The sequence below is a fragment of the Rhododendron vialii genome, chromosome 4a (assembly GCF_030253575.1).
Source record: "Rhododendron vialii isolate Sample 1 chromosome 4a, ASM3025357v1".
Classification (NCBI taxonomy): Eukaryota; Viridiplantae; Streptophyta; class Magnoliopsida; order Ericales; family Ericaceae; genus Rhododendron; species Rhododendron vialii.
The window spans coordinates 43,709,846-43,818,935 of record NC_080560.1 but is presented as its reverse complement, the minus strand read 5'-3'; the positions used below and the strand labels follow the sequence as shown (position 1 = coordinate 43,818,935).

General features: G+C 38.4%; 5 protein-coding genes and 2 long non-coding RNA genes across 13 annotated transcripts; 4 read left to right on the top strand and 3 right to left on the bottom strand.

Annotated features, from left to right (window-relative positions):
- Window positions 1-815: 815 nt before the first annotated feature.
- Window positions 816-4,375, bottom strand: LOC131323267 (uncharacterized). 2 transcript variants are annotated; one of them, XM_058354972.1, is made up of 5 exons: window positions 4,272-4,375; window positions 3,836-3,924; window positions 2,889-2,933; window positions 1,522-1,619; window positions 816-1,265 (listed from the first exon to the last, which is right to left on the bottom strand). In XM_058354972.1, the coding sequence occupies exons 2-5, from the start codon at window positions 3,887-3,889 to the stop codon at window positions 1,187-1,189; spliced, it is 276 nt and encodes a 91-aa protein (XP_058210955.1). In that variant the 5' UTR covers window positions 3,890-3,924; window positions 4,272-4,375; the 3' UTR covers window positions 816-1,186. The 2 variants fall into 2 exon arrangements, with proteins under 2 accessions (XP_058210955.1, XP_058210956.1); XM_058354973.1 differs by having other exon boundaries at window positions 4,310-4,336.
- Window positions 4,376-19,826: 15,451 nt separating this feature from the next.
- Window positions 19,827-69,547, top strand: LOC131323557 (uncharacterized). Its single transcript, XM_058355411.1, has 63 exons — window positions 19,827-20,034; window positions 21,665-21,746; window positions 22,200-22,303; window positions 22,945-23,040; window positions 23,177-23,224; window positions 24,018-24,068; window positions 24,726-24,829; window positions 25,029-25,146; window positions 25,716-25,817; window positions 25,932-26,132; window positions 26,357-26,514; window positions 26,764-26,922; window positions 27,603-27,695; window positions 27,876-28,224; window positions 29,682-29,795; window positions 32,157-32,252; window positions 32,439-32,506; window positions 34,765-34,885; window positions 34,962-35,177; window positions 35,316-35,543; window positions 35,636-35,745; window positions 35,932-36,028; window positions 37,467-37,565; window positions 37,686-37,826; window positions 37,991-38,059; window positions 38,586-39,008; window positions 39,103-39,429; window positions 40,867-40,998; window positions 41,137-41,250; window positions 42,113-42,297; window positions 44,603-44,711; window positions 44,794-44,937; window positions 46,354-46,629; window positions 46,760-47,434; window positions 48,816-49,031; window positions 51,265-51,368; window positions 51,640-51,935; window positions 52,143-52,227; window positions 53,214-53,915; window positions 54,104-54,422; window positions 54,594-54,752; window positions 54,863-55,026; window positions 55,145-55,325; window positions 55,425-55,691; window positions 55,776-55,982; window positions 56,851-56,905; window positions 57,469-57,599; window positions 57,793-58,764; window positions 58,883-58,959; window positions 59,771-60,224; window positions 60,332-60,418; window positions 61,552-61,707; window positions 61,807-61,991; window positions 62,431-62,955; window positions 63,129-63,306; window positions 63,391-63,533; window positions 63,630-63,756; window positions 65,004-65,225; window positions 65,417-65,773; window positions 67,305-67,463; window positions 67,571-67,858; window positions 68,058-68,343; window positions 69,218-69,547. Exons 1-62 carry the CDS (start codon window positions 20,020-20,022, stop codon window positions 68,211-68,213), a joined length of 12,396 nt encoding a protein of 4,131 aa, XP_058211394.1. The 5' UTR covers window positions 19,827-20,019; the 3' UTR covers window positions 68,214-68,343; window positions 69,218-69,547.
- Window positions 69,548-73,862: 4,315 nt separating this feature from the next.
- Window positions 73,863-74,515, bottom strand: LOC131323559 (uncharacterized). Its single transcript, XR_009199210.1, has 2 exons — window positions 74,408-74,515; window positions 73,863-74,103 (listed from the first exon to the last, which is right to left on the bottom strand). It is a non-coding gene; the product is annotated as an uncharacterized LOC131323559 (long non-coding RNA).
- A 2,599-nt stretch (window positions 74,516-77,114) lies between these two features.
- On the top strand, window positions 77,115-80,299 carry LOC131323558 (zinc finger BED domain-containing protein RICESLEEPER 1-like). Its single transcript, XM_058355412.1, has 3 exons — window positions 77,115-77,285; window positions 78,295-79,954; window positions 80,083-80,299. Exons 1-2 carry the CDS (start codon window positions 77,204-77,206, stop codon window positions 79,938-79,940), a joined length of 1,728 nt encoding a protein of 575 aa, XP_058211395.1. The 5' UTR covers window positions 77,115-77,203; the 3' UTR covers window positions 79,941-79,954; window positions 80,083-80,299.
- Window positions 80,300-84,299: 4,000 nt separating this feature from the next.
- Window positions 84,300-95,180, top strand: LOC131322799 (zinc finger BED domain-containing protein RICESLEEPER 1-like). 5 transcript variants are annotated; one of them, XM_058354275.1, is made up of 5 exons: window positions 84,300-84,317; window positions 84,653-84,718; window positions 90,799-90,894; window positions 92,946-94,614; window positions 94,741-95,180. In XM_058354275.1, the coding sequence occupies exons 3-4, from the start codon at window positions 90,807-90,809 to the stop codon at window positions 94,601-94,603; spliced, it is 1,746 nt and encodes a 581-aa protein (XP_058210258.1). In that variant the 5' UTR covers window positions 84,300-84,317; window positions 84,653-84,718; window positions 90,799-90,806; the 3' UTR covers window positions 94,604-94,614; window positions 94,741-95,180. The 5 variants fall into 5 exon arrangements, with proteins under 5 accessions (XP_058210258.1, XP_058210259.1, XP_058210257.1 ...); XM_058354276.1 differs by lacking the exon at window positions 84,300-84,317 and having other exon boundaries at window positions 84,441-84,718; window positions 90,802-90,894; XM_058354274.1 differs by lacking the exons at window positions 84,300-84,317; window positions 84,653-84,718 and adding an exon at window positions 90,538-90,597.
- Window positions 94,752-99,760, bottom strand: LOC131322800 (uncharacterized). The gene is made up of 2 exons (XR_009198968.1): window positions 99,695-99,760; window positions 94,752-94,997 (listed from the first exon to the last, which is right to left on the bottom strand). It is a non-coding gene; the product is annotated as an uncharacterized LOC131322800 (long non-coding RNA).
- LOC131322798 (zinc finger BED domain-containing protein RICESLEEPER 1-like) lies at window positions 95,814-104,694 on the top strand. Of its 2 annotated transcripts, none has more exons than XM_058354273.1 (4): window positions 95,814-96,506; window positions 96,765-96,857; window positions 102,771-104,427; window positions 104,553-104,694. In XM_058354273.1, exons 2-3 carry the CDS (start codon window positions 96,770-96,772, stop codon window positions 104,414-104,416), a joined length of 1,734 nt encoding a protein of 577 aa, XP_058210256.1. In that variant the 5' UTR covers window positions 95,814-96,506; window positions 96,765-96,769; the 3' UTR covers window positions 104,417-104,427; window positions 104,553-104,694. The 2 variants fall into 2 exon arrangements, with proteins under 2 accessions (XP_058210256.1, XP_058210255.1); XM_058354272.1 differs by lacking the exons at window positions 95,814-96,506; window positions 96,765-96,857 and adding exons at window positions 101,097-101,218; window positions 101,453-101,545.
- Window positions 104,695-109,090: the final 4,396 nt, after the last annotated feature.

Below are 109,090 nucleotides of genomic sequence, written 5' to 3'. Positions count from 1 at the left end.
AATACTTCTACTAAAAAGGAGATCAATTTGGGGAATTTATAGGTAGGGGGAGGAGCGACTGCGGGCATTGGGATCCTCTCTCTGTCATGAATCATGAATCATGATCCTCCTTAGACCATTTTCGCTCAGATGATGGAGGAGAACGCATCAGAAGCATGCCTTTTTCGCTCAGATGATGGAGGAGAACGCATCAAAAGAGTCGCCCAGATGATGGAGGCGAACACATCAGAAGACTTGCTCAGATGATGGAGGCAAACACATTAGACGAGTCGGTTCTCTTTTTTACGACAAGTGAAGAGCCGGTTCATTATAAGTTATTTGACTAAAGACGAAGGGTTTTTGCAAGACGACTTAAAGTGCTTTTAAAAGTTTGATGTATTAATGTACTATGTTTTTATACCTTCACATGTTCTTTTGTGAATTTTATCTAGAACTATTTTCTTGTTTTTTGTTAACTATCTTCGTATGGCGCAAATACTATCCTCTCTTTCTATGGTATTTTGAATTAATCTTAGTTTTTATGAACAAAAAATAAAAATTCTAAAGGCTAATGCCTCAACGCCTTGAAGCGAGTGAGGCTTACGCCTCACTTCACGAAAGGTCTAACAGCCTCTCCTTGCGCTTTCGTGCTCTGAACTCTTTGCTAGCGATAGGAGCGAAAGGTTACACTGAAAGGAGATGCGACAAATACCACAGCAATTCGGACCCAAACAGAAACAGCAGTGAAACACAGCAGTCTATCGGCAACAAGCACAATAAGACATTAAAAAACGGAACAAGCTGGAAACGCAAGAAACCCTCCAAGAAACCCACACTCTCGGTAATCATTAACTGGCATTGGAAGAACAAGGGAACACAAGAAGAACCAACTGTTTATTCTTTCCAAGCTCTTCGATTCTCTTTTGTACATCACCTTTCCAAATTTGAAATTTCCTACAATGCACATTCACTTGGAAAACCCAAAGCATAAAATAAAGAGCATTGTTCCAAACCAATAAGTTTCAATTTCCATTTGGAACACGGAAAAAGGATTAGCAATTTGGGACAGAAGGTGATACACTTCAAAGGAGAGCCCTTCCGTCCTCTAAACAACTAGGGTCGCCTCCTTTTTAAAGAAAGGATAGAGCCTTGTCCTTGCATCCTCACATCGTCTTCTGGAACGTACCAGCTCATCATTTGAGCAAGATCAAGAGTTCAGGCTGAATTTACGACCGGACATCTTCTCAGATTCATATAGTATATGGTTTATGAGCCCCCTTGCCGCACTGCAAATCCACAAGAACACCAAAAGTTTAGAATTCTTCAGCAGTAGCATAAGGCAATCAAATTCGAACCCACTTGTTCGAAAGAGAGGAAGAGAAAAGTTACCATTAAGTCCAGCCAACTGAATTTCATATAAGGAACAAAAAAAAGTTGGATGCATTCTACCTATATAATATGACATCTAACATCCTTACCACTCAGCTCCCCTAGAACGTGTATAAAATGGAGAGGTAAATTACAAGTTGAAATGAAACTCACTCATCCTTTAACTTCTGAATCTTATCCGGATTTGTCTCATGCATGTGCTTTCTAAATTGCTGTCTCACCATATCAACGACAAGCTCTGTATTGTGTTGCTGCAGATCGGGCAATGCACGCAAAAAGGTTAATTACTGTAATCCTTCTCAACAACCGTCAGAGAAAACCTTTAAATGGAATGGAAGTTCAATTTGATAACATGAATGTAAATATTAACATGCAAATTCTGGAGTTGTACGGATTAAACAAACGAGCCATGCATTCAACACCTACTCAAGGATCTGTTTCATTTCATCTGCATCAGATTTTAAAAGAAAGAATGCATTTTTTTCTTTCTTCATGATATCCAACTTTGAGACAAACCCTAATAGCCTTTCCGGAAGTTATGATATATGACTCAACCAACTCCAAGAACAAGACAGAACTCAAAACATAGAGCCGCAACGTTTCCTTACACTAATATTTTTTGTTGTTTCCTGAAAACATCTGGAGACAAGCTAAACAAGGAGACACAATTTGACTGCAATGTTTCCAATAGCATCTCGAGTCAACAATGTTTCCAATAGCACATGTTCTAGTTCCTTCCCCACCCCCATCCTAGATCCCAATGGCATATGTTAGTTCCTTTCCCCTCATCCTAGGTTAATTTCCATGCTCAGCCTTTGATTCAAGAGTGTAGAGAATGAGATTGATTTTGCCAACCAAATGAGGAATGAAGTTGACCAGGATCCTATCAGATACTGCTTTTGGTATTACTGCAGAAGACTAGGTAACAACAGTTTGCCAGTTAAGATAACTGCTTCTCCTTCTGCTGCACTTCACACACAAAGGGTCCAAAATAGGCTCTTGGCTTAAGTGCAGTTGTAGTAACTCCCAATCTAATAATTCCTCCAGTCTGTGGATGTGACATTATATGCAGAGTCAACCACAAAAACTAGTTGGAGGCATGATTTAGAAGAACCTTTTCCAAGAAAAGGTGTCCAAAACAGGAAAGTTTCTACTCACTAAAGAATCATAACATCATGGAAAGGCATATGGGCAAAATTTCAGGAAAGCAGTAGACTAACCAGTGCCAACACCAAAACAAACAAAGCAACAATTATTGCAGTTGTTGTTCAAAGAAAAGAAAAAAACGAAAACAATTCTTCCAGGGTTTGGTAAAATTCTTCAAGTCAACATTGTTTGGAGACATTTATCTTTAGGTATTGATAACGTGCTTTATTATCAAAATTGATACCTACTACTTTAGATTAATCTACATGTTTTGTATTGAGAATGAGCTAATTTCTAAGGAGAAAAAAAAAAAAAAAGAGGCTCCATTACATAATGTATTAGCCAAAAGTAAGACATGGAGAAGAAATATATACCCGACTGCCTACGTATTTAGCTCTTCGAAGGCATTCCAGGTAAAGCTGCAGACCAAAAGCAAAGGGAAGAAAAAGCCTTAGCAATAGACAGCCAGCAACACAACTCAGAACAATAGTGAAAATAAGTGAGTATGCACTTTACGAGTATTTATAGACAGAACGGCCATTTTTACATTTCCGGACTTGGAATGCAACAATGGGTGGGGAAATTGCATATCCTCTGGATCATAATGCCACAAAATGCGATATACACAGTACCTTGGAATGTAGCATAACTAATACAGGGGATTACTCATCTATAGAAGGCCTTGTGATTCGCCAGATAAGATGTGGAATTTGTACTAAAAATCAGAGGTATTGCATTGAAAAACTAATCGCAAAACAATCAACTATAATAACAAAGGTGGTGTAAGTTATCTCCTCAGTCCGAACTAAAAGTGGGATTAGCACGGATAAACGAACCAAGATATAATAATTTGAGTTCTTGTTTGCTCGTTTAAAGCTTGTGCGGGATCAATTCGCTGCATGAACAGGGAAATCTTTAACATTTTGTAAACCCCATCAATCTTTCAAACCTAAGATAAGATAGAGCAAGTTGTTAATAGCTCATTTTAACTCATGCTGTTTATAAATTCTAAGCTACTTGAGATGGCTTGTAATGGGTTTGATTAAGGCTTGGCTCGCCAGATTAACAGGCCAACAAGACTGGACATATTTGTAAAGCTTGTTAAGTTTTCAAACCAAATTGAACAATCTACTAATCTAGTGCTCGGCTTGTTGACTCGTTTATCACCTCCAAGTGGGTTTTTTTTTTCCTTCGTGTTTTTGCATATGCACTCGTCATCATTAGTCCAACCAATCAAACATGTCATGATGCCTACAAGAACTATATGGTAATCCAATGGACTTGATGAACTAAACTAAGATTAAAAATCTGAAGTCGTAACTCTAATGACATTGTTGGCAAGTTCAGGAGGCAATGCTGTTTGTAGAGACGGCATTTTGTCGAGAAACTTATCAGCATATGTAGTACTCCCTGATAAAAAGAAACACAAAAATGAACAGAACAACGTCAGTTAAATCGTTATTTGAATTGGGGCATAAAGCAGGGTCGAATTTGTTAACAGAAAATTGATTTTGAAGCTAGCTAGTAACAAAAGTGAACCACAAAAATGAACAGAACAACGTCAGTTAAATCGTTATTTGAATCGGGGCGTAAAGCAGGGTCGAATTTGTTAACAGAACTTTGATTTTGAAGCTAGCTACTAACAAAAGTAAGTGAAATACTATTCATTAACCCAACAAGGTTTTGAAGAAGATTAAACAAAAGATGAAACAGTGATTTGAATTGTGGTGTCAAAAGATGAAACAGTGATATCTTACTCCTATTTGACTTGAGGGTGTTGGAGCTTCGGCCTCACCGATTGATAAACTGGTTTCGCAACATCGGGTTGGAAGTATCAAGATTTTGCAGCTTTCTTTGTTTGGGGCGTCGCTATTCGCAGCCCTCTATTTACTCTCGTAGCCCACTAAATTTCGGTAAATGATTGTTGAAAATCATAAATAATATTTCGGTAAATTGCTGTTAAAAACAAGATTATATTTCGGTAACTACATGTCGAAAATATGTTCAACTTTCGGTAAACAACTGCCGAACATGCATTTTCGGTAAACATCTGTTGAAAAAAATATTATATTTCGGTAATTGGACGCTGAAAATATATTTCAATTTCGGTAACTAACTATCGAATATAATTGAAAATTTTTAACGGGCTATGAGAGTAAATAGAGGGCTTGCGAATAGCAGCGCCTTTTGTTTGTTTGTTCAGTGAGAGATTTCATTAGAAGGGTAAATTACACTGACCACCCCCGAGGTTTCTGAAAAATACGCTGACCCCCTATGATTCTAGTCGGTGATGTTTCTAAGATGAAGGTTCTTTCCCATGTTTTATAGTACGAGACATACTAAGCACACATCAATTTATCACACTTTAATCATCTTTCTCAGACATATATGTGAGGTTTATGTGGGCACACACCCCTGAAAATTTTATTTTACATATAAAATCGGGTGTGCCCTTTTTTGGAAAGCGCGGCTAAACACTTCGATTCAGAGTCGCCACTCGAATTTTAGCGGTGAAATACCCAAGGAACCGAACTTGAAACGTTTGCTACGTTGTTTGATTTTAAAAAAGACTTGTAGACTATAAAATCGGGAGCCAGATTACGAGAGGGAAATGTTTTATGGCACCCCTCTCGCCCAATCCGGAGATCGGTCTCTACTTGGACATTTTGTAAAACATTTGCATTTTTCTCTCATTAATCATTTTTTTTTGGCCAATTAGGACGGGGGAACAGTTAAAAGGGATTAGAACTGTAACAAGTTTGCAGCGTAGTAGAATAGAATGAATGATCTTATTGACAACTATAATAGAGTGAGAACAAGCACCGTAAGCATTTTAAACAGACTGTAAAACACTAGTCCAGAGTGTTTATGCGCAGGAAGAAGCCTGCATGTGTTGACCGAACCACTGCATGCAGACATAACTGCGCACGCCACTCATTGACTGGCGTACACCAGTAAGCCTAAACTCACGGTTCTTATTTTCAATCCTTTGGGCTCTGGAACAGACCAGTGTACACTCAGGACAAACCACGCAATCTATAAGCAGGATACATGCAGATACAGAAAGAAGAAATAGATATAGGGGAATAAAAAGATTAAAACATCTCATAAACAGTACAGGAGAGTAAATGGAGACCAAGGCTTAACTGTCATGCAAGGGTCAGTCACTGGACCTTAACATAACTGCCGTACGCTAGTCGTCAAAGACTGTACGCCAGTTACATCGTTTGTTCAATGCTTGACTTTGCATCATCTGGGCTTTGAAACATGACCAGAAGAATCCCATGAGCCTTCTGTAACAGAAACATCAAATAAATAACTACATAGTTCTATAACGTAGAAAGCAATAAACTAGTTTTTATCATGCAATAAGGTGATGAAACGGAGAGAAAGACAGAAAATAGCTGATCAATGATTCTCACGCCAGTAGTGCATATACAGTCATAACTGGTGCACGGCTTAACATCACTGGCGTGCGCCATTGATAGCTATACACGATCTTTGAAATATTGCCAGCTTTAGGGCCAGGACTGGTATTGATTACCAACCTTGACCCTGTTAGTCCCCCTCAGGGGTCAGAACAAAAAGTTACAAAAGTTGGTATTCCTTTGGCTTTAAGAAAGAAGATGTGTTTTAAGCTTGAGGTTTGAAGGATGAATGATGGGTGACAATGGTGCACAGAGAGTATGGGGGAGTTTCTTGCTTACTCTTTCAAGTGGTAAGAAACGAGAGCGAGAAAACAAGAAGAATAAAGAGAGAAAGGGACTTGGGGACCTTAATAGTGGTTAGCCTTGTGAACCCCTTGCATATAAATGCGGGATGTATTTATAGTTCAAGAGTGACTGAGAGAAGAAAGTAATTAGATGGGTTAAGGGCTGGTTTGGTTAGGAGAAGAAGTCTCCATGCATTAATGCATGGGACTTGGCTTGAAAGGGTTTGTGGGAGAGAGGGGGACATTTATGCACGTTGGCAATCATAAGAGGACTGTTCATTGTACAGAGGTGGGCGCAAAAGTCTGGTGCACGTGGTTGAATAGTGATATTGACGGGTTTTGACTGGCGTACGCCATCTAAGTACCTGCGTGCGCTTGTGGCAACTGGGTCAATGGTCGATGACTAACACGTGGCAGTTCATCAGCGCACGCCAGCATAGCACCAGCGTAAGCCAGTAGGGTTTTACTGGGGCCATTTGGTTATGGCTTGAAGGATTTGATTTGAATGAGGCTCGGAGCGCTCAAGCTTCAACCACACCAACAATTTCAGGATTTTCTTGACCTTAATCTGAAAATAAACACAATTGTGGAGTAATTTTATGATAATTCCATTCATCGTAGTTGTACAATATATATAGTACAAACATTAACAAGGAAAGAATACAAGATTACATGGAAATATTCTACACTTATGGCATAAAATAAGATTACACAATTAAGGATATTGACCAAATCAAATATTGACTAAATCATATCCTTAATTCTAGCACTCCCCCTCAAGTTGGAGCATGTATATCGCACATGCCTAACTTGTCTAAAGAGTGACTAAAAACACTGCTGGCAACAACTTTGGTAAGGACATCGGCTAGTTGGTCTGCAGACTTCACAAACGGGAAAGCAATGATTCCGGCTTCAAGTTTTTCTTTAATGAAGTGCCTATCAATTTCCACATGCTTCGTCCGATCGTGTTGGACTGGATTATGAGCAATCTCTATAGCAGAACTGTTGTCACAATACAGCTTCATTGTCTCCTGAGAGTGAATACCCAAATCCTTAAGCAAGTTCTTCAACCATAGTAACTCACATACTCAAAAGCCATGCCTCTATATTCAGCTTCTGCACTTGACCTTGCTACCACCTGTTGTTTTTTACTCCTCCAAGTCACAAGGTTGCCCCCTACAAAAGTAAAGTATCCTGATGTAGATTTTCTGTCGTCAGATGAACCAGCCCAATCTGCATCAGTGTAACCTTCTACCTTCAAGTGATTATTCTTGCTGAACAATAACCCTTTACCCGGAGCAGACTTTAAATATCGCAATATGCGTTCCACAGCATCCATGTGAGGTTTACGAGGATCATGCATAAACTGGCTTACTACACATACTGAATAAGCAATATCTGGCCTAGTATGGGACAAGTAAATTAATTTTCCCACAAGTCTCTGGTATCTTGCTTTATCAGTAGAAGTTGCATGTAAACAATTAAACAACTTGTGATTTTGTTCAATAGGGGTATTTGCATGCTTACATCCAAGCATACCTGTTTCAGTTAACAAGTCAAGAACGTATTTTCGTTGAGACAAGAAAATACCATTCTTTGAGCGGGCTACCTCAATTCCGAGAAAGTATTTTAAATCTCCAAGTTGTTTCATTTCAAACTCTAAGGCCAAGTGTCGTTGTAAGCTCTCAATTTCTTCTTGATCATCTCCTGTCACCACCATGTCATCAACATATATAATCAAAGCAGTAATTTTACCCATTCGATGCTTTAAAAACAACGTATGGTCTGAGTTGCTTTGTTTATATCCGAAGCTCTTCATAGACTTGGTAAATCTATCGAACCAAGCTCTTGGAGACTGTTTTAACCCATACAACGCCTTTTTAAGTTTGCATACCATTGTAATATCTGAGTATTTTTCCACACCTGGAGGGGGATCCATATACACTTCCTCTGTAAGATCTCCATGTAAAAAAGCATTTTTTACATCAAACTGAAGAAGTGGCCAATCTCGGTTCACCGCCAAAGACAGGAGCACTCTAACTGTATTAAGTTTGGCAACAGGTGCAAAAGTTTCCTGATAGTCAACCCCATAAGATTGCGTATATCCTTTCGCAACCAATCGAGCTTTATACCTCTCAATTGTCCCATCTGCTTTATGCTTGACCGCAAAGACCCATCTACATCCCACGGTCTTTTTTCCTTTCGGTAGAGTCACAAGCTCCCAAGTATCATTTTTCTCAAGCGCTGCCATTTCTTCTGCCATGGCTTGAGTCCATCTATCATCTGCTAGAGCCTCCTGCATTTTACTAGGAATAGGAACAGATGATAACTGTAGCACATAAGACGCATATGACTTGGACAGTTTTTGACAAGACACATAATTACTAATTGGGTATCTAACGTTGGATTTAGGATCAGGCTCATATTTAACAGGTGGTACACCACGATTAAAACGAGGCGGAAGACGATATTGAGACACTTGAGATTCAGAAAAAAGATCATCACTACTAGTGGAGTTAGGGTTAGTGGATACCTCTGGAGGAATCTCAGAAGAAGACTGGCTCAGTGGTTGTGTTGAATTGTTGGGAGGCATTGTACTATTATGAAGAGCATTATCTTCAGTATGAGACGTCTCTGGTTCAACAACCGATAACTCTTCCCTTTCATCTGAAAATTCACCCTGTCCTGAAGAATCTCAGGACGAAGAAATATTTTCTGAGGTAAAAAATGCTTCCAGTTCTGCATAATTTATCACTTCGTCTGAATTCTCCCCTGGAAATGGTAAATTAGGAATTGGCGCCCTGTAAAAAAGTTCGGTCTCGTGGAAGGTAATATCCATGGAAACATAAAGCCTTCGAGTTTTTGGATCAAAACACTTGTAGCCTTTTTTATTGTTCCCATATCCCACAAAAACACACTTCAAAGCACGAGATTCAAGCTTAGTCCGTTGGCGAGGATGCAAATGAACATAAACCACGCACCCAAAAATTCGTGGAGCCAGAAGTACTACCGGTGGGAGAGTGCAATGGTCAGAAAGGGCATCCAATGGTCTTCGAAAATTAAGAACACTGGATGGCGTACGGTTCATTAAATAGACCGCCGAATTCAAAGTTTCACCCCACAAGTAAATAGGAACATGACCCCCAATTAAAAGAGACCGAGTAATTTCCAATAAATGTCGATTTTTTCGCTCTGCGACACCATTTTGTTGAGGAGAATCTGTGCAAGATGTTTGGTGAATAATCCCTTCAGAGTGCATAAATTCCATCAATTCTTTCTTTTCGTACTCACCACCATTATCAGAACGAAAGACTTTTATTGGAACACCAAACTGAGTAGTTATCATTTGATGGAACATGCGAAAAATTGAACAAACATCACTCTTGTGTTTCATTTGATAAACCCAAGTCATGCCAGTGCAATCATCAACAAAAGTTATAAACCACCTCATCCCATTAAGAGTAGAAATTGGGGCCGGTCCCCAAACATCTGAATGAACTAATGAAAAAGGTAAATCTGTTTTATGATCACTCAAATGAAATTTAGTACGATGGCTTTTTGCTTTCACACAAGTTTCGCAAACAAAATCTGAAAGATTACATCCATGAAACAAGGATGGAAATAATTTCCTAAGATAGCCAAAGGAAGGATGTCCCAATCTCCTATGCCATAACCAAATTTCCTCCTTTTTTTTATTCATCGAATCTCCATTTACCACAAGAGCGTGCCCTTTTTTATCGGATTGTTGGAATCCATCTTCAAGATAGTACAATCCGCCCATTTGTCTACCACTGCCAATCTTCTCCCGAGTATGGATGTTCTGAAAGACACAGTGAGTAGGAAAAAATAGAGCAACACAATCATGAGATTTGGCTAATTGATTCACAGAGAGAATATTACAATTTAACGACGGCACAAATAAGACATCATGGATTTTTAACGTGGAAGATAATGGAACTGTACCAACTCCAATAACCGGAGATGATACATCATTAGCAGTGGTGATAGTGGCTTTGGAACATTTAGGAGATAAATGACTAAACTTATAACGATCACAAGTCATATGGTCTGTTGCGCCAGAGTCAATTATCCAATTACTATTTCCAGTAAAAGACATACCAGACTTAGCAGTGAATGCAAGGGTTGTGGCTAGATTTGCTTTTGGATCATAATTGGTACCGTCCAGCCGTTCCGGAGTGATGAGAGAGGATGTTTCCTACATATGGAGACCAGACACAATAGTCGAAGATTCGTTCTTCTTTGGTGATTTAGCACCACTTACTTCAGCCATGACGGCACTAGAAGAAAATTTTGCAGCGAAATGATATGAACAGAAACACCAACAATTGTGAATACAGGACCTATTTCAATTCCTAGAGTTTAAGAAAAGGAGATTGAAGGTGGCTCTGATACCATGAAAATAAACACAATTGTGGAGTAATTTTCTGATAATTCCATTCATCGTAGTTGTACAATATATATAGTACAAACATTAACAAGGAAAGAATACAAGATTACATGGAAATATTCTACACTTATGGCATAAAATAAGATTACACAATTAAGGATATTGACCAAATCAAATATTGACTAAATCATATCCTTAATTCTAGCATAATCATCATCGGGGAATCAAAGATCTTAAGTAAACTAATCTGAATAGTTCAGAATAGGGTGTCTACAGTTTAAATATTTATTATGGGATTTCTACACACATATTTGTGAGAGGGGTGTGAAAAATTAATGTATCTGTTGAAAAATGTATGCATTATAATTTGTGAAAATTTATATGCATCTCTATTAATTATTTTGATGATTAATTCAATGATATTTTTATTCGGCAAATACAAAATTATCGAAAAGTCGATTCCCGAATTAAATATTTTCGTGACCTTGAAATATAGCATAAAGTCTCTTGGATTCATGATTTATATTTACAAAGACTTTATTGAGCTCAATACATGCTTTAACGGTTTATTTAGATGAAATTGTGAGCCACAGGTTGACGAACCGGCTGACAAGCCGGCTGTCTGAACAGAAAGCTGTGACAACCGGACGACCACCCGGATGACCACTCTATTAAACGGCTAGTTTCCAACGGCTAGTTTCAAACGGCTAGTTTCCAACGGCTAGTTTCCAACGGCTAGTTTCAAACGGCTAGTTTCCAACGGCTAGTTTCCAACGGCTAGTTTCCAACGGCTAGGAAGCATATGGATGGCTATATAAGGCATCAAGAACTCATTAATGAGTACATACACAAGCTACAACATTCCATATTATTGCAAGAGCAAATTCTCAAAAGATCAAAACCAAAAATTCTCATTGTTCTTCCACTTTCATATTATTCTTGAGAGAAAATTTGTACAAGTCGTGAGCGATAATTTTCATACCTTCTTCACATACTTGTATTTCCTAAGTGAGTGTTTGAGTCAAACACTTGAAAACTTAGAAGACCAAATTCGGGTTGAAATTTGGGTGTTATTGTTTTTGAGAAGTTTTCGGAGAAAATTCTTGCGGTTGTGCTAGCTCCTCGGGAAAGCTAGAGGCATTCGGTTCTTGTAAGCACCCGCAAGACTTACAAGTTGTAATCTTTTAAAGATTAGTCTAACCTTCAAGTAATTGCTTGAGGAGAAGTGGAGTAGGGCCGGACCGTGGACAAATCCGGACCGAACCACTATAAACGGGTTCTATCTCTCTATCTCTCTATTTTGATTGCATACTTATTGTTTGCATATATTGTTAGAGATAAATTTTTATTGGTAATTATTACTAGCAATCCTATTCACCCCCCCTCTAGGTTGCATAATTTGGGTAACAATTGGTATCAGAGCCTCGGCTCTTGTTTGTAGATTTAACCATCTAAGAGTTAAGATCCATGGCAACCACTAGTAATGTTTCTTGTATCGAAGGTCAATCGTCCAATAGACCTCCCTTGTTCACCGGAGAAAATTACTCTCATTGGAAAAATAGAATGATGATCTTTATTCAATCCACGGATTATGATCTATGGAAAATTATCAAAAATGGTCCCATTATTCCTACTAAGAAAGTTGGAGAAGAGACTATGCCTAAACCAGATTATGAGTGGAGTCATTTGGAAAAGGCTTCAATAGAAAAGAACTATAGAGCTATGAACCTTCTTTTTTGTGCTATTACTCCCAATGAATATGATTGTGTTTCCGCATGTGAATCGGCTAAAGAAATATGGGATAAGTTAGAAATGTCACATGAAGGAGATAGTCAAGTTAAGGAGTCCAAAATTGATATTCTTGTGCATAGCTATGAGCTCTTCAAAATGAAACCGGATGAATCTATATCTCAAATGTTTGCTAGATTTGCTAGTATTACTAACGGTTTAAAAGCTCTTGGAAAGATTTACAGTCAATCCGAAATGACAAGGAAGGTGCTCCGTTCCATGCCAACCAATTGGGACACTACCACCTCCATCATCCTACAATCCAAAGATTTCTCAACATACACGATGGACAAGCTCATGGGATCTCTCATGACGGAGGAAATGCATCACAACCTCAAGGGTGAAAAAGAGAAGAAAGTTAAGGATCTTGCCTTCAAAAGTACAACAAGCAAATCAAAAAGCAAGGAGGATTCAAGCAACGAAAGTGAGGATGATGAAATGGCGCTCATCACAAAAACGTTCAAGAAACTCCTCAAAAATAGAGCATCTCACAAAGGCAGAGGATTTTCAAGAAAAGATGGAGGCAAAGAAGAAAATAGTAAAAAAGATCCAATCATTTGCTACGAGTGCAAGAAGCCCGGCCACATCAAAAGTGAATGTCCATATGCAAAAAAATATTCAAAGAAGGACAAAAAGAGAGCTATGATGGCCGCATGGGACAATAGTGACGATAGTAGCTCCGATGAGGACGATGAGCAACAAGAGGTCGCTAACTTGTGTTTCGTGGCCATCGAAGAAAACGAGGTAGATCTCGACTCATCCTATTCCTTTGATGAATTATTTATTGCCTATAGAGAGTTGAAAGTAGAATTTGAAAAGGTTGTTTCTAAAAACAAATTTCTTAAAAAGGTTGCTAAAGATCTTTCACTAGAAATAGATGATTTAATTGAAGAGAAAGATATTTTGGAGGAAGAAAATGAAAGTTTAAGAACCTCTTTGGAAAAAGAAAAAGAGTATTTGAAGGATACTTCCAAAAACGAATCTTTAGAAAAACAAATTGATGATTTAACTAATTCTCTTTCAAAACTCACTAATGGAAAAGAAAGTTTAGACATTCTTCTTGGAAAACAAATGGTTTCTTTTCACAAGGCCGGAATTGGTTATAATCCCACTCAACACAAAAATCTTTTTGAAAAAGATGTTCCTCCTTCTAGCCATTCTAAATTGACATGTCATTATTGTGGTAAAATTGGTCATATTTCTCCTACATGTCCTATGAAAGGATACTCATCTTCTAATGCAAAAAAGGTTTGGGTTCCTAAGAACCGTATCAATGCTAACCTTCAAGGACCCAAGATGATTTGGGTACCAAAAGTCAAGAATTGATGTGCTATTGTAGGTATGCTTCAAAAGTTCTCTCAAGGAAGGAAGTTGGTACCTTGATAGTGGATGTTCAAGACACATGACCGGTGACAAGAGGGCTTTCAATTCTCTTTCGTCTAAAGATGGTGGACATGTCACATTTGGAGACAACAACAAAGGTAAAATCATAGGAATCGGCAATATAGGTAATTCTCCTATTATTGAAGATGTTTTACTTGTTAATGGTTTAAAACACAATCTTCTTAGCATAAGTCAATTATGTGATAGAGGAAATCGTGTTATCTTTGAAAAATCCAAATGTATCATTGAAAATGACAAAAGCAACAAGACACTCTTCGTTGGACAAAGATTTGAAAATGTATATGTTTTTAATCTCAATGATTTAAGTAATTGTGATATAAAATGTTTTTCCGCTTTGAGTGAAAATAGTTGGCTTTGGCATAGGCGCCTAGGACATGCAAGTATGGATGCTATTTCAAAACTCTCTAGAAAAAATTTGGTAAAAGGTCTTCCTAAAATCAAATTTGAAAAAGATAGACTTTGTGGTCCTTGCCAACAAGGAAAACAAACCAAGGTTTCTTTTAAGTCCAAAAATGTTGTTTCAACTACTAGACCTTTGCAATTACTTCATATGGATTTGTTTGGACCAACTCGCTCTCCAAGTCTTTGTGGAAACTATTATTGTCTTGTTGTTGTTGATGATTTCTCTAGATATACATGGGTGATGTTCCTAGCTCATAAGAATGAGGCTTATCCTAATTTCACTAAACTTTGTAGAAGAGTTCAAAATGAAAAAGGCTTTGTTATTTCTAACATTCGTACGGATCATGGAAAAGAACTTGACAATTCTTTATATGAAAAGTTTTGTGATGAACATGGTATTGGTCATAACTTTTCCGTACCTCGTACTCCTCAACAAAATGGAGTAGTAGAGAGAAAAAATCGTACTCTGGAAGAAATGGCCCGCACTATGCTTTGTGAAAACTCTTTGCCAAAATATTTTTGGGCGGAAGCCGTTAATTCCTCATGCTATATTTTGAATCGAGTTTTAATTAGGCCTATCCTCAAGAAAACTCCTTATGAGCTTTGGAATGGTAGAATACCCAACATTAATTACTTTCATGCCTTCGGTTGTAAATGTTATGTATTAAACAATGGAAAAGATAACTTGGGTAAATTTGATTCAAAATCGGATGAAGGCATCTTTATTGGTTACTCTCTTACTAGCAAAGCATATAGAATTTATAATAAGCGCACTAATCTTGTTGAAGAATCTATTCACGTTTCCTTTGATGAATCTAATCCTTGTGCTACTAAGGATGTTGTTGATAATGATGACTTAGAGATTACACATAAGATTCATGACTTGACAATTCAAGAAAAAGTTGATGGTGATACTCAAGTAGAAAGCTCTCAAATCAAAGAAGATGAAGTTATTAATCAACCTCAAGATGCCATGGGAGACAACCAAGATCTTTCCAAGGATTGGAGATTCGTGCAAAACCATCCAAAGGACTTGATTCTTGGAGAAGTTTCGAAAGGGGTAACCACTCGCTCGTCTCATAGAAATTTTTGTGAAAATCAAGCTTTTGTTTCTCAAATTGAGCCTAAAAACTTTCCGGAAGCTCAAGATGATGAAAATTGGTTTTTGGCCATGCAAGATGAGTTAAATCAATTTGAAAGGAATAAAGTTTGGGCATTAGTACCTAAGCCTCTTGATCACACTATTATAGGTACTAAATGGGTTTTTCGTAACAAGCTAGATGAATCCGGAAATATTGTTAGGAATAAAGCTAGACTTGTTGCTCAAGGTTATAATCAAGAAGAAGGTATTGATTTTGAAGAAACTTTTGCACCGGTAGCTAGATTAGAGGCTATTCGCATATTACTTGCCTTTGCATCTTTCAAAAATTTCAAGCTTTATCAAATGGATGTGAAAAGTGCATTTTTGAATGGGTTCATAAATGAAGAAGTTTATGTCAAACAATCTCCCGGCTTTGAAGATCATGTATACCCCGATCATGTTTTTAAACTCTCAAAAGCTTTATATGGTTTGAAGCAAGCACCACGTGCATGGTATGATAGACTTAGTTCATTCTTGCTTGACAATGGCTTTACTCGTGGAAAAATTGATACTACTCTTTTCATTAAAGCCAAAGGTAAAGATATGCTCATTATTCAAATATATGTTGATGATATTGTCTTTGGTGCCACTAATGATAATATGTGCAAAGAGTTTGCTAAGTGTATGCAAGGTGAATTTGAAATGAGTATGATGGGGGAGCTTAACTTCTTCCTCGGACTTCAAATCAAGCAAACTAATGAGGGGATCCTAATCAACCAAGCCAAGTATGCGAAAGAACTTATTAAGAAGTTTGGCATGGAAGTATCAAAGCCAACGAGCACACCAATGAGCACATCAACTAAGCTAGACAAAGATGAGAATGGTAAGGCCGTCAATGAAAAGATGTATCGAGGTATGATCGGCTCATTACTTTATCTCACTGCAAGTAGACCGGATATAATGTTTAGTGTTTGCATGTGTGCTAGATTTCAATCATGTCCTAAAGAATCGCATTTAAAAGCTATTAAACGTATCTTTAAATATGTTGGCGGTTCTCATGACTTAGGATTGTTTTATCCACGTGGAGTTGCATTTGATTTAATTGGTTATTCGGATGCGGATTTTGGAGGTTTCAAAGTTGATCGTAAAAGTACAAGTGGGACTTGCCAATTTCTAGGGCACTCTCTAGTGTCTTGGCATAGCAAGAAACAAAATTCCGTAGCTCTATCTACCGCCAAGGCGGAATATGTAGCGGCCGGAAGTTGTTGTGCCCAAATATTGTGGATCAAACAACAAATGGAGGATTTCAATTTGCAATATGATCATATTCCTATTAAATGTGATAATACTAGTGCAATTAGCTTAACCAAGAATCCAATTCAACATTCTCGAACAAAACATATTGAGATTAGACATCATTTTATAAGAGATCATGTTCAAAAAGGGGATATTGAACTTAACTTTATTAGTACCGACAAGCAATTGGCGGACATTTTCACAAAACCCCTTGGTGAAGAACAATTTTGTTTCATTCGACGAGAACTCGGCATGTCTAATCATTTATGAAAAAGTTGTGTTCTTGATGTCAAAAGTTTTTTTTTGGATTCAATGTTGAGTTGATTGAATTCGTAAATATCATACTTGATGGAGAGTACAAATGATCTTGATAAAGAAATCACCCTCCAAACATTTTATCATATGTTTCATTTTCCTGTGTTTGGTATGAAGAAAATCAGTTTTATGGTCTTTAATGTTACTCCTCTTAAACGATTTCTGGACTTAACCTGCATTTGTCAGTCGGATGTCCAAGCGGATGTCCAAACCGGACAACCGTGAGGTTGAGACTTATTCAAGCTTTTGCGTTGCTAACTCTGATTTATTAAGTCTGTTACACTTAGTTTGTATGAACTTCATGGCTTAGTGCTTAAATTGTCTCTTATATACTTCGCCGATATGAATTTCTTGTCTCTAAGCTTGCAGGGATAATCATTCTCGGTAATACCCCTCGCATTCTTTAAAAAGCTCTCTTTTAGGGGGAGCATGTATTAAGGGGACACAACAATAAACACCCGAACACAATTTTCTTCCCCTATTCTTGTTCTTTTCGGCGCCACCCCTATCCTATCTCTATTCGGCGCCACCCCTATCCTATCCTATTCGGCGCCGCATCCCCTATCCTATCTCTATTCGGTGCCGCATCCCCTATTATCTCTCTTTCGGCGCAGCAATTCAATCAATTCGGCGCACCATTTCAAACAATTCGGCGCACCATTTCAAACAATTCGGCGCCGCATCTCTATCCCTTATCCTCAAACACTTCTCTCATACTCTATAAATTCAACAACACTCTCTCTATCTCTTCATCTATCTATCTTTCCTTCTCTCTCGGCCTAAATCTCTCATCAAGCAATGGCAAACATACCGCAAGGGTTACCGTTTGAGTTTTACGAAAGAGATGCCGAACGAGCAGAGTTCAGGTTGTTTATCCAAACCATTTGGATGCAACTCTTTATCTTCATTCTGCTGTGTGCGTTACTTACCATGAGAATACCACCATGGTTCGGATGGAATGTAAATGTGGATACTCTGTGGTATTGGATTGGCATTATAGCTGCCGTTGTAGCAGCCATTATTCGAGAATACGAAAATCAAGGACGCCAAGCTCTCAATGAACGAAGATAGAGTGCTACAGGGCAAGAGCGGCATGGTGCTGGAACCATGGCCCTATTGTTTTTCTCTTTTTAGTTTTTTTTTATGATGTCACAGGGGGAGAAAAAGCCAAGTTTTAATTGATCTATCTTGCCATTTTGGGCAAATTTAAAAATTTGCTTTTTATGATCTGATGATTATTGCTATTACTCGTTGATCATAGATAACTGCTTTGGTGCATGTATTAAGGGGGAGATTGGCATAACTCCTACTTGAATAAAAACTATCATTTTGTGTCATCATCAAAAAGGGGGAGATTGTTGAAAAATGTATGCATTATAATTTGTGAAAATTTATATGCATCTCTATTAATTATTTTGATGATTAATTCAATGATATTTTTATTCGGCAAATACAAAATTATCGAAAAGTCGATTCCCGAATTAAATATTTTCGTGACCTTGAAATATAGCATAAAGTCTCTTGGATTCATGATTTATATTTACAAAGACTTTATTGAGCTCAATACATGCTTTAACGGTTTATTTAGATGAAATTGTGAGCCACAGGTTGACGAACCGGCTGACAAGCCGGCTGTCTGAACAGAAAGCTGTGACAACCGGACGACCACCCGGATGACCACTCTATTAAACGGCTAGTTTCCAACGGCTAGTTTCAAACGGCTAGTTTCCAACGGCTAGTTTCCAACGGCTAGTTTCAAACGGCTAGTTTCAAACGGCTAGTTTCCAACGGCTAGTTTCAAACGGCTAGTTCCAACGGCTAGTTTCCAACGGCTAGGAAGCATATGGATGGCTATATAAGGCATCAAGAACTCATTAATGAGTACATACACAAGCTACAACATTCCATATTATTGCAAGAGCAAATTCTCAAAAGATCAAAACCAAAAATTCTCATTGTTCTTCCACTTTCATATTATTCTTGAGAGAAAATTTGTACAAGTCGTGAGCGATAATTTTCATACCTTCTTCACATACTTGTATTTCCTAAGTGAGTGTTTGAGTCAAACACTTGAAAACTTAGAAGACCAAATTCGGGTTGGAATTTGGGTGTTATTGTTTTTGAGAAGTTTTCGGAGAAAATTCTTGCGGTTGTGCTAGCTCCTCGGGAAAGCTAGAGGCATTCGGTTCTTGTAAGCACCCGCAAGACTTACAAGTTGTAATCTTTTAAAGATTAGTCTAACCTTCAAGTAATTGCTTGAGGAGAAGTGGAGTAGGGCCGGACCGTGGACAAATCCGGACCGAACCACTATAAACGGGTTCTATCTCTCTATCTCTCTATTTTGATTGCATACTTATTGTTTGCATATATTGTTAGAGATAAATTTTTATTGGTAATTATTACTAGCAATCTTATTCACCCCCTCTAGGTTGCATAATTTGGGTAACAGTATCCATAGCATAGCATTATTGATAACGTTAAGACTTGGCTTTACTTCAATTAATTATGGTTTGTCTCGATTTTATATTACTCCGAATTTTTCTTGGGAGGATGAATGTAATAAGTAACCAGGGCATCCGCCTTAGCTTTTAATTAATATTTTTGTGTGGTTTTAGTAAGTTTTACGAAGTCTAAACTTTACTTCAGTAAGTAAAATAATGCTACTAATACTCCCTGCACGAGTAGTGTTTTAGTTTTACAAAGAGCTAGATAGACTAGAAAAAGGGTAAATATTTTCCCCAAAATTTATATATCCGAATAATAAAATAGAGATTCGGTCAACCCGAATAAACTAACACCAACCCGGCCGAACCCATGCGACTGGGCCGGCAGCATTCCTTCCCCAAACCAACAAATGACCGGCGAAGAAAATTAAATTAAATTAACCACCATTCCACGAACACAAACAAACTCGCTTCCTTCCTTCCTTCCTTCCTACATACTCACTACTACTGTTCCGCGTCGGTGTTCATTCCCTCCGCGAATAAATTCCACTTTCAGGGTTCCAACAACCATCGAACCAACGATCGAATCAGTTTTCCCATGGCCCTTCTTTGCCTCTGATCAACCTTCTCACGGATCACTCTTCGATCCATTATCATGTTCGAAGCACACGTAAGGGCTTTTATTTCATTCCAATTCCAATCACTGACATATTATACACACACACACACACACACACTTTTCGAAATTTCTTAGGGCAGTTACGTATGACTTTTTTTTTTGGGTTTCTGATCACATTACATGCTATACTTGATCTTTTTGGTTAATGATATCTGATATGCTTAGAAGAAAATCAATTTCAGGATTTTTTTTTAAAAATAACCGGATGTTCTGGCCGGCTTACGCGCCTCGACTAATTCTGGAACAGTGAAGGTAACGACCGGGCATAACCCTTAGTTGCCCCAAGGTTTGAGATGGTTGGCCCCAATGGGATTTGATTCGAACGTGCGATCTCATGGTCAAACACTTATTTGCTTTCTCATGCCCACTTTGCCAAACCCTTGGGGTTTATTTAAGGAGTTCGTTTTTTGTTTTTTCGAGACCATGCATTACTCGTGCTTTTGCAAGTTCACTCTGGTAGTTATTTATGTAGTGGTTGATATATGCCCGTATATTTCTGTCTCGTTCATCTGTTGGTTTTGTCTACTGTTGGTGACTGCTTTCTAACTTTATGGAATTAAGTAAAATCAGATAGAACAACCCTAAGACGAGCTAGTTTATATGCGGTAGAATGTTTGGTTACTTGGTTATAGCAGGTAAATCAAACGAGTGTGGTTGAATGTTTAGGGGATGATTGGTGAGACGAGGAGCGATAGAATTAGAAATGAAATATTTGGAAAATTGGGAGGGATTACACTGCACCAATTTGATGATGAATTTGAGAGAAAATAGAATAAGGTAGTTTGAACACAAACGCTAATGTCCAGTTACCAGTAGAACAAATAGTAAAGAGTGATAGGATTATTATTGATGGAACTGCTGTGGGGAGGGGTACAATTGAATTGCAACGGGATACGGCAATGGGAAAGGATAAGAATTGATTAATATAGCTCTTGACAGAGCAAAATAGAGAAAAAGGATTCATGAAGCGGATCATAGTTGATAGGAACACAAGGCCATAACAGGAGAAGATTGTGATTGATTTCAATCGAAAAATGGCATAGATGCATAGTTCTTACGGGTTACGACATTGAAACTGGACTGCCGGTTGAGATTTTTCACATTTGTCGGCCAAAGTAAAATCAAAGAGAAGAACTGAGATGCTGCTTTTCTCCTTGTACATAATCTTGGAGGGTGGTGATTCGCATTGGAAGTATTGTTTGATTGTGATGAATTGCAAATGACATGAAAAGTGGGGTATAAGGTGAAAAAATGTGAAGTCTCTTGTTGGTAGCAACTTGAAGAGTGACAAGTAACCAGGAGGTGTGTTGCAGTTTTGCTTATTTTGTACTTTTTGGTACAAGGAGTAGGAGCTGATACAATCTGCAGGATTTCTCTTTGATTAGATTGCTTTTAGTCTAAAGTAAGAAAATTATCGGCAGAAATAGAGCGTTGCCGCCTTCTCTCCATAAACATGGTAAACTATGCACTTATTTACATTTTAAGGCTTTTGTGTGAATTGCTGGTTTTCTTCTCTCTCTTTTTCTTTGTTGTCCGATAGCATGCGGTGCTTGTTTTGTAGGAATAGCTTATAGAATATGAATATCAAGCAAAACAGTTTTTTAGATTCACATGATTGCAGGTACTGCATTTGCTTCGAAGATATTTAGGTGAATATGTCCATGGACTCTCAGCAGAGGCTTTGAGAATAAGTGTTTGGAAAGGTTTGTTTCTTTGATGATTATTACTAGCTTATGAAGTTCTAACGTTGCGATGAGAACGTACATAGCTGCGTCATGAAAAAGTATTCTCCATAGATTTCCCAAAATCTCAATTGATTTTTTTTTTCTAGGAGCAAATCAATCTATGATATACCTTATTTCCTTTCTATCATACAGGTTTCAGAATATTGTAAGTTTAGTAATCACTAAACTACAAGATGCGGTTGTGGATGCGTAAATGATTTTATTGAATACTGTTTTCATCTTATGATGTAGTTTATGCTGAGATAATACTTAGTGGCCCTACAAAAGTGTTATTTTCATTCCCTTTTTATCAGACAATGCACTTTGACATAGTCCGGTAACGATTAAGCCGTAGCACTTATACTGCTTTATTTTATATTTAGAAACCGTTGCATTTTTTTGATGATTCGAGAACTTCTCCCTTTCTTTTAGGCGATGTAGTTCTCAAAGACTTGAAATTGAAGGCGGAGGCACTAAACTCACTTAAACTTCCTGTGACGGTCAAGGCTGGATTTGTTGGTACCATAACATTAAAGGTACTTCTGTACTATTTTGTTTTCATCCATTTCATTTTTTACCATTGCTGAATAAGTGTTTTTGTTTGTTATGTGTGTATGGAGATTAAGTTAGGAGGTTTGTTGTCCATTAGACTTATAATGTGCGTTAGTGTGCATTCTCATTTCTTTCACGGGGTTGGTTACTCATGGTTAAGTGCACGATAAATGATTTTGACTCTAAGCAAGCTTCTCGTGGAAGCATATCAGTGCTAACCCGGGCCACTTATCTGCAATTTCCGTGGAGTTGTCCACGTGTTTCGTGGTAGATTTATTTAGAAGTCATTGTAGTCCTGTTCATTGTCTTTACTGCTAAGTTATCATGCTCAACTGGAGTAATTATTTGGTCAATGTTTCCACCTTTTCCTCCAGAACTACAAAACTGCAATTTTTGTAAAAATTCAATTGACTGGGAAGTTTGAACTGTTTTGTGGAACTTTTCCCTGTTTGGAAAGAGTCAACCGATTCTACTCAAGTGCTTTTTATCTGTGGGTCATAACTTTGTCTGAATGTACAACTTACAAGAATGAGAATGATTTGTATATCCTGGTTTCTCAACTGCTGTCAATCATTGTGTTTAAACGCTATTTGCTTGACTTACTGTTAGTAATTGTAAACAATAGGTTCCATGGAAAAGTCTGGGCAAAGAACCTGTTATTGTGCTTATTGATCGTGTCTTTGTTCTTGCTCACCCTGCTGCTGATGGAAGGTCCCTTAAGGTAGGGAGTAAATATTTTCAGTTTCTTGGGAAAAGTTGATTTCTATTGGTGATTGCCAAGCGATGTTTGACTTTTTTTTGTTCTGGGATTCTGAAAGCAGCTTCTTATCGTAATTTGTATTTATTTGTTGTCAAAGGAGGAGGACCGGCAAAAACTTTTTGAAGCCAAACTTCAACAGATTGAGGTGCAATTTATTACACTTGTTTCTAATGCTTATTGCATGACCAAGTACTTGAATTGGTGCTTTTGCTCATTGTGAAGTGGTATAATGTTGTGAGAAGAGGATTCTTATGTTGGTGCATAAGAACCCCTTGTAGATTACCAAATAAGCTAAAGTGTTGAAACATGTAAGAATTTGATGATTAAAGGGATTTCTTCATAGTTATTTAATGGAAATTGATTGGAGAACATTTCTACATATGAACATTGGTTGTTTATCTGTGGCTCTGAATGTTAAGAAATATACTGAATGTTGAAAAACTTAGTTTTGTTACCTATTGCTTATCTAATGTTAAATCTCATTAACTGTCAGTCTGCTGGATATGGAAACTATAGTAGAGTAAGAAAGAGACACCAATCAAGTTAAAACGCTATAATGATTGCTGGAGTGGAGAAATTGAGGAACCAGACATTTGGGTCTTCATTTTACACCGCAAGACAGAGAACTAAGTGCAATATATCATAGGAGTATGTGGAGGTGATTATACAGAAGTATGTTCTAGAATTAGTGAGCTGATAAACTGTGATGCACTTTTGCAGCTGGGGCATCTGTGCGCGCACGCGCGCATACAAATCGATGTAAAAAGTGATATTCAAAATTTAGATAGATGTGATGTAGCATAAGTTATTGTAACTCTTAAGGTTTTATTAATGGATTTTTATATGAAGAGATGAACTCACATGTTTAGCCTTGCGTTTGTACCTTGAAAATTTTGTTTTGAAAGACTTCTTAGTTCTCACTTGTCTATTGCTTGCAGGAAGCAGAAGCGGCCACACTTGAAGCAATATCGAGATCAAAGCTGGGAAGTGTATGGCTCTGAAATTATGGATTTCATTGTCATTTCATTTAGTGCTAATTTTTTGTTGGGTCAAACATATCTTTTTTGTAATCAATCATCCCTATTTCATGTCAGCTGTGTTTGTAATTTTTACTATGCTACTTTGTAAGTTTGCTCAGAGCTTTCTCTTTTCTTTTTGCCTTGGCATTATGGAATTGTGTTATCTTTTATTTTCTGGGGATTCCTTGGAATTATGGAGTTTTGTTTGTGACTTTATTTTTGTATCCATTGTTAAATTACATAGAATGTGGTTTTTGTTTTAGTCAATTTGTCTTGCATTGTTAGCCCATTGTCGTTGATCTTGGAACCGTCACAGCAGTTATTTTGTTTTTGGTGAGTGGTTATTACTATACACGGGGCTTTAGCCTTGTAAGGTCGTATTGTTGCTTGTTTAGGGTTGTTATTTGTCTCTCCTTTGAGGTGCCCTCTACAAATAAGCATTGTTTTGCAACTTTTTTATTCCACTTTCTTTGTTTATTACCCTCTATCCTATGTATTTTTGTCTACAGAATCTGTTATTTCTTCAGGATATTCTATTTCTGTGAGAAAATGTGCTACATTGAGTTTTGTTCAGTAGTCTTGGGGAACTAGTCTTTAATTTCACCTCTAATTTTTTTTTTTTGGCAGGCACCTGCTGGGAGTTCTTGGCTGGGATCGTTAATTGCTACAATTATTGGAAACCTTAAGATCTCAATTAGCAATGTTCATGTCAGATATGAGGATTCTGTCAGGTTGGTTGATGTATACTCAAGTGGAGCTCTTGGTAAAATAAGACATGGTTTCTTCATTATTTGTATGATTGTTTCTAATATGCTTCTCTATTTGTTTACGCTTTCTGTTCTCTAAGTGCGAGAGAACTTTTTTGGTCATACTTCATCATGCCTGCTAGTTTAGTTTCCCTAATTTTGAGTATAACTTTTTGTTGTTTAGCAATCCAGGACATCCATTTTCTTGTGGTGTTACTCTGGCAAAGCTTGCAGCTGTTACAATGGATGAGCAGGGCAATGAAACTTTTGATACCAGTGGTGCTTTGGATAGATTGCGAAAGGTTAGCTCCATCTTTGGAGTAGGATTGCAAAAAAAAGACAAGCACTAGATATAGGTTGTAGTTTTTTTGCATCTAAAGTATGTGATGGAGGTTCAGCAAGGCATGTCAGTGCACACAATAGTATGGAAGTTGTTTAATGGAACATTTGACTTTGAACTTAATGTTCTCACTAAGTTTCTTATTGGAAATGCATAATTTTTTAATTGCATAACAAAACACATGGACCCCGTTCGGTTAAGGGTTTTGGATTTTGGATTTTGGATTCTAATCATTAACCTATTTCCCTCCAATCATTACTCTCATTTTTCTCTCTCTCTCTCTCTCCAATCATTACCCCTATTTTCAATCATTACTCTATTTCTTTCTACACTCATTATCTATAAATCCAAATCCAAAATCCCAAAACGAACGGGGTCATATGAATTTTTTCTTGATCTTTTTATTTTCGTTATTGTTATTTCTTCTTGGGGTGGAGGTTTTCAAAGTAGTATCTTACTATCTGCAGTTAATTACTGTAGCATGACATTCCAGCAACTTTGGACTCAAATTGTTCAGGTTTTTTTCTGTAGTCATTGCAACTTGAGCGGCTTGCTATGTACCATGACTCTGACTGCCATCCATGGAAGTTGGATAAGAAGTGGGAAGATCTTACTCCCGAGGAATGGATTGTGGTATGTTAAGAGTTCGCTAATATTGGATAATTGCATGCATTTGCCAATGAAAACATGACATAGATCGGTAGTTTACATTTTTAGTGGTTTATTTTACCTCAATGGTTTTTTCAGATTTTTGAGGATGGCATTAGTGAGCCGGCAAGTGATAATCAACTGGTGCCTACACGGGCTCAAAACCGCAACTATTTAGTTTCACCAATCAACGGAGTACTTAAATATCACCGGTTGGGAAATCAGGAAAGAAATGATCCTGAAATTCCATTTGAGAAGGCGTCTCTTGTCCTCACTGATGTTTCTTTGACCATCACAGAGGTGCTAAATCTTGTAGTTATTAGATAAATGTGTTTGTTTTGAGCTTTCCACCTATATCATGCCTACTTAGCTTGGGACTGGAATGGTTTGCCCCCCCCCCTCCCCTCTTTCTACAGAGAAGAAAGCAAATTGTTGGAATTTAGCTGGCCCTTTATTTTGTCTTGCCTTCATTTCTAATCAAAAGGAGTGCTAAATGTGAGTTATCTCTTGAGTGCTTTTCACAGGCTCAATATCATGATTGGATAAGACTTTTGGAGGTTATTTCAAGATACAAGATATATGTCGAGGTTTCCCATTTAAGACCAGTGGTTTCAGTTTTGGAGGCTCCACATCTGTGGTGGCGATATGCTTCTCAAGCCACGCTGCAGCAGAAAAAAGTGTGGTAATATGAATCAGTTCATTTGGTGTGGTAATATATATCAGTTTTTATTTGAGTGGATGATTGATAACTGTATTTGGTATAATTGGAGCTGGTTTAAGGAAATATTAGACATTATTTAAGAGCAAAAAAGGTTAGGGTGAGCCTTTTTCTAAAGTCCAACATGCAAGACTTACTTTGCTCGAGAAATCTTGATTGTTCTACTTCTTTTTAAGTTTTATCTGACTGCCGATTCACATGCTCGCCTTTCAGCTATAGGTTTTCGTGGGATCGAATGCAGCATATGTGCCAGCTTCGTCGACATTACGTCCAATTGTATGCAGGTTCATTGCAACAATTATCTAACATAAACAACTCAGAAATTAGAGATATTGAGAAGGATCTTGATCCCAAAGTGATTTTGTTATGGAGGTAAGGGTTTCTCTGTTTTCCATAAAAAATTTGTTGTTATTGTGGCTTATTGTGACCTTTATTGTTTCTGCTGTACTATCGTGGACTGCTCCATCTAACAAAGCTGATTTTGTTATCGTTCTTGTTTTTAACCTCTTCCGTATGCAACTTTCTACTTTTTCTTTGTTAGTTTTCCTTCTTACTCGTGTTTTCAAACGCTCTCTTAATGTGGACTAGCCCATGACTAAGAATGGAGCAGGAAAAGCATGCTATATATGCGGAAAGTACCCATTGTTTTGATAGGTAACAGATGCCTGTTAATATGTGTATGATATACGAATACGTCAACAATCCCCGGAATTTTAGCCAGATGGGGATAAGACTTTGGAACAGGTTTTACATAGGTCATCTTCAGGGCATTGTGTTTTATTTGTGCTTTTCCATTCTCTGCCTTCATGTATACTTCCATCGTGCTTCAACCCAACCCCATAGCTTCAAACCGAGAGGGCTTCACAAAAATTTTACGGACCTAATAAGACCCTCGTCGAAGCCCTTTCTTCCCCTTCTTCCCCCGCATACCTCAAATAATCATATGTTTTCCATATGAAATAATGGAAATATTATTGGTCGTTGGCTATATGATTTATATTCAAATCATCTACTTTAGTTTGCAGATTTTTGACATTTGGTTTATCTTTCAGGTTTCTTGCACATGCCAAAGTTGAATCTGTAAAATCCAAGGAAGCTGCTGAACAGAGGATGCTTAGAAAGAGAAGCTGGTTTTCTTTCCAATGGTCTGTAGGAATGATATGGTCTCAATTATTTTTTTCGTATTGAACGGGTTTTATTTGTTATTTCTTCTTCTTTCTTTGTGCTTAAATCAATAAATCTTTCTCATCTCTGCTTAGAAGGATGTTATTCTGCTTGTCATCCATTTTCTTTTGGCTCCTTATTGTAGTTTCCTTTGTTTTCAGGCGTACTCCTGGAGATCCTTCTGCCGGAGATGCTTCTGAGGAATCAGAGTCTGTCCAGGAAAGATTGACCAAAGAAGAATGGCAGGCAATCAATAACCTATTAAGCTACCAGCCAGACGAGGACTTGACTTCACAGTTTGGAAAGGACTCACAGAATATGGTGCACTTTTTAGTGGATATATCTATTGGTCAGGCTGCTGCTAGAATAATAGACATCAGTCAGACAGAGATTGTTTGTGGTAGATTTGAGCAACTTCATGTGTCCACCAAGTTCAAAAATCGGAGCACCCATTGTGGTGTGACACTGAGGTTTTATGGATTGTCTTCTCCTGAAGGTTCTCTTGCACAGGTTTGTTTTTACTTAATTTTGTGACCGCTATCTTTCATTGCCAACTTTTTTTTATCAACTTTTAAGGTATGCATGTTAAGAAGGTAAGCATCTTAAGTTGTAAAGGCACTTAGAATATCAGTGGCTTGCTTTTATTTTCTGTCCCTTGTAACCACCAATGCGGAACATTATGAAACATAGGAAAAGGAGATATCAAAAGCTATAATTCACAAGGCAGTACTCACGATTGCTAGAAGTAAAGAAATAAGGGAATCACTTTACAAAAAGGAGAAACTGACACCCAAAAGTAGGTCAACAAACAAAATTTTTGCCAGGCTCATTACGTCTTCAATTTTAAAGAACTCTGAAATTCCTTGCCAAGAAGATTACCCAAAGCACCACAAAATGCACAAATTCAAAGAATCTGGGCTTTGCTTCTGCTAATCGCACCAATATCAACCGCAAAGCCAGCAGAGGATAATGCACAAGCAAATCATTACTACTCTCGTCATACCTCCTGCACATAACAAACAACTGTGGAATTAAAAACAGCACTTAGGCTCCTGCTCTGGAACATGTAACTGGTATTGAGGCTTTTTTTTTTTTGGTGAGCCATGGTCCATAGAAATTGACTTAAGTGGCATGACTGCACTCCAAATCCACGTACAAGGGTCAAAAGATTGTGTATTTAGATCATCAACAAACCAAAACAACCCGAGCCTTAAGCCCCAATCAGTTGAGGTAAGCTACATGAATCAATTTCTCCATTAAGTTTTGTTGAGGATATCATGTTCCCTGATATCCAAGAAACTTGGTCTTTTCGAACTATTGCCTCTAAAGTCAAATTTGCTCTACCCCTCCACTTAGTGCTAACCTATACTATAACCATATCACTCCTCCTAACTACCGCATCATGTGATTTACGATAGATATGTCCGAATCACCTTAATCTATTCTCTATCATCTTATCTTCTATCGGTTCTACTTGTACCATCCCACGAAGATTTTTCGTTTCTGATTTTATCTCGCAAAGTCGTATCACACATCCATCTCAACATGCTCATTTATGCTACAATCATGTCACTCGCATGTTGTTTCTTAGTAGCCCAACACTCTATGGCAAATAACACGGCTGGTTTTATAGAGTTACGGTAGAATTTCACCTTCGACTTTGTGGATATCCTACGGTCACCCAACACTCCCGAAGCATTCCGCTACTGGACTATCCAAATTGCACTCTATGCTCACAAATTTTGATCATCAAGAACTTCTATAAAATTCCAAGAGAATTTACCCATTCAAAACTCAACTACTTTTACAATTTTTAGTTCTATGGAATGTTAATGTGGATACTTCATAGTTATTCTGTTGGAGGCTAGTAATTTACTTCTCTAGATGTGTCCTGTTGAATTCTTTATGAAACATTTTTGACTTTTACGTAGGCTTATATAAAATTTGTTGACCTATGTGTTTTACAGAGTGTCTCTAGTAAGCAGAAGGTCAATGCATTATCTGCTAATTTTGTACACTCACCGACCGGGGAAAATGTTGACTGGAGGCTGTCTGCGACAATTTCACCATGCCATGTCACGGTAATTTGTTGATATTCGAATCACGTTCGGTATTTGGTAAATATGTTCTTATCAGTATACTCTTAAATTGTTGTCCTGTCCATTCTGTTACTCTCTTTTTTTTATATTTGGATTTTTTTGTTTGTGTGGGTTCTCTGCATGTGGGGTTTTCCCTGTTGTAGCTCTGACTGTGCCTTCTGGGATAAAATATCTCAGAACAAATCACATAAATCCATACAGTAGTAAGACTCGTCTGGTACTAAGTTGTAATAATGTCATACTGCTACAATGTAGGGAAATTATGAGCTGAATTGAGCTGAAGTGGATATCTTATTGGATATTTGTTCTTCTTGAGGATGTAATACTGTGATAGCTGATGATATATTTGTCTTTTTTAGCTAATTGTTGCTTGTGGTTGAAGATTTTATGTGGTTGGACTGTTTTGGTTTGCTCCTTGGTAATTGAATCACTTTCTCCAGATTTTGTTCAATAAAAAGGAGTTGCATTTTTTGTCAATTCTTTTTTGCTTAATTGGGTTAAGAGCATGGATAATGCCACATGATCCCAATGCAAGACAAACTGATCCAATTCTTTAAAACAGGAAATTGTGATAACCTGGATGAGGCAACAAGAATGTCTGTACATATGTTTCATTGTTTACTTATATAGGCTGAGTTCAAATCTTAACAAGTGATGTTAAACATCACTACACAGTAAACATAATTGGTAAAATAATTTGCTCCCTAGAGAGATGATAACTTCATAGTTGGTAGAAAATGAAAAAGAGAAACCTAGAAGATTGGTGTTTGAATCTTCTTCCTACCTCCTATTTAGGCTTTCAAGTCGGATCATCTACACTGGAACTGCTGTGCAGGCTAATGTGGTTGAGCATTTTCAAGAGTGATTGTCGGATGGAAAGACCATATTTATGTGGTAGAAAACTCATCCTCCTATGAAGCACCTTATTTAGCCTCCATACATCGTGTTTGTCCATCTTCACCATCCCAACATTGGGTAGTCTAGATGAGGATTGTAGATACTACCTTGAGTATTATCTGCAGGCACATATTGAAGCAACCAAGAGAGAGAAATGCTTTTGGTTCAAGTCATGGTTACTAAAACACCAACCATATGTTTGCAGCTAAATTCAGCAACCGACTTGATTAGATAGATGATATTTATTTCTGTAGTAAAATAGGCTAAGGGTACTTACTTCACTCTCATTTACTTTAAGAAAGCTCCTTCTATTGGACATCTAGCTTGATTATCGAAACATGAATGACTCAAATCAGAAGGATAAGTGTATGGATGCCTCTTCAAATACCAAGACCCTCAACTCTTCTCAGGAACAATTAATACTTTGCTCCATCTGATTAATTATTTCGTGTTAGAGTTTAGACGATCTAAGGCTCTAAGCAATTGAATCATAATAAGTCCTTGCTCGGGAAGTGGTTTGGAGATATGGTACAGACGTGGGAAATTGGAGGATGGTATTCGAATGCGAGTATAGTTCTAAGATAGGAGGGTGGACACCGTAGGAGATTAGTGGCTCTCGTGTCACAAAACATATCCTGCCTTGGAAGGATTTAATCTCGTGACTGCCCAATAGCTAATATGATGGAGGCCTGCTTCTACAAATGAGTGTGTTCTCTTTACTAAGTTTTATAGAAGTTGCAGTGAGAAAGTGACTTATCATTGATGGTTGTGGATTATAGGGCCATAAAATAAAAATACAACAATTTCATATCCTGGCTGTCACATTTTTGGTCTTTTTTGTATGTGAACAAACGACCTTAATTTGTTTTCTCTCTACTTGTCTTCAATTTGTGCTACCCCTACCATTTCAAGAATGTTTTGGCTTCAAGTGCTTTGGATCGCAATATCTCCAAACCTTAATTTTATGTTTCTAATAGAGTGAGAGGAATATCTCGGGGTTGCTTAATATTTCATATTTAGTTCTTAGACTCCCTACTTATGGACATAAATCTCAATGTCTCTGGGGGTACTGCTTTTCCAAAAGGTAAAAGTTCCGACTAAATAAGCATACAGATGAAGCATGCTTTTGTTTTGTCTTTTCTTCTTTTCTTTTGGTTGTTGATCACTTCTTTCTACTGTGGAAAATGCTAATGACAGCCCAATGAGATGTCAATAAGGCAAGAACAGGACCCAAAAAAGCACAGTTTTCTATTTGTTTGAAAATTGGTTATAGTGCATCAGAGATTGTGTATGCAACCCAGTGGTCTGTCAATAGCATAACCAATCTATTATTACTTTTGTGTTTTCTTCTTGTTTGCCAATTGTCCCACTGCCCACCACTGAATAAATGATAATGAAAGTCTACGGATATTGTGAAAACTGTTCTCTAATGCAACAGTACCGCAGGTTTTGATGGAAAGTTACAATCGCCTTACGGAATTTTTAAAGAAGAGTAAAGCAATTAGCCCTACTGTAGCATTTGAAACTGCAACTGCTTTGCAGGTAATTATTTGGTTGCTGTAGGTTTTGCTTCTTCATTTTTATTTTTGATTTGGGATTTTGCTTCTTCTAGGCACTAATATTTTGGTATTTGATATTAGGTACTGTATAAGATAGAGATGGTTGATAATGTGGTTGTTTTGTGTTACTTTTTTATACTAACTGTTCTTTATTTCGTGTCGAGTGCAGAATAAGATTGGGAAAGTTACTCGTAGAGCTCAAGAGCAATTCCACATGGTATTAGAAGAGCAAAGCAGGTCCGGTTTTTACAATTTTTTTCCATCTTGCATTTACTTTATTGATTGAATGGATATTCATCACAGAATTTTTCATTACTGGGACCTTGTATGAATTAAAATTTCTCTTATGCTATAGCATGACCACTATAAGTATTCACGAGGAGAAAGTGGTGGGTATATGTTAATGTAACTAGACATATTGCCTTCCGAGGTGAGAAATTTCTGACCAACTAATGCTGTTTTCCAGCAATTGTTGTGGCGGAGGGCAACATGTCTAAGCTACAGTCCTCATCCCAAATTGTTGTCTACATGCCATCCTTGGAGGCCTTTAGCATATCTCTTGATTCGAATTATGCTGGATGTATCAGAGGGCAATAGTTTTCTCTGTTAAAGTGGTTGGTTTGATTACTCTTTATTCTCGAACGGTGCTTGTAAAATTGTAAATGGAAGCAATTCATAAGTTTGATCTTGAGATGGATGAGTGGGACAAATAACTAGGGACTGAATCTAATCCCAGAAAATGGGATTGGGCAGGCCATTCACATGTGATAGAATCCACATTAGTAATTATTGAGTTTCAGGGATTTTTATAGGATTATACTGCATATGAGCTTCTAGATGCCCCTGACCAAGGTAATGCTTCTGAGTTGATCACTACATGTCCTTAATTTCGGGAACATGAGGAAACTGAGAATTATGTTGCAGACTTGGAAATAGCTTGTCGTTTTATGTTGATACAAGTTTGGATGGGATTGAAAGGGTTGGAAATAGCCTGTTGTTAGGGTTCTCAAAGTGACTTTGAGAGTCATCGAACCCTCCACTACCCGCACGCGACACTTGCATGCTTTGCACCATTGCTGTCAGGCTTTGCACCATTGCTGTCAGGGTAGCAACTTGTTTCAACTCTTTCATCTCATGGTTTTGGTTGCCAAACTCATATTCTTCACCATCATTCACCACAAATCCTCTATCTCGTCTTTTACCTCTAGCCCGATAAGCCATTACAATCCCACAATCAACTCCAAAACAAGCAAATCAACCCCAAATATCGAACACCCAGTCAACTCAAGACTCCACACCACCACAAATCGCAAGCAATCAACACAAACGATCCCCCAATGATATCAACCCACAATAAATTGCAGCAAATTGTAGAAACGAGACAAACCCAGTTGAAATCAAACCTACAAACACAGATTCAAGTGCCAAAAGAGTAGAATGGAGGCCCTTACCGCTGTTTTGAGTACCAAAAGAGGGCTAATCTACTGTTTTGAGTCCAACCGAAGGCTGCTAGAGCCTTAATTGAGTGATTCAAACACCAAAGGGGCACTTTGCAGGTATGACTGTTCCGAGCTCCGAAATGGCTGAATCGAGTTCAAAAAGGCTGATTGAGTGCGAAATGCTGTGAAATAGGGTTTCGATCGCTCGAACGGTGAAAATCAGCTTCAAAGGTGGTTGATTTGTGAGTTTTGGGGTCAAAATGAAGGTTTAGGGTCTGGGGTTGGGTAGATTTGTAGATTTCGAGTGGATTAGGGGCTCTGGCGAGTTTTTCCGGCGTCGTTTTAGGGTTCTGGCGAGGTTGCCAGCAATATTTAAGTTTCTGGCGAGATGAGCGGTTGGGATTGAGCCGAAAAGCTCTGATACCAAATGATGCAAACCAACATAACCATAGATCAACTTAGAGATAGAGCTCCCAAAAGGGATACAAAAGATACTAACTCTTGATAGTATATTCTTCAAAATGATAAAACTACCAAATAAGTGACTCACTCACCTATTTATAGACTCACTAACACTAGGGACACAAAATGACATAAAGACAATAGTACCCTTACTACATACTAAACCATGAGACTAAGGACAGTTACTAAAATGCTAATGACGAGATAAAAGTGACTACATCATGATCATGCAGCATCGTTGTTTGAGGGCACGCTTTTGTTCTGACAGAAGTGATTGTTAAGGAATGTTGGGACTTGGGGGTAGGATGATTTTGAATCTTTTTTGTTCCATTCTCAATTTCTTTTGGTCATTTAGCTGCTAAAGTAGTGCTATTAACCGGAGCAGTAGTTGCTTTTTTAAATTTGCCAACCTTCGTAATATGCCAACTTCCTAGGGTATCCAAATATTAGGAGATGATGAGTATTGGTTATTTTGTGGACATCTGTAGTGAATTGGAATTAATCTATGTGTTATGTGTCTAATATTGTAGTTGAATTAGGAGAGTTGATCATTTACTAACGCTTAGCTATGTTGTTATTTGTTTTCTACATCAGATTTGCCCTTGACATTGATCTTGATGCTCCCAAAGTTAGAGTACCTATAAGAGGTGGTGTTTCTTCCAAATGTGAGAGCCATTTTCTTCTTGATTTTGGTCATTTCACATTGCGTACTAAGGTATGTGGTTTGTTTACTTTTTTACTTTGTATTCATGTTGCATCACCGTTATGTTTGATAGCTTGTTATGTTGCAGGAAGGTCAGCTTGGTGATCAGGGGCGTTGTCTATACTCTCGTTTCTACATCTCTGGAAGAGATTTAGCTGCCTTTTTTACTGATTGTGACAGCCAGAGTTGCACTCTGTCGTCTCAAACTCTTAACAGTATACCTCCTATGTCTCCAATTTCGGAGGACGCTGATGATCTCTGCTCTCTGATTGATAGGTGTAGGATGGCAGTTATTGTCGACCAGGTAGTTTTTCAGCACTTGTGTGCCTATGTTTATGGTATCAAATAAATGTAGCTCTGTTGCACATTTCAGGTTTTTGAACAGTTTGCACAAGTTATAGTTTTTTCTCCTAATCTTTTTCTGTTCATGTGGCTATTGAAGATCAAAGTTGCTCATCCAAGTTACCCATCAACTCGTATTTCTGTTCAAGTGCCCAGCCTTGGCATGCACTTTTCACCAGCCAGATATTGCAGGCTTATGAAATTGTTAAACATACTTTATAGTACAACGCAAGGAGGAAGTCAGCCTGGATTGGAAAATTCCCAAGCTGAATTTGTCTCTTGGAACCCCCCAGATCTTGCAACTGAAGCTCGAATCCTTGTCTGGAGGGTATAAATCTCAAATATAATAATGTGTTTTCCATATCAGATTTCAGGTTTTTCATTGGATCTGATCTCTTTTTATATGTTCTCTGTATTCAGGGAATTGGTTATTCTGTTGCTGCATGGCAGCCCTGTTTTCTTGTGCTGTCTGGTTTATATCTCTATGTGTTGGACTCGGAAACTTCTCAGAATTATCAGCGATGCTCTAGGTCTGCTTCTTTTCTTTCACTGTTCACCTTGTTTTGTTCTACAGTTTGTTTGGTAAGAGATGCTGCTCAACTGTTGGTCAAACAAACCCTTTTTTCTTGATTCTTCTCTGAGTTATCTATTTTGTGACTTTCACATGGTTGAAGGTTCTCTGCTTGACTTACATATTAGATTTTGCAATGCTGCAGCATGGCTGGAAAGCAAGTATATGAAGTCCCCCCGACAAATGTTGGGGGTTCAGTGTCTTGTATTGCTGTAAGCACCAGGGGTATGGACACACAGAAGGTAAACCTTGCTGATTTCGATGAGATTTTTGTGCATGCTTCCTTCGCATTAGTAACATTTATCTTTTGGTATAGAATATGATGTGTTTTTTCCCCTTATGATGCTTTCATAAGCGGTCCTTCTACGTTATTTGCTCATTTGATTAAGTTAGCATGGATTCGTGTCCTATCTTTGTCTGTTATCAAACTAGACTGAAATCCGCACCTTTTTTAGTTCTCTTTGTGTGATTTCCCTTAGTTTTCATGCTCACTGTCTCACTGGAAAGTTGGAACAACAATAGGTACAATTCGAAAGCAGATTTTACAAAACTGAACCTTCCCCCATTATGACCCTCTTTCACCTATTGAACTAACCAAACCAAGCCGAGCCTTACGTCCCAATCACTTGGGGTCGACTACATGAATCCGTTTTCTCCATTGAGCTCTGTCAAGGGCCACTTGTTCACACAAACCCATTATACTCATATCTTTGCGCACAACAACATCTAATGTCAATTTAGGTCTACCCCTCCCCGTAGCATTGCTTCCTAGAGCTATCCTATCCGCTCTCTTAACTACTGCATCTTCTGGTCTACATCACCTATTGAACTCTTTTCTTTCGTTTTTTTTTCCCCGATTCGAAGATCTCAGAAGTTGTCTGACCTAGGATTGCCCAAGATAACTTAAGGGCAGAACTTAAAAGAAAAAGATATCTCAAGCAAATATTCAATAGAACAACCCAGAAGCTGTGCTAGTCTTCATTAACCAGTTCACAGTTTTTGAAGATCATATTTGTCCGAAGATGGGGAAAAATGGTTTTCACCGCATCCTGAACCTTTGACAAGAACATCGAACAAATTTCTCTCCTTAGCCTTAAAAACATCCTATGTAAACCAGCAACTACGGAAGTCAACCAAAGAGATACAATGGGTCTTCCGTATCTAAGACACCTCTTTGCTTTAAGACACTCTAATACCTTGCCATTGCCATCGTTCACAAATTGGAAGAACAAAGAAAACCCCTGATCTTTTCTGCATTTCTTCTGTTCCTTTTTTCAACCATAATAAAATCCAAGAATTGCCCATCCAAATGGGCATAGATTTTCTCCAAGAGCCTTAAAATTAAGCACTTCCTTATTTTGGGGTTTTTATTCCTCCACAACCTCATTCGCTATCAAAGCTACATCCAGAATCTGTTGTGATACTGTTTCTTTTTTAATTTTTTTGTAGCTTGTTGGAACAGATGAATAGGCGTTCAATTTGGTGTCATTCTTACAACCTCTTTTCAGGGTTTAAGTTTTGTAGGTAGCAATTGTATTTTTCAAAAGCTGTTATTGTTGTCTTAAGTGCTCTAATGATGTGCTTTTTTTCTTTCTTTGTGGGGGTGCTGGTGATTGTTTCTTTTACTCTTGCAACCTATTTTCTTTTCCTCTACTTATTTTTTTTCCTTCTTTTTCCAAGGCTTTGGAATCATTTAGTACTCTGGTGATAGAGTTTCGGGATGCTGAGGAGAAGGGAACTTGGTTGAGAGGACTTATGCAAGCCACATATCGAGCTTCCGTATAATACAAATCCAGTTTTTTTTTAATTATGTTAAAGTTTCTTGATATTTGTTTTTTTGCATATGAATCTTATTCATCATTATGTCCAGCTTGATTGTATTCCATGTGCTGGTTATAGGCTCCTTCTTCAGTTGATATACTCGGAGATTTAGGTGATGCCGTTGGTGAAATTGCCAAACCTCTTGCCACTAATTTGAAGTCGGCTGACCTTGTTCTTAATGGTGCATTGGTCGAAACAAAATTGTCACTATATGGAAAGGTAAGTAAGAAATGAAGTTTTGTTTGGAATTCATTTTTGTTCCAAAATTACTTCCTAGACCTTTGCAATAATTAGATATTTCTTTTCTTCCATATGTTAGCTGCTGGATTATGTGGGCAACGCAGGTCAAACATATCATTCTTCGTATTGTTATTAATTTGCAGGTTGGACATGAGGTGCATGAAGCACATGAGGAGACTCCAATTCTTGAGGTTCTTGCTGGAGGGGGAAAAGTAAGTCTTACTTGTCTGCTATCTATTACCTTGAGGTCAAATATTACCTGGAGTCTGATTGAAGCCACTGTAGTTCATAGTTGTTTAGTGTTTGGAAACTTAAAAACCATATTGAGCCAATTGTAAAAACTTCTGCACCGCTTTAGTGTTTCATAGTGTTCTAGTTTCGGCGTATCACTAGTTTAGAGCTCAGAAGCCAGTCCACATTCAGTTCTTATTTTTTGTGCCATGGAGCAAATGCATATAATAGTCAGATGGTAAGTGCCACCCAAGAAGTCACAATTGGGGAAATTTTCTTGTTGTCTTGGTAAGTAGTTTTCCTTCGTAGAATGGTGATTTTTCCCTCTCATTTATATGATTTTCAGACTCTTATCCTTTTGAGAGTTGATTGACCTTTTATGTCAACCGTTTTTAGTTTCCTTGTGTAACAGATGTTCATAAGCTGAAGATTCTTGCAGCCATTACTCTTTTTTCCTTTTTTTTTTAATGATTGTTGATGTTCAACTTGACGTATGTTGTTTTGCAGGTGCATGTGGTTCGTTTGGAAGGTGATTTGACCATCAAGATGAAGCTGCATTCATTGAAAATTAAAGATGAGCTTCAAGGATCTTCATCTTTGGGTCCAAAATATTTAGCATGCTCCATGCTGAAGAATGATCATTTATTTGCTTCCCCTCCTCCCCTGAAGGAGCTCCCCTCTGTAATTTCAGAGGACGATGATATTTATACGGATGCTTTGCCAGATTTCATGACTTTTCCTGAATATAGTGAATGTCCTCAGTTTGATTCTGTTGGAGTCTTAATTCGTGAGAAGGAGATGGGTAAAGCAAAAAGCGTGCCTGGTGATGTTTTTTATGAAGCAGAGGGCAGTGACAACTCTGATTTTGTATCTGTCACATTCTCAACAAGGAATCCAAGTTCACCTGATTATGATGGCATAGATACACAGGTATTTGACTCGAGCATTATGTCAATTTTTATGAGGAGATGAGGAATGTATCCATTACTTTAGTTTCTAATTTACTCTACGGAAAACCTTCCAGATGAGCATTCGTATGTCGAAATTGGATTTCTTTTGCAACAGACCCACTCTTGTTGCTTTAATTGGCTTCGGATTAGATCTAAGCTCCGCGAATATGGGTGAAAGTGATAAATGCACGACAGCACCTGCAGAAGATCAATCTTCCCGTTACAAAGAGAAGATAGAAGAAAATGGGCGTGCTTTTGTTAAAGGCGTGCTGGGATATGGTAAAGGTCGTATAGTATTCTATTTGAACATGGATGTTGACAGTGTGTCCGTCTTCCTTAATAAGGAGGATGGGTCTCAGCTTGCAATGTTTGTGCAAGAGAGTTTTGTGTTGGATCTCAAGGTGAGAATAGTGCTATTTTTAGCTTTGGTCCCTATATTTCTCTTTGATTCAGTTAATCAGTATCATACTACGAACTGGCTATTGTCCTATTAATTCTGACTTCAAATCAAACCAAACCAAACCGAGCCTTTGAGTCCCAATCAGTTGGCCGCAAAATGATAGCAAAATAAGATATGGTACTTTGTTGTCTATGTTTGTCTTTTGGTATGTTAGAAGTTTGTTATGGTGCGCTGTACGTGCAGCTGTATGCTATAGGTTTGGTGTGTATTAGGTGGTGGGTGACTCGGTTGAGGTGTTGCGGAGGATTTATTCTGGAGCCAAGGCTTAGAGTTGTTAGATAGCATAATACCCCTAGTCAGGCCCTCTTCTTAGCAGCTTAAGCTTTTGGGACAATTGGTAACTTAACATGATATTAGAGCTCAGGTTATGAGAGGTCTTGTGTTCAAGTCTATCTGTTTGCATTTGTTCCCCGTTTGCGTTATGTTTCTCCCTTTGCATTCCATGAGTATGGATATTTGCAATTCCGAGTGCAAAACTAGGTGGCAAGCAAGGCAGGGCATTAGATAGCATGATATCCAATGTCGCGCCCCCCTTTTTTTTTATCATCTTAAGCTTTTGGGACAGTTGGTAACTTAACAAGAGGTAGCAGGCAGCAACTCCTTGAGTGCATTAATATGAAGTTTTGTTTGTGGATCCCGACCTTTGTTAATTGCTTTTGGTATTGCAACATGGACACCACTTAAAACTGAAATATCTTCTTAGAAACGCCATTTACTTGCTGCTATTAGTTCGCCCGATGTCACAAAATCTGGTAGGAAATGGTTCGTAAAATGATATCTAGCTCTCCACAACCCTCACATTCGTAATCAAGTACATTCATAATCAAGTTCAGTCTGACAGACTTGAAGCCAAGATCTCCCGACCCAAAGCTATAAGATCATGTTAGATCACCAGTTTTGCCAAAAGCTTAAGTTACCGGGAAATGGGTCGAACAATGGCTTTCATATTTCAAACAGCAACATTTTTTGAACATGACTGAATATCCATGCAAAAGTATCATGGAAAAGATCCAGGTATACTTTCCGATGCATGGTGTATTAAGTTTGTTGAAGACAAAAAACTTGCATTATGCGTCCCGTGTTTTTTGATATACCGCTGTACGCTGCCGCTTCCATTTTCTTCTTTACCTACTTGCCATGGTACTATTTATAATTGCACGTTGTAGTAATGAACTATCGAGTGATATAAGTTGAATTGCTACAATGCACTTGATCTTGCTGTATTTTTTTTTCAAGCTAATCGAACTTTCTCCCCCAGTTTTGAGAGTGAAAATCTGTGTTCTATGGTTCTGTCAGTGTGCATGCTTGGTTTATGAGTTCTAGTCTATCTTTGTGATTTTGATTTCGAGGTCTGACACAGTTTAATCAATTCTTTCAGGTTCATCCCAGTTCTGTATCCATTGATGGCACATTAGGTAATTTCAGGCTGTGTGATATGTCGCTTGGAATGGATCACTCTTGGGGATGGTTTTGCGATATAAGGAATCAGGGAGCAGAGTCTCTTATCAAGGTGTCTTTTGATTTGTTGATTAGAAGCCGATGCCTAAGATGCTTCATGTCTTTGTTATTTTGTTTGTTTTTAATCATTGTTCTTGATTGTAATAAGGTTCCCCTCTCTCTCTGTCTCTCTCTCTCTCTCTCTCTCCAGTTTACTTTCAATTCTTATAGCACTGAAGATGATGATTATGAAGGATATGATTACAGCTTGCGGGGCAAACTCTCTGCAGTTCGTATTGTGTTCCTCTACAGGTTTGTACAGGAGGTAAGTCTGACTGGTGCTGTTAAAAATTAAGGCAGATCTTCATGTTTATGCTTTTGAATCTGTTAGTGCTCTAGCTGTATTGGTAATTTTTAATAGCAATTTTTATGCATCATCGCAAACAAATAACAAGCAAAATATCCAAGCAGTGAAAACTCATAGCACAATAAATGCTTCATCAGTTCTGCTTGTGACAGAGGTTTGATGAGGAGGCCTGTATTGGAAGAGCATATCCGATGATGGGTATTGGAGTTCCTGCAGATAATGATTTTGGGGACGGAGAGAGATGTGTTTGATGTGGGGGGGGGGGGCGGCGGGTGGGGGAAGTAAGCTAGAGAACGAAGTACAAATACTGATGGTTGGGGTCAGAAATGACTGTTGCTCTTGGTCAGAAATTTTGTTAAGATTTTTTCCATTCACACGCAAGGTGTATCAATAGTTACTTGTTCTGCCTAAAGGAAGAAAAAGATTTTTATGGACAAATGGTAAATGAATCAGGTCAAGAAAAGTTACTGCCCACATTTGCTTGTAACTTGTATTTTGACCGGAACATTGTATAATCAAGGGGAGAAAGTGTGAAGTGAAGTCCTATTGCTTGGGTACCAAGTTATATGCAATATATAAGCGTGAGGGCACCCTCTCTTGAAGAGCTAGCTTTGGGGTTGAGTTCTGCCCAAGACCGTGTAACAGAAAACACTGCTGAATCCTAGTACCAAGACATTGTTCATGGCACTCCCATTCTTTATAGAGAAGATATATGTATACAGATGTATATTTGTGTGTGTAATTTTCTTTCTTTCTATTTGTTTCCAAATCTTGTTTGGTTGTGAGTTTTGACATTGGTCTTGGTTACATGCTTGTGCAGATAACTGCCTATTTTATGGAACTCGCAACCCCTCATACAGAAGAAGCAATTAAACTTGTTGACAAAGTTGGAGGCTTCGAGCGGTTGATTAATAAATATGAGATTGATGGATCCTCGGCATTGAAGCTAGACCTTTCGCTTGACACTCCAATAATAGTTGTGCCGAAAAATTCAACAAGCAAAGAGTGTGTATTTCTCAATTGAATTCTCTTTTTCAGTATTTAGTTTGTTAATAAAGCTCTGAAGTTAATCTAATTGTTCTATGTTTTTCGTTGTAAGGGATTTAAGTGATCTTAAATGTTCTATTGGGGTAGCTGGTAAATGCCGCTAGGAGACAAAATTGGCAATAATGAGTTTTGGTTGCCTAAATTATAGACATCTTGGGTCCATCATTAACTGATGCATTTGAAGGAGTTCCTGTGAGAGGGGAGCTTAGTGCAATTTCTTTAGTTCAATGGGACTGGAAGTATTGGTTATAAAAAGTCTACATCCATCCAATAATTTTAGTCCACCTTTTCAATTTTTGAAATCTCTTAATAGGTGTCCATTTTGACTAATATTTAATAGGAAAGTGATATAGGAATCGGAGGGCTAGATGTAGCAATTGGGTTGTTTAAGTTCATGTAGTAGTTCAGAGGTTCTAATTTTTTTGTTTGCGTGTTGTTATTGATGGTGAAATAACAGTGAGGGATTGCAAGTGTTAGTTTAGGAATTTGGACTGGATAAATATGTTATAGTTTGGGACGTAAAATTCCCCTAAAATTCCCCAATTGACTGTGTGTGATACAGTCTTTGCGGAATGAATTAGGTAGCTTATTTGGATTATGTCCTCCTAATTGGCATGCGGGATGAGGTTTTAAGTTATTATATTAGCTTCACAGAAATTGAGTGGCCTTAGTTACTATAGGTTGGTATGTGGGTTGGCGGATACTTTTTTCTATTCTTTGGGTTGGGAGGAGATGGCAGTTTTGTAGAGAGAGATGGTGATTAGCATGTCATGTGTTTTAGAAAGTTGTCCTTTTAAGTAGCAGTACCACCCTTAGTTGTACAAACCTCCTATCAGGGTGGTGAATCCACTTTACTTTAGAAGCTCGCTCCCGCACTCCCAAGTCAGAATCTCCTAGGGACCTCGCTCCAACTGAGAAAGGAACCCGCTCGTAACTAGGATAGAACCTCTTAGGTGTATAGATCCCAAAAGAAAAGTTAAAGATACCAAGCAAGAGAAAATATGAAGTTATAATAAGATATCAGAAAAAATAAACTCAAATTTGCTCAAGTACTTGGGATAAACGTAATATTTACTTGTATTCGCTAAACACTATTGCAGGTGACCTGAATTACGGGTTAGTAGGTGGTTGAGGTTGCATCGGGGAAGTGGTCCAGCATTTTCTCACCCATCGTTACAATATTAGCTAGTAAATTGTTCCTTATCTCTAAAACAAGGAGCTTCTGTGATCCTCCGCTCCCCCACCTCCGCCTCCGCCCCCGCCCCCGCCCCCGCCCCCGCTTCATGCAACTATGTTACCACTGCTTTAAATTTGAAAAAATGTGGCTTAATCATCAGTTGTGTGTTCTTATGAATGGTGGGTACATTGTTCACGGAAGAGAGCCTTTTCAATTTACGAATATGTTAATTTTAGTTACTGAGAAATGAATTTTTTTGAATCCGGAGGTGTGAAGTGTATAAATCTGATTCCCATAAGTCATCTTCTTATGAGTTAGTTCAATTCATGGTCAAGTTCTTTTGAGAAAAGGGAGTTAGGATATTCTTGGGGATGTAAGAGATGTGAAATGTAAAATTTCAGGAAGACCGGAAGGATTAGATAGCCTAGGCGTTGATGATTCTCTTAGGAGGGAGAGTTCTGAGTGGAAAATTAAAGTTCCATATGTTGTTTCTGGAGCCAGAAAACAAAACTGAATATGAAGAAGATGATAATGACTCTTAAGTGGTTTCATAGGTTTGAAAATGGAAGAGGCAAAAGAATTCAGTACTCTAGGTTGTGTTTATTGGGAAGATTAGAAAAGTAGGCCGAGGCCCCTCTTAATGGGTTCTAAGGAGGGGCAAACCCTGAATCAATAAAAAAGCTTTTCTTTTTAATTGAAGGGAACGATGACTATTAGCTTAGCTAGCTTTTCGGAAGGATTGAGGCTTTGTAGTGAAGCTTTGCGTTTGAGATACTGTTTGTTGTGTTGGAATTATACAGACAGTTTACAAACGTGACAGTGAAAAGTTTGCAGGCCCTCATGGGTTTACTGTGGTTGAGTGTCAACAAGTCATTTGTTTTGCGTATTCAACTTATTTGAAAGCTGTTCGGGGTTAGAAATAGACATGTTTACTGGAATCTTATTGTGCTCTGTATCTTAGTGACTCTGTTTAGTTTTTTAAATATCTAGGAGTTTGTTTAATTGAAAGTGGCTGTTTCTCTTTTGCTGCGTTGGTTTAATACACTTTGGATATGGATTCACATTTTTGTATGTGTGATGTTGCAGTTTCATGCAACTTGATCTGGTTCAGCTGCGGGTGAGGAATGAATTCAGTTGGCATGGATCCCCAGAGAAAGATCCTTCAGCTGTCCATCTTGATATTCTTTATGCAGAGGTATTTATTTTTGTTTCAAGTGGTGGCTCAGATATTAAACACGAACTAGTTGAAAATTTTTACTCCTGCTGTAATGTTGCAGATTTTGGGAATCAACATGGCAGTAGGAATCAATGGTTGTATTGGTAAGCCAATGATACGAGATGGCCAAGAAATTAATGTGTGTGTGAAGCGCAGTTTGAGGGATGTGTTTCGGAAAGTTCCAACGTATTCTTTAGAAGTGAAGGTAATTTCTGCCATGGGAGTATACTCTTCATTTCCCCTTTCCTCTTGTCTTCCTGCATGAGTGAAGCGACTTGAGCAGCCTTACGACGTTGACTGTGTGGTTACATGATTTTCTATTTGTTGCTGGGTGTGGACTCTTATCAATTTGGCTTGTGTGCTCAATCGGAGGGCTTGCCGCTTGTGTCATTTAATGTCTGACTATTCCATTCCTCCTTAGGTTGAGATTTAACTGTTGAACAAAACAACTTTCTCTTGTGGTGGAACCTAAATGATCATAACGTATTCCATTTGGGTCCATATCTTGCTTATGCTGTCAATATATACGGTGGAGAGATTTTTATTATCGTTTGTGATAATAAATTTGTTTCTGTTTTGTAACTCCCCATACTTCGATGTTAGCTCCATGCCATTATGAACATACTGCTGAGCTGTCTTTACTGTTTTTCAATTGCGTCAATCGAGTTGACTAATCACGTTGGATGTATTTTGTCAATAGTTAAATTGGAAAGATTGCGGAGAGGAGAAAGTCATAAAGTCATTGGCTTTTGGAGGATGAAGTTGAAGAGAATTGGAGAGAACTTATACTGGTGGTTCAAAAGTAACAAATTTTAACTCCGTCCTTCAGAATTTGAGTTGGTGTTTGTGCTTATAGAGAGATGGCTAGCAAAATTATTAACTGAAGCTAACTAAGAAGGTTTGTCTTGAGGGGAGTATAGAAAGTTTATTACTCTGGTTTTGACCCAAGAAGATGTAATCTGAAGTAAGACAAAAGAATTTCTACAAGGAACTATTCCTCTACTCTTGAGCATTACCACCAAATGGTTTTGCTGTGCTGGAGCCTTGAGTGCCTAGACTTCTTGCTTGCTAAAATGTTTGTATCAGTTGTCAGCTATTATTGAATACTTGGATTTGTATGTTAAAAGTGTGATGCATATATGATGCTTGGATTTGCATATTGATGCTTCATGCTTCTACATATAATTGCGTTTCCACTAGTTTTAAATACATGTTACTTATTTGTCTATTTGTGCAGTGTCGGCTGCTGTGTCTGTGTCCCCATGTTTTAGAAATCGCGTGCCTGTTTTCATGTTCATATCCGCGTCCGTGCTTCATAGATAAACTATATACTGGGTTTGGCATGCAGACATGTTTTGGTTAATTTTTTTCCCTGTCTCCTCTTTCGCTTTCCTCTGTAAGACCTATGACATGATTGTGTAATGTAACCAGACGTTGCTTTATTATATTGTTGATTTTCAAAACTATGTTTGATAATGGCTTGACACCTGTTTTTTTTTTTCCTCGGTTCCCTAACTTTTGAAGCCCCACTTTAAGTCCTTTTTAATGCTTTCAGTGTACCAGTTAGCCACATTGATTTTTAGGACCCTTTCATTGATTCCTTCTGTAAATCTTTTGACAGGTAGGTTTATTGCATGCTGTGATGTCTGATAAAGAGTATAAAGTTATCTTGGATTGTTTCTACATGAACTTATCTGAACAACCGAGACTTCCTCCAAGTTTTCGTGCCATGAAGTCTGGGAAGAAAGACACTATGCGATTGCTAGCTGATAAGGTCAACATGAATAGTCAAATGTTGCTCTCGCACACCATTACAATAATTGCCGTGGAAGTGGACCATGCATTGCTAGAGTTGTGTAATGGCATTCTTGAAGATTCACCTTTGGCTCATGTTGCGGTGAGTCTTTTTCTTCTGTATTGACACACTTTACATGCTTATTCCCAACACTAAGCTGTCTGAATTACATGCTTTGCAACACGAAGCAGTGTCAACTTGAACTTATTTTACTAGTTTCATTTTGTTGCAGATACACGGGCTTTGGGTATCCTATCGAATGACTTCTTTATCAGAAGCAGACCTTTATGTGACAATTCCCAGGTTTTACATTTTGGATGTTCGTGCTGGTACCAAACCTGAAATGAAATTGATGCTTGGATCATGCACAGATGTTCCAAAACAATCCCCAACTGGAAAATTCCCCTTTTCTTTAGATAAAGGCAGCTTTACGAGAATAGACTCTCAAGCTGCACCAAGCACGGATGATCCAACTTCTACTATGTTTTTGATGGACTGTAGATGGCGAATTGCATCGCAATCATTTGTGGTCCGTGTTCAGCAGCCTCGTGTTCTTGTTGTTCCAGATTTTCTTCTTGCTGTAGGAGAGTTTTTTGTGCCTGCCTTGGGAGCTTTAACTGGGAGGGAGGAATTGATGGATCCGAAGAATGATCCCATAAGAAGAAACAACAGCGTCATACTCTCTGCTCCAGTCTACCAACAGACTGAAGATGTAGTTCTCCTGTCCCCAAGTAGGCAGTTAGTGGTGGATGCTGTAGGGGTTGACGAATATACATACAACGGTTGTGGGAAGACTATTTGCTTAAGTGAAGAAACAAATTTGAAGGGAGGAAATCCATCAAGATTTCAACCTATTATCATCCTAGGACGTGGAAAGAAGTTACGATTTGTAAATGTCAAAATTGAGGTACCATACCCTGCTTTTTTGGTTTGTTTTGTATTGTGGGTAGTTCTGACTTATATGAGTTATCATTTAAGTTAATGGCGCGCCAATGTAACATCTTGACAATTGGTAGTTCATACTTAACAAGGAGAAACTAGGCTTATAGTTAGTATAAGTTGGTCACTAAGGCAGTAACTTTTTTTTTTGTCCTTTTCCATGGCACAAAAAAGATTTATAGTCCCTTTGAATTTTTGATGCTTCTCTCCTATTTTTTATTTATTTTTGGCATAGAGAAGAAGTTGCAAAGAGTAGTACAGCCCCATGAAAGATTCTGATCCTCATGGTTCTTGCTGCATTGTAACAAATGGTACTTGCAATCATTATTTTTTCTAATTCACTTATAGTTCCTTTAGGGTTTCTAAACACATTAAAATTCATATCCCTCTTAAAAGTATTCGTAACTTCACTATAATGTCCAATCAATAAATTTAGAGGCATATCTTTAGGTGGTAATTGTTTTTGTTTTTTTTTTATTTCTTGTTTTTTAATTTACCTTTCCCTGAACTAATAACCCAAACACATTTACTGTCTGAGATCTTGATCTTTTCCTCCATCATTCTCTACTTTTCACATAGTATCTTAATAATGACATGGTAATGTGGTGCACTTGCTATCAAATGCGAGTTTACAGTCTACAGCGTAAGCAAACCTGCATGCTTTAGTGGAACTTCAAGTTTTTCCAAATTTCTACCACAGTTTTTTCCTCAGCTTCTTCAAACCCTTCTCTGGCAAACCAAAATAAGAATCTGCAATCTTGCTAGGTACACATCTGTGGCATATAAGGACCTGTTAAATCTTATTTGTTGATTACTATAACCTAGGAATCCTTACATGCTTCTTAGGAAGACCTATCCTTCATCCTGCTATGATAACGCCACTTTCCTTCAAAATAGGCTTGTGGAATTGTACTTGTTTCGACAGAATCTCGAAATTTACGGGAAAATTTTAAAAATCTCATGTGGTTCCTGGAACAACATTCAACAGTGGTTCAAACCCAGTAATAATCGTGTTTGCAGATAACCAGCAGGTGTGCTAAACTACCTCCTGCCCACACCCATTTTCCTCTTTACATTAGCCATGATTGCAGATATGTGTAATTGTTTCAGGATTTTATCGCATGTGTTGATGAGAAACAAAAAGAGGGAAAAAGAATGAGTTTTCATCTTTGTCCCCATTTTCCGTATTGCAAAATGTAGCAAGGATATCAATATGTCATTTGCGTGCAAACAAATAAAATATGAGAGATCACTCTTTGCACATACTAATATATATCTTTGTGCTTTAATTAGCTATTTGTTTTAACATCTGTTGTTGCCTTTTGATCCTCTTGTCGCTCGTTTGTCAGAATGGCTTTCTATTTAGGAAGTATACATACTTGAGTAATAATAGCAGCTATACAGTATCACTTGAAGATGGTGTTGAAATTTCGTTGCTGGACAATTTTACTTCCAAGAGCGCCGAAGAGAGTCCAGATTGCATTGAAGAATCATCATGTGGCTCAAATACTTCCACTGCTGAAAATGACTCATTGAAGATGCATAGTTTCACTTTTGAAGCACAGGTATTTTTGATCCGTGCGTGTTGAATCCTTGCTTGGAACTCAATTTAATGGCCATTGATATGAATTCTGTCTCCTCTCTTTTGTTTACTTCAACAGATGTTCTCTACTATCCTTCGACTCTTGTTTTCATTGAGTTTTATTGTGCTTTTGTATGCCGACACTCTTCCTGACCCTCCGTACTGGTGGCTTCCAGTCTTTGTTTCTCTGATATGATAACCAAGCTGGACGACCGGTTCTTTGTTTTTGGCATTCTTAATTATACATGGACATCTAAAAGGCTTTTCTTGCCAACACCTTGTAAAACTGATCTTGGTCCTCGTAACCTTTAATCCTTTTTCCTTTTGGCGGTTCCTTGGACAGACTTTTTTTTGTATGAAACAAACTGCTTTGATTGGGTCAAATAAGGGACAAGGAATTATACCAATGATTTATATAAAACATTTGGTTTTGATATTTCTTTGAGAGTTTAAAATCATATACGAGTTAGGACTAGCCAATTTTGGGACTTGCTTGTGTATGCCTACAAAAGGTAAAAACTTTAAGTGGTTTCAAGTTTGAAGTTATGCTGGAACCCTAGAATAATTATCTTAAATAAACAGGAGAGCCCTTTTGAAGTGAATTGTTGGTTCTTTCCAAACATAGAGGCTAGCATCCACTTTGTTAGTACCCTCTCCATCCCATATCCTGGCTCTCACTTTCCATTTGTGGTCTATCCCACTTAGTGTTTATTTGAAACGTAAATCACAATAATTACTTTTCCATGTTACAGATTTTAAGATTTTGTATCTAGAGTACAATCCCTTTGACTATGTTAGTGGTAGACCTTGGGCGGGGTGTATTGATGAAGGGTAATGAGGAAGGTAGGTGTCAGTGGTATCTGGTTCCTAAAGGGTTGTTTGAGGCATCTTTATTTTAAACTCTCTGCTTGTAGGTTTTTTAGGGTTGCTCCTTGCAAGGTTTTGTAGGTTTTTATCGTGTACATCATGCTTGAATGCTAGTCGTGCCTACAACAAGGGGGGACCTTTTGGTTACCAGACTATTGAGCCTTTGGGCCTTTGGGCCTGGAATAAAGGTGCTTTGGAAGTTCATTCCATTTTTTTGAAGGAGTCAGAACGTCAAACGCAGAATGTTTTGAGTAGGGTTATGGCTTTTCTTTTGGATTATGTATTGCTTATGAATCTTTTAATAGGAAGTAGCGGGAGATGGATTCCTAACGTTTGGCTTATGTGTATCCTACTTACAGACTCAGCAGAGTCTAGGTCTGTCACCTTTTGGCACTGCCTGGATCCTTTTACATGATGTGGTGGGGTGCTTAATCCCATTCTCCCTTTATTTTATTTGTGTTGTTTTTGTCGCTCTCTGTGTGTTGGTATATGTGCGTGCATGCACACACCTGGGGTGCCTGTGTTCATAAAAATATCTTGGTCAAAAACTGGAGAAAGCTGCTCATTTCTAACCCGTCCCTAAATATTTCCTGGTGAAACAATGTTAGATGCCTTGGATATGAACTCTATTGGTACATCTTGAGAGGCACTTCTGATATTTCGTACACAAGTCAAATAATTTGAAATGAAATCCTGAAGTTTCATCACTTGCCTGACTTTCTTGCAAGATATCACACTTGACCTAACCCTCACGTCTCTGTGCGGAATGTGTTTGACGTGCTTTAATCTATGATCAATACACCCTGAAGCATAAAGCCCCTTCTTCTGTTCACAAACTGGCATAATATGTGCCACCAAAACAAACATGCATAGGACAATTTAAGATATATAAAGCGATAATAGTTGCAGAGTAATGTAAGAGACTGGTGGTTTTATGAGTAATGTTTTATCTATAGCTATGCAAAATATATTGTTGTTAGATATATATATTCTGAAATGCATCTAGATGGAAGGACACATTCAATAATTGATGTGCCCTCATATTCTAGGATTTACTCGCTGGTGTATTCTTCCGATTTTGAGTTCAAGTCTTACTTCAATGGCTATGCTAAACTTGCCTTGGAAACCAAATCTTCATAGTTCTATTCATTGTAAGCTGTTGTTTTGCATTTTCCACCTTGGCAACTGTAAGGTGGGTTGTGCAATGTGGTTATGATCACACGAGTCGTGTGATAATTTATCAGTTCGTGTATTCTGTTATTTATATCTTCCATAATTCCATATTCTGAAATCTCTGTGATCCTTTTCTACTTGTGGTCTTACGCTTATATACTTTCTGCCCTACCTAGGTGGTTTCTCCTGAGTTTACCTTCTATGACAGTTCCAAATCATCCCTTGATGATTCCTCCCATGGGGAAAAGCTTCTCCGGGCAAAATTGGATTTCAGTTTCATGTAAGATTAGCCGGTTTTCCTCAAGCAATAATGCAATACTTCCCGTTCCAATTTATTTTGCAATACCTTCACGCATTTGGCAACTATCAGACCTTTTTCATTGGACTTCCTTGTGTCTATCAGAATGCCTACAACATAAGCACTAACGTAGAATTGAGATTTTTCAGAGTTCATTCACCTGTTTTTCAAAGATTGGGGACGCTGTTGTTTGCTGTGAGAGCAATCTTACTGAACTTTGTCACCCTTTTCTTTTCTTTTTTTTTTTGTACAGGTATGCAGCAAAGGAAAACGATACTTGGATTCGGGCTCTTGTAAAGGATTTAACTGTTGAGACTGGTTCTGGTCTTACTGTTCTTGATCCAGTGGATGTTTCAGGGGGATATACATCTGTTAAGGATAAAACAAATGTGTCTTTGGTATCAACTGACGTATACATCCATCTTTCTCTTAGTGTTATTTCTCTTCTACTGAACCTCCAAACTCAGGCTGCTGCAGCAATACAATTTGGAAACATGGATCCCCTGGCTCCATGTACCAATTTTGACCGTCTCTGGGTATCACCAAAAGGTGCTTATTAGTGTGAAGCGAATTATGATTCCTGATAAATGCAACAAAACTATTGATTTGGTTTGTCACTTAAAGTGGCACTCAATATTTTTCATTTTTTCATGCTTATATATGGTATTTAGCGTTTTCTATTTAAATATTTTTAAAGGTTGGTTGCCTTTCTTGAGTTTGCTTCTTACCTGCATTGGCTGTATTATCTTTTTGCAGAAAATGGCCAGTGTAACAACCTAACATTTTGGAGACCAAGAGCCCCTTCAAATTATGTGATTTTAGGAGATTGTGTAACATCAAGGTAAACAATGTTTATGGACTGAGAAGAGATATGGCCAATATGCGGGGATATTTGATAATTGCATATCAATGTCCAAATCTTTCCTGTTTCGCGTGGGAAAGAACGAAACAATATGTTTATGCTGGTTATATATCATGTTGTTGACGTGTTGGTACTTAAATATGAATCAAGGTAAACCACAACAAGGCACAATACTTGTTGTTGGGATTGATCAATCTTCTTTGGACATGACAGTATTTCTTCTTCTGCTTCCTGGTACAAATAGTTGTTATCCTCAATAATTCAGAGATTTCCAGTGGAAATGTTTCCATAGAACATGTTCAGATTGTAACTCCAGTTCCTGGAGCCATATATGTAGACTACAGTGAGTTAGAGTTTCCTTTTTCACTTGTGTAGCACATGTCTATCGTAGATCGATAGATGTGGTAGTTAGGAGGAGTGGTATGGTTATGGTAGAGGGTAGTATTAAGGGGAGAGGTACAGCTAAATTGTCTTTAGTCGCAGTAGTTCGAAAGGATCTACGTTTGTAGGACATCATGGAACACGATGCCCTTAATAGAAGAAGGATTCATGGGGCCAACGAGTGTGACTTCAGGCTCAGTTGGTTAGGTTTGGCTTGTGTAACAGACACTTATTTTCCTCTTGCGAAATGTTTTTTTTTTGGTCTAGTTTATACTTGCTGCCCGCACAGGGTGGCGTAATCAGTTGTTCGAATTTGGATTAAGTTATTTTGAATGGGTGTTTGGTTCATGTCTAATGTTGCAGAAAATCCATTGGTGTTGCATTAAATTGGGTTACTTGGATGCCATCTATGTTAATCTGGTTTCACTACTCACAATTAATTGGTCACTCGTCCATGCAACATGCTTTAGTGTTTTGTTAGCCTGAATTCTTGCTTGTTTCACTGTTCCTATAAATTTGGTACAGTAAGTCAATTCTCAGTTTGATCCATTTCTTAATTATGTTTAACTGTCATGCGTCTTCAGGCCAATTCCTCCTTCACAGGCAGTAATGGCTGTGAGTAATACGTATGGACGTGCAAGAAAGCCCCTTGGTTTCAAACTTATAGGCTCATTCTCTAGCATTCAGGGATTGGAGGTAGGCAAAGGCCAATCCAATGGTGATTATTCTATTTGGATACCGATCGCACCACCCGGATACTTGGCATTGGGATGTGTAGCGCACAAGGGCAGCCAACCGCCCCCTAATCACATCGTTCACTGTATACATTCTGATCTTGCAACGTCCACAACATATTCAGAATGTGCTTTGAGTACCTCCCCTAATCCTTGCTTTACAAATGGATTTAGCATATGGCAGTTGGACAATGTTCTAGGGTCATTTTACGCCCATCCTACTTCTGAATGTCCCTCAAAAGACAGTTGTTATGACCTGAATCAACTTCCTCTTTGGAACTCAAGCTGGCATCATTTTTCGTCAAAAGAACCTACATCAAATGAAAATGGTCAGCATGAGAATGTAAGTCATCAGTCAAGTAACCAGAGCACAAGTTCATCCGGATGGGATGTTCTCCGTTCTATTTCTAAAGAAACCAACTACTACATGTCAACTCCGAATTTTGAGAGAATCTGGTGGGATAAGGGTAGCGACATCCGCCGGCCAGTCTCTATATGGCGACCTGTACCAAGGCCTGGTTATGGTATACTCGGTGACTGCGTTACTGAAGGGTGAGACCATTATTTAATCTTTCTTTATGATACTTATCAGTGTTGTTTCTCACTGTAGTTCCTTGCCTCGGCGCCTTTATGCTGACTCCCCCATTTGATGTTGTTTAAGTGTCTTACCTTTCATTCCTATGGTGGATCTCATTATTATTTGTTGGTTACCGACATATGGTATTACTTTTCTTTGTCAGGTTAGAACCACCTGCTCTGGGCATAATTTTTAGGACTGGTAATCTAGAAATCTCTGCGAAGCCTGTGCAGTTCACTAAAGTTGCTCATATTGTGAGGAAAAGCCTCGATGAAGTTTTCTTTTGGTACCCAATTGCTCCTCCTGGTTACGCTTCTCTGGGTTGCATAGTCTCCCGAATAGATGAGCCACCACCCCTGGACTCATTTTGCTGTCCAAGAATGGATCTTGTTCACCAAGCTAATATTCTAGAGGTGCCTATTTCAAGGTCTTTGAGTTCAAAGGGATCTCAGTGCTGGAGTATTTGGAAAGTTGAAAATCAGGTCAGTCTAATATCCTTCTTTATATGTCAAACAAAGAATTGAACTTATGATGTCTGATATGTCATGAATATTGGCTTCTGTTCTTTCTCTTTAATTATACTTTTTAACGCTCACATGCAATATCCTCTTATTTACTTGAGGCCTCTCAACCCGCTAAAGTTGTTTCTGTAGGCCTGCACTTTCCTTGCACGCTCTGATTTGAAAAAACCTTCAAGCCGGTTGGCATTTTCTATTGGCGATTTTGTGAAACCAAAGACACGGGAGAACATTACTGCCGAGATGAAGTTAAGATGCTTATCTGTGACTGTTCTAGACAGCTTATGTGGAATGGTATGTATCGAGAGATAAATGAAATGAAATATAGAAACATTCGTCAAACTATGTATAGATTACCCACCTTCCTTCTTTGTCGTTAACTTGTGTTACTCGGATCCTCTCAGATGACCCCACTTTTTGATGCCACAATCACTAACATCAAGATTGCGACTCATGGTCGACTTGAGGCAATGAATGCTGTTCTAATTTCTTCTATAGCTGCATCAACCTTCAATACACAACTAGAAGCGTGGGAGCCACTTGTGGAGCCGTTTGATGGGATATTTAAGTATCTCTCTTTTCGTTTCCTCTTTGCAGATTATTATGAGTACTTTTTCTGGTTCCAATTGTTTAGTAATGTTAACACTTTCCATGCTTTTGAAATAACATATTTTATGCTTCTGTAGGTTCGAGACATATGATACTAATCTACACCCACCATCTAGGCTTGGGAAAAGAGCACGTATTGCTGCTACCAGTGTTCTAAATATAAATCTTAGTGCAGCCAATCTTGAAACACTCACAGAAACTATGGTTTCTTGGAGAAGACAGAGAGAACTTGAACAGAAAGCAATGAAACTGACTGAGGTCATTTAGAATTTGAATATGCTCTATGTTTGGCACTTTGTGGTGTTAGTCCAACGTATATGCTGATGCTGTTAGGTTTTGGGTGCATTCTTTTTGCAGGATGATGGTGCTGTTCATGACCATGGGAATTCAACTTATGCTGCTTTAGATGAAGATGATTTTCAAACCGTGATAGTAGAAAATAGACTTGGATGTGATATTTATCTGAAGAAAGTAGAACAAAATTCAGATGCAGTTGAATTGCTGTGTCATGATGAACATGCTTCTGTATGGGTTCCACCTCCAAGGTATTCTGACAGGCTAAATGTCGTGGATGAATCTAGGGAAGCACGGAGATATATTGCTGTGCAGATACTAGAAGCCAAGGTTTCATTTAGTTCATCCCAGATTCAAGTATCAGTTTTGCTATTGTCACAATGACTAAGAGAGATGACTTTTGCATTTGGGCAGGGTTTACCTATTATTGATGATGGAAATAGTCACAATTTCTTCTGTGCTTTGCGCTTGAGTGTTGATGGTCAGGAGATCAATCAGCAAAAGCTTTTTCCTCAGAGTGCAAGGACCAAATGTGTTAAGCCATTGACTTCAAGAAGAAATAATCTTGATGAAGGCCTTGCCAAATGGAATGAACTCTTTATATTTGAAGTTTCTCGGAAGGTACTTGTAATATTAGTTCTACATCCTTCCTTTTGTATTTTTTATCCTCCTACATCCTTTATTAAAGTTGGAGACTGCCTTTTATGTGTTAGTTCCAAAAAAGAACGTGGTTCTGTAACGGTGATTCTTAAAATGTACTGAGTAAGTGGAAGTCACATTAAAGTTTCTTATTAGTTGGGATAAACTGGTGTCTTGAATGTCAGTTTAGAAAAGATCTATGTGCTGTAGTTTTTTTGTCTTTAGGGTTGTATTTTATTGGTTCACTGTGTGTTCCGCTTCATAATCGGCCTGAAATTATTCTCTCAAGTGCGCTGTGTGCGCTGTTGGTCGTAGAGCTTCGTTGCACACATTCTTGAGTTGGCCCCGTTTTGTTTTACACTTTCCAATAAAGGATGATTTCGTGGAGAGAAGGCATTTTATTCTATCCTAAGATTTGTTCATTGATCAATGCCAAAAAATGAAGTCCTGACTTTGACCCTTCCAAACAAAAATTCTAAGATTTTGCTTGGTATAGATAGAAAGAAGTAGTTCCTCGTGTTTAAGACATCTTCTACTCCAGTTTTGCTTGAGCACTATCAATGGGAATAAGGAGTAATGATCGTGTCTCTATAGTGATTTACTGTTGCATCGTTTTTCTTTCTTTCTTTTTAGTTTTACATGTTTAGTATCACTTTGACTCGTTATAGATTGTAAAATTGGTCATGTGTTTATCTTAGGCCCAGTGAATTTCTAATACAACACTATTTTCTTCCTTTAATATGACATTAGCAGTTGATTTCTTTTGTCTTTTTTATGAGTTGTTCACAAGTTCTATACTCTGGAATATCCGTTGCATTCCACAGTGACTTTTTGTTTATAAATTCTACAGGGGCTGGCCAAATTGGAAGTGGAGGTGACAAATCTTGCAGCAAAAGCAGGAAAAGGTACTCTGCTTGGCAGACTAGCTCGTAATCCAGAACTGTACACTGGCAAAACTACATACATATGCATATAACCACAAATAAAGGAGGAAAGAAAAAGATTGATGAAATGTATTTCTTTCAGTCTCTTCCTTTTAAGCTGCTGATGCATATGTCTCCAACAAAAATTGGAAAGAATATTGAAATCGTGTACATAGTAGGCTAGCCATGCATTTCCAAACTTAACACATTAAACTACTCCCGAGTCTTCTTTCACTGCAGACCTAAGTTAACAAAACCAACTTTTTAGCTTATGTTAGTTTCAGAATCATCTGTGAATCGTTACTTGTTCGAAAGTACAATTGTGCTTACTTTGTTTTTTAGTACTGTTCTCTATGTTCTTCCCTGAATCTGTAGTTGGCAATCTAATAGTCGACATTGAGGTAAGTCTGTGTTATGTTATGGTATCTTCCTTATTATGTGTGTCAATTGTTGAGCTTTTAATGTATTAATTGTTAACGTGAGATTTCTTTCACTGAAGAAGTAGTTATGGTTGAGTTTATCTGATTTGGTGCTGGTCGATATAGGTGAAGTTGTGGGTGCATCTTCATTTTCTGTTGGGCATGGTGTAAATACCTTGAAAAAGGTGGCTTCAGTGAGAATGCTTCATCAATCACCTGATGGCCAACATATCATGTCGTATCCCCTAAGAAGAAAGGTTAGTGAGCCAACGGGAAACATGTTGTCATCCTTTCGCGGTATTACATGCATTTGTTCTTTTCTCTGATGATCTATACATTCTGGCATTGGGAAACATGTAGGCATTTATTCGTGCTATTACATGCGTTTGTTCTTTTCTCTGATGATCTGTGCATTCTCGCATGCTGCTTAATCTTTGTTCTTTCTTTCAGGGTCAGCATAATAGTGATGACATAATTTCAATTGGATGCCTTCTAGTTTCCACATCATATTTTGAGAGGAATACAATTGCAAGCTTCCAAAGTAATACACAACATGGAAATGATGTTGATAGAGACGTTGGTTTCTGGGTGGGGCTTGGCCCAGAGGGCGAATGGGACTGTTTTCGTTCATTTCTTCCTCTGTCACCCATCCCCAAAGCACTTAGAGATGAATATATTGCTGTGGAAGTTGTAATGAGGAATGGAAAGAAGCATGCAATTTTCAGGAGTCTTGCAACTGTTGTAAATGATTCAGATGTCAAATTTGACATATCAGTCTCCCCTCTGTCTATGGTTACTGCAGTTGGAAAGCAACAGATAACTGGCACAACCAATGTTATCAGCACCATAAGTCCTGGTTCTTCTGCTGTATTACCCTGGAGAAGTATGTCCAAGAATTCTGACCACTGCTTACAGATTCGCCCTAGTGTTGATTATCCTCAACCGCCATTCTCCTGGGGGCATGCAATTTCTCTAGGTTCTGGTTATGGCTATGGGAAGGACCTAACTTCCATAGACCAAGGTTTCTTTTCGAGGCAAAATACTTTGAAGCAAGAAAACAAAATACCTGCCTTATCATTCAAGTTAAATCAGCTCGAGAAGAATGATGTACTTGTTTGTTGTCCTAGTTCCAAAGGTAAGATATTTTGGCTTAGCATCAGCACGGATGCCTCAGTTCTTCAGACAGAGCTTAATGTCCCAGTCTATGATTGGAAAATATCAATGAACTCTCCTTTGAAGTTGGAGAACCGACTTCCATGCCCAGCAGAATTCACTGTATGGGAAAAACTCAAAGAAGGCAGTAGCGTTGAGCGGCAGCATGGTATTATCTTATCACGTGGGAGTGTGCACCTATATTCTGCTGATGTTCGGAAACCCATATATCTTACATTATTTGTTCAAGGTGGTTGGGTTTTGGAGAAGGTATGGACTTCTATCCTATTGTGCATGACCTGATTGTTCAGAATATAGCACCCACAATACTTTTTGGACTAATGAAGGCTTTTTTAATAAAGAAATAGTTTTTTCCCTTCCTTATCAGGATCCTGTTCTTGTATTGGATCTTGCATCAAGTAACCATGCCTCATCATTCTGGATTGTTCACCCGCAGAAGAAAAGGTCTGTAGTTTTAGATATTCTTCTGTTATGTTGTATTTTGTTCTTGCATTGTGTGTATTTTTTATTAATGGGACATCATATGAAGTATCCATATGTTTTTTATATTCTGTTTGCATAATATAGCTGCAATACAATAAGTAATGATAGTAGAGGTACTAGGTAGTAAATAACTGAATCTCAGACACCAGGATATGCCAGACAGTAACACCGTTGCTCTCTAGGTTTTGATTACTAAGAATGATAGACTAAAAAGTTATGATTTACTTCCTGGAATAAAAGCAGATTGGCTAAAGTGGAGGGGTGCTTCTAGCATATTATGTGATCAAGCCATATACCTACACGGAGTCTTTAGTTCGAAATCGTACATAGTTCGTTAATTAGGACTTGAGTTTAAAATATCAGACGTGCTATTTGCAGTTTGAGAGCCTGTATGATGCTTGATTGATAGCCATGAATGTCAGTCTGCAAAAGAACAAATCATCTCAGGCGTATTTTCTGTGTGACTGCTCATTTATTTCGAAAATGCATGCACGCATATAATGTTAGCTGATTTTGAATTTCGTGTTGCAATGAAGTATTATTTCAATCTTGAGACTTAGGAGTATTTTTATCGCACCCTTGGTGGTAGTTGTCTGTAAATCCTTGAGCAGCTAATTGTTTATAGTACTAGTTGCAAGAATTATACACCTCGTTGTTCGTCTTTAACCACCATTTTGCTGTGGATAACAAACTTGTTGCTCGACTTTCATCGTCCATCTTTGGAAAATTAGTTCGTTCTCTTGTTCACTATCTCCATGACACATGTATGCAGGAGATTGCGTGTAAGCATGGAACGTGAGATGGGAGGAACTACTGCTGCTCCGAAAACCATAAGATTCTTCGTCCCTTATTGGATCAGTAATGACTCCTTTCTTTCTTTGGCATATAGAGTGGTGGAGATTGAACCGCTAGAGAGTGCGGATGCAGATGCCCTTATGCTCTCAAAAGCCATTAAATCTGCGAAAACAGCATTGAGAAGCCCTTCAATTTTAATAGACAGGAGACATGTTGCGCCGAGAAAAAACATTCAAGTACTTGAAGCAATCGAGGACACATGTCCAATTCCGAACATGCTTTCTCCACAAGATTATGTTGGCCGTGGCGGGGTTATGCTGTTTTCATCACGAAATGATGCTTATCTGTCCCCACGTGTAGGCATTGCTGTCGCAATACGAAAGTCTGACAATTACAGTCCTGGGATATCTCTTCTTGAGCTGGAAAAAAAGGTGAGATGGTAGACAATCATTAAACCCCTTCATGATCGCTTATTATTTTCTTTTTTCTTTCACTAAAAATTCTATCTGAAATTATGCTGCATTAATAATTCTTTCAGCAACGGGTTGATGTCAAGGCCTTTAGTTCAGATGGATCTTACTATAAGCTTTCCGCCATGCTACACATGACTTCAGACAGGACAAAGGTAAATTATGTTACTTTCTCACTTGATTTTTATTGAATTCCACAATTGCTGAAGATAATAAATTCTTTTCAGCTATTTTGATGTAACTAACAACGACTTCCTCATGTAGTCATATTCTTACCTTCTCAATTACTTATTACCCAAGATTTGTATCCGTCGATTCCTTAATTGCTTTTTCCCATGCTCTAACATTAAGTTTTCATGGCATGATTTATGCGAAAAACATCATCCTTCTATAGACGGTTTAACACTATGTACCCTCAGCCTTTTTTCTCCAGTTATCAAAAAGTCGCTAATTCATCGATCCTTCTGACAAGAGAATTGGTAGAGTGACAATAGCAGCCGATCTTGTCACCGTAGTGGCAGTAATACCACCAAGGATCTTAAGTTTCTGTGACAAGAGTGTTTGTATTTGGCGTCAACATCAGGTATAATCTAAGAAGCCTGAAAACAATACGGACGGTGATGTGGGACATGGCATGCCAAAATTTTCAAGAAGTTAGGGACACAAACACTGCAGGGGCCACAGGAAAAACTGTATATGTTGTAAATGTTATAGTTGTTATTCTTATTGATATTGTATGCAAAGCCTAACCAAAAACTGATGTTGGAAATATGCACAAGTGTAGTGAATGACATAGCGTTGCCCCCACCTACCAGCGCGACGCAGGAAAGGGGGTGGATGTCCAAGCAGTTGAAAGTGTCTGTTGTGAGAATTGAATTTTGTGCAATGATTACTTTTTCATATCAGATATTACAGTTTAAACTTGTGTTTTATCAAGTTGAGTTTTTCCTTGCACTTTTCTTGTATAGTAATCTAACTCATGAAGTAGGTTGTTCAAATTATGAAATGACCCCTACGGTACCCTGTTCCCAGCCATATCTAACTTGAGACACATGTGAACCGACATGTCCCCTGCTCATAAGTTGATAAAATTAACTTAAGCTCGCCTCCAGTGGTGTCCGACATGCATAGAGGACACCACTACAGCACGTTGGTGCTGCGTAGAGTATAATCTATAATTCCCTAGACAACAACAGTCAAGGCATTAAGATCCCATTGTTTGCTGCTTGTGGCTCCTTCGTTATCGCTTTATCAAATCGATGACCAGTACCGAATGTATTTTTTGCAGGTTGTCCATTTTCAGCCTCATACCTTGTTTCTTAATAGGGTGGGCTGCCGTTTGTATCTGCAACAGTGTAATACTCAGACACTGGAGTTGATTCATCCCACTGATCCTCCAAAACATTTTCAATGGCAGTCTTCCACAAAAGTTGAGTTGTTGAAGGTTGGTGGCATTCCTTGTTTCTTACTGGCAGTACCTTGTTCCACGTAAAGTAGGACATTTGTAAAATTTTCTAGTGTATGATTTTAGTCCTGTTTTTAGGTGCGGTTGGATGGATATGAATGGAGTACACCTTTTAGTATCGAGACAGAAGGCATGATGTGCGTGGGCTTAAAGAATGAAACCAGAAGTGAACAAATACATTTGAGGGTGGAAGTTAGAAGTGCAACGAAGAACTCCCACTATGAAGTTATTTTCCTTCCTAACTCATTGTCAAGTCCTTACAGGTTTGATTGTGGTCCCCTATTTTGTCTGGTAGATTTCTAATTATTGTGGCTTTATCTTGATCCCTGTTCTTCGAAGGAGACGAAAGTATGTGCTAAAACCTTACTATCTACGATCACAACTATTTTTTATCTTGGATTAATGACCAAATTTGAAACCTGCCTCGAATTTCTATGTGGTGGTTGGATTGGAAATTAGTGCAGAATTCAAGTTATGAGTGTGTACTGAACTTATTGTCAAATGTTAAAACTTGGAATTTCCTCTCCTTTCACTTTTCTAGATGGCTTTCGGAAAATATTTTAGTAAATTGGAAAGAAAGATATGGAATTTGTAATATGGTGCACTAAATGCTATCTTTCTGTGTCCCTTTATTTGTTTTCTATTCTGACTTCTCCTCTGGTTTCTGCTTAAAAGTGTGACTAGCTTATGATGTTTCAACAGGATTGAAAATCGTTCAATGTTTTTGCCCATACGATTTCGGCAAGCGGACGGTGCCAGCGATTCATGGAAGTCTCTTCTACCTAATTCAGCTGCTTCATTTTTGTGGGAAGATCTTGGTAGACAACAGTTGCTGGAACTGTTGGTAGATGGTACTGACCCGTTGAAATCCCAGAAATACCTTATTGATGAGATATCCGATCATCAGCCCATTTATGTGGCAGGAGGACCTTCTAAAGCTGTTTGTGTTACCATTATCAAAGAAGAGAAAACTAATGTCGTAAAGATCACTGACTGGATGCCCCAAAATGGTGCAATTGTCAAACAAAAAGCACCAATGTCTGTGTCGCAAGTTCCTGAAAATGATTACCAACAGTCAAACACCTCAAATTGCGAATTTCACTTTATTATTGAGCTTGCTGAGCTTGGATTGTCTCTCATTGATCATACACCTGAAGAGATCTTATATCTATCAGTTCAGAATCTTCTCGTATCGTATTCAACAGGATTGGACTCAGGAATCAGTAGGTAATGTTTATCCCCAAAATGACCACGATCATGTTTTGTGAGACAACTTTTTGGATGAATAAGTAAACCTGCACATTTGCATATATTTAGGCAGTTACTGGATTATGCAGTTGTTAGTTAAAGTTGATCATTATGCATTGTAAGTGATTCAATGAACTTATTTCGTGTTACAGGTTAAAAGTCAGAATGTGTGGGATCCAAGTAGATAATCAGTTGCCATTAACTCCAATGCCAGTTCTCTTTAGGCCACAAAAAGTTGCAGAGGATACTGATTATATCCTGAAATTTTCCCTGACACAGCAATCAAATGGATCACTAGGTTTATATGTGTATCCATATATTGGATTCCAAGTGAGTACTAGTTTAAAATAAATCCAGAAACTTTACGGGTTATTCTATATTTGTTAACTTTTGTTTGGATTGCTTCTCACTCAGGGACCAGATAACTCCGCCTTCTTGATATACATTCATGAACCTATAATTTGGCGCCTTCATGGGATGATGCAGCACGTAAACCTCAATAGGTTATACGATACTCAGTCTAATGCTGTTTCAGTTGATCCATTCATACAAATCCGGTAACTACTCGAAGTGTAACTTTGCTTTTATTGTAGCGTGTTTCTGAAGTTTCTTTTTCTTTTGCCTATTTTAATTGCTGTTCGCTTGGCTGGCAGTGTCCTTAACATCTCTGAAGTTCGTTGCAAAGTCTCAATGGCTATGTCACCAACTCAAAGGCCTGTGGGTGTACTTGGGTTTTGGTCATCGTTGATGACTGCATTGGGTAACACTGAAAATATGCAAGTAAGCCATTAACAATCTCAGTAGCATAAATATTAAGATTGAAATTTCTTAATCCATTGCAACAAGAATCAGCATTTTATTGTTAAGCAGAAAGGAGCATCACCTTATGTATCAGAAATAGAGGCGGCGCACTTATTCTATTATTGATAATTCCAGCTAAGATATCAGTATATCACCATCCCAAAGCTTATCTTGGACTTAATTCATTATCACACCAATTCTAAGCTTTGAGTTCATGGTCTTAGTTTCTAGAAAAGATCATGCATGGGCAGTGATAATGTCGCGAGTCTATTCTTTTGTGCCACGACAAATGAACTGGATTGGCTATAATGCCCTTGATAGAGAAAGTGAAGCAGACTTTGTGTGTTGCTTTTCATTCTTCCTCCACCAATTTGTCTTCTATTTACAGACCACCCCAAACACACACACACACACTCTCTCTCTCTCTCACACACACACTCACACACGCGTGCACACACATCCATCCTCCCCTTTGTGTAGTTGCATCAATCACCATCGCTGGCCTACTGCCCCCTTCCATTCGCCATCAATTCTTCAACAGAAATCACGCTTTGAAGCCAAAATATGTACATGCATAAGATAATAGAGGGAGAAACAACTAATTTCTCTCTCTCTCTCTCTCTCTCTCTCTCTCTCTCTCTCTCTAAATTTCATGCTGGCATCTTTGTAGATTGTCCCCTTTCGATGTGCAAAATAATATAGGTTTTAGATCTAGGTAGAAATTGAGTGTTGGATAGGTTTGAATCTTGATTTTTTTCAAATCTGTCGCACCTCGTTAATGCTTTCTCAGCAATTGTAAAGAAAGTAAAGGAATTTACGGGAGAGTACAAGAGTAGAAAGAGGAGGAAATAGAGAAGTGGTGGGAGAAGTGTTGTAGCTTTAGTGGAAACGGCAAAGAAAGTGTTGACAGGGAGACGAAGACCAAGGGCATCATTGTAAGACTACTTTTAGGTGTTCTTGGCACTAACAAAAATACACGTGGCATTATCACTGCCCTTACCAGCCCACTGCTTGAGTCCTTTGTTTGAGACCTAACTGGAATTACGGGCTTCACTAGCTGTTAGTGTCGTAAAATGCATGAGACGTTAGCTCTGGTTTATGATGTATCTGAGCCACAAGTCAAAGGTCAAGTAACTCTTTTTTAGTTTAACTTGTCTTCTCCAAGTGACCATGTTTAAAGATAGAAAATATGTCAGAATGAGTGCTCATTACATTTTTCTGTTTAGGTGCGAATAAATCAAAGATTTAAGGAGAACGTGTGCATGAGGCAAAGTGTTCTCATAAGTAATGCTATCGTGAACATTAAGAAGGATCTTCTCAGCCAGCCCCTTCAGCTGCTTTCTGGTGTTGATATATTGGGCAATGCAAGTAGTGCTCTTGGACATATGAGTAAAGGTGTTGCAGCCTTATCAATGGATAAGAAGTTCATTCAAAGCCGACAGAAACAGGTTTGTTTAAAAATGGACTCTTTTGGTAATAGGCATTAATTTTTGTTTTTGTTTTTGTTTTTGTTTTTTGTACAAGGCATTTATTTTTGTCAATTGGTAACTTTTTTGTGGTGCTACAGACCTCCAACCTCGTAGTGCAGACCATTAACTACTTCTAAAACATGATCTTTTTCATATTCTTTCTCATGCAGGAAAGTAAAGGTGTTGAGGACTTTGGCGATGTTATCAGAGAGGGAGGAGGAGCTTTAGCAAAAGGCCTCTTCAGAGGAGTCACGGGTATTTTGACAAAGCCTCTTGAAGGTGCAAAAGCTTCTGGTGTTGAGGGGTTTTTTCAAGGTGTTGGCAAGGGGGTAATAGGTGTAGCTGCACAACCTGTGAGCGGTGTGTTGGATCTATTGTCAAAAACTACGGAAGGTGCCAACGCTATGAGAATGAAGATAGCATCTGCTATTGCTTCAGATGATCAACTTCTCCGCAGGAGGCAGCCCAGAGCAATTGGTGGTGATAATTTGCTTCGACCATATGATGAGCACAAGGCAGAAGGACAGGTACTTGTGGTTTTACTTGTTGCTATTTGTTTCCTTTGTGACGGCATTGGGTGGAAACTTTATATCCATCTCAAAATCAATTGGCAATGATTGGAGAGGTCCCAAATGTTATTAAGTGATCACTCATTTCACTCCCAAGCAATGTGGGACTCTATTTCCTTAACATCCCCCCTCACGTGCAGCCGCGTTTGAGATTTGTCATATGTGGCTAGGGGTGATACTGGTACAGTTCGGTTCAACCGGTTTCGGTCCAGTTTTCCGGTTTGTCCGGTTTCAAGACACAGAGAGCAAGAGAGAGAGAGAACGCACCATCTCCGTCAGCATCATCCATCGACGCCGACACCGAGCTCCATCTCAGACCAGATCTGAGTTTGGGGGTTTCAAACATAACCAAAAATCAACGGAGATTAATCCAGAGAGAGAGGGGCTGCGCTGGTGGAGAGGAGAAAGGGAAAAGAAGACGATAACTGTTGGAGTCTTGGGTTTGTGATTTTTAATATCTTATATATGAATACCATTTATTATATAATAAATATAATTATTATACCAGTATATAACAAACGGCTGTGTAGCTCAGTGGTAAGCTGAGGCTGAGATAACCCTTGGGTCTCAAGTTTGAGCCCCTTACAATTTTTATGTATATGCATAATACAGGTCCGGTCCGGTGTGTAAGTCCCACAAACCGGGAACCGAACCAGATCAATTATTTTGTGTTCTCTCAAACTAGCCCGGACCGGTTCTGCTTGAAAACCAAAAAAACATTCGGTTCGGTCCAGTTCGGCGGTTAAACTTAACAGCCCTACGTGTGGCCACTTTTTGGGTTTTATCATCGTGTAGCTGGTCTATCATTGTGGGGTGTGGATTATGAATTTTTAAAATGTGAGGAGAAATGGGCTCCGCTTTGATACCATGTAGAAACTTTATATTCATCTCAAAACCAATTGGCAATTAATGGAGAGGTCTCAAATGTTATTAAGTGATCACCCGTTCTACTCCCAAGCAATGTGGGACTCTATTTCCTTTACAGACTTGCACATGAGTTGTGGCTGGGTGTGGGAAAGTATCCCAGAAGTTCTGTTTCCGATTGAGATTCAACGAAATCGTCGAAATGGATTAGTCGAGATTAGCAATTGAAGTTATAAAAAAAGGAATACTAAGAAATAGCAGATCACACACACACACACACACACACACACACATAGAGCCACTGAGGCTTCGGTGTGGTCTTATTTTCTTGTCGTTCTAAAGACGTATGAAGTAAAAGACAAATTGAAAATTCAATGAGAAAAATGGTATTGCAACAGGAGTGAAAATGGAAAAAGGTTGTGGTAGATAGGCAGTCTTGAGCCCACCTTCTTGTAGTGAAGCTGATTCCTGATTACTTGACATGAAAAAGTCATAATAATTCCACTTATGTGTGGGTCCATAATCCTTGGTTGTGAGCTGCTACTGTTTTGTCTCCAGCTTACGTCTGTCAATAAGGAAAAGGCAACTGCATTGTTAACCTACTGACTGCTTTGTTATTATGAAGGTAATACTGCAGCTAGCAGAATCAGGATCATTTTTTGGCCAGGTTGATCTATTTAAAGTGCGTGCTAAGTTTGCCTTATCAGATGCTTATGAAGATCATTTTTCACTCCCAAAAGGCAAAATCCTTGTTCTCACTCATCGAAGAGTCATACTGTTGCAAGTGAGTTAAATCAGTTTGACTTCAGGGACTCTGATTCTCCCGTCCTTTCTGCCATTCAAGCATATCATAGCTGATATGGTTCTTCTTCTATGTTTGTTATTTTTCAGCAAACCTCCAACATTATTGCTCAGAAGAAGTTCAACCCAGCCAGAGATCCCTGTTCAGTATTGTGGGATGTGCTGTGGGATGACCTGGTGACAATGGAATTGACTCATGGAAAGAATGAACAACAGAATGCACCACCTTCAAGGCTTGTTCTTTATTTACAATCTAGATCGACAGAGTCGAAGGAACTAATTCGTGTCATAAAATGCTACCGGGAATCCAATCAGGCTTTCGAGGTTTATTCTTCAATTGAACAAGCAATGAGTACTAATGGGCCAAGCCAATCAAAGGTTGGAGGCGCAATGTTCTTTATGTTTCAATCTTGCATACTTTTGTCTGCCAAAGTGTGATACTTGATAGAGGCCTCTTCTGAATGCTATAATGCCATCCTAATTGGCACCAAACTTTCTAAAATGTTTTTGATGCATGGTTGACAAACACGTGTTTTAGTTTATCACATTTAAGATTTCATTTGTGCGTGTCATTCAGGCAATGCTGAAACAGAAGGTGACAAAACCATATTCTCCAATTACTGATGTCAGCACTGCTGAAGCAATTCCAAAAGAAGGGGTTTACGTGTGGTCTCCCCAGCAGGTGCCTGCATTGGCTCCCTTAAGTTCAACTTTTGGCAGCAGCACAAATTGATTGGATGATTGTGCTTGTCTGAGTTCAATTAGTAACTTTTTTGATCTGCGGGCATTGGTTCGCTGGAAGGCTTGTTCAGTTCAAAATTGGCAATTGGCAGGTCCTCCCTATGTACCATGCTAGCAAAAAGGTATCGCATTCTTGTATCCATTGTATATCGTTTTTGTACAAGATCTTTTCTAATTGAACCTGCATGCCACAAGTTGAATGGATTGAAGATGTGAGGTGTTTGAATTTTGAGAGAGAGAGAGAGAGAGAGGGGTTATTCTGGCTGGAATTTGCCAGATGTTTAGTCCCAGAGGTGGCTGGATCATATGGATTTTAATTTCCTGGAAGAGAACTGCAATTTGGTGTTGATTTTTCATCAACAACTGAGACTCTCCTGGACTGTTCGGGCTTATAGGTTATACCTACTTATAGAGCACCCCTTGTACTTCCTGAAGTGCTACATTTATTCAACTGCTCCAGATAATGACTAAAATTTCTGAATACTCAGGGTGGACCTGGTATAATTTGCGATGTTGGATGGTCATAGTGGATAATGCATTTGATTCTATAGTTCTAATCAAATGTCTCAAGAAAGTTGTTGGTAGTCTATTGCTATCGAACTCATGTGAACAAGTTTACTGAATAAGCGGGGCTGTCCACCAATTGTTCCCCCATTAGGTGGCGAGCTTATTGGAACTGTTATGATTAGATGATATGAGATATTATTTCATGCGTTTTGTAACATTAATATGATATTGCCGATAAAAAGACGTTGCTATTATATTCCAGTGCACTGCATGAGTGACTGCTGCTTATGTGTGCACATCCTGAGTTGGGAATCACAAAAGGCATGCATTTCCACTGACCTATGATTTTTGCAGCCCCTCTTATGTACTATTGTTCTAGGCCAACATGGTTTTAGAGATTGTATCTACAAGCAAATGTTCGGACAAAATTCCTCTGCTTCTCAAATTTTTTGTAACTTTGAGAGTCACTTCTTATGATATACATTGCAGGTGTTGGATACTGCAACCAGCAGTGAGTTGCCCTTGCACAGAGAGTTTGCTTAACCTTCTTGAAGGACTTTTTGATGGGGGGGCTTCTAGAAATCGGAATCATTATTTCACCACAAGGACAGGATGGTTGTACATATATATATAGGATAGAGATACGTACAATTTACATTTGTAAATCTAGAGCTATAGAGATAGTATGTGCTGCAATCGGTAGTTCTTGGTGTACAATTTTTGCCCAGCCTTGTACATTTAGGCATTGTATATGTTTATTGTACTGACAAGCCATTTAATTGGTTGCAAATTCCTTTATCCAGTAAGATTTAAAGGCCACATTTGCTTTGTGAAATATTACGCATTCTTAGGGGCTGTTTGGAATCTCAATGAGTAGTCCTGGCAGGTTCTGCCGCGTTTTGTTATTTTTGGCTTACTAGAAAAGGCAAGCTATGTCTGAAGATGTTTCTCTCTTTTTTGCCTATTAATTGTAAGTTGTGTTCAGGTTCTTGTATTGCTACACAGATTTGTGGCATTGCCATGCAGCGGTAGTGTTTCTGCTCCTATGTTCTACCTTGATTAGCTACATAGAGATTCAGATCTTTTATCTTGCCCTCTTTCTTTCTTTTTTGGTAACATACGATTCATTATAAAAACATAATTAAGCGTTCACATTTCTAGGGTATACAACCCCAATCAAATCTGCATAAAGAAAACTAGTAATACAACTAGGAACAAACAGGTAGATATATAAAATGACAAGAACATTAGTTTGGAGTGCAAATTTGGTTGATGTACAAGTTCCTCATTTTTACTTGAGCTATCTCAGGATTTAAGTCCTGATAAATTAAACAGAAGAGATAACATTAGTTTGGAGTGCATACAGTGATTTGCGGAGTGCGGAAATTATTGTCCTTTTGAGAACTCTTTAAGTCAAAGATAAAACAAAATTAATACCGATTTACTTTTGATTGTTGAAGCCATTGCCTTTGTTACGTTTTGCTGTTAAAATACATAATTAAACTATGAAAACCTGTAAAATTTAGGGAAATATTATTAACGACAGACATGGCTTACCGCAGACTCCCAGAATAAAGAAGAGGGAGAGGCACTAATGTCGTTTAATACTATTTTGGTTAACTTAAGACTTCCAAAAAATCCAAAACCACAAGGTGCCACAAATGACGGAGATTTTGTAATTCGCTCTCTCTTTTATTCAATTTATTGTACTTCATGGAGAGAATATTAGAGGGACTTATCGTTCTCTTTAGACGTTTGGTCTTCAAAATGGAGGTGAAACCTTCATTTAGAGTTCTCGTAGTGCCCTAAGGCATTACACCCCATAGTACTCTCAATTGTGGGCCATCTAAAGTCAAAATTTGTGATCTAAAAGTATTTTTTTTCTAGAATGTTGAGCATATTACATCATGTACCAAAAATCATATTAATTAAACATTATTAAATATAATATTGGGACATATTTGTTTTACAGTTCATTCTCTTAATCATATTGGGCATCCATTTTTATAAAATGAACGGTACGCATACAACTACTAAGAGCATCTCCAATGGGAGATGTCAAACATGACGTGGACAGTGCAACGGTAATTTAACGATCCGGATTTTTGACCCAATTTTTTTTTCCTAAATATAATATTATTAGAATTATTTTCCTTAATGCAATTCTTTTTTTAAATACAATTATGCATGTAATATATACATGCATTCTTTTTAAATTTTTTCTACACACACATGCGTGCATGCACACTCCTTCTCCTCCCTCACCTCAAACTCCTTCCGTCTCTCCATCTCCTACTCAGTCTCTACTTCCTCCCTAACCCTAAAATCAAGCCCAATTCGTACATTCAAAATCTCATGAACCCAACTCCATTAAATTCACTCTTATCCTCTTCCACCAAAATTCACCTATAAATACCCCACCCCATTGACCCACGAAAATACCACGATATTTTTCACATTCCACCGACCAGAAAAGAAGAGAAAAATAGAAGAAAACCAAGCTCCAACAATGGAGTTTTAGAGAGAGAAAGTTAGAGTGAGAAAAGTGGGTTTCATAGCTACGTTCAACTGAAACCCAATTCCCCCGTTCCAATCACTTCCTACAACTCCAAGCATCCCTAAACGTCATCCAATTCGGCCCCAAGGTTCCTCCTCGACAAAACCCGAAGTCATCTCCTCCAAATTCAAAGTTTCGGTTTTTGATCTAATTCTACCAACTCGAGGTATTATAATCCATTCCAACCTCTTCTTTAAGTATATTAAGTGTTTATATGCTTAATCCTATGTCCCGAACGAAAAAAATATAGTATATAGTTCACTGCGCGTTTTTCTGCCGTATTCATCAATTTGATATTATTTTTTAGCCAAACACTTTATTTGTAATTATTTATGAATAAGATGACTTTTATGATATTTATTTTACAATCTTTCTGATATTAATATTATGAAAAACTACTGAATTGATATTATTTTCTTACAATGTAATATCATCTTAGTATAAAACGTATTAATTATATCATTTTAATTTATCTGGTAGATTGAGTTGATTAATAAAAGTTTATTAATACTCCTATTTATTAATTTTCGATGTTTCGAAACAACTTTGCGACCTTCCAAACCTCATTTTTGTCACCCGAACTATTTTTCTAGACTTTTCACACCTCAAAGATCATACCTTGTTAATATCATATTTTATTTATTTATTTATCTATTTATTAATTATTTATTCGTTATCTTTCGAGATTTTACAAACGAAAAATCTGTGCGACCTTTCAAACAACATTTTACAAACGAAAAATCTCAAAGATGATATCTTATTAATTTAATATTTTTTTTTTAATTTACTAGTTATTATTATTTTTATAGTGTTTCCAATCAAAATTACCTTACGACCTTATAAACCTTATTATTAATGCCTGAGTAATTTTATTTAGACTCCTTACCTTTCGAAGATGAAACTTTATTAACCTCGACCTATTTTATTTATTAAATAATTTATTATCCATTTATTTTACTTTCGACAACTTTTGTTAATATCTTTATTTAACGTCTTCATTAAAATTATTCCCGCGACCCTCCGAACCCAACTTTTGACACTCAACTGGTTGCATAGGACCTTTTGGACTCTTATTAAGGTCATGTTAATTATTCTAATATTTTTACTTAATTAATGTATTTAATTAGTTTTTAATCAATATAATTACTTAGAAATAATTAATGAGAGTCTAGAAAAAAATATTTTTTAAAAAATTTCTTACTTATTATCATCTTGGCCAAACGAGATTAAGGGCAACGACCCATTCATAAAAAGCTGCGTGATTACGTTGCTTACTGATTGTTTTGTTTATTATTTGATTAATTGTATGTTGCACCACTGCTTGATTGAATGCTATATTGGACCCTAGAGACATGGGGTGGTATGCGAATAGAATTCACCTAAACGATGCTAGGTAATGGATGAATTGGAAAGTTTTATTTTTAGATTGCCTGCAGGCGTGATTTTGAGATATGATGGGATTTGTCATGAGATTGAAACTGGCGAGTGTCCAGTGATAAATTGATAGACTGACGTGTGTCCAGTGATGATTGTGAAGTGATTTGTGAAATGGTATATAAGATAGGCGAACCCTAGTTATGATTCAGGCATGGTAAGCTTTCCCCTTGTTGTAGTTATTGGGGTGCACACTCGGTATATAACTTAGGTGTATCTGCGACAGCAAAGGGAAGTGACCTCATGGGACCGAGCATAGCTAGCGGTTGGGGGGAGGAAAGATCTCGCGGAGAGATCTTAGATTTCACATTAGAATAATGAATAGTAATAAATTGGTGTTTATAAATCATTATTCTGCTTTTCACATTATTATTATCATGTTGCTTGCTAACTGTAAAGTAAGAGGGGTGGTTGGGTTGGATTATTCTACTGGGTGATTTATCACTCACGGATACATCTGTATCCTGGCAAATCGTTTGCTTCGGCGATCAATTTGCCAGAGGGCGCAGGATTCAATGGATAGGATTCAAAGATAGTGCAGTTCGACACGGAAAGAATATCAGGAACGAAGATCGAGTGTGTTTCGGATTTGTATCAAGCTTAGAGTCAGCTCTGAAGTTAATGTATTTTGAATCAGTAAATTTATCTTATGACTGTAGTAGCTAAACTTTATTTCGAAAAATTATATTTATTTAGCAAATTTTCTTAAGATTTTATTTTATATTGCTTCCGGAAAATCGGCGCGTTACAGGTAACTTTTGGCATCAATTCACCTTCCAATCCAGATGCCTTCTATTAGGCCAAATCCTACGTGACATTTGACATGGATGAAGGGGGGAGGAAGCATGCCAACTTTGACTACCTACCTCTTGCCTGCCAAATTTCAAAAATAACTGTTTGGATTTTGACATTAAGGGTTGGAGAGGGATAGCTTGATGTCAAATAAATAGAATTTGGCATAAAGGTTGGAAATGAAGGCTTTGATGTCAAATTGGAGAAGCCAAAATGCCACATCAACCTTCAAAAAAAAATTGACATCCCCAATTTGAAGTCAAGTGTCACGCCCCGTTCCGGAATAGCACCTCATCGGCCTATCCCAATACGACACGTGACAACCAGCTACTAGCAAAACCAAGAATAACGAACAGTTCAACAGCCACATTTTATTTACATCAAAAAAAAATATTTTTCATTTACAAACTACAACGGAAGTCTGTCAAGAAATAAACTTTACATAACCAACTATTATCCAAAGCTAAACTAAGCAAAAATCATCTACGGGCCAGGAGACAAAGACTCCCACATGCCTCAACTACGCACTTCTCGAGCGAGTCACAAAATGCAAAACGCGACCTGTAGTGGACACCGACCTATACCTGCAAAACTGGAACCCAAAACGAGTTCCAGGAGTGTAAATGAGACATGGATGTTGTTCAATATAGACAATAAATCCAAGTTCATCATTAATTAAGCATTAAGCAAATAATCGACACAAAGTCTTTAATCCGACACAAAGTCACTAGCTCGACACAAAGTCATAATTTTGGCATAAAGCCATTGAATCGACACAAAGTCAAAGGCACGACACAAAGTCCGGCCGTTGGCCGTTGTTGCCCACCGACACGAAGTCACAGTCCAATATTTCAAATTCAATCCAATTGAAGAACATCTATGAATCGAACACTCACCTCGGTCTCCAACAAAAAGAAAACCAATAAAGTCACTCCCTACGTGGAGCTGAGGTACTCGTTGTTGCCTCTGAACCTTGCATATAATCCATACATATGAGTAAGCTCATTGAGATATTCATAAAATGAAAGAATTGCAACAATTTGCTTTTTCCAAATTCACCTAGCCCCAGGAACACGTTTCAGTACAACGGAAAAATAAACATTAGTGAAGATCATTACATAGTAAAGAAATTATCCAATTAAGCTTGTTCCCAACTAAAGTGCATGATGAATTCATCACTGCCCACATAGGATAATTTTTCAATATGGTTGCCAATTACAACCATAGGCAGCAACAGAAAGCAACGGCATAAAGCCACTGCTCGGAAACGTTTTCCTTTCTTAATTCCCCTGTTAGTCAAATTAATTACAAATCATTAATCTCAGTCAAATACGACCTGTTTTCAGCATACTACACCTACCTCCTACACTTCTGCACTTGGTGGTGATTTTCAGCAAATATAGAGGCAATTTTAACATCTATATAGCAGTTTTCAGCAACCAATTAATAGTTTTAGCACCTAAATAACCATTTTCAGCTCTAAAGTTGCATTTCCAGCAACTAAGCTTCAGTTTCCAGCATAAAGTAGTAACTTCCAGCATTTATCCATCAACGTACTGCACCAAAGTGCAGTTTTCAGCACTTATATATCACGATTTCGGCAACCAGTTACAGTTTAGCACTCAAAAACAGATTCAGCATCTAAGAAATCATGTTCCAGCAAGCATAGTTCACGAATACCGAAACCTACTCTCATCCTATCAAGATTTTAAGGAACACATAAAACCCCATCTTAGAATTGAGAACCCAGATTGCTCAATTGAAATTAGAGGTTTAAAACACAATCATACCTAAAACGAATTCTTGAGAACACAATATCAAACACGAATTTTACCTAGATTAAGGCTTGAATTCAAGACCCAATTCTTCCTCTTCCTTCCCTTCTTCTTGATAACTCTCTCACTCTCCCGTCAGTTCTCTCTCTAACGTAGTATAAGAGTCCTCTTGATTTAGGTTTCTTTTTTTTCTCTCAATAGATATGTATAACATATACACACATGCACCCTAGCACCTTATTTGTTTTACACGTGCACACACAGCACATAAAACTTTTTCTTTTTACAACTAAGACCCTATAGTTCTAAGAAATCACATTTAAGGTCCACATAAAAAAAAATAAAACTCACTTTCCATTCTTTTTTTTTTCTTACTTATCTTTTTTTTTTTTAAAAGTGTTATAAGGATAACTGACTCGCACAAATGCAATTAAAATATTTGTGCAGCCCATAAGTTATAAAATGAACTCTTAAGCACCTTAAGATAATAGGATGTCACACTCTCCCCCTCTTAGGAAATTTCGTCCCCGAAATTACTCACCAAGTTCAAACAAATGCGGATAACTTTTTCGCATAGACTCCTCCGTCTCCCACGTAGCTTCCCTTTCCGAATGATTACGCCATTGAACCTTCACCAATGGTATTACTTTTGAACGAAGGACACGCTCCTCTCGCTCCAAAATCTGAATTGGTTCCTCTACATAGGTCAAGTTCCCCTTTAGTTCCATCGGTACCGTACCCAAGACATGAGATGGATCTGGCATGTACTTCCTTAACATTGAAACATGGAAGACGTCGTGTAATCGTGCCAACTCCGCTGGTAGAGCCAAACGATACGCCGTTGCTCCTACTCGTCCGATGACCTCATATGGCCCAATATACCTTGGAGCCAATTTCTTCTTACCCTTGAAACGTACAACACCTTTCCAAGGAGACACACGAATAAATACTCGGTCACCAACTTGAAACTCCAAATCTCGCCTCCTTTTATCAGCATAGCTCTTTTGTCGATCTTGCGCAATTTTCAACCGTTCTCTTATGAGTTTAACACCATCAGCAGTTTGTTGTACCAATTCCGGTCCCAACATACGCCTTTCTCCCACATCGTCCCAATAAATAGGAGTCCGACACTTTCTGCCATATAACGCTTCGAACGGTGGCATGCCAATGTTGCTATGGTAACTGTTATTGTAAGCAAACTCCATTGTCGGCAAGTATTTATCCCAGCTGCCTTTAAAATCAAGAACACATGCCCTCAACATGTCCTCCAAAGTCTGAATAGTTCGTTCAGATTGCCCGTCCGTTTGAGGGTGAAAAGCGGTACTGAATTTCAAAGAAGTACCCAAGGCATGCTGCAAACTAACCCAGAATCTAGAAGTAAACTTAGGATCTCTATCACTAATAATAGACACAGGCGCCCCATGCAATCTGATAATCTCATCAACATAAATCTGAGCATATTTATCTGTAGTGTACGTAGTCTTAACTGGCAGAAAATGAGCTGATTTTGTCAATCTATCCACAATCACCCAAATGGAATCGTACCCCATTTGAGAGCGCGGCAAACCTGTCACAAAATCCATTGTCACATGCTCCCATTTCCACTCCGGTATAGGAAGATTTTGCAATAAACCTGCCGGTCGTTGATGTTCTGCCTTAACTTGCTGACACACCAAACAACAAGCCACATACCGAGCTATCTCCTTCTTCATCCCATACCACCAATAATGTTCTCTAAGATCCCGATACATTTTTGTACTTCCCGGGTGCATTGCATACGGTGAAATGCTATAAGGGGCATACCTCAGAAACCAGACAGAGAACAAACCAAAACAAAGAGGGCTTACTTAGAGTTTATCTTATGTTACTTTGGATTTTCATGAGAGAAGTGTTTTATGTTCTATTATATTGTTAGTGATGTCAGGGGATCGGGATGACGTTGATTCGAACAGCGTTGAAACAATGAATGGTGGTCTTGATTTCGATCACGAGAGTGACGGTATTATCCTTTTCCTTACTACCTATGTTTGGATTTATGTGCGTACCTGTTTACATATTATCTCGATAATACTCGTAACACTTAACTTTTACCCATTGCGTGGGCCCTCAACTATGTGAATGTACGTGCAAGCGTTTCTGTATCTCTAGGCTAATTTTTTGATATAACCCAGGATACAATAATCAATACAAACGTATCTATAGCCCTTATTATATGCACACATATATCAATCGACGGGGCAACCACCTCTCCTAAACATACTAACTTGTTTTGATTTACCTAATGCTACTGATACATTCACACTTACACTGTCTGTGGGGCACTTAAACTATGTTAGTGTGTGCGCGCAAGTTTGTGTAAAAGTGTTCGTGTCTTTAGACTAGATCTTCGATTTAATCCTCTCAAATGCAATAAACAACACACACATGCATCTATAGCCCTTATTATATGTGCACCGATGGACCGATGGCAACCATCTCTCCAAACATTTTCAGAATCTATTATTATGGTACGGAGTAGTATTCTTTGCAGAAAATATTCTATTATAGAGGCTCCCCCACGATTTTCTTTTTCTTTCCAAAATGTCTTATCTTCGGCCCCTAGACAAGTAGGAAAGTAGAATCCACAACCCCATGTATATTCATATCACCAAGGTTTGAATTTTTGTGTCCACCATATTTATGCTATATACAAGGGGCAACAACCCTGGATGTATGACTATGAATGACTCAGAAATTTTTACTTATTGTTTTTTTCACCTCAACTATGTCTTTGAGGTGACTTCAAAATTCAACTTTTCCCCTTGTGAGCAGTAATAACAGCTTCTTTTTCTTCTTGTTTTAGTTTTTTGCTTTGTGTGTCTGAGTGGTGCTTCTTGGTTTTGTTTTTTCTTTTTTTGAGGTGGAGTGGGGGGTGAGTTTCATTTTTTCCTTTTTTTTTCTCTCTGAATATGAGTTATGGCCTGGGATTTGTGACAATTTTTCAATTGTCGGGTCTGTCTGCTGCGTAGGGGGTCATGAAAGCGATAATGCAGATGATGTTGATATCGGTGACAATGGTTCCGATCATGAATTTGATCCCCATGATGTTTTTGATGAACAAAAGGCCTGTATTTCCGTAGCGAAGTTCTTCTGTTCTGCTGGACTGCCACCTCAGACAGCCAATGAATACCATTTTAGAGCTCTTTCCAACCACCTTAATCCTCAATTTCGAGGTAGTGTTGCAGATATTGGGCGTTATTGCCTGGAAACGTATGATGAGGTGAAAGCAAAAATCAAACAAGTTCTGAGTAATTTGGAAGGGCAAATGAGCCTTTCGATTGAAATATTGAGGTATGAGAAGCGCTACTATTATGTACGAGATTATCTGTGCCTATCAGCACATTTCATTGACAGTAATTGGAAGATGAAGAAGTGGATCCTTAGGTTTAGACGGGATGATCTGAAGGAGTTACCTCACGAGTTCTTACTGAATGCTGTGAAAGAGTGGGAGATTGAGGGGAAGGTGTCCGTCATCACTATGCTAAATGACCATCTTTTTGATGAAACATTTGAGCTCGTTCAAGATCACATTATAGGAAATAGAGAACTGAAATTAAATGGTCGTATGTATCGAGTATATTGTGCTGGTGACATGGTTAGTCGAATGGTGCAGGGTGCATATAAGCCGATAAGCAAGACTATTGACATAGTAAGCGAACTGTATCCCTTTTGGAATTCACAACCACTGTGGTATCTCACAAGTTTCAAACTCAAGGATGCTTTAGAATTGGAGTCTAAGGGTGAGTATTCATCGGATTTTGTGCTGGATAATTATAAAGTGCCTTCTGCAGATGAATGGGCGAAAGTCAGAAGCATATGTGAACTTGTGGATAGCATTTATAAGGTGACTGAAGTGTTATTCCAAGCAAAATATCCGACTGCTAACATCTACCTGTATCATCTTCGAGAGCTTCGGGAAATACTGCTTGAGAAATCCACGAGTTCGGATGTTTTTATTCAAGGGGTGGCCAAGAAAATGCTGGAGAAATTTGACAAGTATTGGAAGAAAATGTACTTGGTGTTGGCTGTTGCCATGGTGATGGATCCTCGGTTTAAGATGAAATACCTAGAGTTCACTTCTTCTGAATTTGATGATAGTGATGGCATCCCCGGTTTTACAACTGTTTTGGAAGCCGTTCGAAGTCTTTTCAATGATTATGTCGCCCAATTTCCCAAAAAGGATTATGATTCCAATTATTCAACTTCTTCTGAATCAGCTTCCGATTTAGAGGAAGAAGGTGAAGAGGAGTCACGAGACAAGATTGAGGAAGAACCCCGTAATTTAGATGACGTTTATAAACTGCTGCCGGATTACTTTCAGTTCGTCCAATCTGCTTCCCGTCTCCCAAAGTCAGAGCTAGATTGGTATTTGGAGGAACCCGTTGTACCATGGAGCCACGATTTCAACGCCTTGAGTTGGTGGAGAAGTGCGAGTGCAAAGTATCCTGTTTTATCGAAAATGGCTCGAAATCTTTTGGGAATCCCTTTATCTGTTGCTACTTCATATGAGGCTTTTTATACAGAACCAAGGGAAGCTGATGAAAGGATAATTCGGTCGGGACCAAAGATGATGAATGCCTTGATGTGCACTAAAAGCTGGTACCCATGGCCCTGAAAGATTTCAAAAGGGTGCGTGAAATCTTAACTCATTTTTGACATTTTCGTTCCTTTGCTTTTCTCTTGGTTCCTTTTGTTCTCCATTAGTTCTTTAATTTGCGACTTGCTTTAGCTGACTGAATGTGTGTGATATATGTCAGGTAAATGGTTTTTTTTTTTGGCTGGTTTTTGGATGGCAAGGAGAATCAAATTTGTTGGAGCGAGCTTTTGGAAGAGCTGGCAGATACCATGGGGGTTTGAAATTCGTCTATTTTGGTTATTTTTAAAACTGGATATGTTGATGGGTGTTTATCTGCCTTGTTATTTATTACTGGAGTAGTACGTACTATGCTTTTTTGTTACTACGACCGCGCGAAGCTGTTTTTATACTCGCTGATGTTTTTTTTCATGTTGTTGGGTCCTCTGGCCTGCTGCTACTATTATATGTTTGTGTTATTTGATTTCTGGTACTGTAGGTTTGCATGATGCTTGCTCTCTCTCTCTCTCTCTCTCGGGTTTGTCTGGATTTATTTACACACGTTAATGATAGCATGATTAGTTTAGTGTTGTACTCTCGTAATCTCGTTAAAGACATAATACATGCATTGAAAATTTGGAATAAATCAAGTCAATTAATTCAGCTCATACAAAATGAAATCAATTTCCAAAATTTCAAAGACAATTTAGATTCAAATACGTTTGAGATGAATTAACAAAATGATAAACAACTCATTCATTAGTACTCCAATAAATATATGGTCCCATGCATGCAGATTAATTAAAATGTACTACTCCATAAAACTATTACTATCAAATTAACCCTCAATATTACTGGTACTAGTAGGCGATTTAGGGAACCAGTTTATTATTCATTATCCCACATTGCTCACGTAATTCACTTAAAGCTTGGTTAATATTTTTACTTTTTGAAATTTGAAATTGTTTGTTTTGGTGTTTCATCGAACTTTTTGAGATTAATCATTCGTCTCGATGACGAGAGGAATCAAAAAAATATAAGAATGTGGGCCGAAGGTGAAAACAAAATTCATCTAAGACGTACTTTAGACTAAAAAAATACTACTAGTTTTTGAACTGCGAAAAAATAATTGTTTGGTTTTTTTTCGTCTTTCACTGTCTTGTTTTTTTTCTTTTGGTCATAATGTGTTATTTTTTAAATTCCTCTCATTGAGACAAATAATTAATTAAAAATATAACAAAATTTATAAAAAATCAAACAAAAATACCAACAAACAAAAAATATGAAGTACATCAATCCCTATGAGGCCATGACAGTTATTGGGAAGTTGCGAGAACGTCGAGAAGTTTTTGGGTATCGGACGGGTACCACATGTGTGGTGTCTAGTAGGGTGCTTTCAGTCGTCCAACGTGTTTTGAATGGTCTGGATTTATTTCCTTTCTCTCTCTTCATCCGACCACTTGCTCTCTCTTTTCTCTTTCTAAAATAATATCCACACAGCTAAAACACATTTGAACGGATGAGATCATTGACGGGTAACATTGCCAATGAATACCGACACGTGATACTTGGTCGGCACGCAAAAATTTCTTGAGAAGCCATCGGATTTGATTTGTCGCAGAAAAAAGGTCTTATCTAAATGCAGACGTTTTATGATAACGATGATCTTTTTCCCGCCCAAATTATCTTTTCCTCGTTCCCAAACACAGAGAGGGATCCCTTGTCCGAGTGAAATCCGGACAGGGGCCTGTACCACCCATCGGAGCCGTTGATCTCGCAAATCAACAGCTGAGATCTGCAGAACACTTTCTGGTCCAAAACGACGTCGTTTTGGCTCAGCAAATCTCAACCGTTGATTTGCGAGATCAATGGCTCCGAGCAGTGGGACAGACCCCTGTCCGGATTTCACTCGGACAGGGGATCCTCGGTGCCCAAACATAGCCAATTAAAATAGTACTCCCTCCTTTTTTTCTTTTCTTTTTTGTTATTCATGTCATTCTTTAAATATTTATATGTCCTATTTTATAGTCATATTTTTTTATAACTTTGAAAACTTTGTATTATAGACCTAATTAAAAACTATTAAACAAGATTCATATGATATATTTTTGTCAACTGATCGAATGAATGAAGGATGCCGAATTACCAGAGCAAAGTACTCGAGCAGTTCATGCTCACAATTCTCATTTCTTTTTAGCCTTGGCTTTTGTTCCTTTCTTTTTATCTTTGTAAATTAGTTATGAAAAATAACTCCCGTTTATGTCTTTTATTCATGTGAAATTAGTAAATTACTCTTACTTCTTGAGTCATTTTTTCACATATGAAAGGGGATTCGATGTTTTCACATGAATAAAGGCAAAAAGAAAATGACAATAAATAAAAGGAAAGTGTTCAAATCATAAAATCCCGACAAATTATTTATATTATCAGTAGAATTATTGCATCTCACTATTGCGGGAATTTGTCTATGGGTCCATAACTGTAATACACAAAAAGTTGAGTTATGGGGTTAAGTGAGAGGAAAAGAAAATGCTAGAAACAAATAAAAGTTACCCATAATTTATCCATACTCACAAACAACTCACAAACAACTGTGTGTGGGCTCCATAGTCCATACACACCACATGCATAGCTTGTGGATAATTACGAGTAACATTTCTTTGTATGTGGTGCTCCTAGAGAGGAAAGTGTATGTGGCGAGGCAACCGTTTGCACCAAGAGGAGTGCAGCATCTACACCTTTTAAAATGATTCGGGATGCACTATAGCAGTGTAGAGCACTATCACAGCCAATAAGAGTTCATTCTTAAATCCGAACCATTGATTGTTAAGATGGACGATTGAGATGTGTCATACACTACTCTAGTGCACCTCTGCACTATAGTACCCCCGGATCCTTAAAAAACACAAACTAGTGCTGGTGTCACAAATTATTTAAATGATTTGAGATAATTTCGTACGTCCCTCTATGTAAATCATTCATGTAAAAAATTAAGTTCATCGAATATTAATAAGTGCTCGATTCCAATCAATTGACAAACAGTAAATTTTAAGGGGCTATTTTTATGAAGACAAAAGTAAATTGTTAAGCTTGATACAAATACAGAATTTTCTATGAATCATATATATGTCTCGACCTACTAAATGATACAGTAGAATAAATTGTCAAAACAAGTGGTGGGATCTACACTATTGGATGGTGTATTTGAGAGGTAAATTAGGAGCATTTTCAAAAGCAGCTCAACCATGGGTAACGATGGATTAGGTACTGATTGTGGGGCTCACGTCGAATTATAAACAAATGATCCGATCTGTTTATTATTTTTAAAATAAATTTTGAGATGTTTTGAAAAAAATTAACTCAATCTGATAAACGCAAGGATCTTATCCAATAGTCTAATTCTTGTTCAAAACTCATTTTAAAATCCTGAATTCTGAATGAAAAATTGAATGATTTGATGAAACACTCACAATTATTCGATTGAGCTAATATTTTTTAGAGTAGTTTAAAAAAGCTACACCCTCCGTTCCTTTTTAAGTGTCCTGTTTCGTAACTCAAACTTATTAAAAAAACATCATCATTACACCTTTCACATCAACTTTTTCCTCCACTTTCCATACTTACCCATCATCATTACACTTTTATTCACTAACTTTTCAAAATAAAATCTACTTTTACGGACAAAATAGACAATGCATCAACTTTTATCCCCCTAACTTTACAAAATGGACACTTATTAAGGGACACCTCAAAATAAAATACTGGATACAAAAAAAGGGACGGAGGGAGTACTTATTTAAAAATTTATGAAGAACTCTGATTATTTATTTGTGTTGGATCCAACCTGGGCCCTCCCTACAAAAGGGTCGGCTAACCACCCAGTCGGTCCTAAGAGCATCTTCAATGGAATATGTTAATTCCTACGTGGACATGTTAACGGTAACAATTGATACCAAAATTCAATCAAACCTATCAGCTTTCTTTGATGCCAAAATCTACGTGGCTTTGAAGGGAATGACAAAGTTGTCAAAGATGACAACCACCCTCTTCCATGCCAAATTTTCAAAAAATGACCGTTTGGATTGACATAAATATTGATATTAAGAGTTGAAGAGGGATAACTTGATGTCAGATAAAAAGAATTTAGCATAAGGGTTAAAAAGAAAAGCTTTGATGTCAAATTGGAGATGCCAAAATGTCACTTAAACCTTCAAAAAACATTTGACATCTCCAATATGAAGTCATGAGTTGAAAATGCTCCAGCCCATGACGTTTTTTTGTTTTTCACGGGAGTACTTGAACAACAGCTTGCACCTCTTTGTGCAGGAAATCGTTTCAGTGCCGGGTGGATACCACGTTACCCCGGCTTACGTAGTATCTGAGCAGGTATATTTGAGTCATCCAAAAGTGTATAGAACGGTTCAGATTGAAATAATCTCTATCCTCTTTCTTCTTTCTCTAAATCCGAGCCTTACAAAACCGAAATGAATGATCCGGATGCTGGGCACCATGTGGTAATGCGACACTGAAAAATTCCTCCGTGCAGAGAGGGGATTTTGCTCTGGGCGAATCACAGATACCAAAACCCATTACCATAATTTTCATTTCCGGCAAATATCTAACTTTTTTTCTCTTTCATTTCACTGGTTTCCCTCTTTTCTTTTTGCTTAAATTCACTGACTTCCTCTCCTTTTTCTCTTTTTCTTCTTCGTTCATCTCTATGTATTTTTCACTTCCACTGCTCACGTACCCAGAGCAACCAACGTTCCGTTAGAGGCTTGGAATCGGTCGTTCCGCAACAACATCCCACGAAACCCACTGTGAGAAATCCTTCTCTATACTTCTTCAATGTTTAACTTAGTTAGTTTAATGCTGATATATATATATATATATATATATATGCACACATATATTACCCTTCTACTGCGGGCGTCCGCACTTTCCTCATATGCGGACTTCGTTTTTTAGCCGTTGGATCTCATTCAACGGCTGGGATTTTAAAGGGGAGCTCGCGGGTAAAATTCGCCCATGGGTCGGGTGAAATGGTTTCGGGTCATACCAGGTCGGGTCAAACAAAATCCCCCTCTCCCGCTCATTCCAGACGCGTTCCACACAGGGGAAGAGAGAGAGAGAGAAGACGATTTCGAACGAAGAAGAACCCGATCGGCGACGAACGTAGAAGAACACGAATACAACCAAGGTATCTCTCTCTCTCTCTCTCTCTCCCCCCTCGTTCCCCTAGCAAGCAGAAACCCCTAACACAAAGCTGTGTTCTTGTGAACTTTGAAGACGACGAACTTCGACCAAATCTGTGGATTTTTTTCTTCGACCAGATCTGTGGATCCCACCGAGGAACAACAAGGTACCACCAAGCGCTCTCTCTCTCTCTCTCTCGATTTTGCCCAGAAACCCTAACTCGATTTTTTTCTTCTCCCGTAATGCAAGATAGACGAAGCTATCTCTCGATCTTGTGAAGGAGAACACGAAAGACCACCAGATTAGGGCTCCATTTGAAGGTATCTTACTCTCTCGGTTTGGATCATTTTTTTTCTCTCGAGAAAATGTAACTCGAAAAAAAAAATTAATAACAGACTTCTAAAATACCCATTTTTTTTGATTTTTTTGATTTTTTGTGGAAGTTAAAATTTGTGGAATTTTTTTTTAACTGTTTTTGTTTTCCTGGAAAAAAATGTGTATATTTTAGGAACCGTAACTGATTTATGCGGAATTTTTTTGTTTGTGGATTGGTTTGATTCTAGGTTGATTTACTGATTTTTTTTGTAAAAGCCATAAATTTACTCAATAAAAAAACCAGATGCATAGGTTTAGGTTATACTATATGAATTTGCAAAAAAAAAAACCGTAATGCTAATTTTTTTACATGAATTCTGGTATGGTGTTTGGGTTAGGTTTCATTTTGATTAGTGTGACTATTATTGGAGATCCAAAAACCATACGCATAGTTGAGTTAGTTAATTTTACCCATACAATCAAGTATTTTATGCATTATGAAGAATAATCAGTTCGGTAGGTGATTGTGAATGAGTAGTGATTTTGACCTCAACTGTTTTATTATTGCTTCTGCGGATCTGATGATGGTTTAAACCATCAACTGCTCTCTGAATGACTCAGGTTCATTTAATCTTTTTCTGAGATTTCGTAGAGAAATTCTTTGTTTTGGTTGAGCTTCAAGTGTACCTATTTTCCTTTATTTTGAGCTGGATTCGACTCACAATTCCTCTGTTTGTGTGTTTGAATGCAACTGTGTATGGGGATATATTGTGTATCTTGTATTTAGGGCCGGCCTTGGGCAACAAAAAAAAAAAAATGATGTTTAATTAAAACCTTTTGAATAATTGAATAATTATTAAGTTTTTTTTGGACTTATGAATTTGGATACTTGTAAAATTTTCCTTTAAAATTGATTCTATATTTTAAAACTTTTTATTAATGAACTTTGTGAAGGGCCTCATTTGAAAAGTTCAAAAGTTCGTATATTGGACCCCTGAAAACTCAAAATCTGCCCTGCTTGTTCTTTCGTCAATAAGTGAGTGTAGGCGAAACTACGAAGCAATTTTTGGCGTGAGTTCCCCTCTTTTTGGTTGTTCTTCGCTCTTGTTCAAGAAAAAATAAATAGGAACGAGGTCATTTGTGAGATTCTTATTTTAGCAACCAAACAAAGCCTAAAAAAATACCCGTGGGTCAGGGAAAAACTGGTCCCCGATGGGGCGGTTTTGGTTGGCAAAAACATAACTGTCGAGGATCGGGTAGAATATGGGTGTAGGTATATAATTCGGGGATTGGGTACCTTGTAAATGGTGAGTCCGTTCAATGTATATTAAGAGTCAACAATTTTCTTTTCCAATCGATGTGGGACTCCAACTTCAGACATGTTCCAACATTTAGTTTGCGAATAACATCACATTTTTTAGTTCCTCTTTGCTTCTTATTTTTCTAGCTTTACTAACTAATTTTTCTTTGTTGTTGGTTTCATGTTTATTTATTTATTTTTGCCTAGGGATACAAGAAAGAGTGGCAAAATGGTACGTGTCTGGTTTGCTATTGATCTCTTGTCTTTTTAGCTTTTTTCCATAAATGGAAGAACTAATTTATAATTGATGCTACATTTTTTCAGCAAAGACAGTTTCAATTCCAATACACTATTAATGACTCCACCATTGAGGTGAGCTCCGGGCAGCTACCTCAATGTCAGCCACCAATTGTTATACACCGCTACGATGATGTCCACAGATTCAATGATGTCATGAATTCATCTCTATCCATGGGTATACGAACCTATTGCGATCATTCTATGGACATGGTATAATAAGACAAGAAAGTTGATTTTTGGTTACAACATGAACAAATTCAGACTTCAATTTAGGGAAAACAAGTTGTCCAATTTTGAACAAAAATTCAATAGCAGTGAGTTGTGTCCTCACCATTTTTGTTTTCTCAGCTACATGAACCACAGTATTTCTAAGAAAACGGACTAAGCTGCTATAGCTATTGTCCCTATAAGGCGCGTTTCTAACTCTCCGATCATGTAAAACATCGTAGAATGGTGTTCTAGAAGCAATTCTACTCCTCCAATTACCAATATAAGCCTACTGCATTCTTCCTAGTGTCGGGCTGTAACACTGAGTCAAGTGGTTCATGGATATAAAGCTTTTTTGATCAACTACATTACGGAGGAAGTTGAGCCGCTCCTCCGGCTCCCATAAGCTTGCATGGGTATGGATCAACCCCTCATTTTTTCTATCACGAGAAATGTTGATTAGTATACTTGGTTAAGAAATAAACAGATTTGAAGGCTATTAATTGTGTCATATTTATCTATATGTCTTCAATGCATCTACCAGGCTAGCTAACTCTAGTGGCAACCGGTGTCCAGTGTAAATCTCGTCAATGAGTTTCCTCACGGAGGGATAGTCCTCATACCTAGAGGAACTAGACAGAGGAAAGACGTCCACATCAATGAATTTAGGTGTTTGCTCTTTCCCAACCATCACGATATTCTTCATTTCAAATCCACCACGAATGCATCAGTTATCATCATGTAAATCCCTTAATAAACTTAAGGATGAACCTGCTCAATTAGATACTATAATCATTAATAAATACACCTGACGAGAATGATTAAAACAAAATCTAGATGGAATTCAAGAAATTTAAAGTACCGACCTTAATAGTTTCCTAATACTCCGTATTAGGATTGACGTATGAATGATTACCAGTAACTGTTGGAATTGTTAGCTTGAAAAAATCAGATGTCCTCTTCAAATTCTAGAGGGCATCTGATAAATTCTGGAGGGCATCTGATTTTTTTCAAGCTAATAGTTCCAATAGTTGCCGGTAACCATTCATACGTCAATCCTAATTTTAGGAAACTATTAAGGTTAGTGCTTTAAATTTTTTGAACTCCGTCTGGATTTTGTTTTACATCATTCTTGTCTGGTGTATTTATTAATGATTGTAGTATCTAATTGAGTAGGTCCGTCCTTAAGTTGATTAAGGATTTACATGATGATAACCGATGCATTCGTGGTGGTTTTGAAATGAAGAATATCGTGATGGTTGGGAGAGAGCAAACACCTAAATTCATTGATGTGGACGTCATCCCACTGTCTAGCTAGTTCATCTAGGTATGAGGACTATCGCTCCATGAGGAAACTCATTGACAAGATTTACCAGAGTTAGCTAGCCTGGTAGATGCATTGAAGACATATAGGTAAATATGACACAATTAATAGTCTTCAAATCTATTTATTTTTTAGCCAAGTATGCTAATCAACATTTCTCGTGATAGAAAAAATGAGGGGTTGATCCATACCCATGCAAGCTTATGGGAGCCGAAGGAGCGGCTCAACTTCCTCCGTAATGTAGTCGATCGAAAAGGCTTTATATCAATGAACCACCTGACTCGGTGTTACAGCCCAAAACTAGGAAGAATGCGGTTGGCTTATATTGGTAATTGGAGGAGTAGAACTGCTTCTGGAACACCATTCTACGATGTTCTGCATGATCGGAGAATTAGAAACGCGCCTTATAGGGACAATAGCTATAGCAGCTTAGTCTGTTTTCTTAGAAATGCTGTGGTTCATGTAGCTGAGAAAACAAAAGGGGTGAGGACACAACTCATTGCTATTGAATTTTTGTTCAAAATTGGACAACTTGTTTCCCCTAAATTGAAGTCTGAATTTGCTCATGTTGTAACCAAAAATCAACTTTCCTGTCTTATTATAACTTTTTTGTACATACAAGGGTCTTATCTTCAAGAGTGTGATCTTGATTCGGTTCTAACAGCCATGTTTCCGTCAGCTTTGGTCGAACTGCTGCGGTGTCTTTCCGATGCGAAGCTTACTCATTTCAGTTTTCTGGCCACATTGAGGAATGAGGCAAGCTTGATATCTATGTGCACAACACTGTTTTAGATGGAAACTCATTTTTGTTGCTATTTTATTTGGGAGAGAGAGCTGACTTTGCTTGATATCCTTAGGGAAAAGAGATTTTACTTATTCAGAAACTGATTGATGTGTCTACTTTCTGTTTGCTAGCATTATTTTTCTGATCTTGGATTTTGAATTATTTTAGGACAATGCTGTAACGCTTTATTTACTATATACTCCATGTCGCAGTATTTTATTGGCTATCGCTAAGAGTTCTCTTGTTTGGAAAAAGATAAGGAAATTAGTGGCAATGCTATAACCTAACACTTGGTGCATATTCTAAGTTTCACCTTCCAAGCTATCAAAGTTGTATATTAGCCCCTTCCACACAACTGATGCTTTTTCGTATTAGCTCCCTTTGAGGGTACAACTGCGTACAGAAATGTATGAGAATCGTCCATGTCTGTACATTTTTTTGTCACCTATAGTAAATTTTCTAGTAGTGCTAACTATATAAATTAACATAAACATATTAAGTGCAACCCTAAAAACAACTAATAGCTTATGCCCGTGCAATAGAAAATTTTGATTCACTCCAACAAAGAGAACTGGAAAAAGAAGAAGAATTCATCGTGATAGAGAACAAATAACTAATTTCCTAGACAATTAATTTTTCGATTCACAACAGTCACAACTGTTTAAAAAAAAAAAAGGAGAACAAAGAGCCATGCCCGTACCAATGGGCTTGTAGCTATAACTTACACATCTCGACTAATCTCCTCTCCGGTTCGGTAAAAAATAGGTCATTCATGTTAGGACTAGAAAATTCACAAGAAACTAATTTCTTGCAGCCTAACTAACTCCAAGGCGAACCCTGATCAAATTGTCTGGAGAGCAAACCCATCAACCAACTGGACTCACCTTTTGGTGCTTTGCATGAAACTTATCAAGCAATAGCAAGCTACCTCTGTAGTGGCCTCATGTTAAATGACATTGTAGTGGTGGTCCACACTCGAGTTCTGTGGGTCTTTTCATGATTCTCAAAGACCCCAATTTTAACTTGGCCCAAACTCGAAACATTTTTTAAAGCCCATCAAGAAGCCCGTAGTCCTCTTCCTAAGTTAGCTTCAAAAACCACATCAAACATTAAATGGCCCACTTATCTACGGCCGCCATCGCAAGACACGTGGCGGCTCCGATAATCCCAAAATTCCCGCCAAATAACATTCCCAATATGCTCTTCGTCGTCACAACACTCGAATAGCCCTAAATTCTCTCTCCCTCTCTCTCTCTCTCTAAACGCCAACCAGGTTAGGTCGTAGCAAGCCATTATAGATCACTTCTACATCTCTCTTTCTTTCTTGTTTTGAAAATCTATCGCTTTCTATCAAATGCTTGTTTATTTTGTGATTTTTACAAATGACGCTTTCTGTTTGCGTTATTGCTTTACAAATACATATGTCGATTTGAGTGCATCTACTTGTTAAATGTTTTCGTCTTTTTTCCCTCAGAAGATTCGATGCCGAAACGTAAAGCTGATGACGCTGCTCCTTTGGCGAAGACTGATAAAGAATTTGGTCCTGAAAGCAATGGAGCTGATGCCGATGGTAACTGTGATTTCTTCCCAAAACTTCTGGCTTATATTTGGAGAAAGCTATGTTACAGTAAAATTGTTATGCTTTATTTGAGTGTCTATTATGCATTTTTTTGGGTATGTTATTTTTATGCACAAGTGGTTTTGGATAAAAAAGTTAAGTGGACTTCTTTTTTTTTTTTGACTTTATTCATTTTTTTTTCGCATTTTGTAACTTTGTGTCAAACTTTTGTAACTTATTGATTCACGTAACTTATTGATTCGTCTCGTGAGAGGAATCGAGGAAGTATAAAATTTTCACTCAAATCCATAACTTTTTGAAGACTTTCAATTTCTCTTGACGAGACGAATCAATAAATCATAAAAGTTTGACACAAAATTACAAAATGTGATTTTTTTATTTTTATCCAAAACAAGTTAGTTACACAAGGGTGCACTTTGGAAGTATATCATACGCATAGTTTTGGAGTATGGTAAGTCTATTTTTGGTGCATGATACGCATATTTTTGTTCATTAGTTACGCATTTTTATGGTGTTAGTTACACATTTTTGGGTGAAATTATGAACAGGTGTATAATAACCCCAAATAGTTACGTTTTTTTAGTTAGTTACGAATTTTTCTTGGTTACCAAAATTTTTGATACCTCATTTTTTTTTATGCTGTACCATAGGCTTTTCCCTCTACATTTTACAGAAATGTAATTTTAGGTCCATAAAGCCATGAAAATATTAAGCGTTGGGATTTTCCCCACGTTGAATGCTGATTGAAGACAAGGAAAATTGATGGTTTGTTGTGCATTTAATTGGCTCAAATAAATGTACATTGGAAGTCCTCTGGATGGGTGAATGGCCGGCTATTTTCAAAGGAGCATTTGTGGTGCTTCGTCCGCTCTGGCTCTAGAGTCTTCTAGGAAATTCCTGTGTAGGAGTATTGTCCATGTCATGTATTTAAAGGGGTGCATGTGTACTAGAGTGTGTGACATGGCGGTGAGAGTTAAAAGGAGAGGGCAGCCCCTCCAGGGGTTGCCATTTCCACCGGTCGTGAGTTGAGAGGAGAATAGATGTGAGGGAAAAATAGAGATGTGGGGGTGAGTGAAAAACATTGTGTGAGCCATAGTGTTAGGAGCTCGAGGAGGGGTTTTCATCTCACATTGTAATATCTTATTTTTCATATAGTGGAATCTCTCCCCCCCTGTGGAGTCATTGAGACCAAACCACGTAATATTGTGTCTCTTTTGTGTTTATTTATTTTGTGTTGCGCTTCCTTTGTGGGTGAAATCGAGGAAATTCCCCATCAATACGAGTGTCTATAGCTAATGTTCTGATTGGTTGGACCTTAAATATTTTCCATGGATATAATAATTTTCAACGGTTTTTCTTGTTAACTTTTTCTATTATCGAAGTGTTACAGAAAACAAGTTACATATCCTGAAGTACTGATTCTATGTTGTGACTATTGTCTCATTATAGGGTATTTAAAATTGATTGTAGTTGGAAGATATGGATAGTTGCAAGAACTCTTAAGGAAACGAAGAAGATGATGAGCACTTCAAAGAAACGGTTTTGCGAACAAGTAATAGACTAATCCACGAGGAAAAAAATCAAAAAATAAGAAGTTGTGTGATAATTTAAACAGAATAGCAATGAACGGCCAGGATGGTGAGATTCGTGAGAATAGCTTAGTGTAGGTGTTGAAATAGGCCGAATATATGAATCTGAAAGTCGTAAATTGTTGCCGGGCTGAGATATGGCTATAGTTAGTGGTGACAGGTGTTAGGTTACCAACGTTTTTACACAGAAAATTATTTTACAGAAATATAGAGAAACCAAGAACCGGAAATAGTGGAAAATATGTTACCAGAACTATTTTAAGGCTAAAAACACTGAGCCTAAAATAAAAAAAGTTCAGATGCTTTTCAGAAAGCAAGGAAGTGATGATTTTATAAAAAACTTATGCATTGGTACATGAAGAACTAGACAAAAGCCTACCCTTTGGATTAGTTTAACCTCACTTTTGTGTTTGTTTCTAAATAACTATCTTACCATGTTCATTCCTTGAATAGGTATAAAGGAGAATAATGAAGCTGATGATGCCAAGGATGTCGAAAGGACGGATAAGCATTGCAACAGTTATTGTGAAGGTGATGATAATGATGATGATGATGATTGTCAATATGATGGTGATGATGGAACAGAAAATGTAGTTATCGACTACAAGAAAGGGCAACGGGAACTCACAAAGTACATTTGCTCCACAGGATTGCCAGATATTGTTTCTCTAGTGAAAAATCTCTGTCCATCGTTTCCGCTTGATCTTCCTTCTATCAGAGGCGATTGCTTGCAAATTTATGAGAAAGATAAGCTGAGGGTTAAACATATCTTGCGAAACATGGATGGACAAATTAGTCTCTCAGTTGATGTATTGAGATACTACACGTGTAGTGGATCAGACAGTGTCTTCATGTGCTTAGCAGCACATTTTATCGATGACAGGTGGAAATTAAAGAAGTGGGTTATTGGTTTTCGGCGTCTTTGGTTTAAGAAGGGTGGAATCCTTCATTCTGCCACATTAGAAACTGTGAAAGACTGGGACATTGAGAGCAAGATATCCAGTCTTACTTTGGCAGAGAGCCATTTGTATGACGAAATGGTTGAGGAAATTAAAGAGAGTGTTCAACAAAAGAAGAAGCTCCAACTTGATGGAAAACTATTTTGTGTGAAGTGTTGTGCTGAGATGTTTAATCTAATGGCGAAGGATGCATATAAGGAGATAACCGACATCATCAATAAAGTTAGTTTATTGATTTCCTGGAAATTTGCACCTGTATGGTACCTCAAAGCTTGCAAGCTGAAGGAGGCTTTGGAGTTGAATGCCATGGACGAATTTTCTCCGGAAAAGGTGTCAGATTTTTATGATGTACCATCTGCTGATGAATGGGAGAAAGTCAAATGCATTTGCAAGCTGGTTGAAAGTGCAGAAGCAATAGCAAGGTCAATATTTGATACCAAATATCCCACTGCTAACATCTTTCTTTTTAATCTCGAAGAGCTTCGGGCAATTTTATTCCAGGAATCTATAAGCTCAGATAGTTTCACAAGCAAGGTGGCCAAGAAAATGCTACAGACACTTGATAAGTACTTGGAAGACATGTTTTTCGTGTTGTCAATCGCTTCTGTAATGGATCCCCGTCATAAGATGAGATACATAGACTATCTCTCCTCCAAACGTGAAGTACATGATGGGAAATCGCGAAGTGCGCTTGTTTTGGATGCCATTAGTAGCCTTTACATTGATTATGTGAATCAAGATTTTGAGAAAGAGAAATCTGTGAGTGATTCAACTTCATCTGATTCGGAAGAGGAGTTAACAAGAAGCACGGAGAGAGGAGGTTCCAAAAATTCGAACTGGTTGGAAGAGTATAACCAGTTCACAGAATCCAATAATAAGCCACCAAAGTCGGATTTGGACCGGTATCTGGAGGAACCGGTCTTGTCTTGGACCCAGGATTTCAATGTGTTGAAATGGTGGAGAGCTGAAAGCCCCAAGTATCCAATCCTGTCTAAGATGGCCCGTGATTTTCTGGCTATTCCAATGTCTGTTGCTACTTCAGATGAGGCTTTTAGCACAACACCAAGAGAGGTTGAAACACGGATCATGGCCTCTGGACCAGCCTTGAGGAATGCCTTGATGTGCACTCGAACATGGGACTTAGAGGACTGAAACTGTTTCCGGTAGGTCTAATTGATTGTTGTCTTTAAGCAATTTCTTGCCAAGACCTTTCTTCCAATATACTCTAAAGCCCTTATTCTGTGATAGGAATATTTAGCCAATTGGTCTTCTCATGTTGTTTGAAACAGGTTTTTCTGCCTTGCTGGGTCAAGTTTTGCTATCGCGAGGCTTATAGTTCTTTCCCTATCGGAAATGGAGACCATAAGTAGTTATTGTTATAGTTTCAGAAGCTGCATAGTATGTTATAATTTTGGGCATTATATTTAGTTGTGGTATTGCTCCGGGCTTGATCATATACAATATGATGCTGTTAGTTTAACTCAATTGCTTGAGGGTGCGAACGCATGTTTTGGTTTAATTGTTTTGAAATGTCATTTGGGTTGACCTTTCATTAGTTGTTGGAATTAGACTTGGGTCTATTAGTAGAGCTTATTCGAAGTTTGGAGCCGAGTCGTTTAAGTTTTATACTTGAGACAATTCCTATCAGTTAACTGTGATGACTTGAATCCAAAATTGTGCCATGCGATCCATTCTTCAGTTAATGAGCACATAAATTGAATCGGGTCTCTAGGTCAGCTCTTTTTGTTGGCTTTCAGCTTTGATTTGAAGGCAAGTTCCTTGATTTTTAAGTTATATGGGGCTAGGGCCACTATTTTGTGGACTCCTACCCTCATTCACTGCCGATTGTATGGATACTGTTACTACTATTGTTGCTAACTTGCTATTGTTGGAAGGTTGGTTTTACTTTACTTTCCAAAGCGTACCTATAGATTCAAAACTGGAAAAATGTTATCACAGGTCTGTCTCATGGAGAGGGACTGTTTTTCCCATCAATATATACCTTGCCCTTGTTTTGTCAACTTCATATGTAAGTAGCTGGAGCTGTGTTTTTCTTGTCTAATGCTTTTTTGGTTCTTCGCATGAGAGAAAAAGAAAGAGGTTTGCGATTCCCCAATCAAATGTCTTAACCAAGAGTTTTTATCTCAGTCACAGAATCTTTTAGTAGTGCCCTTCACTCTTGCTCTCAATCCTCGTTCTTCCGAATTTCAGTACTTTACAATGAAAGCACTTTGCTCACGCACGCAAACTCACGCAATCTCTGTTACTTAGCTCTCTATACATGAATTTATGCAATTTTCTCTTTAATTTGCTTAAGGTAGAGTGTTGTTTATAAGAATGGGTTTTGAAAGGAATAAAAAGATCATTCCGTAATTTTTTACTAGTAGACTTGTCCACATAAGTTGGTGAGTGATGCTAATACCACTTGTAACATCTTGTAGTAATCTAAAATTCCGGATCAAAAAAGAAATAATCTAAAATTCAAAATGTACGTACAATCAAATTAACTGTTTCATCTTAATTTTATTGTACAAATTGATACTCCTTTTATTATTATTATTATTATTAAGTTTGTTGTCCTAAAATAGAATTATTTGATTGTAAAGATGTGGTAGTTATTTCATCTGTATATACTTATTTGCACAAAATCAAACATAAAATGAGTTTAAAATCGTAATTAAAACATGTAAATGAGACAACTCTCGGGCGAATCTATTAGGGGACAATTTCAGGTGGGCACATGACCCGACTTTTGAGCCGCGTAGATTGGGTGGCTGCAACTTGCAAGGGTCGTCTATATGGCCGCAAGGTGTGACTATGTATGTGGTCGCAAGGTCGAACAGAGTGGCCGCAACGTCGTACATTCTCAGCCACGTGTACTGATCCGATGCATTCAGAAACTTCCCGCCAAAAAAATGGCGAATACCCTAATCCTTTGTCGTGTTCGCTACAATTCCATTTCCCCGCACACCCGAATAGCCCTAATCTCTCTCTCTCTCTCTCTCTCTCTCTCTCTCTCTCCAACAAACGTTAAGAACGAGAAGTCGCACACCAGGTCAAGCCTTTATAGATCACTTTTATGTCATCTGTCTTGTTTAGTTTCTAGATTTTGCAAGGGTCCTACTTTTCCCGAATTTTTATTTTATTTTATTTTTTTGATCATACTTTTCCCGAATATTGTTTCAGATTTTTTCAGCTTTGATCATTGAACAGCGATTTCACAAACGATGCTTTCGATTTAGTTACTGCTTTAGTTGTACGCATCTCGATCTGAGTGCATCTACGTGCTAAATGTTTTCGTTTTTTTTCCTAGATTCGATGCCAAAACGTAAAGTTGATGATAATGCTTTGACGCCGAAGAGTGAGAAAGAATTTGGTACTGGAAACAATGGAGCTGATGGCGATGGTGAATGTACTTTATTCTCAAAACCTCTGGTTTACATTTTCAACAAGTGTAATTTTAGTTCCATGACCCTGAAATTGTTGAGAAATCGGTCAAACCAACAAACATATAATATGCGAAGAACAATCAAGAAAAGAAAACAAGAACGCAAGACGCGAAGATTTTTACGTGGTTCCTTAACTGTGTAGTTTGAGTACATACACGGCACCAGTTTTCACTCTATATTTTAATGAAGTTATGAAGAGAGTACAAGATACCCCGGGTGCTGTGTATAACAAGTATTTGTCATCTAGGGTTTACATCACCAATAGAAATTATCAATAGTCTCTGTAACTAAGGTTCCGTTTGGTTGGACCAAAGATACTTGCCATTGATACTTGATAGAGTGGTTTTCAACTTACTTTTTGTGTTGCGGAAAATTTATGATCAAAGTGATACAAAAAATTGAGTTACATATCCTGAAGTACTCATTCTAAGTTGTAACTGTTATCTCATTTTAGGTTCTGAAAATTGATTGTAGTTGGAAGATATGAAAAATTACAAGAACAAGGCTACACTTATAGTCAAAGTTGCTAAAATAAATATAGAAACTGTTTTTAAAACAAGTAACAGAATTATAGTCAAGTTACCAAAATAAAAAAAATAGACTTATCGGCAAGCCAAAGTTGTATGAGTAATTTGAACACAATAGCAATGAATGATCAGGCTGCTGAGAATAAGTTAGCGTAGGGTTCAAAATGCCAAAAATATAACTTTGAAAGTGGTAAATTGTCGTCAGCACTAGATATGGCTATAGGTGCTGGTGACAGGTAATATAGTTTCAGAAGGTAATGATAAGGTACCAACGTTTTTCCACGAGAGATCAGTTTATAGTAATATGGTGCAACCAAGCACCGACTATAGCGGAAAATATCTCACCGGAACTATTTGAAGGTTTAACATACTGAGCCTGAAACACAAAAAGTTCGGATGCTTTTCAGAATGCAAGGGAGTTAAAATTTTTTATGGATTCGTACATTGAAATGCTAGACAAAACCCTACCCCTTGAATTGATTTAACCTTATATATGTGTTTGCTTCTAAATAACTATCTTATCAAGCTCTTCCCTTGATTAGGTATTAAGCAGGACAATGAAAGTGGTGATGCCAAGGATGTCAAAAGGATTGATAACTATTGTGCCTGTTATTGTGATAGTGATGATGATGACTGTGATGGTGATAATGATGGTGATGGTGAGGCAGAAAATGGAATCAGGGCTACAGGTGATGGCGATGGAGTTATCGACTACGAGAAAGGGCAACAGGAATTAGCTAAGTACATATGCTACTCAGGATTGCCTGATATTGTTCGTCTTGTGAAAGATCTTAATCCATCGTTTCTGCTTGATTCTGGTACTATCAAACGCAATTGCTTGCAAGTTTATGAGAAAGATAAGCTGAGGGTTAAGCATATCTTAAAAACCATGGATGGGCAAATTAGTCTCTTGGTTGAAGTATTGAGATACTACAGGCGTTGGGAATTCGATGATGTATTCATGTGCTTAGCAGCGCATTTCATTGATGATAGGTGGAAACTAAAAAGGTGGGTTCTTGGTTTTCGGTGTACTTCGGGTGACGATGATGAAATCCTTCCTACTGCCACATTAAAAACTGTGAAAGATTGGGACATTGAGAGCAAGATATCCGGTCCTAAAATTGGCAGAGAGCAATGTTTACGACGAAATGGTCGAGGAAATTAAAGACGTTGTTCAACAAAAGAAGAAGCTCTGACTTGATGGAAAACTATTTTGTGTGAAGTGTTGTGCCGAGATGTTTAATCAAATGGCGGACGCTGCATATAAGGAGATATCTGACATTATCGATAAAGTTAGTGAACTGATTTCCTGGAAATTTGCTCCCGTATGGTACCTCACAGCTTGCAAGCTAAAGCAGGCTTTGGAGTTGGATGCCATGGGTGAATTTTCTTCTGTGAAAATCTTCGATGTACCATCTGCTGATGAATGGGAGAAAGTCAAATGTATTTGTAAGCTGGTTGAAAGTGCCGAGGTGATGGCAAAGTCAATATTTGAAACAAAATATCCCACTGCTAACATCTTCCTTCATAATCTTGAAGAGCTTAGGGCAATTCTATTCAAGGAGACGATCAGTTCAGATAGTTTCACAAGCAAAGAAACCAAGAAAATGCTATGGATACTTGATAAGTACTTGGAAGACATGTTTTTCGTGTTGTCAATCGCTTCTGTAATGGATCCTCGTCAGAAGATGAGATACATAGACTATCTCTCCTCCAAACGCTAAGTGATGGGAACTCGCAAAATGCTCTTGTTTTGGATGCCGTTAATGGCATTTACAGTGATTATGTGGACCAAGATCTTGAGAAAGAGAAATCTGTGAGTGATTCAACTTCTTCTGATTCAGAAGAGGAGTTAACCAGAAGCATGGAGAGGGGAGGTTCCAAAAATTCAAACTGTTTGCAAGAATATAAGCAGTTCATTGAATCCAATAATATGCCACCAAAGTCTGATTTGGACCAGTATCTGGAGGAACCGGTCTTGCCTTGGACCCAGGATTTCAATGTGTTGAAATGGTGGAGAGCTGAAAGCCCCAAGTATCCAATCCTGTCTAAGATGGCCCGTGATTTTCTGGCTATTCCAATGTCTGTTCCTACTTCAGGTGAGGCTTTTAGCACAGAACCAAGAGCGGTTGAAACACGACTCATGGCCTCCGGACCAGCCTTGAGGGATGCCTTGATGTGCACTCAGACCTGGGACTTGAAGCACTGAAACTGTTTTGGAGCCGAGTTGTTTAAGTTTTATACTTGTGGCAATTCCTATCATCGACTGTAACGACTTGAATCCAAAATTGTGCCATGTGGTCCATTCTTTAGTTCTTGAGCACATAATTTGATTTTTAAGTTATATGGGGCTAGGGCCACTATTTTGTGGACTCCTACCCTCATTCACTGCCAACTGTATGGATACTGTTACTATTGTTGCTATTGTTGGAAGGTTGGTTTTACTTTACTTTCCAAAGCGTACCAATAGTTTCAAAACTGGAAAAATGTTATCACAGGTCTGTCTCATGGAGAGGGACTTTTTTTCCCATTACTATATACCTTGCTCTTGTTTTGTCAACTTCATATGTAAGTAGCTGGTGCTGCGATTTTCTTGTCTAATGCTTTTTTGGTTCTTCACATGAAAGAAAAAAGAAAGAGGTTTGCGATCCCCCGATCAAATAAATGTCTTAACCGAGACTAATCCTTCTTTAATAAATGTGGGACTTGTTTATGTAGTTGGTGAAAAAAAAAGTGCAATGCTGTAATCTTGTGTTAAATTTTTGCTAAAAAGACTGATAAGTGCACTTTCTATCTCAATCACATAATCCTTCAGTAGTGTCCTGCAATTGAGCTCTCAATTCTCGCTCTTGCGAATTTTAGTTCTTTGCATGAAAGCACCTTGCTCACGCAAGCACACTCTGTTACTTAGCCCTTTATATACATGAATTTTATGCGATTTTTTCTTCCCTAAACTTGCTAAGGTAGAGTGTTGTTTATTGGAATGGGTTTGGAAACGAATAAAACGATCATTCCGTAATTTTTTACTTGTAGACTTGTCCTTCACATAAATTGGTGAATGATGCGAATACCACATGCAACATCTTATCGTAATCTAAAATTCGAAATGTTTGTACAATCAAATTAACCGTTTCATCTTAATTTCATCGTACAAATTTGACACTCCTATTTTTTTCTATCAAGTTTGTTGCGCTAGTGCAAAAACATAAAATGAGTTTAAAATTGTAATTAAACCATTTAAATCAAACGACTCTCGGGCAAATCTAGTCTCCGTTCGTTTTGAGTTTTGGATTTTGAATTCTAATCATTATCCTATTTATCTACTCTCATTTTTTCTATATTTCTCTTCAATTATTATCTCTATTTTCAATTATTATTCTATTTTTTTTTACACTCATTACCTACAAATTAATATCCAAAATTCCAAATCAAACGGGATCAGATCCTGTGTGGGCACATGACCCCTTGGACTTTTGGTAAAACAACTCTTTATTTCCGAAACTGCGTGGACTGTAGATTGGGTGGCTGCAAGGGTCGCCTGTGTGGCCGCGAGGTCGAACAGAGTGGCCGCAACGTCGTACATCATCAGCCACGTGTACTGATCTGATGCATTCGGAAACTTCCCGCCAAATACATGCCGAGTACTCGCTCTAATCCTTTCGTGTTATGTTCGCTACAATTTCATTTCCCCGCACACTCGAATACCCCTAATCTCTCTCTCTCTCTCTCTCTCTCTCTCTCTCTCTCTCTCTCTCTCCTACAAACTTCACGAACGAGAAGCCGCACAAAAGGTTAAGCCATTACAGATCACTTCTATGTCATCCGTTTTGTTAATTAGTTCTTGTTTATATACTAGATTTTGCTTGGGTTCTACTTTTCCCGAATATTATTTAAGATTTTTTTCAGCTTTGATAATTGAACAGCGATTTCACAAACGACGCTTTCGATTTGGTTACTGCTTTATTGTACGCATCTTGATCTGAGTGCATCTACGTGCTAAAGATTTTCGTTTTTTTTTCTCTTAGATTCGATGCCAAAACGTAAAGTTGATGATAATGCTTTGACGCCGAAGAGTGAGAAAGAATTTGGTACTGAAAACAAGGGAGCTGATGGCGATGGTAACTGTACTTTCTTGTCAAAACTTCTGGTTTACATTTTCAACAAATGTAATTTTAGTTCCATGACCGTGAAAGTGTAGAGAAATTGGTAAAACCAACAAACATACAACACGTGAAGAACAATTAAGAAAAGAAAACAAGAACGCTAGATGCGGAAATTTTTTTGTGGTTCCTTAACTGTGTAGTTTGGTACATACACGGCTCACACCAGTTTTCACTGTGTATTGGATGAAGTAATGAAGAGAGTACAAGATACCATGGGTGCTGCGTATAACAAGTATTTGTAATCTAGGGTTTACATCTCCAATTACCGTATAACACTATCTAGTACACCTGCGGCTCATACCAGGTCGAACCCCAAATAGTCAGCAAGCCTGATTCGAATCAGGCTTCACTTGCCCAACAGAAATTATCAATAGTCTATGAAACTAAAGTTCTTTTTGGTTGGACCGAAGAAATTTGTCATCAACAGAGTGATTTTCAACTTATTTTTTGTGTTGTGGAAACTTTATGGTCGAAGTGATACGAAAAATTGAGTTACATATCCTGAAGTACTCGTTCTAAGTCGTAACTGTTATCTCATTTTAGGTTCTGAAAATTGATTGTACTTGGAAGATATGAAAAATTGCAAGAATAAGGCTACGCTTATGGTCAAAGTTACTAAAATAAATATAGAAACAGTTTTTAAAACAAGTAACAGAATTATAGTCAAGTTACCAAATCAAAACATAGACTTATTGGCAAGGAAGAAATCTGAAAAGCCGAAGTTGTATGAGTAATTTGAACACAATAGCAATGACTGATCAGGATGGTGAGAGTAAGTTAGCGTAGGGGTTCAAAATGCCAAAAATATAACTCTGAAAGTGGTAAATGGTCGTTGGCCCTAGATATGGCTATACGTGCTGGTGACAGGTAATATAGTTTCAGAAGGTAACTATAAGGTACCGATGGTTTTCCACGGAAGATCAGTTTATAGTAATATGGTGCAACCAAGCACCGACTATAGTGGAAAATATCTCACTGGAACTATTTGAAGGCCTACTAACATACTGAGCCTGAAATATAAAAAATTCAGACGCTTTTCAGAATGCAAGGAAGTTACTTTTAAAATTTTTATAGATTCGTACATTGAAATACTAGACAAAAACCTACCCCTTGAATTGATTTAACCTTATTTATGTGTTTGCTTTTAATAACTATCTTATCATGCTCGTCCCTTGATTAGGTATTAAGCAGGATAATGAAAGTGGTGATGCCAAGGATGTCGAAAGGACTGATAACTATTGTGCCTGTTATTGTGATGGTGATGATGAGGCAGAAAATGGAATCAGGGCTACAGGTGATGGCGATGGAGCTATCGCTTATGAGAAAGGGCAACAGGAATTAGCTAAGTACATATGCTCCTCAGGATTGCCTGATATTGTTCGTCTTGTGAAAGATCTTAATCCATCGTTTCCGCTTGATTCTCGTACTATCAAACGCAATTGCTTGCAAGTTTATGAGAAAGATAAGCTGAGGGTTAAGCATATCTTAAAAACCATGGATGGGCAAATTAGTCTCTCGGTTGAGGTATTGAGATACTACAGGCCTAGTGGATTTGATGATGCATTCATGTGCTTAGCAGCGCATTTCATTGATGATAGATGGAAACTAAAAAGGTGGGTTCTTGGTTTTCGGTGTATTTTGGGTGACGACGATGAAATCCTTCATTCTGCCACATTAAAAACTGTGAAAGATTGGGACATTGAGAGCAAGATATCCGGTCTTACATTGGCAGAGAGCAATGTTTACGACGAAATGGTTGAGGAAATTAAAGATGTTGTTCAACAAAAGAAGAAGCTCCGACTTGATGGAAAACTATTTTGTGTGAAGTGTTGTGCCAAGATGTTTAATCGAATGGCAGCCGCTGCATATAACGAGATATCTGACATCATCGATAAAGTTAGTTTAATGATTTCCTGGAAATTTGCTCCTGTATGGTACCTCACAGCATTCAAGCTAAAGGAGGCTTTGGAGTTGGATGCCATGGGTGAATTTTCTTCGGAAAATTTGCAAGATTTTTATGATGTACCCTCTGCTGATGAATGGGAGAAAGTCAAATGCATTTGTATGCTGGTTGAAAGTGCCGAGGCGGTGGCAAAGACAATATTTGAAACAAAACATCCCACTGCTAACATCTTCCTTCATAATCTTGAGGAGCTTAGGGCAATTCTATTCAAGGAGACAATCAGCTCAGATAGTTTCACAAGCAAAGTAGCCAAGAAAATGCTACGGAGACTTGATAAGTACTTGGAAGATATGTTTTTCGTGTTGTCAATCGCTTCTGTAATGGATCCCCGCCATAAGATGAAATACATAGACTATCTCTCCTCTAAACGTGAAGTAAGTGATGGGAACTCGCAAAGTGCTCTTGTTTTGGATGCCGTTTTTGGCATTTACCGTGATTATGTGGACCAAGATCTTGAGAAAGAGAAATCTGTGAGTGATTCAACTTCTTCTGATTCAGAAGAGGAGTTAACAAGAAGCACGGAGAGAGGAGGTTCCAAAAATTCGAACTGTTTGCAAGAGTATAAGCAGTTCATTGAATCCAATAATAAGCCACCAAAGTCTGATTTGGACCGGTATCTGGAGGAACCTGTCTTGCCTTGGACCCAGGATTTCAATGTGTTGAAATGGTGGAGAGCTGAAAGCCCCAAGTATCCAATCCTGTCTAAGATGGCCCGTGATTTTCTGGCTATTCCAATGTCTGTTCCTACTTCAGGTGAGGCTTTTAGCACAGAACCAAGAGTGGTTGAAACACGACTCATGGCCTCCGGACCAGCCTTGAGGGATGCCTTGATGTGCACTCGAACCTGGGACTTGAAGCACTGAAACTGTTTTGGGCAGGTCAAATTGATTGTTTTCTCAACTTTTTCTTGACAATGACCTTTTTTCCAATATACTCTAAAGCTCTTATTCTGTGATAGGAATATTTAGCAAATTGATCTTCTCATGTTTTTTGTAACAGGTTTTTCTGCTTTGCTGGGTCAAGTTTTTGCTATCTCGAAGCTTGTAGTTATTTCCCTCACCAGAATTGGAGTTCATTACTCGCTAATAGTTATAGTTTCAGAAGCTGGATACTTTGTTACGGTTTTAAGCTTCATGTTTTGTTATGGTATTGCTCAGGACTTGATCATATAATATGATGCTGGTAGTTTTAACTCGATTGCTTAAGCATGCGAATGCATGTTTTGGTTTCCTTGTTTTGAAATTTCATTTGCCTCGACCTTTCATTGTTTGTTTGGAATAGACTTTGGTCGTGATTTGAACAGCCACAGCTTCGCTATGGCAGAGTTCATTGGAACCGTAGAGCACATGCTTTTAGGTTTCAAACCTGTGACAATTCTTATCAGTGAATTCTATCAATTTGAACCCAAAATTGTGCCGTGTGACCCATTTTTCAGTTTATTCCGGGACCAGGTTACGGGCGCCTCAACTAATCTTTTGATCTTGATGTGAACATATGAGACAAAGCTAATGTGGTCCCAAAGGTATTTGGGGTCGCGGTGCCGTTGATGTTTATCTCTTACTAGGGGTTAATTTACTCTAATTTCGAGAAGTAGTTTTACTTCAGATTACAATGGAAGCATACCGTTAGATTCAGAAACTGTGGGGGCGTGATTTCTTCGTGCTCCTTCTGGTGCGATCGGTCTTGATGTACCTGTAGAACCGGAGGGGGTTGCTCCTCCGGGAAGAAGCTCCGATGATTAAGTCAGTAAATGGAAAGAAAGAAGTTTAGTAAGAACAGTCTGCAGGAAAGAGAAAATGCTCCCTTCGACTCAATTCTCCCCCCCTGACTCAGTGGCCATGCTTCTCTATTTATAGGCAAAGAGATGAAGTGCTGAGTAAGTTGGCCATACTTTCCACGTGTCACGTTCTGCTCGGTTGGCGCCTTTCTAGCAGGGCCAGTTAATGAACACCACTTCTCTAGTCTTTCAGAGCCACATGGGCTGATGTCAGGAGGGTCATATCGTTCAGAGATGTCACTTCGAATGTAAGAGAGGACAGCCTAAATATCAGTAGATATTTATGGAAGGTTCCACAATCGTCCAGGTTCGGCGGGACCCGCGTCCAGCATACGAATTATCCTAGCGTATGACATCCCGGCCGAGGCACACCCTGGCCGAACAAACGGAAGTTCGTATCCGTGCGCTTGATAAAGCCCCGAGCGAACTCATGTGTCGTATGTTCGGATGTTGCTTATAATTGTTCGGTGAAGCACTCGTGGTTCTGTCTATCTTTCGGCCCAACCGAAGTCCAGACTTATTTGGAGGCGAACCGTGATAGCTTGGATGATGAGTCAAACAACGTGTGAACCCTCATCGCCCCTTTTGGACCTGGTGAACCTTCGGATATTTCGGCCCCCTACAATAGCCCCTCAACTCCTTCTTTTCTTGCTCGGAAATGAAAGAGGAGTTGAATAAGAACCTGGCCGAACGAAGACGTAAAACTGAAGAACCATCAGTCCGAAGAGCGATCGACCAGACGAACCGTCAGAGTTGAACGGACAGAAATTATTTGAAACGCTTCGAGACGCGCGCGCAGCCTTTCATTAAATGCTCCTGTAACCGTCGATTTGAATCGATGCCAGGTGTCACGATTTCATTGGGTGCTGGTACGGCACGCTTCATATCTGCCACGCGTCCTTCATCGAGCGGCACATCAGTCTCCCGCCCAAATCCGACGGTCAGGGTGAGAGACCGCTTCGAATGCTACACCCAGTATAAAAGGGAAGAGGGAAGGAGAGAGAAGGTTACTCTCTCTCTGACTCTCGATCGTCTCACTGTTCAAGCACCATTCCAGACTGAAATCGCCAGAAATCTGCATATTTGAAGGCTTCTGATCACAGATTTCTCTTGATTTCTCAGGTATTTCTTGAGCCCCTCCATTTCTCGATGCATTTTGAGCGTTTTTTCGAGTGTTTTCCCCCCTTTTTGGTCGATTTTTTCCCTTTGGTCTTGACTGAGAACCGCCTGAAACCCAGGTGTTCATGTGTTCTTCCGAGCGTATGAACACCTTGAAATTGTGTTCTTCCGAACACGAGGGCATCTTCAAGCGTGAGGTTTTTACAAAGGGGCAGTCTTTAAGAAGCTTTACAACCCCTGTGAAGCTTCTCAATCTCTGTTTCCCCATTGGGAACGCGTAGGGTCCCCCACCGTTTTCCTGATCGGTATGAGCCCTTCCTTCGGAATCTCTTTCGAGGGGAATCGCTCGGGAAACAACCGAACAAAGGTGATGTCTCTCCTAACGACACAAAACAACGAACGTAGGCACTTAGATTCTTGGCCATGCAAATCGCTAACGGTCTTATCCCATGCACTTATCTGTTTCTAGGTATGGAGTCTGCAAAGTCACCTTCTTCGGGCGAATCTTATCGGTCGATGGATTCCGAAGATTCGGGTTTTGGTAGATCCGATCCGGGGTTATCCGAAGCTATAAGAGATTTCGCCCGAAATTACCGAACGGGATCAAGCGGAAGGATCCCCGAGGGTGTAGAGGGAGTCGACTACCCCGCCATGGTGGCTCCTCTCCGAACAATCGGGCCGGACCCCGATATTATAGACATAGGCGAATCTTCGTCCGAAAGTCCTCATGACGAAGCAGAAGAGGAAGAGGAGGCCGAAGGAGCTGACGAAGCCGAGTCGAGACCAGGGACTCCGCTTATCTCGCCAAGCCGAGCGAATGAAGGGGCCGGATTTGCTGGGGAATCCTCGTCACATCCGCCGAAGGTGAAGAGGAAGATCGTTCCGATGGACCCCGATGTGATCCCTGACCGAACGGGAAAGGACCCCTGCCCTTACTTGGAATGCTTCCAAGACAAAAAAAGCCTGGACACCTTCCGAGCCGTCTACGACATCCCTAACGATGTTATCATTACACCAGTCCGAGGGAACCGAATAAAATATGGTGACGAACACGTCACTGTCCCCTTGATGGCAATCACAAAAGGGGGCCTTCGGTTCCCGATGCACAGAGTTTTGAGAGAGATACTTCACCGCTTCAATCTCACTCCGTGCCAGCTGAGCGTCAATTCCTACCGCATCATTCACTCGGTAATCGCCCTTGCTGAGGTGAAGATGTTCCGCCTAGAAGCCTTTCATTTTTTTGAAAATTATATGATGTCGAGAAACGTTCGGTACTCTCGATACTACCTCTGCTCCCGGAGGAAGATGCAAAAGATCATTCCCGAGGGCATGTATGACTCGGAGAAATGGGCCTCTGACTACGTCGAAGTTCGAGGAAATTTCCAATTCCCCGAACACGAATACGGTCAGTTTGAGATAGCCACACGCAGAGGCACGCCGAGTAAGAACACTTGTCGTTACTTCAAATATTTATTTCTGTTGCTCTGATTTCAGCTGTAAAAATTCAACTAACGATTTCACGCTTGTCTTCGGCAGATACCACCAAGATCAACAAGGTACTATTAAGGGCCGCCAAAGGTTGCGGTCTTGCCGACTCCCTGCTCACTATCCCAGCGGAGGAAAGAGACGCCCCAACCATCCTCAAATATACAGCTACCTACGGTGGTCGGATCCGACGAAAGGTAACTGACGAGCCTGAGCAGTCCGAGGACACCCCACAAGAGCTCCGACCGAGCTTCGACAAACCCCTCCGAGGGTCAATCCGACTTCCGACCGAGGAAGAGCTTTTCCCTGAACAACAAGAAGGTATGCCTCCAAGAAACATCAAGGAGGTTCTCCAGAAGAAGCTGGAGGAAAAAGAGAGGGAGAAGGCTCGACTGCAGAAGGCTGGGGGTACAGCCGCTTCGAGTGCAGCCGCTTCGGGCTCGGTTCCGAGCAAGAAAGTCCCACCTCCTCCCCCCTCTAAAAAGCGACCACTGAGCGCTCCTCCTTCCCCGAAGGAACCACCTGCGAGCAAGAAGGTGAGGGCGGCCGCTAAGGGAAAGGGCCAAGAGGTGGAGCAATCGAAAGAGGCCGCCGCAGAAGGAGAAGGGAGGGTGACTGCCTTCGATCTTGACACCCCATGGGTGCCAAGCTTCATCACACCTGGCAAGAAACAGGTCCTTAAATCGGATAGCTTGAGGGAGGATCCCTCCCTGGCTTTCACCCTTCATTCGGGGCTAGCTTTGCCGAGGGATGTACAGAATCCCCCCTCCCTGAAAGCAGCCCTGAGTGAATACTACTATCACGCAGGAAGGGTAAGTAAATGGTTTTACACTTGCACATTCGTTTTGTTTGTTTGTTTTTTTTTTTTTTTTTTTTTACAAATGCCTTACTCCGTCGGAATGACTTTCATTTTGCTTTGTTTACAGGCTACCCAGTCCATAATGAGTGCCCAGCTGCATCTCACCGAATATGACAAGAAGTCAAAACTGCAAAAGCAGTCGGTGGAATACAACAAGGCCCTGGCCGAGGAGTACAAGAAGGGCTTGGAGCAATCCGAGCTCGTGAGGCAAAGCCTCGAGGTTCAGGTCGCCAACCAAAATGACCTTATCAAGGGGTTGCAAGAGTCTACCGAGCAGACCAGAGCCGAAGGAAAAGA

Coding starts and splice junctions, on each gene's coding strand:
- LOC131323558 (XM_058355412.1), top strand. CDS start 77,204: ATGTCAGGGGATCGGGATGACGTTGATTCGAACAGCGTTGAAACAATG. Junction 77,286..78,294: donor TTTCGATCACGAGAGTGACG/GTATTATCCTTT, acceptor TCTGCTGCGTAG/GGGGTCATGAAAGCGATAAT.
- LOC131322799 (XM_058354275.1), top strand. CDS start 90,807: ATGCCGAAACGTAAAGCTGATGACGCTGCTCCTTTGGCGAAGACTGAT. Junction 90,895..92,945: donor CAATGGAGCTGATGCCGATG/GTAACTGTGATT, acceptor TTCCTTGAATAG/GTATAAAGGAGAATAATGAA.
- LOC131323267 (XM_058354972.1), bottom strand. CDS start 3,889: ATGCCGTCTCTACAAACAGCATTGCCTCCTGAACTTGCCAACAATGTC. Junction 1,620..2,888: donor CTAAATACGTAGGCAGTCGG/GTATATATTTCT, acceptor CCCGATCTGCAG/CAACACAATACAGAGCTTGT. Junction 1,266..1,521: donor ATTCAGAAGTTAAAGGATGA/GTGAGTTTCATT, acceptor GTGGATTTGCAG/TGCGGCAAGGGGGCTCATAA.
- LOC131323557 (XM_058355411.1), top strand. Junction 58,765..58,882: donor GTGGTTGGGTTTTGGAGAAG/GTATGGACTTCT, acceptor CTTCCTTATCAG/GATCCTGTTCTTGTATTGGA. Junction 60,225..60,331: donor TTCTTGAGCTGGAAAAAAAG/GTGAGATGGTAG, acceptor TAATTCTTTCAG/CAACGGGTTGATGTCAAGGC.
- LOC131322798 (XM_058354273.1), top strand. CDS start 96,770: ATGCCAAAACGTAAAGTTGATGATAATGCTTTGACGCCGAAGAGTGAG. Junction 96,858..102,770: donor CAATGGAGCTGATGGCGATG/GTGAATGTACTT, acceptor TCCCTTGATTAG/GTATTAAGCAGGATAATGAA.